This window comes from Sciurus vulgaris (genome assembly GCF_902686455.1).
Source record: "Sciurus vulgaris genome assembly, chromosome: 16".
NCBI lineage: Eukaryota > Metazoa > Chordata > Mammalia > Rodentia > Sciuridae > Sciurus > Sciurus vulgaris.
In genome coordinates this window covers 31,751,900-31,882,270 of record NC_136477.1, presented here as the reverse complement: position 1 = coordinate 31,882,270, position 130,371 = coordinate 31,751,900, and the positions used below count along the sequence as shown (strand labels likewise).

At 42.2% G+C, this 130,371-nt stretch overlaps 3 protein-coding genes and 1 pseudogene across 5 annotated transcripts; 1 reads left to right on the top strand and 3 right to left on the bottom strand.

The window, feature by feature from the left end:
• Window positions 1-13,350: 13,350 nt before the first annotated feature.
• Window positions 13,351-14,391, top strand: LOC306645865 (large ribosomal subunit protein uL22-like; annotated as a pseudogene). Its single transcript has one exon. The product of its transcript is annotated as a large ribosomal subunit protein uL22-like (transcript).
• A 6,053-nt stretch (window positions 14,392-20,444) lies between these two features.
• Window positions 20,445-122,456, bottom strand: GLB1 (galactosidase beta 1). The gene is made up of 16 exons (XM_079113986.1): window positions 122,332-122,456; window positions 97,210-97,379; window positions 94,955-95,105; window positions 94,256-94,316; window positions 84,831-84,925; window positions 76,890-77,070; window positions 73,205-73,263; window positions 71,263-71,384; window positions 71,137-71,177; window positions 66,879-66,991; window positions 52,489-52,563; window positions 49,700-49,789; window positions 46,394-46,504; window positions 44,046-44,177; window positions 42,366-42,620; window positions 20,445-21,055 (listed from the first exon to the last, which is right to left on the bottom strand). The coding sequence occupies exons 1-16, from the start codon at window positions 122,404-122,406 to the stop codon at window positions 20,819-20,821; spliced, it is 1,968 nt and encodes a 655-aa protein (XP_078970112.1). The 5' UTR covers window positions 122,407-122,456; the 3' UTR covers window positions 20,445-20,818.
• On the bottom strand, window positions 92,308-93,204 carry LOC306645868 (vesicle-associated membrane protein 4-like). Its single transcript, XM_079114014.1, has one exon. It carries the CDS (start codon window positions 93,143-93,145, stop codon window positions 92,720-92,722), a length of 426 nt encoding a protein of 141 aa, XP_078970140.1. The 5' UTR covers window positions 93,146-93,204; the 3' UTR covers window positions 92,308-92,719.
• On the bottom strand, window positions 116,126-122,453 carry TMPPE (transmembrane protein with metallophosphoesterase domain). Of its 2 annotated transcripts, none has more exons than XM_079113993.1 (2): window positions 122,031-122,319; window positions 116,126-120,118 (listed from the first exon to the last, which is right to left on the bottom strand). In XM_079113993.1, exon 2 carries the CDS (start codon window positions 120,010-120,012, stop codon window positions 118,675-118,677), a length of 1,338 nt encoding a protein of 445 aa, XP_078970119.1. In that variant the 5' UTR covers window positions 120,013-120,118; window positions 122,031-122,319; the 3' UTR covers window positions 116,126-118,674. The 2 variants fall into 2 exon arrangements, with proteins under 2 accessions (XP_078970119.1, XP_078970118.1); XM_079113992.1 differs by lacking the exon at window positions 122,031-122,319 and adding an exon at window positions 122,332-122,453 and having other exon boundaries at window positions 116,127-120,118.
• Window positions 122,457-130,371: the final 7,915 nt, after the last annotated feature.

The following is a 130,371-nucleotide window of genomic DNA, read 5'->3' as shown; positions in this document are numbered from 1 at the left end:
CTTCTGTGACGTTTCTACAGAGCAAAGAGACCCAATGTGGGTGACTCTGGGTGAAACGCAAGGTACTTTGTTCCACATTTGAGTCAAGTTAGTGCAGAAGACTGTGTAGGATGGCGAGATCATTCACGAACTGAGCTTATTCGGGGGAAGCAGAGGCAGAATGTCTAGCCAGAAGAAACCACCAGAAGGCAAGTCCTCCAGCGGCACATAGAAATATTAGGGAGGTTTTTTTAAAGACGAATCCTGGGTTTTTAAAGAGAAAGGGCAGCCTGTGTTGGACATGACTGAAGAGATGCTGGACTCTCAGCCTGCAAGGGTCATCACAGGGGCTGGGGTTGTGGCTCAGTGGTAGGGCGCTTACGTAGCATGCGTGGGTTCGATTCTCAGCACCACATATAAATAAATAAAATAAAGGTCTATCAACATCTACGTACTCATCCAAGTAGCACTGATTGGGGACCTACTGTGGACCAGATATATCTGGAACCACGCGTACAAGAACAAAGACCATGTGATATTTGTCACAAAGGCACAATGTTGCAAGCTAAGTGCCACAGAGGGATATAACCTAAGGAGGATAACAGCCCCTGCACCAATGGACTTGGGAGGAACCTGGCTCACAGAGGAAGTGTCAGAGCTGACTACCCTTCCTCTCCACTTCCTCTTCTGCCCTCAAGGCTCACAGAATACTTTGCCAACATGGTTCTAGGTTGCAAGTCCAAATATCTGACAGTGTCCTGGTATTTGTGTGTCCTTTGTCTAATTAAAGCATTGAAATTGTGTGTGTGTGTGAGTGTGTGTGTGTACGCGCGCGTGCGCTGGGGATTAAATCCAGGGGTACCTTACTACTGAGGCACATCCCCAGCCCTTTTTATTTTTTTGTTTTGAGACAGGATCTCCCTAAGTTGCTTAGGGCATAAATTGCTGGGCTGGCCTTGAACGTGAGATCCTTCTATTTCAGCCTCCCAAGTGGCTGGGATTACAGGCATATGCCAGTGCACCTAGCTGGAAATTTCTCTTCTGATGACTAGAGTGTATGCCATTCTTATTACTAAACACTGTTTAGTGAGCACAGAATTACTCAGTCCTCAGGGGCCTGTTCCAGGTCCCCCAATGGATTCCTGAAGCCATGGATAGTGCCAAACATATACACTGTTTCTTCTATACGAGTGCATGACAAAGTTTAATTTATAAATTAGTCACAGTAAGAGATTAAAAACAATACTAATAAAGTAGAACAATTTAAAAAATACACCGTGATAAAAGTCATGGAAATGTGGTTTCTCTGTCTCTCAAAATATTTATGTAACGTTTCTGGATTATGGTTGCCCATGGGTAACCAAAACCATGGAACGTCAAACCACAGATAAGGGGGGACCACTGTATCTGTCACAGAAGCTGCATGATGGTCATGTTACGAGGCTTGGTAAAGGAGTGAAGGTAGAGTATGAAGAACAAGTGTCACCCCAAAAGGAAGATGCCTGTTATCTCAGAATCTTTGGGTGAGATAACAGCCTTGACGTTCACAGGTGGGGTGAAAACAACAGGCTCCTTTTGGACAGAGGCATCTGTCCCAGACAGAGTGGTGACTCTCTTGGTGCATTGGGCATGAAGAGGAGGGTCTCACAAGACATGTTGTTTACCGTAGGTGTGAAACTAAGGGAACCATTTCCTCTCTGCCTCGCCCACAGTGACAGCATCAAAACTAACAAGGAAACAAATTCTCTAGTTTCAAGTGTTGAGGGGAAATAAGGTCTTATATTGCTGACTCCTGCCACAGAAGGGTGTTCATGAGACCCAGATACAATAGGAATTTTGTAACAGCCCTGCAAAAAGTCCAAGCTCTTTTTCCCCCCTTAATTTCAATGAATGAACAAACCCAAGACAAAATGTTTTGGGACAACTTACCAGAGAAAGGCAGTTCTGCCTGACGGGGGGCCTGGCTTGGCCAGCTGAAGTGACCTCATATGTGACAGATCTGAGATGGTAGTAAGAAGAAAAGGAAGAGAAAGGAATGGAAGAAGAAAGAAGACTAAGTCTGAGCCCTGATTTTCTCTCTGCTTCTGATGGGCTGTGTGACTTTGAGTTTCTGTTTCCCCTTTCTGAGACTTCCAAGTTCTGTCTCCATAACACAGATTTGTAAGCCAAGTTCCCTTACGGCCCTGTCCTGGAATTCAGTAAAGGCAATGCTCACTGCCTTATTTTGAAAGTAAAAATCTTGTCTTTGTTGATATCCATTTTCTATCTCATAAATTTCTGCTTTTGCACTTCTTTCTTTCCTCTTCCTCTGAGAAGATACTTTGGTCATTGAACTTCAAACTTTCTTCTTCCCTAATAAATATATTTCAGGCTATAACTTCTCCTCTAAATATAGCTTTGGTTCTATCTCATAAGCTTTAATTTGTATCATTTCATTATTACTCAAACTATATTCTAAAATCCTTAATAGTATATCATCAGTAATTTGGAAATATTTATTAGTTTTAAACATTTTGACTATTTTTTGGTTATTGATGCCAGTTTAGTTCAGAGTATTGAGTTCATTGCATTGCATTGAGTTCAGAGTATATGTCCTGTTTTCTTTTTCTAATTTTTTTTTTTTTTTTTTGGTGCTGGGGACTGAACCCAGGGCCTTGTACTTGTGAGTCAAGCTCTCTACCAACTAAGCTATATCCCCAGCCCTTTTTTAAATTATATATATATATATATTTTTTTTTAGTTGTTGACAGACCTTTATTTTATTCATTTATTTATATGTGATGCTGAGAATCGAACCCAGTGCTTCACACATGCAAGGCAAGAGCTCTACCACTGAGCCACAACCCTAGCCCTATTTTTTTTTTTTTTTTTTTTTTTTTTTTGGTGCTGGGGATTGAACCCAGGGCCTTGTACTTGTGAGGCAAGCACTCTACCAACTGAGCTATATCCCCAGTCCCCAGCCCCCCGTTTTTAATCTTATGAAATGTATTGAGATTTGTTTTGTCACTCCAACATGCCATTTTTTGTAAATGTTCTTCATCTCCTTGTAAAGCACACATATATGCAGTTTGGGAGTGAGTGTTTATATGTGTTAAGTTTGTTAGTTGTATGGATGAAATATTCTACGTATTTTTTTTTTTTTTTTTTTTGCGGTGCTGGGGATTGAGCTATCTAATATTTTATCTGTTCTATTAAATTAAAAGAATAGGTTAAAAATCTACTATGATTTTGGACTTACATATTTCTTCTAGTAATTCTATACGCTTTCACATCTGTGTTTTAAGACCATATTATTAGATATATAGAAATACATTTTGTTATCCTGTTGAATTAAAAATTGTCACTATAGCTGAGGGTGGTAGCACATGCCTATAATCCTAGCAACTCAGGAGGCTATGACAGGAGGATAACAAGTTGGAGGCCGGCCTTGGCAATTTAGCAAGATCTTGTCTCAAAGTAATAACAGCAATTGGGTGTGGTGTCCCATGCCTGTAATCCTAGTGGCTCAGGAGAGTAAGGCAAGAAGATCACAAGTTCAAAGCCAGCCTCAGCAACTTAGTGAGGCCCTAAGCAATTTAGCAAGACCCTATCTCTTAATAAAATATGAAAAGGAACCAGGGATGTTGCTCAGTGTTTAGGTTCCCCTGGGTTTAATCCCTGGTAATGAAATAATAATAATAATAATAATAATAATAATAATAATAATAATAAATATTTTTTAAAGAGATGGAGATGTGGCTCAGTGGTAGAATACTTGCCTAGCATATATGAGGCCCTGCATTGAATCCCCAGCACAAAAAAAAAAAAAAAAAAAAAAAAAGAAGAAGAAGAGAATTTATCTTTTTTTTACATTAAAATATTTTGTCTGGGCTGGGGTTGTGGCTCAGTGGTGGAGCACTTGCCTAGCATGTGTGAAGCACTGGGTTCGATTCTCAGCACCACATAAAATAAATAAAAAGTAAAGGTACTGTTTCATCTACAACTAAAAAAAATTTTTTTTTAAATTTTGTCTGCTATTAATGCAGTTATATCAGTTTGGTTTTTGGTTTGTATTTGCATGAATGTGCTTTTACATTTTTTTAACTTTCATCCTTTGGTAGGCTTATGTTTTCAATTTGGTTTCCTGTAGATAATACATAGATTGTTAAACACCCATTCTGGCAATCTTGGTCTTTTAATTGGTGCAGTTAACCCATTTATATTAATATAATTTCTGATACATTTCTGTATAAATCTTATTTTATGGTTTCTATTTGTGCTACCTATCACAAGTTTCTTCTTTTTTTTCTATTTTTGTTTTTGTTTTTTGGGGAACTCTATTTAGTTTTCCAAGTTTAAAATTAATTACTTTTGCCTGTATCATAGATATTTCCAAAAAAAGTCTTCAAGACAAAAACCTTTAAAAGTAGACTATTTTAACCTTGTTGTTCCTATCATATAAGTCTTATTTTTGAGTATCACAATTCACTCTTGTAAGATCCACTAGCCATTACTGTGTCATGAACTTAAAAAGTGCTTACATTTAGAAATGGGTTTACCACTCTCTCTGCATTCTGGTCTTTTTTTTTTTTTTTTTTTTTTTTTTAAAACACTTACAAGCTAGTCCTTCCTTCTAGAATCATGTTGCTTCTGCCTGAGGTGCATTCTTCAGTATATCCTTCAATGACAGTGTCTATTTTTTAAAAGTTTTCATTTAACATTCTTGAGAGAGAATTTCACTGGGCATAGAATTCACTGGTTGGCTGTTATTTTTCTTCAGTACATTGAAGGTATCATTCTGTCTTTGGTCTACTTTTGAGTAATTCTGAGTCTGCTGCTACTCCCTTTATTATCTGGCTGTTTTTGAGATGCTTCTGTCTGTTGCTGATATTCTTCAATTTTGCTATGACATCTAGGTCTGAATTTTTTTTTTATTGTAAACAAATGGGATACATGTTGTTTCTCTGTTTGTACATGGCATAAAGGCATACCATTTGTGTAATTATAAATTTACATAGGGTAATGTAGGTCTGAATTTTTGTTTAAACATTTGGCATTTCTCAAGCCTCTTAAATCTGTAGACTGGTGTCTTACACCAATCCTAAAAAACTGTCATCCATTCTTTCTTCAGATACTATCTTTACTGTATCTTAAATCTAAATGCTCAGTCATTTCACTTCTTCCCCTATGTTTCTAAACCATTCCTCTATATTTCCCTTTTTGTTTTTTATACTATTTTCTGTATAATTTCTTCTGACTTATATTCCACTATACCAATTCTCTCTTCTACTGTGACTAACTGGCTCCCAAATAAATATATTGAGTTTTGGGTTTTGGGTACTGGGGATTGAATCCAGGGGTACTTTACCACTGAGCTACATCCCCGGACTTCTTCTATTTTGAGATAGGGTCTTGCTAAGTTGCTAAGGCTGACCTTGAACTTGCAATCCTCCTAACCCAGCCCCGAATCACTGAGATTACAGGTGGGCAATAACACAGGGCCATAGCTGAGTTTTGTTTTTTGTTGTTGTTGTTGTTGTTGTTTTCTAAATTTTAAGTTTTAATTTCCCCAGGTATGAAGGCTACAAAGTAGGAAAATTAATTGTTGAATTTTTAAAGAAATGGGTACAGCTTTCTTTAACTGTGGATAGCCCTCAAGCTAAGTGCACAATAGCCTCGTGGGACTGGTTCAGCCGGAAACACAGGGCTTTTTTTTTCAAAGGGACTTCTACTCCAACCCCATGACTGAGCAACTTCTGTTGCAGGATGGACTGAAGCAAAGAGAGCCAAACGGAAATCCTTGAAATGAAGGAGACAATAAACAAAATAAAAAACTCAATGGAAAGCATCACCAACAGACTAGACCACTTGGAAGACAGAACCTCAGACAATGAAGATAAAATATTTCATCTTGAAAATAAAGTTGCCCAAACAGAGAAGATAGTAAGAAATCATGAACAGAATCTCCAAGAACTATGGGACATCATGAAAAGACCAAATTTAAGAATTATTGGGATTGAGGAAGGCACAGAGATACAAACTAAAGGAATGAACAACCTATTCAATGAAATAATATCAGAAAAGTTCCCAAGCCTGAAGAATGAAATGGAAAATCAAATACAAGAGGCTTACAGAACACCAAATGCACAGAATCACAACAGATCCACACCAAGGCACATTATAATGAAAATGCCTACCGTTCAAAATAAAGATAGGATTTTGAAGGCTGAGAGAAAAGCATCAGATTACATATAGGGGGAGACCAATACGGATAGCTGACTTCTCAACCCAGACTCTAAAAGCTAGAAGGGCCTGGACCAACATATTTCAAGCTCTGAAAGAACATGGTTGCCAACCAAGAATCCTCTACCCAGCAAAACTAACCTTCAGATTTGAAGATGAAATAAAATCCTTCCATGATAAACAAAAGTTAAAAGAATTTACAAATAGAAAGCCTGCACTACAGAATGTTCTCAACAAAATATTCCATGAGGAGGAAATGAAAAACAACAATGGAGGTCAGCAAAGGGAGGAACTACCTTAGAGAAAAACCACTCAAAGGAGAAACCTAGCCAACTTAAAAATCAAAAATAAACCAAATGACTGGGAATACAAATCATTTCTCATAATAACCCTGAACGTTAATGGCCTAAACTCCTCAATCAAAAGACATAGACTGGCAGAATGGATTAAAAAGAAAGGCCCAACAATATGCTGCCTGCAAGAGACTCATCTCACAGAAAAAGACATCCACAGACTAAAGGTGAAAGGATGGGAAAAAAACCTACCATGCACATGGACTCAGTAAAAAAGCGGGGGTTTCCATCCTTATATCAGATAAAGTGGACTTCAAGCCAAAGTTAGTCAGAAGGGATAAAGAAGGACATTTCATACTGCTTAAGGGAACCATAAATCAGGAAGACATAACGATAGTAAATATTTATGCCCCAAACAATGGTGCATCCCTGTACATCAAACAAATCCTTCTCAATTTCAAGAATCACATAGACCACAACACAATAATTCTGGGCGACTTTAACGCACCGCTGTCACCACTAGATAGATCTCCCAAACAAAAACCAACCAAAGAAACCATAGAACTCAATAATACAATCAATAACCTAGACTTAATAGACATATATAGAATATTCCATCCATCAATGAGCGGATACATTTTCTTCTCAGCAGCACATGGAACCTTCTCGAAAATAGACCATGTGTTATGCCACAAAGCAGCCCTTAGGATACTGCCTTGTGTTCTATCAGATCATAATGGACTGACAATAGAAATCAATGACAGAATAAAAAAAGGAAATTACTCCAACACTTGGAGACTAAATAATGTGCTATTGAATAAAACATGGATAACAAAAAACATCAGGGAGGAGATAAAAAAAATCTTAGAGGTCAATGAGAATGATAATACAACATATCAAAATCTCTGGGACACTATGAAAGCGGTACTAAGAGGAAAATTCATTGCATGGAGCGCATTCCAGAAAAGAATGAAAAGTCAACAATTAAATGACCTAACATTACAGCTCAAAGCCCCAGAAAAAGAAGAACAGAACAACAGCAAAAGTAGTAGAAGACAGGAAATAATTAAAATCAGAGCTGAAATCAATGAAATTGAAACAAAAGAAAGTATTCAAAAAATTGACATAACAAAAAGTTGGTTCTTTGAGAAAGTAAACAAAATAGATAAACCCTTAGCCACACTAACAAAGAGAAGGAGAGAGAAGACTCAAATTACTAAACTACATGATGCAAAAAGAAATATCATGACAGACACCACTGAGATACAGAACATAATGAGAAGCTACTTTGAAAATCTGTATTCCAACAAAATAGAAACTACCGAAGACATTGACAAATTTCTAGAGACATATGCTCCTCCCAAACTGAACCAGGAGGACATACACGATTTAAACAGATCAATATCAAGCAATAAAATAGAAGAAGCCATTACAAATCTACCATCCAAGAAAAGCCCAGGACCAGATGGATTCTCAGCAGAGTTCTACAAGACCTTCAAAGAAGAACTCATTCCAATACTTCTCAAAGTGTTCCAGGAAATAGAAAAGGAAGGTACCCTACCAAACTCACTCTATGAAGCTAATATCACCCTCCTACCCAAACCAGGCAAAGACACATCAAGGAAAGAAAATTTTAGACCAATATCCTTGATGAATATAGATGCAAAGATCCTTAACAAAATATTGACAAACCGTATCCAAAAATATATTAAGAAAATTGTGCACCACGATCAAGTGGGGTTCATTCCTGGAATGCAAGGATGGTTCAACATTCGTAAACCAATAAATGTAATCCATCATGTCAATAGACTTAAGGATAAGAATCATATGGTTATTTCAATTGACACAGAAAAAGTGTATGACAAAATACCACACCCCTTCATGCTCAAAACACTAGAAAAAATAGGGATAGTAGGAACATACCTAAACATTGTAAAGGCTATTTATGCTAAGCCCATGGCCAAAATCATTCTTAATGGAGAAAAACTGAAACCATTCCCTTTAAAAATGGGTACAAGACAGGGGTGTCCTCTTTCACCACTTCTATTCAACATTGTCCTCGAAACTCTAGCCAGAGCAATTAGGCAGACTAAAGAAATTAAAGGGATACGAATAGGAAAAGAGGAACTTAAGCTGTCACTGTTTGCGGATGACATGATTCCATATTTAGAGGATCCAAAAACCTCCTCCAGAAAACTTCTAGACCTCATCAATGAATTCAGCAAAATAGCAGGCTATAAAATCAACACGCATAAATCTAAAGCATTTTTATACGCAAGCGACAAAACAGCTGAAATGGAAATGAGGAAAACAGCTCCATTTGCAATAGCCTCAAAAAAAAAATAAAATACTTGGGCATCAATCTAACCAAAGAGGTAAAAGATCTCTACAATGAAAACTACAAAACATTGAAGAAAGAAATTAAGGAAGACCTTAGAAGATGGAAAGATCTCCCATGTTCTTGGATAGGCAGAATTAATATTGTCAAAATGGCCATACTACCAAAAGTGCTATACAGATTCAATGTAATTCCAATTAAAATCCCAATGATGTACCTTACAGAAATAGAGCAAGCAATCATGAAATTCATCTGGAAGAATAAGAAACCCAGAATAGCTAAAGCAATCCTTAGCAGGAAGAATGAAACAGGGGGTATCGCAACACCAGAACTTCAACTATACTACAAAGCAATAGTAACAAAAACAGCATGGTATTAGCACCAAAATAGTCAGGTAGATCAATGGTACAGAATAGAGGACACAGACACAAACCCAAATAAATACAATTTTCTAATATTAGACAAAGGTGCCAAAAATATGCAATGGAGAAAAGATAGCCTCTTCAACAAATGGTGCTGGGAAAACTGGAAAACCATATGCAACAGGATGAAACTAAACCCCTATCTCTCACCCTGCACAAAACTCAACTCAAAATGGATCAAGGACCTCAGAATCAGACCAGAGACCCTGCATCTTATAGAAGAAAAAGTAGGTCCAAATCTTCAACTTGTTGGCTTAGGATCAGACTTCCTTAACAGGACTTCCATAGCCCAAGAAATAAAAGCAAGAATCAACAACTGGGATAGATTCAAATTAAACAGCTTTCTCTCAGCAAAGGAAACTATCAGCAATGCAAAGAGAGAGCCTACAGAGTGGGAGAATATCTTTGCCACTCATACTTCAGATAGAGCACTAATTTCCAGAATCTATAAAGAACTCAAAAAACTCTACACCAAGAATACAAATAACCCAATCAGCAAATGGGCTAAGGATATGAACAGACACTTCACAGAAGAAGATGTACAAGCAATCAACAGATATATGAAAAAATGTTCACCATCTTTAGTAATAAGAGAAATGCAAATCAAAACTACACTAAGATTCCATCTCACCCCAATTAGAATGGTGATTATCAAGAATACAAGCAACAATAGGTGTTGGCGAGGATGTGGGGAAAAAGGTACACTCATACATTGCTGTTGGGACTGCAAATTAGTGCAGCCACTCTGGAAAGCAGTGTGGAGATTCCTTAGAAAACTTGGAATGGACCTACCATTTGACCCTGCTATGCCACTCCTCGGCCTATACCCAAAGGACTTAAAATCAGCACACTACAGAGATACAGCCACATCAAGGTTCATAGCTGCTCAATTCACAATAGCCAGACTATGGAACCAACCTAGCTGCCCTTCAATTGATGAATGGATAAAGAAACTGTGGTATATATATACAATGGAATATTACTCAGCTATAAAGAATAATAAAATTATGGCATTTGCAGGCAAATGGATGAAATTGGAGAATATCATGTTAAGTGAGATAAGCCAATCTCAAAAATCCAAAAGAGGAATGATCTCACTGATAAGCCGATGATGACACTTAATGGGGGGTGGGAGGGGGCAAGAATGGAGGAAGGAGGGACTGTATAGAGGGAAAAGAGAGGTGGGAGGGGTGGGGGGGGGAAGGAAAAAAATAACGGAATGAATCAAACATCATTACCCTATGCAAATATATGAATATGCAAATGGTATGCTGTTACTCCATGTACAAAATGAACCAACATGTATCTCATTTGTTTACAATAAAAATAAATAAAAAAAAATACAAGTAACAATAATTGTTGGTGAGGATGGGAAAAAAGGTACACTCGTACATTGCTGGTGGGACTGCAAATTGGTGCAACCACTCTGGAAAGCAATATGCAGATTCCTCGGAAAGCTAGGAATGGAATCACCATTTGACCCAATTATCCCATTCCTTAGTATAGACCCAAAGGATTTTAAATCAGCATACTATACTGATGTGGGCACATCAATGTTTATAGCAGCTCAAGTCACAATAGCTAAGCTATGGAACCAACCTAGGTGCCTTTCAACAAATGAATGGATAAAGAAAATGTGGTATATATACACAATGGAATACAACTCAGCCATAAAGAGGAATGAAATTGTGGCATTTGCTGGTAAATGGGTGGAACTGGAGACTATCACACAAGTGAAATAAATCAATTCCCAAAACCCAAAGACTGAATGTTCTCTCTGATATGTGGATGGTCACATACAATAAGCGGGGTGGGCAGGGGAGAAAATAGAAGTTCATTGGATTAGACAAAGGGGAATGAAGGGAAGGGAGGGAGATGGAAATAGGAAAGGCAATAGAATAAATTGGATTGGACCTTTCTATTCTCATATATGAAAACACGATCAGTGTAACTCCACATGGTGTACAACCACAAGAAAGAGGAGTTATATTCATTGTATGTAGAATATGTCAAAATGTACTCTATTGTCATGTATATCTAAAAAAGAAAAAATAAAAGAATATTAAAAAAGATGTTTACCTCAGGTATTTTGTTTTAGTAACAGAAATCTGACTAACACAGAGGAGCAGTTGGGACCAAGATGGTGCTTAAGAGTTCTTTCTTGTATGATGGTGCAGAGTTCTGCTCAGTGAAGAGGGACTAGAATATTCAGTTCACACCCGCTAAATGGTATTTACTTTCTATATATGTTACTATAGAGGTAACACAGGCACTGAGTTTTCATACCAGAGTGAAGAGTTGCCTAGTCTCAAAAGCACTGCTGGATTTGAATATCTGAGATAGGTGGCTCCTCCCTGGTTAATAAAAGAGAAGATTCTGATGTTTAAAGTGGAAAAAAACAATCAGACAGTTATCTCAATCTCTCTACTCCATTCCCCACGCCTGTCCTCCTGAATCACAAAACTTCACTGTTAGCTGAGTTGGCTCCATGGAAGTCACTAATGAGACTTAGATAAATCTGCAATAACTTTAGAAGAGGGCCTGCAAGATATATCCCAATGCTTTCCTATGATGGCTTCTCAGGCAATCACAGAAACTTTTAACAGAAGGACAGATCAGACTATTCTGCTACCCAACAAATGACTCCCTGCAAGCTCTTCTCTCTTGTAGGTAGTACCACAAAAATGCCATTAGGTGGAAGAATCTGGCATTTAGGTTCTGGGTAATTATCACCCAGATGTTAGCTAATAAGACCATGAAAACCTCATCAAGATCACTGGGTACCCTGGAAGTGTCCCAGAGACCTCTGATACAAAACAAATGAACTCTTCAACGTGTTTTTTCGAGTACTTCACCGTTTTTTTAGTTTTGCAAGTGTGTTGGTATGTGCCGATCGTGACAGACAATGAACACATGAACCCAGCTGCCTCAGAGGTAAGTCATGCTGCTCTTCACATCTGGAAGCCCCAGGCTGATGTTAATCTGTAGTATTTTTCTGCCCACTCTCATGTCTCCCCAGGCAGCTCACCTCGAGGAACTAAGAGTTACCGTTTGACTGTTCAACTACAATTCCTTGTAACTTTTCTCTGCCCACTTCTTCCAGAGAAACAAGCTGCTCTTAGAACTTTTCAGCGAAGTTCCTGAGGAATTTGCTGAATGTCATAGAGCAAATTAAAGCAGGAGAGAGGCTGAACTCTAGGACGGCGGGTGTCATCCAGGAGGGACGCCCAACCTTACGAGCAAGCCGTCTTCTGGAGTGGAAGAGTGTTCATTTCCTGACTGGCATCTACTAGAATCCCACACATACAGACCATTCTGCTCTTTAGCCAAACACAAGACTCTTGTCACTCACCAAATCCTGGGGCCACCACTCAGACCTAACATAAATTGATTACCAGGCTGGGCTTGGCAGAAATCCTGTTCTTCTGTTTGGAGTTTCATCAAATGGAATAAAAAAAAAAAAAAAACAAAAAACAAAAAACCCCACCTCTTCTAGCAGTTCAATCAACCAAGGCAATCTGCACATGGGAAAAGAGTGGGATTTGGTGGCAAGAGACTTGGGTGTGTTTCAGCCCCCGCTTTTGTATAAGCCACAAACTTCCTACTTCTGGCTTTTCTCCTGCTCTATTTCTTCAAAATGTTCTTACAAAGATTAAAAGAGATGCTGTAGGTAAATAAAACATCAGAACCACTTTTCCAATGTTAATTTTATCATTACTAAACACCAACAAAGTTTAAGACAGGAACCTAGGAACTGCAGAGCACAACGTGTGAAAATCATCGGTTTTCAGGATACCGTGATCTTCCCAGCCTCTTCACCCCAAAGTCTAGCCGAATTGAGTTACATGTCGCCAATTTTTTCTTTCTTTCTCCCTTCCCTTCTTCTTTTTTTTTGGCGGGGGAGAGAGTACTGGTGATGCTTTACCACTAAACTACATTCCCAGTTCTTTTTATTTTGAGACAGGGTCTAAGTTGCTGAGGCTTTTTCTAATTTGCTGGCCTCAAACATGCAATCCTCCGGCCTCAGCCTTCTGAGTTGCTGGGATTACAGGCGTGTGTGCCACTGCGCCCGGCCGTGTCATTAATTTCTGACCCTGGATCATTGCAGGTGTTGCTTCTCTCACTGAAGTACTTCCTGCTCTCCTCCTCCTGTCTTTTCTCCTCCTCCTCTTATTCTCCACCTGGTTCAACTCCAGGATCTTGCCCTGTCTAGCCCCACTGCACATCAAGTTCAAGAATGAATCCAGCTCTTCCTATAAGCGGCCTCAGGTGATCTGTGAAAATGGTCTGCTACTCTCTTGACCCAGAAAACCCCACAAAATCATGCAAATCAAGAGATCCAAATCTTCGTGTTCACTTTAAGAACACCAGTGAAACCTTGCAGGCCATCCAGGGTATGCATATCCAAAAAGCTACCAAGGACCTGAAGGATTGTCACTTTAAAGAAGCAATGTGTGGCATTCAGTGGTGGAGTTGGCAGGTGTGCCCAGGCCAAACAGTGGGGCTGGACACAGGGATGGTGGCCCAAAAAGAGTGCTGATTTTTTGCTGCATTTGCTTAAAAATGCAGAGAGTAATGCTGAACTTACAGGTTTAGACGTAGATTCTCTGATCATTGAACACATCCAGGTAAACAAAGTACCCAAGATGCGCTGCCGTTCGTACAGAACTCATGGTTGGATTAACCCATACATGAGTTCCCCTGCCATGTGGAGGTGACCCTCACTGAAAAGGAACAGATTGTTCCTAAACCAAAAGAGGAGGTTGCACAGAAGACAAAGATATCCCAGAAGAAACTAAAGAAACCAAAACTTATAGTATGGGAATAAATTCAGCATAAAATAAATTCAAGAAAAAAAAAAAAAAAGAATGAATCCAGCAGGCTCACCACACCCTGGTGTTGTCCCCGTCATTGTCTGCTCCTCCTCACAATACTGCATCATCCGTTTACGCATCTGGGTCCCCCCTGAGGGGTAAGAACTGTGTCAGAGTATGTATTGGGCCGGGTGTAGTGGCACACACCTGTAATCCAAGTGATTTAGGAGGCTGAGGCAGGAGGATCACAAATTTGAGGCCAGCCTAAGCAACTTAGCGAGACTCTCAACAACTAAGTGAGGCCTTGTCTCAAAATAGAAAAAAAAAAAGGGCTGGGGCTGTAACTCAGCAGTAAAGTGCCCCTGAGCCATCCTCAGTACAAAGATACGTACATACGTACATAAATATTGAATGCCTATTGGATAAATGAAAAAAAATTAATAAATGCTGGGGAGCACAGCTGCTACTCTAGAAGTGATGAGACCGAATCTGGGAGTTCTCCACAGCCACTCCTGGGACACTTCATGATTCCATAGATCATGGTGAAGAGGACAAGTGAGCCACAAGAGCCAAGGCACCCAGAGAAGAAAAATCATGTTGCTTTGTAAAAATTAAAGCAAAGCTGCAATACCTTGGACAAACTGTACTGCTTGCTCAGAAATCTAAGTAAAAAGATGTCGCCAAAACATAAAAGAAAGCAGACTAAGTGCCAATCACCTCCATACCCTCTTATTCTGGGGCTGGGTGTGGCCCGCACGGTGTATCTCCGGCCTGTGCTCACGGTAACAGCTCTCTGTGAATGCACATCTGGTCAGGCCACCAAGGGCCAGGCAACCTGCAAATGAACCAGAGGAACCCACTTCATTAAACTCAGGCTAAACGAACCTACTGTGGACCAAGAATTGTGCTTTGCCAAAGGGGCCTTAGACGGAGGATGGACAGGACTCAGTTCATGCTCACGGGCTCTTCAGACTTTTAAGGAAGAGATCAAAGCACACAAAACTGACTGTAGCCCAACGGAGCTCCGTGTGTACATGTGCTGTTTTCTTAAAAATGCCCACAATTTCTTTGTTCCTCCTCTCATTAAGGCTAGTGTTTCCTCCCACTGAATCTGGGTGTGCTGGGCTGCTTTGACCAGAGAATACTGTGGAACTGACATTGTGTGACTCTTTTTTTGGGGAGAGGGTACCAGGGATTGAACTCAGGGGCACTCAACCACTGAGCCACATCCCCAGCCCTATTTTATATCTTATTTAGAGACAGGGTCTCACCGAGTTGCTTAGCACCTCTCTAAGTTGCCGAGGCTGGCTTTGAACTCCTGAACCTCCTACCTCAGCCTCCCAAGCCACTGCGATTACAGGTGTGTGCCACCACGCCTGGCTTGTGTGACTTCTGAGTCTAGGCCTTTAAGGACCATGAAGTTTCCAGTTACTTCTCTTGGAATGCTCATTCTCTGGAAGCTTCCTTCTGGAACACGCCTCAGAACCTGGCTACCGGGCTGTAAGTCTGAGTCAAATGGAAAGACCATTTGTAGAGGTTTTATTGACAGTCCCAGCTGAGCTTAACCTTCAAGTCATTCCAGCCCAGACAACAGACAAGAGAGTGGAGGAATTTCCCGTTAAGTCCAGTACCCAGAAAGGGCCCCAGACTTCACAGAACAAAAGACAAGCTATCCATGTTGGGCCATCCAGAGGCCTGATCCACAGAATCCTGTGCATAATAAACAAGGCATTTCTGCCACTTCTAACTTACAGCAGAGGTTTGTTACACAGCGGCAGACAACCACCAAAAGCGTGTGCAACAATGGCAGAAGCCCTCAGTCTGTTGGTACCAGAAAGTTGCTCACCTTCGAGAACACGTGAACAGAAACTTTAAGGAATTGAAGCACTCAAAGAACACGCCGCCTCATTTGTGTACAATGAATCAAATGCAGTCTGTAAAAATAAAAAATACTCTAATAATAATAATAATAATAAAAAAGAACACAGCGAGGGCTTTGAAGGCCAATCCCTGGATCTGGAGATTTTTCCTGTAGGCTCATGCTACTGACCAGCAATCTCAGGTCATTGCCGGAAGATCTTGAAGATGCACCTTCAACCCTTCTGTGGAACTTGCTTCTCCCCTTCTGGTGCCTGTCATGTTTCATATCAGACTGTCTCTTTCACCTCTCTCCTCCGCTGAGCACAGAGGCTGGTCAGGAGAAGTACTAAGTCGTTGAGGAGAACACAAAGAAATATGGGGAAAAGGATGGGGTGTCCTGGGGTGTCATTTCTCAACTCCCACCCCTCAGGTTTCCAGAGGAGTGCTTCCCTGCTTTGGTAGATAAATATGGCAGAAAGAATCCAACCAGCATTTAATAAGCACCTGCTATGCAGCAAGCGCTGTGAAGTTGCTTTTATAATGACATCCATGTGTGTTTTGCAGGGGATTGAACCCAGGGCCTCACGCGTGCTACGCAAGTCCTCTACCACTGAGCTACCCCACAGTCCTCATTCGCTTAAGAGGAAATTGAAGCTTATAAGTGAATCACTTTCCTGTGATTGGGCTGATGATAATGAGTGAGAACAGGAACCTGGATTTCTGTTCCCAAAGCCTATCTTGTTTCACCCTAGGAGACGATGTGGCTGGTTTTGGAGGAAAGAACCCTGGGATGCAGGGAGAGCAACTGGTGTGGAATTGGTTCAGAATCTGCCCTGCATTCACAGACCTCCAGAAGGCTGCAGGACAAGGGACGCTGAGGGGACATTGCTCAGGCAGACCAGGAGCAGCAGCCAGGCTTAAAGTCCATCACCTTGTTCCCACTGCCTGGTCATTGACCTGATTTTGCGTGAGCTACTGGTCCCCACTGGCCATGTATTCAACCACAGACAGACACACAGATCCTTCACACTGACTAAAAGTGATTTCAGAAAATGACTTTTATTTTTTCATAAAGGGGAAAAACAAAGACCACACAGGATCATTTCCTATTTGTGTCATTTGACACAAGACACATTGCTTGTTGGGGAAAACAATGAAAAAAAACCCAACCTCAGATTAGTATTAAATGATTTTCATTCTGAATAAACTGGATTTACTGAGAAACAAAGATGGACAGATCAACAAACAGAGGAAGAAAGAAACACTATACAGCCTGAGGTAGAGAAGGAAAGAGAAAGAAGACAGAAGGGACCAAGTCTCTGGTAATTGTAAGGGTACCTGTGCCTCTTCCTCATTACTAACTGGCCTTTAAAAAGATGTCCTGAATTTGCTCAACAGTTTCTTTAAAAGGTAAACATATGATTACACAAAGAATTGAACAAGAATGTCCATGTCAGCATTATTCATAATATTTAAAAACTGGAAACAATTCAAATACTTATCAGCTGAAAACAAGGCACACAAAACAGTACATCCATACAATGGAATACTGCATAGCAATGAAAAGGAACTAGTTCCTGTACATACTATAGTGTGAATAAATCTCAATCACATTTATGATAAGGGAAAGAAGTCAGATACAGAAAATGATATCCTGTGATCCCAATTACAAGAAATTTCTTTCTCTCTTTCTTCTTCCTTCCTCTTTCCTTCCTTTTCTTTCTTTCTTCCTGCCAGGAATTGAACCCAGGGGTGCTTAAGCACTGAACCACATCCCCAACCCCTTTTTATATTTTATTTAGAGACAGGGTCTCGTTAAATTCCTGAGGCTGGCTTTGAACTCATGATCTCCTACCCCAGCCTCCGGAGTTGCTGGGATTATAGGCGCGTGCCACCATGCCTGGCTGAGAAATTTCTAAGGAAGGCATCGCTATAGAGTCAGAAAACAGGCTGAACATTGCCTGGTTGTGGAGGTGGGAGTGAAGATTGACTACAAATGGGCATGAGAGAACTTTCTGGGGTGAAGGAATTTGGTGATGGTTGCACAGCTGCATAAATTTAGTAAAACTCACGAAGTTGTACCTTAATATAGATGAGTTTTATGTCACGTATGCTACCTATCAATAAAGCTGTTTAAACCAGGATAGTCTGCAGGGCATATAAATATGGGCTGCATATAAACCAAGATCGCAGCATCACTGGAAGTGTGATGGAGAATGTGGTGAACTTCAGAGATCATCAGTGGTCTGGTGGGGTGAGCACAGGCCTGCTCAGAAAATGCTGGAATACCAAAGACTGCTTTATGATCAATTTGATCTAAATGGTTTACAAGGAGGTAATAAAGGTATTGCCCTTATTTTCAGAGATAGCACTCATATATAGAATTAACTTTTTTTTTTTTTTTTTAAATTTGTGGTGCTGGGGATTGAACCCAGGGCCTTGTGTATGTGAGGCAAGCACTCTACCAACTGAGCTACATTACCAGCATTAAATCAATTCATGGACAGATAGATCCAAAACGAGGTTATTCAGAGAAAGTAGGCATGACAGAGGCACATTTTAAGAATGACAATAGGCAGCAAAAGCCATGCTGATGAGAGGCAGCTGAGAGAGCAGGAGGAGTCAGGTGGAGTCCAGGGTGGTACTATGTATGTCTGAAGATTGTTTTCCAGAAACTTCCTGGATAAGGACAGCATGGTGCTGTAGAAGGGGGAAGGAGAACCCCATAAGATTCTCTCACAGGGACAAGTGAAAATACTCAGGCTTTGGAGGGAGATAGATCGGGTTTGAGACCAACCGTTCTGTGCTAAAGTTTTAAATATTTACATCTGTAAAATGGGTTTGCTGCTACCTACCTTACAGTGTGGTCCTGGAGATCACATGAGCAAGTACAAGGGAGGACACAATCCAGTGAGGTCACTCTTCTCCTCGGCCCACCTTCCAGGGACTCTGTGCTGGTCTCTGAGGGAGGGAAAGCGCAATTCACTAACGTACATCTATTTGAAAAGGCACAGCCTCACATTTCCTTCCAAAGCTTCTCAGTGTTTGGCGAGTCCTGGGGAATCTATGTTTTCAGTTGTTTAGCAGAGGAAGGGTAATGGGTCCACGGAGCACCTCCTTCACCTCATGGGGCACAACCAAACATTCAATGGTGCAGACCTCTAGAAAGATGCTGAGTCCAAAAATTAAGTGTGTTGGTCTCAACATATATGTACCTTCTGTACTTGACTCACCCAGAGTTTCAAAATTCTCTCTTGAATCCCAGGTAGTTATTATTTGTGCCTATCAGAGAGGGAAAAACACTGCCAAGGAAAATGTTGTAGACCAGCATAAGAAATCCTTCTCTTCTCCCTCCTTTACATGTTCTCTGAAAGGACTTCAAACAAGCCAGGTGCGGTGGCACATGCTTGTCATCCCAGCAGCTCGGGAGGCTGAGGCAGCAGGATTGAGAGTTCAAAGCCAGCCTCAATCATTTGAAGAGGCCCTAAGCAACTCAGTGAGACCCTGTCTCAAAATAAAAAAAAAAAAGGGCTGGGGGTGTGGCTCAGTGGTTGAGCGCCCCTGGGTTCAATCCCTGGTACCAAAAAAATTTTTTAAAAACTTAGAACATTGATGAGAAAAAGTGAACCACTCCCAAATGCCCATTACCCTGATAATAATATCAACTTTTCATTGATGTGATGCCAAACCTTTCCAGAGTAGGACAGGTGGGGATTACATAGGCAGCATGTGCCTAGACTAGCCGGGTTCCAACTCCGTCTCTGTCACTTACAGCAGTATGATCTGGGAAATCAGGAAGATGAGGGTACATTCCTCAGCGATCTTCTGACAAAAAAAAGTGCATTAAACATGCTCTGCTCAGAATCATGCATGGAAGAGAACATTTTCAACAATTGAGAGCTACTGCCCATGTCAAGACAGGCATACGACACAACACAGCATCCTGCCCATGTGTGCACACAGGTGTGGGCCTGTCCACCGGCACATGCACAGGACTGTGGTAAGTGTGCAGATATGGGCAGTTCTTACGACTAAACATACAGAATGGGATCGCTCGACATACTAGGAAAGGTATTTTCATATAAATATAGATTTGCATCACCATCTTAATAAACACCATCATACTGTACAGATGGTCCATACTGTGTACACCAGGCAACCGTTGATCACTTAGGTGGTCTGCATAACTGTTTGGAGCTGAATTTACAGGTTACCTAGTAGACATCACAGAAATTCAAAAGCAAGTGAAATAAGGATCAGAAAAGCAGTAGTCCACTAGATCAAACCCAGACTATATTCTAACCCTTTGATCCTCAAGGTAGTGAAGTGGCTTCTTCAGCCCACTCAAGTCTACTTGTGATTTAAGTCAGACCATATAGTTTAAAACCTGCTCAACATTAAAAACAGGATCATTGGGAGTTCAAAGCCAGCCTCAGCAACTTAGCGAGGTGCTGAGCAACTTAACAAGACCCTGTCTCTAATAAAATACAAAAAGGGGGTTGGGGATGTGAAGCGCCCCTGGGTTCAATTCCAAAACAAAACAAAACAGGATCATCATGTTTCAGTACAAATTTTATTTAGCAAAAAGACAACATGATTCTTCATTAAAATTAAAATCAAAATCAGGAACACTTCTAATGCTTCCACTCCGACATTTGGGTGTCTCTGGTGCCTCCTCCCTCACACAATCAAGGTGGCCCCTGAGGGTGGGGGATGGACACAGCAGGGCTGCAAAGAAACCTCAGTGAACACACACCACCAAGTTCATTTTCTAAATTAACTCTCCCGAGAATGTCAGTATAACTGGGAGATCCGAGGTGTGTGCGGGGCCAGAACCCCAAAGAGTCACCATCCTCCTCATTCATAGTCTGGCCATGCGTCCTGACTAAGCTATTGTGGGAAGACACCATCGTGGGTCACAGGTCTGTTGATAATAGGCTTGTCCACCAGCTCCACGGTACACGTTTCCCAGCCATGGGTGCTGCAGGGCGCATGCTCCAGTTCCAGCACCGTGATGTTGTTTGGGGCCGAGGTGGTTAGGATGTGCTGTGGCACAAACAAGGTCATCTGGGGGCCCTGGGCTGGCCAATAGCGGCCAAGGTTAAAGCCGTTAATCCACACCTGCCCCTGGAAGAGAAAGGACAAAATCGTCAACCCAGGATGTACGGGCAGCCCCGAGGAGCGTGGGAACCTGACGCACAGGATCCAGCCACACGGGGCGAGAAACGCCCCCGCGGAGGTGGGCTGAGAACCGGTCCGGGCTGGCCGTGGTGCCAGCATCTGCTGAGATAACCGGGAGAGGGGGAGAAATAACAAAGCCCCAGACACCTACTCCTCCAGAACAGATGCCTGGTCCCCCTGACTGGCTGCAGCAGCCACGAAGGCCAGGCCTGGAGGACAGTGAGGCAGTCACCAGGTTCTGACTGCTCTCCTGGCCCCGGATCCTGCCTTTATGGCTCTGCACACTGCCATTCCCTAACTTCTTTTTTTTTTTAATTACTTTTTTAGAATTTTTAGTTGTAGATGGACACAATGCCTTTGTTTTGTTTATTTAGTTTTATGTGGTACTGGGAATCAAACCCAGTGCCTCATGCATGCTAGGCAAGCACTCTGCCACTGAACCCCAGCCCCACTCCCTGACTTTTCTGTGCACAGAAGAGATCCGCTGAGCTGCTTCCTCGCAGATGCGCTTTCCTTCCATGTTCTCCACACCTGAAGGTGGGCTGGGCTGCACATGCCACACCATCTGCTGTAGAGTCAGTGCTTACACCTGGGGCACAGAACTCCAGGGCCTGCAGACTTCAAATGGACAGGTACCAGGAGCCGTCCCCCACAAAACCACTCAAGATGGATCTGAGGTCTGGGGGGAGGAATCAAGGGGTCCATGCAGCATTAATGCCATGTCACTCTCAGGGTGACGGGGTGGACCCCATGTTTGCTGCATGAAGCAGAGGCCAACCTGAGGTGTAAAGACAATTCCTGGGAGCAGGGGAAGCTGCTTCCGGTAACGACATTGACAGTGTCCCTGCAGGGCAGGAACCACGGTTGGCATCTGTACAGCCTCCTGGCATAGAAGGCGGCTGAAGAGAAGGAATGTTCTATCACAAAGAAAGTGTGTGTGTATGGGGCGGGGTGTCACACACCTGTACACAACCAAGAAAACCTGGGAGAGGAAGGAAAGATGGATGGATGGAAGGACAGGAGGGAGGAAAGAAAAGTGGGAGGGCGAGGGACAGGAGGAAGGAGGAAAGAAAGTGCTACACCCCCCCCCCCCCCCCCCCCCCCCCGTCCAAATCATGCTCTGCAACACAACTGCAGTTGTCCCCCTAGAGTCACTTACCTTTGGGGATTTCTCAGCCTCCCAGTTTCCCCTTTGTTCTAACTCCTTCTGAGTGTCTACTCCTTCTGAGTAGTCCTGCCACTGTCTGACCGGGGGCAAGTCTCAACTCCATTTTTTATACCCAGTAACAGGGGACAAGGATGACAGAAGGAAACTGTGCATCTGAAGAACCTGGCTGGGGACAGGGCTCCCAAGTGGAGGTACTCCTTATTTGGCTGAAATGCAAGCCCATGGTGCTTACAGCCCACTGAAGGGGCCAGTGGTTGAAAGCCACCTGTCTGTCAGATGACGTCATTTAGAAAAAGGGTGACAGTTTCACGGTTCTCAGAACTATTTGACTCTTGTTTTGACCACGGGATGTTACCTCCAACTATCCTAAAAGATATACCCAACGACAGGCTTATCAGGTCGTCATCAGTTTAAAATCTGCTAGGGCCTCGTTTCTACAGCACTGGAGAGCAGCGCCACTGTACTTCTGCAGGCGACGGGGGTGAGGTCTTCAAAGGTAGATCGGTGGAGAGGGCTTTGAGAGCAGCACGGGGGGGGGGGGGGGGGGGGACGGGACACGGACCGGCGTGGACGACGGTCTTCCCGACATGCTCCCAACCAAAGCCAAGTCAAGTAGGTAGGCCATGGTGGCACTCGCCTGTCACCCCAGTGACCTGGGAGGCTCAGGTAGCAGGATCACAAGTTTGAGGCCAGCCTGGGCAACTGAGCAAGGCCCTGTCTCAAAAGATGCAACTGGCGCATGCCTGTAAATCCCAGCAGCTCGGGTGGCTGAGGCAGGAGGATCGTAAGTTCAAAACCAGCCTCAGCAACTTAGCAAGGCCCCGTCTCCAAAGAAAACAGAAAAAAGGGCTGGGATGTGGCTCAGTGGCTGAGTACAGGGATGGCACTTATCCACCTGTTTGCTACTGGCTAGCACTGTGCCTGGTTCCCAGCAGGCTCAACCATAACGGCTGAGTGAGTGACAGGGAGTTAAAGAGTCACATGCCTCCTTCAAGGATCTTAACCCAGAAATGGGGAGAAATTTCAGATGAAAAATACAAATGTTTGATTTTTTTTTTATATATATACATACATACATGTATGTATATATGGTAAAATTAAAATTTGACCTGGGTGGGGTGGTGCCCACCTGCAGTCCCAGCTATTAGGGAAGCTGAAGTAAGAGGATTACAAGTTCAAGGACAGTTTAGGCAATTTAGTGAGAACCTGTCTCAAAGTGAAAAATAAAAAGAACTGGGGGATACAGGAAAAAAATCTATCTAGGTCTAGAGTTTGCTTTATTTATATGAGTATTATTATTATTAATATTTGTATTATTTGGTATCAGTGATTGAACCCAGGGGTGCTTTACAACTGGGATACATCCCCAGCTCTTTTTTTAAAAAAATATTTTTAGTTGTAGATGGATGCAATACCTTCATTTATTTATTTATAGGTGGTGCTGGGGATTGAACCCACTGCCTCACACGTGCTAGGCAAGTGCACTACCACTGAGCCACCACCCCAGCTCTTTTTAGTTTTTATTTTGAGGCAGGGTCTTGCTATGTTGCTTAGGGCCATTGCTAGGTTGCTGAGGCTGACCTTGAACTTGCCATCCTCCTTCCCTAGCCTCTTAAGTTCCTGGGATGACAGGCATGTGAGTATCTCCTTTACAGAAAATTTTTGTTTGTTTGTTTAATTCACACATTCAATTTCTTTAATGAACATAAGGCTATTTTGATTTTTCCATTTTTTTCTTCTGTCAATTTTTTCAGGTTAGGACGCTTTCAATTTCATCTGTCTTTTCAAATTTCTAATATATTCAGTATCATCTTAAGTCTCTGGTAACTTAGCTTCTTGTTACCAGATTAGCTATTAGTTTTGCCATCTTCTTTTTCCTTGAGTAGTCTTGCTAGGTGTCATCTTCTTCTTTAAAAAAAATTTTTTTTTCAGGACCAATTTTTTTTGGTCTGATTAAACCCAGGGCCTTGTGCATGTGAAATGTGAAGCAAGCACTCTACCAGCTGAGCTATAACCCCAGCCCAAGAACCAACTTTTGACTTCATTGATTCTCTCTAGGACATTTGTTTTTTTATTTCATTAGATTCTAGTGTTATCATTTTTAATAGGCAAGCTGAAGCATAACATTCATGCAGAAAAATGCAGTCTGTCCTCCTGTGTTCATGGAGAGGCAGAATTAATATTGTTAAAATGGCCATACTACCAAAAGCAATATACAGATTCAATGCAATCCCCATCAAAATACCAATGACATTTTTCACAGAACTAGGAAAAAAACCATCTTTCATTTGGAAGAATAAAAGAGCCAGAATAGCCAAAGCAAATCTAAGCCAAAAAAGCAACTCTGGAGGCATCACAGCACCTGACTTCAAATTATACGGCAGAGCTACAGTAACAAAAACTGCATGGTATGGGCATAAAAGCAGACACATGGACCAATGGTATAGAATAGAAAAAACAGACAAACCTACACAGATACAGTCATCTGATCCTTTACAAAGAAGCCAAAAACAACTGGAGAAAAGACAGCCTTTTTGACAATTGATGCTGGGAAAGCTGATTATCCATATGTAGAAGAATGGAACGAGACCCCTATATCTAACCCTGCACAAGAATCAACTCAAAATGGATCAAAATGGCTGCACCAATTTGCAATCTACCAGCAATGTAAAAGTGTGCCTTTTTCCCCACATCCATGCCAACATCTGTTATTGCTTGTGTCCTTGATAGTAGCCATTCTAATTGGAGTAAGATGAAATCTTAGAGTTGTTTTAATTTGCATTTCTCTAATTATTAGAGATGTTAAATACTTTTTCATGTATTTATTAATCACCTGTATATCTTCTTCTGTAAAGTGTCCAGTTCCTTGGCCCATTTATTGATTGGGTTCTTTGTATTTTTGGTGTAAAGTTTTATAAGTTCTTTAAATTTTGGAGATTAGTGCTGTATGGCATATATACACAATGGACTATTATTCAGCTATAAAGAATAATAATATTATGGTATTTGCAGATAAATGGATGGAGTTGGAGAATATCATGCTCAGTGAAGTAAGTCAATCCCAAAAAACCAAAGACTGAATGTTTTCCCTAATAAGTGGATGATGATACACAATGGGGGTGGGGGGGTGGGGGGTGAGAGAAGAATGGAGGAACTTCAGATTATATAGAGGGAAATGAGAGGGAGGAGCAGGCAGGGGTATGAAAGATGGTGGAATGAGACCAACATCATTGCCCTATGTACATGTATGATTACACGAATGGTATGAATCTACATCGTACACAACCATAGAAACAAAAAGTTTTACCTCATTTGTGTATAATGAAAATGCAGTCTATAAAAATAAAAATAAAAATAAATGGATCAAATATGTACGAATTAGACCAGAAATGTTTTACCTCATTTGTGTACAATGAATGAAAATGCAGTCTGTAAAAATAAATAAAAATAAAAATAAATGGATCAAAGATGTACGAATTAGACCAGAAACTACGAAATCCCTAGAAGAAAACACAAGGTCAACACTCCAGCATATAGGTACAGGCAACTACTTTCTCATTAGGACCCCTAAAGCTCAATTCTTTTTTCAATGCTGGGGATAGATTAAACCCATAGGACCCCTTAAAGCTCAAGAAATAATCCCAAGAGTTAATAATTAGGATGGCATCAAATTAAAAAGCTTCTACTTGGCAAAAGAAACAATTAGGAATATGAAGAGAGAATCTACAGAATGGGAGAAAACCTTTACTAGCTGCTCTTCTGACAGAAGATTAGTATCTATACTATATAAAGAACTTAAAAAATTAACACCAAAAAAATCCCCCAAATAACCCAATTAATACATGGGCAAATGAATTAAACAGTTTCTCAGAAGAAGAAATACAAATGACCAACAGATATATGAAAAAAATGTCCAACATCAGTAGCAATTAGGAAAATGCAAATCAAAACTACACGGAGATTTTTATCTCACTCAGTGAGAATGTCAGTCATCAAGAATACAAACAATAGTAAATGCTGGAGAGGATGTGGAGGAAAAGGAACACTTTAACACTGTTGGTGGGATTGTAAATTAGACAACCACTGTGGGAATAGGTATGGAGGTCCATTAAAAGACTATCATGGAACCACCATAGGACCCAGCTATACCTCTCCTTGGTATTTATTCTAAAGAATTAAAAGTCATCGTACTACAGTGATACATGCACACCTGTTCTTATATCAGCACAATTCATAGTAGCTAAACTATGGAACCAGCCTAGGTGTCCATCAATGAATGAACGGATGGATAAAGAAAATGTGATAATGTACACACAATGGAATTTTATTCAGTCATAATGAAAAACAAAATTATGTCATTTTCAGGAAAATGGATGGAACTAGAGACCATTAGGGTCAGCAAATAAGTCAAACTCATGTGTTTTCTCTCATATGTGGACACTAGAGAGGAAGAAGGAAAAGAAAGGAGGGGGAGAGATCTTGTGAATATCAAAGGGAGATTGGTAGAAGAAAGGGACAGGGGTGAGAGAGATCCTGGGGAGAGATATTGGCTGACTTATATTGTTATATTATGTGTATGTACCAACATAGAACAACAAATCCCTTCATTACGTACAACTATAATATACCAATACAAATGTGGAAAGAGAAGAAAAATGCAGGCTGCCATTTCACTGTTGATGCTGAAAAAATTAACATTCCTGTACAACCATCACTGAGCTCAGGAAATACTATATATGTACCCAGAAACCTTTGTCCCCTCAAAGTCACTATCTCCCACCTCTTCTCCAAGGAAGTTCACTATCCTAATTTCATTTGTCATTGATTAGTTTTGCCTATTTTTGAACTATGTTTGTAAATGTATTATGTAGTTTTTAGTCTCTGATTATCTAGAATAGTCCTTTGCTGATTTTAATTGCTGTATGATATTCAATGGTGTGAATATATCAATTTTTTTTTAATGGTGTTAGGGATCTAACCAGGGCTTCACACATGCGAGGCAAATGCTCTACCACTGAGTTACATCCCTAGCCCAGAATATGTCAATATCTACTTATTATTTTTACTGCTAGAAATGAGAATTTGGGTTGTTTCTAGTTTGACTATTAAAAATGACATGACCCACATGAACATTCTTGTATGTACCTTAGGAACATGTATGCACATCTTTCTTATAGACTAGAATGTTAGGAATAAAATTCCTGGGTCATAGGATATGCAGATATCCAAATTTAGTAATGTAAAGAATAATTATAGCCAGGCAAAGTGGTACAGGCCTATGTACCAGAGACTTGGGAGGCTGAGAAAGGAGGATTGCAAATTCAAGGCCAGCTTGGGCAATTTGGTGAGATTCTGTCTTAAAATAAAAAATAAAAGGGCTGGGGACATAGCTCAGGGGTAAAGTGCCTCTGGGTTCAATTTCCAGTACCAAAAAAAAAAAAAAAAAAAAAAAAAGAAAGAAAGAAAGAAAAAGTATCTACAAAAAGAAATATTAAGAAGGGATTAAATTTTACTTTTTTTTTTAAAGAATTGTCTTTTTAATTTTTAAAATTTAAAAAATTTTTTTAGTTGTCAATGGACCTTTATTTAGTTAATTCATTTATATGAAGTGCTGAGACTTGAACCCAGGGCCTCACACATGCCCAGCAAGTGCTCTACCACTGAGCCACAACCACAGCCCTAAAACGTGTTTTTCACTAATTTAACTGTAAATGAAAATTGATACCTGTGGTTAGAGGCTGCCATATTGGCCGCAGGGCTGGAATGGTGAAAGGCAGTGACGTCATCGCCAGCCCGGTCTCGGCACCTCTCTCCCTCCTCACAGCCAGTCTTCTCAATGGAGTCCTCACCAATGAATGCTGCCTTAGACCCAGGAAGCCTCCGTACAGGTCTTGACTGACTTCCTCTCTTAATGCAGGAACCCAGGCTCCGCATGGCAGCCAATCTGGCCATTTCCATACACCCTACCCCCACCTCCTAAAGGCCCACATCCCATGCCCTTCTCCTCCCCACCCTGTCCCTGCTGTTCTCCCCTGGCTCACTCCGCTATCCACTAGACTTTTCCCCATTACCTAACAAAACACCACACACCTCACCTGTGCATCACCAGAACACTGTCCCCTAGACTTGAAGTCTTCTGAGGTCTGGGTTACCATTCCACCCTCGTCTCCTCAGACAAGGTCATGATCCTCTTAGGACTGGGTTTCCATTCCAAGTCACTCCCTACCTCTTGATAATCTCTTCTTCCCCTTACTATTACTATTAGTAGAAAGTTGCATCCTTGACTTGGCTTATCAGCCACTTACAGCTGTAACACAGGCCCTGTGAGGTAATAGTATGGGGTAATAGTGTCAGCACTCGGTTATACATTCAAGGGAACAAGTAGCCTCACTCATTAGATAACACTTGTTAATAATTCTGCCTGGGGAAAAAGATTCATGGAAGAGGTGACTCAAAGTCCTACTGAAAAGGATACTTCATGTTACTCTGTTATCAGTTTAAGAGTTTTAAAGAATACTGCTCACCCAAAGAAAAACTAAATGCCAGCATTTCTGCCTTGATTCAGAACAAAACAAAACAAAACACTTTAAAACCGTGGAACTAGGCTGGGGTTGTGGCTTAGTGGTGGAGCACTTGCCTAGCACATGTGAGGCACTAGGTTTGATCGATCCTCAGCACCACATAAAAATAAAGGCATTGTGTCCATCTACAACTATTAAAAAAATGGAACTTAAGATTATATTGAAAAATTTATACACTCTAATTTTTGTCATGATGAAATTGTTGATAAATGTGACCTAAAAGTAGATATTATCTTTATTAATAGAAGGATCCCCTTGGGGGCCAAGCAGTTATGCATGAACATCAGTAGCTTCTGGGATGTTCCAAGACAGGTTTGTCAGACACAGCAAAGTCTGACTTTTACTGACCATGGTTTGACCCCAGCAGACTCCCTGCCCTTAGCTATTAACATCAAGATGATGATAATAATTTCAATAATGTGAGGTTACTGGAAATGCCTGACCTACTTCTTTGTTGATCAGACTGATATGTGTGTCTGCCTGCCTTTCTGTCTTAAGTTATCTGGATAAATACTGTCTTCTCAGAGGAGTTTAAAGCAAAATACTGTCTTAAGTTGTAGTTTAATTTTTTTTTTCATTTTTTGGGGGGAGCTCCTTTAAAAATGATCATAGGGCTGGGGATATAGCTCAGTTGGTAAAGTGCTTGCCTTGCGAGCACAAGGCCCTGGGTTCAATCCCCGGCACCGCAAAAAAAAAAAAAAAAAAAAGAGCATAAATGCAGGCTAAGTGTCAACTTTATCACATCCTCAAAGACAGGCACTTTCATGACTTAAAATGGAAAAGACAAAAGTTTCGGTTCCCAAGGTTAAAGGCTCTCACCACACATACCTCAGTGAATCACTGTGCTGCTAACTTGGGAAAAAGAGAATACAAAAAAAAAAAAAAAAAAAAAAAAAAAAAGGTAAAAAAAAGGTAAAATAGTGAGGGAATTTGCTCAGAGGTAAGATGTTAACCAGCTCTCCCTGAAATACACAAAAGATAATTAATTTTCCCCTTCTCCATCAGAGTCCCAATGGTGCAAGTCACGTTTCTTTGCTTCCTCTTTGGTCTTAGAGACTAAAGTTAAGTAACTTTATGGTTTCTCTATAGTTTAGGAGAGATCCCGTGTTAGTCAGCTTTCCACTACTACTAGAAATACCTGGGGCAATCAACTTATAAAGAGAAAAGGTTTACATTGCAGTTTTGAAGGTTTGGCCCTGTTACTTTGGGCCTGTGGCAAAGCACGAATCATGGCAGGGAGCACTGGGTACAGCAAAAGCACTCACCTTATGGTTGAGCAGTGAAAGGGGGAGAGAGGACAGAGAGTCCCATGACCCCCTGGGATCTCATGCTCCCGATGACCTAGAAACATCTCACTAGGTCCACCTCTATAAGGGTTAATTTGAATTGTCAACCTGATTGGATTAAGAGATGCTGATGATTAAGAAGAGGCTTCTGGTTGAGTCCATGAGGGGTGTCTAGGAGTGACTGGAATGTGGGATAGTGAAGTGGAGACCCTCCCTAAGCGTGGGTAGCACGCTTTACTTTGATATACTTTAAAAAGTATATCAGATTTAGAAATAAAGGAGGGTCAAACCGAGCTAAGATGGAATAAAAGTTGGAAGAACAAGGAAGCAGATGCAGAAAGCTCGACTCTTCCTGAACAGGTTCTTGGTTGCTGCTTTGATCCTCTGAGGATATCGGACTCTCACTTCTTCACTCTTCCAAAGCAGACTCTGCCAATGATTCTAGAGGAAGTTTCCAGAAGCCGTGGTCTTGGACTAGGGTGGCACTGTTGATCCCTCTTGCTCTGGGGCTTCTGCCTCTTGGACTGCACAGCTACTGGTTCTTCCAGCTCTCCAGCTGCAGATGGCCATTGTGGACTATCCAGCTTCTGGTCATGTAAGCCAATCTAATAAATCCCCTTTTATAATCATACTTCCTGTTGATTCTGTTCCTTTAGAGAACTCTAATACAACCTCCCAATAGCACTGTTCTGAAAACCAAGCCTAAAATTTAACACATAGACCTTTAGGGGGCTGCTCAAGATCCAATTAGAGCAGAAGCATGCAGAACTGAAGCATAAAATATGACTGTAATGGATGAATCACTTTTCTTCATCAAATCCAAAATTAAAAAGTCTTTTCCTTCTGAACACCTAACAGTCCCATCACTGCTTGACTGTTTTCACCTAGGACTTCACCTAACAAGTCACCCAAGCACCTCCTACATAAAGAGCTGAGAAGCAAAAACTGTCTCCAGGCTGCCACATAAAGCTTGTTATAAAGCTTATCAATTAAAAATTGTGGGAAATCCTCTTTCATTTAGAGCCTATTTACTCCTGTTTCCACATAATTCTAACACATTTTGTACCTGAATTAGTATATATTTGTTGCAAGAAGTCTGATTATCTAGTATCCAAGTGCGTTAGTTAGTTAGAAATAGCAGATCTTGAAGGGGGTATGCACACTTGGAATCAGGCAAAAAAAAAAAAATTAAAAAGTATATCAAATTTAGAAATAAAGGAGGGTCAAACCAAGCTAAGATCTTGTGGCATGTTGAAAAAAAAAAAAAAAAACAGACATAATTCTTTAAAGTTCCCTCTACCAAGAGCTAGAATTTGTTTCTCCATTTCTTGGATCTGGCTGAACTAGTGACTTACTTTTGCCAAAGAATGAGGAGAAGGTGTCATGTGAATTCTGATTTGAGCCGCAAGCAACCTTGCACTTGAGGTACTGAGGATTGAACCCAGGAGTGCTCTATCACTGAGCTATATCCCCAGCCCTTTTTCATTTTAAGAGACAGGGTCTCCCTAAGTTGCCCAGGCTGGCCTCCAGCTTGTGATCCTCCTGCCTCAGCCTCCTACTTCCCTAGGATTACAGGCGAATGCCACTGAGCCCCCACAGCCTTACACATTTGCATTCTTTCTTTGAACCCTGCCCAGGTACCAGGTGAACAAGCCTAGTTTAATTTGCAGGATGATGAGAGAGTCATGGTTCCCTCTTCTCACAGCTCAACTGACAGCTAACACCCAGGTGGTCTTGCCTGGCTGAGGCCAGCAGAAAAACACGCAGTCTGCCAATACTCAAAACTGTGGGCTACAAAAAAAATCAAAGGCTGAATGTTTTCTCTGATAAGTGGATGATGAAAAATAATGAGGGGGGGTTGGGGGAGAGAGGAGAATGAAGGAGCTTTGGATGGTGTAGAGGAAAATGGGGAGGGAATGGGTGGGGGAAGGAAAGATAGTAGAATGAAACAGTATTACCCTACGTATACGTATGATTACATGAATGGTGTGAATCTACATTGATACACAATGGGGGTGGGGGGGGGTGGGGGGATGAGAGAAGACTGGAGGAACTTTAGATTATGTAGAGGGAAATGAGAGGGAGGAGCAGGCGGGGGTATGAAAGATGGTGGAATGAGACCAACATCATTGCCCTATGTACATGTATGATTACATGAATGGTATTAATCTACATCATGCACAACCACAAATTGTACCCCATTTGTGTACAATGAATCAAAATGAAGTCTGTAAAAATAAAAAAAAAATTAATAAAAACCAAAAACAAAACAAAACAAAATTGTGGGCTAAATCATTGTTTTAAAAACCACTAAGTTTTGGGGGGTTTGTTATGCAGCAAAAGATAATGGATACACATCTCCATAGTCTCAGGATGCCTTACCAGGATAGTTTACAGGAAAGTCAATTTTTATAACCTCCATTTAAAAACAAGAGTTACCAGGTGCAGTGGCGCACGCCGGTAATCCCAGAGTCTTGGGAGGCTGAGGAAGGAGGATTGTGAGTTCAAAGCCAGTCTCAGAAACATAGTGAGACAGTATCTCAAAAATAAAAAAAATAAAAAAAATTATAACAAACAAAACAAACAGTAGAGTCGTCCTGCACTTGCCAGGTCCTTTGTCACTCATCCATCACCCAATCCTGCCAGGGCCCCCTTGACCACATCAGTGCCTCTCTCAGGACTGTTGATGGTGGCTGAGAGGATGCCTGTGAGCACTCACAGTTTGGGCATGTGCCAGGTCTCAGATGTAGCTGCTAGGACTGGCATTTCCCAAAGCTGGACTTTTCTGTCTCCATGGCTATTTTCATATCCCAGCTCCTCTCTTCCTCCAGGGGCCACTTCCAGCCACTTCTCAGCAGAAGCACAGGACAGCACCTGTTGTTTACCTACAATCTCATGACTGACTGGAGCTGGGGTTTGCTGCTACTGCCTGGCATAGAAAGATCATATCCCTACAGTATACTGACAGCCTGGAGAAGATCAAAATTCACAGCAATTTCTATTGAATGCCTATTACCTTTTATACCATCAAAGTCAAAATATCATGAGCCAGGGACTGTCTGTATTTACCTTTAGGAACATAAGATGATTTCAAAAGCAAGATTCAAGAATAATTAAAAGGAGGAATTTTTTCATCCCTTTATTATGAATTTTTTACTGTGTGTGTGTGTGTGTGTTTAACCCATTGAAGGTGAAATCATTTGCCTTTTTTGTGGTGGAGGGTGTACAAGGGATTGAACTCGGGGCACTCGACCACTGAGCCACATCCCCAGTCCTATTTGTTTTGTATTTATCTAGAGACAGGGTCTCACTGAGTTGCTTAGTGCCTCACTTTTGCTGTGGCTGGCACTGAACTCGAGATCCTCCTGCCTCAGCCTCCCAAATCACTGGGATTACAGGCATGTAGGCTATTGAACCCAGCTCATTTGCCTATTAAAAAGAAAATTGTGGGCTGGGGTGTACAGTAAATCAGTGGCAGAGTACATGTGTAATATATGTGAGACCTTGAGTTTGATCCCTGGCATCCTTAAAGAAGAAAAAAAAAAAAAAGGAAACTACTTTGAACCAGTATTTTGTTTAGATTCCCAGCTCTCCAAAGCATACTTTTAGGTGAGGAAAAGTGGGACATCATCTTGTCCCTCTCACGTTTTATCATGTACCCAAACCAACCGCAGAAGCTAACAAAATCAAGGCGGCCACATAGGATTTTAATGAGACTTGTCCACACCCATCTCAAAGAGAGATAAGGAGCACCAACGTCAGTGCAGAGGAGAACCGACACTGTGGGCACAGCACACAGTGTGCCACATCTCTGGGGGCACCCAGGACGCTTCCTACCCCAGGGAATCCGCAGTCAAGACAAGTTCGTGCAAAAGCAGTGACCTGTTTCTTGGATGGAGCAAAACACGCCTGACCCCTTCCCAGTGAATCCAGCAGACATTCACCTGGCCTTAACCAGAAAGCCACATCCGACCAAGCCAAGCCAGTCATCAGAAGTGATTTTTTTTATCTGGTGAATCACCCTTATCAGTGACTTCATTCATACATCAAGCTGGGTTCCTTACAGTGAATAAGTAACAAAAGCCCAGTGGCCTGCCCCAGGAGCCTCCCCTGATGGAGGAGCGAGTCCGCAGGAGGCACAGTCTCAGCAATGGCTGGGGTGGCAGGCTTTGTGGGGCCCACCCCTCCCCGGAAACCATCTGTCCAAGTGCTCATTCTCCCAAATATTAGAACTCAGGTTGGCGTGTGTGTTCACCTGCCTGCTCTGATCATTCAGAACCCCCAGAGCTGGCCCAGGGCTGTCCTCAGCAACAGGGACCACAGTGTACTAGAAAAGAAACAAAAACCCCACCTACGTCCTGTTACGTGGGTATGATGCAGATGTATCTTCCAACTCAGATGAGCAGATGTATCTACTCAACTTAGGGCCCACAAATCCCTTGGAAGGACTACTCAGATATAATCTATATACAATTCAGTGGTGTTTTTACCACCATAAAGCTGTGCAACCATTACCATAGTTCTAGAATTTTCCATCATTCCCAAAAAAGAAATCCCATATGCTTTGGTATTCACTTCATGTCACCACAGCGCTCCCCTACCTTCTTTAGGGGGCAACCACAAATCTTCATGTCTCTATAGATTTGCCTATTGTGGACATTTCATATAAAGAGAATCATATAATATATGGCTTTCCATTTTTTATTTAATTAATTAATTTTAGTTGTGGATGGACCTTTATTTTTATTTATATGTGGTGCTGAGGATTGAACCCAGTGCCTCACACATGCTAGGCAAGCACTCTTCCACTGAGCCACAACCCCAGCCCTATGGCTGTCTTAATCTGTTTTCTGTTACTATCACAAAATAATTGAGAGTGGATAATTTAGAAGCATCAGGGGTTTACTTAGCTCATAGTTCTATAGTTCTGAACCATGGTCCAGAGGTCAAGGGGCCACATCTGGAGAGGGCTTTCTTGCTGGTGGGGACCCTCTGTAGAGTCCAGAGGCAGTGCAGGACAGCTCATGGTCAGGGGGTGGCATACAGGAGAGCCAACCTGGCTTTTACATCAGACCCTTTCTTGAGTTAACTTATCAACTCCTGAATGAAAAACCCAGTTTTGAGGTTACAGCCTTCGTGCCTAACCACCTCTTCAAGGTCTCACTTGGCCTCACCTCTTAATGCCTCATCATGGAGATTAAATTTCATATGGGTTTTGGTGGGAACATTCAAACCACAGCAGTGGCCTTTGTGACTAGCTTCTCCCCCTTAGCCTCAGGTCTTCAGGTTCTCTCATGCTGTAACATCTATCAGTACTTCATTTCTTTTTACTGCCAATTAACATTCCATTGTATGGAAGTACCATATTTTGCTTATTGATTCAGCAGTTGATGGACGTTGGGGTAGTTTCAATTTCTTGGCAATTATGACTGATGCTGCTATAGATACCTGTGTTTTTGTTTTGTTTTTGGTAGCAGGGATTAAACCCAGGGGTGCTTAACTATTGAGCAACATCCCTAGCCACCCCATCCCCCCTCCCCTTTTTTTTGAGGCAGTCTTGCTAAATTGCTCAGGGCCTCAAATTGCTGAGGCTAGTTTTAAACTTGCAATCCTCCCACCTTAGCCTCCCAAGCCACTGGGATTAGATGTGTGCAACACCATGCTGGCATATATTTGTGTTCTGGAGTGGAAATATGGATTAGATGATCTTTTGCATCTGAACCCTCTGACACACTCACAAATATTATGTAGATACGGACTTTTCAAGCATGAAGGTGCAGAGAATTCATCAGACTGACTTAAGAAGTAAAGAGTTCCTGCTTAAAGACAAGTCTGGTGGCACATCTCTGTACTCCCAGCTACTTGGGAGGAGGCTAACTCAGGAGGCTGAAACAAGAGGATCACCTGAGCTCATGAGTTTGAAACCAGCCTGGGCAACATAGACCAGCCTCAAAAAGAAGATCCCCTGCCTAGATAATTAGCACAAGCTCCTTCCTGGCCCTGTGCAATGCTACCTGCCTTTGCGCATGGGCCTCCCAGTTAGGCAGACCTGGGTGGGACTCGGGTATCTGTTCTACCACCTATTTCTGAACTTCATACAAGTTACTCAGCTCTCTAGGTGTTGCCGCCTGCAGCAACAATCCTGCGGGAAGGAATCGGAGGCAGACTGGGAACGAACTACTTCTATTATCTTTCTTTAGTGGGCTGCTTTCTTGCTTGCTTGCTTGTTCGCTAGTTTATAAAGGAAGAGAGACTTGCTATGCTTTTAGAGGAAGAGAGTCTTGCTATGCTTTCAGAGAGGCTACTATTATCAGAGAGGCTACGCTTTCAGAGGAGCTATTTCTTGGAGTTCTGCTGCTGCTTCTTAGAGGTGCATCCTGCATCCTGAGTCCTAGAGGTGCGTGCTATCAGAGGTGCTTCTTAGTGGTGTGTCCCATGTACCGCGTCCTTCATTCTGTGATCTAGAGGTGTGTTCTTAGTCCTGCGTTTTGTGATCTTCTTCCAGGCGAAGAGAAGGACTTACATACACTAAGGCAGCCAATCAACTTAGGATTAAGTAGCACGGTTGGAGCATGTGCCACGGTACCAATTAAGAATGAGGAACATCTGTTGACCACTAGCGCAGAAGAGACATTAACCAATCAGGCAAAAGGTCATAAGAGATCACGCCGTGTTAACACTAATTATGCGCCACCTCTTGGCCCAACGCCAGCCGCCATCTTAGAGCGGCTTAGCCATGTCTCTACATCTAAGCCTCTGCTGCTCATCTGCAAACTGGTGATAATGATGGGCTGTCCTATACAGTGCCTGCTTTGTTGAGAAAGGAGACAGCCTTTACCAAGTGTTCAGCACAACGCTTGGATCAGGAACTCCTGGGTGCTACACCATCACCACCCTCTGACCTCCAAACGTCCCATCCTTTCCCATCTCCATACCTTTGTTCCCTTGAGGAAGGAAGAGAGAAAAGAGGGGCAAGGAAGCAAGAATGTTTGCCCGCTGAAGGGGGAAGATGCCTCCTTGGCTTCTTGGTGATAAAAGTCCCTAGATAACATTTGTTAAGTACGAAAAGGTAGCTGGCAGAAAGATGGAAAGGCTGATGAGGGCAGAGGAAAGAGAACAGATCTTGGCCTGAAGAAGGTGGGGAGGGGATTCAGATGTTAGACTTCCTCCTGAGGTCAGTGGGCAGGAAGTGAAGGTGGAGATAGAGAGATAAGTCTGACAGGAAGCCCAGGGAACACAGGAATCACACCTGACGGCAGTCAGCCAGGGAGGATGAGGCCCTCAGGGGAGGAGACAGAGGAGACCAGACGGCTTAAGGAGAGAGGTGAAGGTTAGAAAGGCCAACAGGAAAAGGGAGAAGAGAGGGAACCGAGACCACTGGGCATGTCTGAGAGCTTTTGGAGGTTGGAAGCAATGAGAGGGGATGCAGCCATGATAAAAGCTCTGGAGAGGCCTCTAGCTGTGCTCACTTACCCATGAACCAGCAGAGAAGACCAGAGGTGGACACCTTCAAAACGAAGGATGAATGAGGGAGGCCGAGAAGGGAGGCGGGGGGCAAGTGGGCAGTCAGCTCTTGGAAAAGTATAGTGGTGATGTCTAGGCTGGACAGAGGAGGAACTGCAGCCTTAATGGTGGAGAGTTTCAGGTCATTAATAACATCTAGGAGCAGGCTTGGCAGATATGAGCAATTTGGGGGATAGAGACATGGAGGCAGAGAGAGGAGATCAAAGCTAAAACTCAAGCAGGAGGATCACATAAACCCAGGAGCTCAGGACGATACAAATAGCTTAAAACCCACGTTTATCATGTGCTAGGCCACAAAACAAGCCTCCTTTGGTTTAAAAGGATCATACGAACCATCGCAGCCATCATCACAATTTTTTTCTTTGGTCTTACTGGGAGTTGAGGGTGCAGAGCCTCTACCACAGCTACATCCCTGGTCACATCATCCCAATTTTAGAACATTTCGTCAGCCTCCAAAGAAATCCCATACCTAATTATAAGTCACTGTCTATTCCTACTCTCAACCTTAGGCAACCATTAATTTACTTTCTGTCTCTACAGATTTGCCTTTTTAGAACCTTTAACATAAATGAAGTCAAACAACATGTGGTCTCTAATGTTTTTTTTTGTTTGTTTGTTTGTTTGTTTTGATACTGGGGATTGAACCCAGGGGCACTTAACCACTGAGCCACATTTCCGGCCCTTTAAAAAAATATTTTATTTAGAGACAGGGTCTCACTGAGTTGTTTAGGGCCTCACTAAGTTGCTGAGGCTGGCTTTGAACTCATGATCCTTCTGCCTCAGCCTCCCGAGTTGCTGGGATTATAGCCGTGCCACCACACCTGGTGTCTGGTTTAACTTAGCGTACTTTCAGACTCATCTGTGTTGTGATATAAGTATTCTGTTCTATTTTTTTACTGAGAAATACTAGTCCAGTGTATGAATGTGCCACAATTTATCTATCTAATCCTCAGTTAATGGATATTTCTAGTTTATGGATATCATAAAAATTATTGCTATGAAAATTCACATATAAGTCTTTATGTGGACATTTTTGTTGTTACTTCTTAGGTATATACCTAGAAGTAGAATTGCTAGGTCCTATGGTAATTCTACATTTAACCTTTAAAGAAACTGCCAAACTGTGTTCTTGTTCTGAATGGCTGTACTATTTTATACTCCAACCAACAATCAGGAGCATTTGTTTATTTTGTATCCTTGTCAACATTGATCTCTGTCCCTCTTATTATTAGAGTCATTCAGTTGGAGTGAAGGAACATTCTATTGTGTGTGGGCTTTTGTTTTGTTTTCGTCCTGGTACTGGGGATTGAACCCAGGGGCACTCTACCGCTGAACCCTATCTCCAACTCTTTCCAATCTTTATTTTGAGACAGGGTCTTGCTAAGTTGCTGAGCCTAGCTTCAAACTTGGAATCCTCCTGCCTCAGCCTCCAAGTAAATGGGATCACAAGTGTGTGCCCCTGTGCCAGTCCTCGCATTTCTGTGATGATTAATGACGTTGAGCATTAGGGGGAATCTTTTCATGTACTTCCTAGTCATTTGTATACCTTCTTTGGTAAAATGTCTATTCAGGTCCTTCACCCATTTTTTAAATGGGGTATTCTTCCTATTATCGAGTGTTAGGAATTCCTCATGTAGTCTAGATTTAAGTCCTTTGTTGAATATATGATTTGAAAATTATCTTTTCCCAGCCTGTGCCTTAGGTTTTCATTTTCTTGATCCATTCTGACAAGAAAACATTTTTAACATTAAAGACCAGTTCACCAAGTTTTTCCTTGAAGGATGATGCTTCAGGTGTTAAATCTAAGAGGACATTTCCCTAACCCAAGGTCACAACGACGTTTTTCCTTCTAGATGTTTAACAGGAACTTAAGTGATAAATTGATATTTTTATATCCTACTGTGTGCTATAAAATCCCACACACATAGAGGAAAATTAAACAACACACTTCTAAAAAGTCTGGCTCAAAGAAGAAATCAAATTAGGAAATATTTCAAATACAATGATAATGAAAATACATTTTGCTGAGATTTTTTTGTTTTTTTGTGTTTTTGCAGGGATGGGGATTTGAACCCAGGGCCTTGGGCTTGCGAGGCAAGCACTCTACCGACTGAGCTATATCCCCAGCCCCTCGCTGAGATTTTTTTGAAAAGCAAAAAAAAATAGAAAAGGTCATTTATTTGACATACACCATGTACCTTTTTTGCTCTCGTCTTCTCCAGCTATTTTTTTTTTTTCCGTCTTCCTCTTTTGCTTTAGGGTGAAATTTCTCAAAGAACGTGTCTGAGCGTGGGTGTTCACGTGCTCATTTCTTACACTACGTTCTTCAGCAGAATGCAGTCTGGCTTCCAGATGCTTCTTGCCCCTGGAGCCGCACTAAGGTTCCCAGGGACTTCCTTCCTTGTTGCCAAGTCCAGCAGCAATGTGTCTGTTGTCACCTCACTTGTCCCTCAGGAGCATAAACATTGGCTTTCCTCCTCCTCCTCTGGTCTCTCCTCTTCGTTCTGTCATGTTTGGGTGCCTCAAAGATCTGCCTTAGGTCTTTTCTTCCTTCCCTATCCTCTCTCCTCAGGGAATCTCATTCATTCCGTGTCTTCAACGGATCATTTATATGCACAGGATTTTTTACATGTATTCCCAGCCCAGATCCCTCCTTTGAATTCCCAATACACAGATCCAGTCGCTCCCCTCCCGAATCTTCTCTAAACTGTTCTTAAAGGCCCCTGCCATGATCTGAGTATCTGTGTCCTCTCCCAAATTCCCATGTTGGAATCCTAACCCCCAAGGTGTTATTTGGAGATGGAGCCTTCTGGAGGTGGAGGTGATTAGCGCTTGAAAGTGGAGCCCTCCTGGACGGAATCAATGTACGTATAAAAGACCCTCAAGAACTCCCTTGCTCCTTCCACCATGTGAGAAGGTGCTCTCTATGAGGAACCAAGTCCTCGCTGAGGTAGGAGGATCCAGTTCAAAGCCAGCCTCAGCAACTTAGTGAGGCTCTTGGCAACTCAGCAAGACCATGTCTTTAAATAAAATACAAAAAGGACTGGGAATGTGGCTCAGTGCTTCAGCCCTGGTTTCAAACCCCGGTACCAAAAGCAACAACAAAAAAAAGCACCAATGGACTAAACCCCTCAAAGTCAAGTTGACCAAATCCAAACTCAGGATCCCCCCAGCCCTATACCAGCCCAAGTCCTTTTCTGATGCCTCTTTCAGTAAATGGCAACATCTGCCTTGTTCAAGCCTGGAACCCAAGTCATCTAAGACATATCCTCTTTCTAAACCCTCGAATCCATATCATCTATCTAATTTTAAACGTCTCTCAAATGGCAGATGTCACTTCCGTCTTAGCCACCCATCGCCATTCCAGTCTCCCAACAGCCTACGGTCCAGCCTGCCAGACGATTTCCTTGAATCCTCAAGTCCCTCACCCAACCACTCAGCACAGTGGGGCTGGAGGGGCTTGCCACATCAGTCATATCATGTCCCTCTCCTACGTCATTGGTTCTCAGCCTAAAGACAAAACTTTGAGATGGCCCATGAGGTCTGTCCCACTCTGGTCTCTATTTTTCCTTCTTGCCATTTTCCTCTCCAACCACATGGCCTTGCACATGCTGTTCCCTCTCTCTGGAACACAGGTCCCTCTCCTTCTGGCTATGTTAATTCTTCTCATTCATCTCTATCAATTACCACTTTTTTTTTTTTTTTTTTTTAAACCAGGGATTGAACCCAGGGGTGCTTAACCACTGAACCACACCCCCAGGCCTTTTAATTTTTTATTTAGAAATGGGGTCTCACTAAGTTGCTGAGGCTGGCTTTGAACTCATGATTCTCCTGCCTCAGCCTGGAGCCGCTGGGATTACAAGCATGGGCCACTGTGTCTAGCTTCAATTACCATTTTCTTAGGGAAGGCTTCCCTGATTCCCCCAACAAGGTCACAGGCCCCAATTATTATCAATCACATATGTCACCATAGCATCCACCACAACTGCAGTTTTACCATTTAATTTGAGTGGTCAGTTCCTTCAGGACTATACTCTACTACACTGAAAGTTCCGTGAGGGCAAAGGTCACATGTGGTTGTATTCACTAATGGATATCAAGTGCCTGGTCCAAGCCTGGGGTACATAGCAGCCACTGAAGAAAGATGTATTGAGTGACTGAGTGATGGTAAATTCATCTAGGATGAAAACAGGGCTTGAGTGAAGGAAGATATACCAATGTCTTCAAAGAATTAGGGAAGGTCAAATGGACAGGGATGACGTGAGGATGATTCAGATAATGGCAGAAGTCCTAGAGGTGTGGGCTGCCTGAAAGGGTGTAGGAGGTGGTAGGGTTCTGAGAGGATTGAGTTTGGCCTGGAGGAAATAAAAGCAGACTCTCCTGGAGAGAGTCACCCTTTTTCCTGGACCAGAATTTCCTTAGGGTAAGGAGGTTCTCCTCATAAGCACAGAATAGGCAGGAAAGGTGCCACTCACTGAGAAGTTCTCAGCCAGTGAATACAGGGCAGATGGGGCTCCTCCAAGCTGGTCACAAATCCCTAAAGAGTTGTCCCAATCCATTCCGGCGGAAAGAATAAACACACACAGAAACCCCACCCCCTCAATGGAAACACAGTATTTCATTAATAGCTCTTCTGATTCTTTCTCAAACCAGATCTCAGAGGCCTGAATCCAAACTCTTCCCATGAAGACACATACCTTGGTCCATCCAGAAAACTGGATGAAGGTGTCCTGGGGCAAGTCAGGGATGCCGCTGGGGATGGAGAAGTTGCCCACATAAAAGGCTGGCAGCATGTAGTTGGATGAGCTGCCAGCGCAGTCCTTGTTGTGGCAGCCAGCGCCCTGGTCACCCCAGGCCCCCAGGCGGCTGCGCACTGCATCCTCGGTGTCCAGTGGGAAGATTGTCCAGTTTGTGAGGATACTGGAGTTGAGGGTCAGGTTAGAAACCAAACCCTGCAAAGGAGAAACAGCACCATGAGAGGGGGAGGGAAGGGGCAAGGCTTCAGGCGGTGAATTCTTGTGAATTCTTGCGCAAAGCAAACTGGGGTACAGACCGCAATGGTAATGCATCTCAAACTCCAGGTACGTCCAAACAGCATGGACGAGACAAACGAGCATGTGTCAACGGTAATGACGACGGTGGTACATCTCAGGACGGGATTCACAGGGGATGGGGTGGGGGCAGCTGTGGCAGTAGTTTACGCTCAGGGCTCATCTTACTTCTCATTCCCAGTTTTTCAGGTGGGAACTCCTCCATTCTCAGGGGGATCCCATACCAGGTCTCAACTGCCCATTAGTGATTCAACAAACATTAAGCAAGTGGCTGTGTGCCAGGCTCTTTGCTGGGTACTGGAGATACAGAGACTCTGTAACAGAGTCTTATTTCACTCCACACGTCAGTGAGGCTCATGAGAGAGCCAGGCAGGAAGCCCGGGGATTGCAGCCTGAACAGGAGGATAGTAAGAGAGACATGCATCCTGGAGACAGGCTGCCCACACACGGGTCCCTAAGTATGCAACTGCTTGACCTCTGAGCTGCCCCCAGGAGGATCAGAAAGGAGCTCCAGCCCCCTCTCCTGTCCTAGACTGGGTGGTACCACAGTGCCTTCAATGAGTCTTCCCTCCTCTAGCTGATGGCGAGCCACCAAAGGGGCAGCCTGCACCCACTGAAGCACCTTGTAGGGTTCTGTGCAAGCTTTAAAAGTTTGCTGGATAATGATCTAGAAATATTTTTAAGAAAGACTTTTTTGGACTAGACATCTAGACACAGTAAACAACAGAGGCTAGAGGCAAGGAAGGTGCAGCAAGGGAAAAGACATCCCATAATGTGAGTTTGGCATGGATGGACCATCCAAGTCTACGCAGCAAAAATGACCAAAGGCTAAGCCAGCTTTGTTGGCAGGGGGGTGCCTCTGGTGAGCCAGGTGGGTTTTCAAAGCAAAGGAAGAAGCACAGCAGAGTGGCTTCCTCCTTCCGTTTCTTTCTACATTATGACTAAACTCAAATACAAGGGAAGGGTTCTGTTTGCAAAGCTCAACTTTCTCATCACTTGCAGAGGCAAAGAGTTCTTCAAAATAAGTCATCTCCTAGGCTGCAAAACAAATCAGGGTGTTTCACTCATCAAACTTGGCAAACTGGGTGTACTCTTTCAAAGGGCTTCTATGACCTTCACTAGCCTGATGGTGGGGATCATTTCACAATGTGTCAATATTACCCTGTATTCCTTGAATACAAAAAAATTCAAATCTGCCCCTTTGTTATTAAGATTGAAAGAATGTATATGTGAGCTTTTAAATGGACATATAATAACTTTTTCTGACTGCTTAGACACAGTCCTGTCAACCCTTGAGCCTCAGACCTGACCGTGTGGTTGTCCCACCTTAGAATCATTGATATAACTGCCGTAGTTCACACGCCCCATGTTCTCCACCAGGAGGTCCAGGGTGGCTCCAGCTTTCCCTGTTATATTCAGAGGGATCATACTGTTTCGCTCAAGGATTCCTTGGGGGACCTGTAAGTTCAAAGTCAAAAGAGCACTGAATAGAAGATAAAAAGACCAGTGAAGAGGCAGTTTGCTGAGTTGATTTAGCACTCATTCTCCTGTGCCCGCCCCCCTTTTGGTACCAGGTATTAAACCCAGAAGTGCCTTATCCCTGAGCATCCCCAGACCTTTTTTGTATTTTATTTAGAGACAGTCTCACTATGTTGCTTAGGGCCTCAAATTTGGTGATCCTCCTGCCTCAGCCTGCATATTCTCTTACTCATTCTCTCATTCTCCTGCCTTGAAGTGTCACCAGACTTGTTGAGAGTGCTTTGATAGCCCTTAACCCAAACTAGCCAAGTGGCCACATGTCCCTAAGTCACTCCTTCCTGAATAGGGAAATCTCCAGACACAGCTCTGAGCATGGAAAGGGCTAGGCTGGTCTCCTGAAATATCAAAATGAATCCAAAGAGAAATCCAGCAGGGAACAGAAAAGTCCCCTGCTTCTAGGGCCTGAAGCAGAGACGTGATTTGGAGGAGCTGAGGATATGTTAACCCACCTTCCTGCTTTGGAATGTTTTACTCTGCATCTATTTTTATTTTTATTTTTTACATTTTAAATTTTTAGTTTTTGGTGTTGGGGATTGAATCCAGGGGTGCTTAACCACTGAGTCACATTCCCAGCTTTTTGGAATATTTTATCTAGAGACAGGGTCTCGCTGAGTTGCTCAGGACCTTGATAAGTGGCTGAGGCTGGCTTTGAACTCACAATCCTCCTGCCTCAGTCTCCTGAGCTGCTGGGATTGTAGGCATGCCCCATCATGCCTGGCTGTGCATTTATTTTTAAAGGAAGCAGTATGGAGGCAAATACCAGGGGAAGATTCCTACTAGAGAAATTGCTTTGTGTTTTCACAGCACAACAGTCTGTAATAAAGAAAAGCTTCTAAACAACATGGAGATATGAGGCAAAATCAGATAACAGAGATAAAATCAGAGAGTTAGGTGGAGTAGTCTCACCTCAAAATACTTGATATGATGCATTAACCACGAAAATTATATAACAGAATGAAGGAAAACAATAGATACTTTTATCTAACATATTCCTAATTTTTTAAAAGGTTGTTCAGAGCTGGGGTCATGGCTCAGTGGTAGAGCACTTGTCTAGCATGCATGAGGCACTGGGTTCAATCCTCAGCACCACATATAAATAAATTAAAAAACTAAAAATTTCAAAAAAAAAGTTGTTCAAGTTTTTTAAAAAAAACTTATATTACACTGATCACAATTCACTAAGACAACTTCTCAATTGGAAGCCAAGAAAGAATCGTTAAGCACAGCACAATGTCTTAGAAACTTGTTCCCACTGCAATTCATACCAATTACAAATGGAAATATTTTAGCAATGAAAATCTGATGAACACAATTCCTAAGCATTTTCTAGGACCATCATATCATCTGCAAATAATGGCAATTTTATGCTCTCAAAAAAAAAAAAAAAAAAAAGGAAATATTTTATTTAAAAAAAAGTGTTTTTGTTTTTGTTTTTTGTGATTTCAGGAATTTAATCTCACTGAGCTATATCCCTAGCACTTGTTAATTTTGTGACAGGGTCTTGCTAAGTTGCCTGAGGCTGGCCTCCAACTTGCAATCTCTTGCCTCAACCTCCTGAGTTGGGAGATTATGGGTGTGTGCCACTGTGCCAGCCTTAATTTAAAACCTTCTGAACCATTTTCCTTTGTTAGCAAAATCATTTTATGTGCTCTTTCATATGACTGTTTCAATGAGAGGAAGAGTCACATTAAAATGTATCTGTGTTTTGTTATGAAACAGTGTTCTTGGTGCCTTTAAGTTATAAAGTTAAGTCAGAATATAATTTCTCACATTCAAGTTGAGGATCCAAATTCAATGAACTTTGTATCACGGCATGTAGAAAACTGAACTGGAAATGGATCCTGTCCTTAAAGGCCTGGGCCACACGCTGGGGTCAGACAGAGAAGGATGACCTTGGGCTGAAGAGGCCACGAAAGGCCTGCCCGAGGATTGGACTTTGAGCATAGCCCTCAGAAAGATGTGGGGTGCATTCTAGGCAGATGGGGCATGTGCAAGGCCCCCTCAGCAAGCAAGGGGCACAATTAAAAGGCATCAAGCGGAGAGGCAGAGGCTGAGAGACTAAAGGCCTCAATGGCCATGTTAACAGGTGCAGACTACAGGTTCCCCAGCTGGGACCACGCAGAGAGGATTCTTACCCCATTCACTGAGACATAGGCCCGATCGTGGACTCCATCCTTGGGAGCGTAGAGGGACGAGTTGCTACAGTCTTGGGGGAGTGTTGTTCGGTACAGCACGAACCCAAAATACTGGTTAGAAATGGATTTAAGAAAAATGCATCACACTTGCTGTTCATTTAACAAGAACCTGTTTTCACTTGTATTTAAGTGATATTTTCAAAAACCATATGGAATGAAGAGTTTCCCCCACCCCCAGCAAAATTCAATCTGCAAGAAGAGAAGTAGCTCAGATTTTTAGATCTTAGAACAATGGTCCTAAAACTCAGCATCACGAAACTGCAGAGCATCTCATGAAGCACCCCTCTCCCATAACGGGGGACTGGACCCTGGGCAGGTTAAGTCATTTGCCCAGAGTGACTCAGGGGATTGGATCATCGATGTCAAAAGTTGCTGCTGTTAACTCAAAAAAACAAAACTATGAAAAAACCACCAACAACAAAACAAACAAGATAAACAAGTACCAACAAAACCAAGAGATGAAATTCTGCACAATAAAATATTTTCCAGGTTCTTGGGCTATATCTGCTCTAACACACAAAACAAGACTCAATTTGAAACTATTAGTGGAGCAACAGGGGCAGAGGGTTTTGAGAAACTCAGGTTGTGACTTTGCTAAGTCAGAAGTTATTTTGACATCCCTGGTCCTAAAGAAACACCTTAGACCATCGGCCTCAGAGTCCACGGAATTATGGTTATTGATTTTGCCTATTTGCTTCTTGCTGTGGACATTAACCAAAGCATGCTGGGACAAGAATCCTGAGTTATGAATGAGAAACCAAATAGAAATCTAGCACGGAAAAGACAAAAAGTCCCCTAATTCAAGGGCCTGAAGTGGAAAGGCGATTTGCGGGAGTTGAGGAAAACGTTAATCCACTTTCCTGTACTGCAGGATGGACCCGTGACTTCAAGCACAAGAGCACCTGCCCCTAGACACCAAATCTCTGTCTTCATCTTGTTTGGAGACTCACCAAAGTGGTGGGTACTAAAGCAGAGGCTGAGAAAAAACTGTGCACAGGGCTTCCAGGAGGGAGCGGAAACTGGGCTGTTCCTCGCACAGGTGTGGCTGAGGCACAGGGCAAGGCCCCTCTTCTGCAGCCTGTGCGCCCCATGGTTTCTCTGAAAATAAATGTTCTGCGGGCTCACCCCAGACCTGAAAGATCCAGGACCCAGGGAGCTCCACCCAATTCTAAAGCAGAGTGTCTGAGAAAGAACCCTGGGTGCAAGTGTTTATATGTTAACCTGGAGGTCACTCTCCAGACTCCAAGCCTGGAGTGTCCCATGGTGCTCTGAGTGAAGGCAAGTTCTGCTTGCTGGTTTTGTTTGTTTTTTTTGTTTTTACTTTTTTTTTTTTGCGGTGTTGGGAATTGAACCCAGGGTCTTGGGCATGCTAGGCAAGTGCTCCATCACTGAGCCACATTCCCAGCCTGCAAGTTCTATTTTATAGACAAGAACACAGATGTACTGCTACTGTGTGCTACAACTGAAGACAGAACCCAATCCAATGTTAATTAAAAAATTAACTTAAAAAAAAAATATATTAGTTTTGGTGCCAGGGATTGCACCCAGGAGTGCTCTACCGCTGAGGTAAACCTCCAGTACTTTTTATTTTCCTTTTTAGTTTGAGGCAGGGTCTCACTGAGTTGCTGAGGCTGGACTTGATCTTACAATCCTCTTGCCTCAGTCTCCTGAGTAGCTGGGATTACAGGCCTGAGCCACTGCACCCAGCTTAATTATCCACTTTCTTTTCTTTTCTTTCTTTCTTTCTTTTTTTTCTTTTTTTTTTTTTTTTGTGGTGCTGGGGATTGAACCCAGGGCCTTGTGCTTGTGAGGCAGGCACTCTACCAACTCAACTATCTCCTCAGCCCAATTATCCACTTTCTTGACCATGAAATAAAACTTGTTGACATAAAATCACAAGTGTAATAATAGTAACTGGAGGCAAATATACTAAGATTAGATATGCTGTTTTTATGTCACCTGACTGTTCAGATTTCTTCCAGAAGGCAATCTTCACACACACACACACACACACACACACACACACAAATCAGAAAGGAAGACTCAGTAACCAATATTTCAAAAAATGGGGCTGAGATCCTAACCAAGCAATCAATTTTAACACAGCAACAAGGGACAAACTGATGCCATCCTGATATCCTGCCCTAAGAAGGACAGGTCACCTCCATTGTGCTCATGACAAAACCATTTTACTGAATCTAATTGGTGAGGCACAGCCTACGATTAGCCAGAACTCTTCAAAAACGTCAGTGTTGAGAGAGAGAGACCTAGGAACAGTTTTAGATGAAAAAAAAAAAAAAAAAAAAAAAACAAAAACCAAAAAACTAAAGAGACATTATAACTAAATGAAATGTGAGATCATAGATGGGAAATTAGATTAAAAATTAAAAGGGAGATTACTGGGATGCTCAGGGACACTTGAATAGAGAATGTATTTAGATAACAGGATGGTATCAGTGTTAAATTACCTCAGTGTGGAAAAAAAATTTACTAAGTATGATCACTGTACTGTGGTCATATAGGAAAATGTCCTCTTTCTTTAAAAAAAAATGCTGCACTATTTAAAGGTGATGCAGATAAACATGATTTAAAAAAAAGAAAAGCTGTTGACTATGTACACGCATGGAAAGAAAAACAAAGCAAGCGAAACAACTGCTCCCAACTGGTGAATCTCAACAAAAAAGTACACAGGTGTTTGTTGGTCAGAAATAAAAAGTTGGAGAAAACTTCTTAAAAAGAAATAAGATGAGGCAGTGCCTGGAGATTCAACACATACAAATATACACACACTAACAAGAAGATGTGCTCCAAAAGCAAGAAAAGAAGCTCTAGAAACCCAGCTACCAAGAACACAGAACCTACGCCTTTGGGCTAATTCAGAACAAATAACTTCCTGGGGTATTAAAACAAGGGTTCTCCACTGATGCCTAGAAATAAGGATTCAGTGGACCAGCCGATGAACTCAGTGTATGACTTGTACAGGAGTATGCTGAAGCAGCTTGAGCTACTTCCAACGTGAGTGATAAAAAAAGGACTGGGAAGTAAACATATTAAAAGGTCAGGCCCCTGTGTAGAAAGATCAGCCCACAGTGCAGTGCTCAAAGCCCAAGAGCTGGAAACCCAGGGTTTGCTTTCCTGGGCTCTGACTTACTCAGCATTTTGGCCCCTGAACTCAGAACAAGCACAAGGCAGAAGGCACAGTTTTGCCAGTAGAAAAAAGATAAAGCATTACCTCTGAAGGCCTACCTGTTTCACCTGCGTAAATGTCAAGGGATAAAGGCTTTCTATGGGTCCACCAGGACACAAGATGTCCAGAGCTGCCTCCACTGTCTTTAACTGAAAAGAAACAACAGCAGCATTCACTCAGTTGCCCGTCGCTGGTAATCACAATAACATTTTGTCCAAATTGTCAAAGACCTGAGTAGCTTTGACCAAACCCCTCAATAAAACCAAGTCAAATTCCAAATTCACTACTGCTTCCCAGTTACCTCCAGTCCTCTATCCACTCCTCAACTCTTGATGAAGATGTAAACAATGGTAATCTTTTCTTTTTTTTTTTTTCATTTTTTTTTTTGGTATTGGGGATTGAACCCAGGGGTACTTTACCACTGAGCTACATCTCCAGCCCTTTTTATTTTGAGATCGGGTCTCCCTAAATCACTGAGGCCAACCTCGAACTCGTGATCCTTCTCCCTCCACCTCCTGAGTCACCGGGATTACAGACACGCGCCACTGTGCCTGGTTAAATGATAGTAATCCTACAAGAGTTTTAAACACGCCCATTCAGATACACAACGTGCTCAGAGCTGGCTGTAAAAGGCCATAAAACGAATGAAAACCAAAGTTCTGAGGCTGCATTCTTTGTAAAGCTTTCTACAACAACATTGATAAAACTGTGAAGTAAAGATAGTAACTAGAGGCAAATTATGCTAAAATTAGATATGCTATTATTATGCCAGCTTGCAATAACTATCTCAGAGTTACTTCGCCCTCCCCTGAGCTTGTAGGCAGCAAGTGTTCCAGCCTGTGTCAACCCTCAGTTGCTTATCTTTGTCTTCCTTGCCAGACTGGCAGGTCCCTCAGGGTAAGATATGAACTGTGCTCACTCCCCCTGCCTGGCACTCAGTACACACGATAAACATTTATCTTATTCACTCCAAGGGATTGTGTGTTCCTGCAATCCAGGATATTTATTCTGATGCAATACCACCACCAAAAAGAACAGCTCCCAGTCACTGCATGCCTACATCCTTTGGACGAGATGGAGCATTTTATAGCCACTACTTCATTAGATTTCACAGTTGCCCCATGAGGCAGGTATGGCTGTCCTGTATTAGATGGGACAGCGGAGACTCAGAGAGCTCACATAAGCAATGGCAGAGCCAGGATTTGTAGTTCTGTTTAGCTCCAAAACCCAAGCTTTTCTACTGCATGATACTGGTTAGGAATTTACAACCTCTTTCTATGATTTCTTGCTGATATGCAGCATTGAGGGAATTTTTTTTTTTTTTTTTCATACTGGGGATTGAACCCAGAGGAACTTTTACCACTAAGCCACATTTTTTTTAAAGCCTATTTTTAAATTTTGAGACAGGGTCTCACTAAGTTGCTTAGGTCCTCACTAAGTTGCTGAGGCTGGCCTTGAACTTGTAAGTCTCCTGCTTCAGCCTCCTGAGCTGCTGGGATTACAGGTGTGTGCCACTGTGCCCTGCGCCCTAGGAAAATAACCTCAATGACAAGTTCATCAAGTTGGCTACTCACATGGATGCTTACCCATGTGGATAACTAAAGCAATACAACTTGTGTTATTTTATTCTATATAAATTATATTCTACGTAAATTTCATTTAGTCATACACCAACTTGCTAACCTTAAATTGTGCACAATGAAAAGTCACGTCACACAATTTTCCTTCATGATAAACAAATGTGCTTTTGGGATTAAACTAGGTTTTTTTTTTTTTTTTTTCTTTTGTTTTGTTTTGCTTTTAAAGCAATATTGTCATCTTAAACATTTGCAGTTATTTTCCGTTGCCTAATTTTCATGGCTCTAAAACCAACCGACCAATCTTTTCCTTAAGTAGCTATAGCAACGAACAAGTAGAAGGTGCTCCCTTTGCAAGTGTGATTAAAGTCTGATTAATCTAAAGAGAGATTCCTATCAGAGACAGAGACCGCATTCTTTGTAGAATGTAGCACATGTATCTGACACTAGGTGGAAAATGTCACAAGAGCTCAATTCACCAACCAGAGTGTCAAAGGGCTTCTTGAACGGAAAAATTATACAATCATGTTTGGCATTTTGCTTCAAGATAAAAAGTTACGATGCTATTTTAGAATCTCAAGTTTCTTAAGAAATAAGTAACTTCATTTTTTTTTCTTGTGAGTGAACACAGGTAGGAGTTAGGGATTATAAGGGGAAAACCTAAAGGCAGAGAGGGTCAAAACAAACTGACTTTGGCTTACGTCACACCTTCTGATGATTAAATAAAACCTTTTCTTCTCTCCCTAGAATAAAAGAACTTTAATTTTTACTTAGGATTAATTTCTAGTCTTTTTCCCTGATGTCCTATTTACCAATACACCTTTAAGTTAGGACATGGTTTTGAGAAGGAGGAGTGTGGGTAATTTAGGGCAGAGACTTATTAAAATTCCTGTGGTTCAGGGCAACTCCTTTAAAAAAGAGTGAATTATAGTAAAGAGCCACCCAGAGTAATGAGGTGGCATGACATTTCCACAAGGGCTGCGGGCACTGCTTTTGACAGCTGATGGTTGAGCCAGAATGAGCTGATCTAAGAACGCCCGCGCCTCCTGTTTATGCCTTACGCACATATCCTGTCAACACGCACACCTATCTTCTCATCTTCCATTGCTCCATTTCCCAAGAAACATCACCTACCCCATCGGGCTCGTGGAAAACAAATTCACAGAAAAATAACGACACCGTTCCCCAACATGGCACTTTCACTCACTGTGGCTCAATTGCACTTTCTTATTCCTGTCTGACTTTCAACGCTTCTTATTTAATTTTCTTACCTTTTTCAGAGCAACTTTTCCATAGGCAAACTTTGGTGTGGATGGAGGGATAGGACCTTCGGGTACGTCTTCAAACTGCATGCCGGAGAGGGAGAAGAGAGGAAAGAAGAGCTATTAAACCCTTCAGACACCAACCCATAAAACTCATTTTTTCAAAGGGCAGGTGGAAGACCCAAACAACAGTGTTAGTGATTTTTTTGGAAAGGCAAAGGAACCAAAGATTTCTTCCCAAAGAGTATCAGGTAGAGGAAGTGTGTGTCTGTATTTGAAGCTCTGGGAATTGATCTCCAAATAGTCCTAGAACAAGACTGAAAAATCAAGAGAGAATGAGGGTCAATAGCAGATGATGGGGAGTGAGGAAAGAAAAGGACAAAGACATGTGTCGAAGCAGAATCTGAAGGGAGAGAGCCTGCAGTGAGAAAAACCATTCATCTTAGTGGTAGATTGCAGTTGTGTGGCAATGTTAAATGGACTGCAGTTTTATGAGAGAATATTTCTACTTTTTTTGGTACCAGGGATTAAATCCAGGGGCACTTAGCCACTGAGTCACATCCCCAGCCCTTTTATTTTTTATTTTGAAATAGGGTCTCACTAAGTTGCTGAAGCTGGTTTCAAACCTGGGATCCTTCTGCCTCGGACCCTGGAGTCTCTGGGATGCCCAGCCTGTGCCATCATGCCTAGCTTTCTACAGATTCTTACAGAAATATATACTAAAGTATTTAGGGGTAAAGGCTCATGATGTGTGCAATCCTCCAGTGGTTTAGAACCCACACCTGGGGTGGCGGGGGAAGGAGAATGAACAAACATGATAAAGAAAATAGAAATACTGATGTAAGTAAACATGGGTGGGGAACGTTCTGATGTTCTTTGTAGTAGTATTTTGCTCTTGCAACTTTTCTTTAAATTTGGATTTTTTCTTGTGTAAGGCAGCAGGGTCAGTTCTGGGAAATGAGTACTCTATTACGCTGCTACGGAATAACATGCCTATCCCTTTTTAAATTTTTATTTTGATAGGGTCTCATTGAGTTGCCCAGGTTGACCTTCAACTCATGATCCTCCCACCTCAGCCTCCTGGTTCACTGGGATTACAGGTGTGCATCACCACACTGGCCACTTTTTCAAAGTAACAAGATGGACATTCTAGATTGTTCCTTTATATATCTTACCTCTTCCCCCCCCCCATTTTTCATCTCTATCTTCTGGTTCTAAGAAATTATTTTTAATTTGCATGAACTCCTTGTTCTCTAGTGGCTACATTTTTCAGAGCATTCCATTCTTATTTTATGGATACAATATATTCTCAGAAAGAGACAAGGATATATCCTTCAGAAAGGAGAGCTTTTACTTAAGATCTCTCTTATCCCTTGAATTCTCTGTTGTCTCTGGGGTCATTTTTTGTCTATTTCATCTTGTCCTCTTTCCTATTGTAGGTGGGGTTTATGGTCGTGCTCAAATAGCTGGCTATCCTTGGTCCATTAAAATTCAGTGATAAAGCAAAAAGAAGGTATCAGCATCTGCCTAATCATTCTATCTATAACTGTCCAGCTCTGTGACACAGCAAGGTTTTTTCAGGGCAATTTAACAGGGAGTCGGATATAATCTAGAAAGTCTTTGCTTTAGGGCTGTTTCCTTTAAATAAAATTTTAAAAATTCAAATATAATTAAATAAACTCAAAAGTATTTTCTTGATAAGTGTGTTAATGTTATATGCATTTCCTTTTGTAACACATTTTTATTTCACTTTATTTGGCACAGTTTCTCTGGGATGTAAATGTAATAAATCTTACAAAAGCAAATTAAACTTTTTTTCACAAGGGACAGTGAAAATTAATGAAAATACATTTGCATTAATGGTACACTTGAAAATAATGGTTCTGTTTTTTTCCACATATTTTCGTCTTTTTTTATTTTGATGCTGAGGACTTAACACAGGAGGGTTTTACCACTGGGCTACATCCCTAGCCCTTCACTTTTTTAAGAAGGTCCATATTTTTATTTTTATTTATTTATTTATTTATTTTGGGGGGTATTACCTGGGATTGAACTCAGGGACACTCAACCACTGAGCCAAATCCCCAACCCTACTTTGTATTTTATTTAGAGACAGGGTCTGAGTTGCTTAGCTATTGCCAAGGCTGGCTTTGAACTCACAATCCTCCTGCCTCAGACTCCCGAGCCATTGGGATTGCAGGTGTGTGGCACCATGTCCAGCCCATATTTTTAAGAATGGAAATTTTTTAACAAATTTTAAAAACACAGTATTTCTCAGTCTTGATCCAATGAACTATCACCAGGCCTAAATCTGGTTAAGTAGCCTTGCATTCAAATCTAAGCAAATTACTACCCAAGTAACATATCTAAGAAATTAAATATGTTTATATTTAAATGTTTAACATATGTCATATTCTGTACCTAGAGACACACATTCATTTTATTGGCAAAACATTTTAAATCTCCCTTAGCTCATTCAACGTGTGCCTGCATGTGCACACACACACACACACATATATTATTTTTCCTTCTATAAGGAAAAAAGCCTTTTTGAAAGATTTGGCTCAGATTTATTATAGTGACTATGGGCTCCTCAAAAGCAGGCATAGCTGGTTCGTTTATAAATTATGCCGCATCAAGTTCAACTTATTAGAAAGAACGCCCCACTACCTGATGCTTAGAACCACTGGTACCACAAAACAGTGTTTATCTGATGTATTCACCATCAGTTTGGCAATCTTTATAACTGCCCTGTTTTTGAATATGCATAATGCAAAAGAAACTTTATGTGCAATTACATAACATCTACCATAATAAAAAGAGCAATCTACTTAATAGTATAAAAAGGATTGGCAGAAGTAGTTAGCATCATTGTCGTTTAAACATTTTTTTTTTTTTAAAGAAAAAAGTCCTCTGAACTTCTGCCTGATAGAAAGACGGCTCCCTGATGAACACTCTGTGTTTGAGGAGGGTGAGGGAGTGGAGAACCTGACAAGAAATATGTAGGGTGCAATCAAACTTCCCATTTTCAGCTCCATTTTGTTTCTATCCTTTCTCCTATCTGCATTTCCAGGACCCTGTGTATTAGTCTGTTTTTTGTTACTATCACAAAATACCTAAGGTATACTAACTTCAAAAAGACAAGAAGTTATTCAGCTCACAGTTCTGGCAAGTCAAAGCTTAATGAGCATTGGCTTATTTCTGGAAAGGAACTCATGGTGGATAACAGAATCATGTGCAGGAGGAAGACATCGTATTTCACAACAGGAAGCCAGAGAGGCAATGGGACCAGGCTCACGCTTTTATAACCACCCTCTCACAAGAACAAACCAGGGTCTGGAGAGAAATATAGGGACCTCCCACTAAACCATCTCCCACACCATCCCCCTATACTGCCACTCTGGGGACTAACCTGACAACACATCAACACTGGGCGACAAAACACACCCAGGGTTCTTTGAGGCATATCCCTGCTCCCTGAACCTATGAGCCTGGTTGCCTTTACTAGAATCCAAGAGTTTCTTGCCCTACATTCTCAGTCTCCACTCCTCTATCATCTCCCCCACACCCCAGAACCAGGGATGAAGCCAGGGGCCCTTAAACCACTGAGCCACATCCCCAGCCCTTTTCATTCTTTGAAACAATGGCTTGCTAAATTGCTTAGGGCCTCACTAAATTGCTGAGGCTGGCCTTGAACTTCTTATCTTCCTGCCTCAGGATCCGGCGCTGCTGAGATTACAGGCCTGTGCCTCTGTGCCTGGCTCATCTTTTTTCCAGAAATCTTTTGAAGGCTCTCATTTCTGTGCAGTTTTTAAAAGCTAATATTAGCTGGGTGCAATGATACGTGCCTGTAGTTCTAACTACTCAGGATACTGAGGCAGGAGGATCATAAATTCCAGGCCTGCCTGGGTAACTTAGGGAGATCCTGTCTCAAAATAAAGTAAAAAATATCAAATGGATGGGGGATATAGATGTGTGGCAGAACATACCCGGGTTCAATCTCCAGTACTATGTGTATCTTTTTTTTTGCGGTGCTGGGGATTGAACCAAGGGCCTTGTGCTTGCAAGGCAAGCACTCTACCGACTGAGCTATCTCCCCAGCCCCGCAAGATTCCATCTTTCCCTGGAGTTGTAACCACCTCAATTCTCCTTGGCAGTTCACCTATGCCTTCCTTCTACCCCTGGTTCTGGCCAATAAAAGCAGAAAACAAACTCACAGAAAGGGATGTGCCCTATTTACCTGCACCTAGGAGTGACCTGGTCATGACTAACTCCAAGTGGATTCCAGTTTAACCAGGACCGGAACCTCTTCCGCCACCCTGGAAGACACGCCGTGCACCGAGGCCGTCATTCACCTTACATCATCAGGTCACTTGGGTGGGGTGCTCATGTGCCAGCTCTGTCCTCCTTCACTGCTCCCCAAGGCCCTCACACCTACTTGTGACATCTCCTTTCTAGAGATGAGACTGAGGTACTTGCTCAAGATTATACACAGGACAAGGAAGGGGTATGGGTTTTGGGACCCCAAGTCTAGTGTCATTTCCACTGCCCATTCTCGCTTCCTTTATTGTTAGAACGACAACACAATAGAAAGTGTCTTTACTATTTATAAAAGTCTGAACCTCCAACCACATTTCCTCTCCTAGATCCTCCCTTTATGCCCACACAGAACATAAATTAAAGAGCTGTTTTTATAATTTGATACTGCTACTTACCTGAATTTTTTTTTGGCATGGCTAAATACTGACAATGATTGTATGAATGCGTATTACAGTGCTTGAAATGGATGTGATAAAATTTATATAACCATCCTTTCTATATTTGGGATTGAATTATTTCTAATTTTAGTATGATAATAACGTTACAATAAGTAACTTCATTCTATAGCATCATTTTTCTTTAAAATTTTTACTTTTAAAAATAAAGATAAAAACATAAGAACATCTCATAGGACTCTGAAACAGTGCATATCCAAGTTTTCACTAAGTTATGAAATTTATGTTTTTCACCCAATTATGCAATTGGATCTTGATATTTTAATCTGTAGGATTAGTTGATTTTAATATAAATATTAAGCATCCATCTGTCTATCCCACTGGCTACAATTTTCTTTTTCAATTTAATTGCAGTGACTTTTCATTTATATTAATTATTTAGCAAAACTGCTTTCTGTCCAACTAATAGTTCAGAAAATTGGCAAACATACCAAAACACTATACTTTTGAACCTTTATTTCTCCATAACAATGTGTTTTTAATCACAGTTTTCAGACCTGCCATAAATACTGCTTCACATCATACTTATTTAGAAGGATAAATCCAGCATAAGAAGTTGCTCTTTTCCCCAGAAAATCCAGCTGTTCCTTCACCAAGGTCCCCATTTCATTTGCTCATCTAACAAACTCTTATTTAGAAAGTCCTTGTGTCGGTTCTATGCTTTAACATTTCCCAGCTCTGTGAGAAATATATGCAAACGAGTTATATTAACACACTATGAGAAGCAGCAGGTTAAAGATTTCCATACTGCATAATAGCAGCAGAAGACAAAGCGGGATCAACTCTAATGAGAGAGAAGTCAAAGACAACTCCCCAGAGCAGGTCACTGAGGTATGGCTTCATTCTCTAAGAGAACGGAAGCAGAGAGAACAGCATATGTGGAGACCAGAAGGTAGAAACAGCACTGTTCTATGCAGGACACTGTTGGGGGGTTTCTTTTTTTTTTTTGGATTCACTTTAAGAAGTAAAAATTGAAAGGTGAGGCTGGTTTGAGCACAGTGGTGTGTGCCTGTGGTCACAGGTACTTGGGAGGCTGAGGAAGGAGGATGGTAAAGCCCAGATGTTCAAGACTAGCCTGGTCAACATAGTGAGACCCCCTTCCCCCTTAAAAAAAAAAAAAAAGAGAGAGAGAGAGAGAGAGAGAGAGAGAGAGAGAGAGAGAGAGAGAATATGAAAGAAAAGCATTATGGTTTTGATCTGCAATGTTCTCCAAAAGTTCATGCGTTGAGGACTTCATCCCCAATGAAGCAATATTCAGAGGTGGATTTTTAAAGTTTATTTGTTCTAATTAGTAGTACATGACAGTAGAATGCAAGTGTACATTTTGATAGATCATAATCTCTCATTTTTCTGATTATGAATATTGTAGAATCACATCAGTCATACGGTCCTACATGTACATGAGGTAATAATGTCTGCTTCACTCTACCATTCCTTCCCCCATACTCCTTCCCCTCCCTTCACTTCCCTCTACCTAATATAAAGTAACTCTACTCTTCCCTACCCCCTCCCCTTATTATGAATTAACTTCCACATATCAGAGAAAACATTCAGCCTTTGGTTTTCTGGATTTGGCTTATTTTACTTAGCATGATATTCTCCAACTCTACCCATTTACCAGCAAATGCCAGAATTTCATTCTTCTTTAAGGCTGAGTAGTATTCCATTGTGTATGTGTATCACATTTTCTTTATCCATTCATCTGCTGAAGGGCATCTAGGTTGGTTCCATAGTTGAGCTATTGTGAACTGAGCTGCTATAAACATTGATGTGCCTGTGTCACTGTTGTATGTTGATTTTAAGTCTTTTGGGTATAAACCAAGGAGTGGGTTAACTGGGAAGTGATTGGATCTTGAAGACTCTAACCATATTGGTGGATTAATTCACTTGATAGAATAATAATTTTAATGGATTATTGGGAGGTGGGACCTAGTCAGAGGAAATAGGTCCCTAGCCTCTTCTGCACAAGTACTTTCTCTGCTTCTTGGCTGCCAGGAACTGAGTGGCTTTCCTTTACCACACCAGTCTGCCATGTTGTTCTCATCTCAGACACAGAGCAATGGAGTTGGCCAACCATGGACTGGAACCTCTGAAACCATGAGCCCAAATAAACCTTTCTGCCTTCACGTTGTTTCAATCAGGTATTTTGGTCATAGCAATGAAAAACTACGGAGGGAGAGAGGGAGAGAGCGGGAGGGAGGGAGGGGGAGGGAGAGAGGGAGAGAGAGGGAGAGAGAGGGAGAGAGAGGGAGAGAGAGGGAGAGAGGGAGAGAGGGAGAGAGGGAGAGAGGGAGAGAGGGAGAGAGGGAGAGAGAGAGAGAGAGAGAGAGAGAGAGAGAGAGAGAGAGAGAGAGAGAGAGAGAGAGAGAGAATATGAATATGGGGGGTGGGCGAGTCACAGGAGGCCAGATCAGTATTTGAGAGGAGTCATTCTGGAAGATGAATGAGAAGATCCAAGTCACAGGAAATGATGGAATGAGTGACATGAGAGTACAGTCAGTGCTTCAAAGGACTTTTTAAATTGTCAGCTATAAAACGCCACGTTTCTACCAGCACTAAGGGTCTGTCCAATGTCATTCCAGTCATAAACACAGGACAACAGTTCAGCCAGTGCAGACAGATTCCAGGTCAAGTTTCAAATTCCATTAAGCTTCCAAAGTACTGAAAACCACTGTGCCTGTTCTCATGTCTCCAGTCTCCCACCCAGCCCCAGTTTCTACCCTTGGAAATCCCAGAATCCACTGCAACTGTCAAGGTCCTCAACTACCACTGGATTAATTTCTACGGAGTGACCCATCCTCAAAAAGTCATCTGAACTCTTCTCACTGATGGTGATCCCTAGGACACAAAACTCTTAAAACAGATCTTATGTTTATTCAAAAGCACTCAAACTCACTACTGCCCTGTGAGAAGTCAGTGGGGAGGAGGGCTCTGCCCTATAATTTTATGGTTCACCCCCGAGGTGAAAGTGTTAACCATGTCTGGTTGAATTTTACCCACACCAAAGAGACTACCTTAGAAAACGCAAATGTCATGAGCTTTGTCATGCCTTAAAGATTCATTCGTGAAGGGCTGCCTGGGCCCTTCACCACTGAACGTAGAATTGTACCGCTTTCTGGGACATTTTCATCTTCAGAGTGCACATTTGTAAAAGTCAGTGTCCATCGCCAACTAACATACTCTTGAAATGGATTAAAAAGGAGACACTTCCTGTTCCTTAGGTCTTTGGTGGAAAAAGGAGATAAATAGATCTATATTTTTAGAGGCATTTGCCATCCAATTTCCTTTCCTTGATGCAAGCAAGTACTTTGAATACCATTTATCAGTTAATTCAGTAGTTTTAATAACTCTTACGAAAGACACTGGGCATGGTGGCACACACCTTCTGCAACCTCAGAAGCTCAGGAGGATTGCAAGTTCAAAGCCAGCCTCAGCAACTTATTGAGGCCCTTAGCAACTTAGCAAGACCTGTCTCCAAATAAAATATAAAAAGGGATGGGGATGTGGCTCAATGGTTAAGGACCCCTGGGTTCAGTCCCTGGTACCAAAAAGAAAAAAAGAGTCCATTAAATGTTTTAAAGTAGGTCATTTCTCTTTTCCAAACAAGGACGGGAAGAAAGAAAAGAAAGGGAAGAGAAAGAAAGAAAGGAAGGAAGAAAAGTGGGTAAATGATAACACCCAGTAAGCTGCGATCCACTGTATTCATTTCTGACGTCTGTCTCCTTCAGGGGTTCGTCCTACTCTGCCCACTGGTTACATACTTGGGATCCCTGGGTGTTTCTTTAGCTTGGCCCTCTGTTCTTCTATGTTGACTCTCCATGTGCAACCTTAGTCTCTCCCTGGATGCCAGCCTCCACCTTCACTGATGACCCCTGAAATCTGTGCAAAGGTGTCCCTGGAGGATCTCATTTTTTAAAAAATATTTTTTTTAGTTGTTGATGGACCTTTATTTTATTTTTCTTTATATGTGGTGCTGGGACTTGAATCCAGTGCCTCACACACGACAGGCAAGCGCTCTACCACTGAGCCACAACCTCAGCCTCAAGGATCTCACTCTTAAGTGCTGGTGCTTGCTGGACAGACATTCCACCTGGATGTCTTCAGAATCACCTTGAGCTCAGCTTGTCTCCCTCTTCCTGCCTGGGCCTCCTCTGCAATCCTCTACCTTAGGTGCTGACCCCAATACCCACTTCCTCATGTAGCCAAGGTTGTAACTTGGACAAATCAACAATTCTTCATTCCTCATGTCTGCATACAGCCAGCCACCAAGGTCTACCAATTTTACTTCCTGTTTTTCAAATCCATTACTTCCTCTCCACTCCCTGCTGCCCCTGCCATCATCTCATTCCTAAGTTACTCATGCAGCCACCCAGCTCATCTTCTGCATCCAGACATACCCCAAGGAGAGGTCTTATTGGTATATTTACATTGTCATATGTTTTTGTACAATTTGCAAAAATAATATAATTTAACCACAGTAGGCTAAGATTCTTGTCTCTTTTGGCTCCAGTTTCTCTGTCACATGCCCTCTTACGTCAGAGGTCTTTTCAGTGCCATGAGCATCTTTGGGATTCAACTATAGAGTAGCCGAGGTGGGGATTTATTTAACATGAGTGTTAGTAGGATATACTTGCAGGGTTCATTGTTGCTTCCACAAGTAGGTAAGTATTGCTTAGAGATTATTCCTACCACCCAAACACTGACTCTCTTAGCATCACAGAGCAATGCGATCATGCCCCAGGGCACCCAGCCCCAGAAGTAGGTGAGCTGTAGAAGAAAAACAAGTTTTGAAACATATGGAGCCAGAAACTATACCTGAGGAAATTCCTTCTGAATTTTACAGCTCACATATTTAAAGTACTTGAGAGAGATCGTCCCAACATTACATTCTAAACATTTATGTGATATTTTCAGTAATAAAAGTGAAGTTTTTCTGCTTTTCCCAACTACCAATACTGACAAATTTCAATCACCATCATCAAGTGAAAAATTTCTATTCTCTCTAGAGAAAAAGATTACAAACTATTGCCACCTGAAGAGACAACAGAAGCGCATCCAGCTAAGAGAATGTAAGGGAAGAATGGTACAGGTGTTCCAAACAGTGAAGAAATCTGAAATTCGTCTCTTAAAAAATGTTGGAGACAGAAGTGGTGGTGTACACCTGGAATCCCAGAAATTCAGAAGGCTGAGGCAGGGGATCACAAATTCAAGGACAGCCTCAGGGGGGCTGGGGAGATAGCTCAGTCGGTAGAGTGCTTGCCTTGCAAGCACAAGGCCCTGGGTTTGATCCCCAGCACCCCCCCCCCCCCAAAAAAAAGGACAGTCTCAGGAACTTGGTGAGGCCCTCAGAACACTTAGATTCTGTCTCAAAGTAAAAAAAAATAGAAAGGGCTGTGGCTCAGTGGTAAAGCCCCTCTGGGTTCAATTCCCAGGGATGGTGATGGTCATAAATAGTGATCTTTGTGCTTATTTTAATGTTTTAAACATTTTGTATCAAATATTTGCATCTCCCTAAAATTCCTATGTTGAAATCCTAAACGCTGATTGATGGTATTAGGAGGAAGGGCATTTGAGAGATGGAGCCTCTGTGAATGGGATTAGTGCCTTATGAAAGAGACCCCAGGACTTTACAGCCTCCAGAACTGTAAGAAATCAATTTCTGTTGTTTGCAAACCACTTGGTCTATGGTACTCTGTTGCAGCAGCCTGAACTCACTAAGACACTTGCAAATTGCAATGGTTTCTTTACTAACTCTAAAGATACATTCATTCCTGATCCTTCACTTGAATGTACATCTACCTATATAATTTCTTCTCTTAAACTATTTCAATGGCACCCTATTACTTATAATTCAGGCTTCCTAACATGACCTATTCAATAGTTTTTATTGTCTTTGTGAAGTAGAAGATAATGTCACCTGTATACTAGAAGGAAGTATGGGGGTGATGGTTTACAGCAGAGGTGAGAAGCAGAGATGATCAGGGAAGAGAGAGAACAGGAGATTGTTAAAGATCCAAATTGTTAGTATAAATCCCTAGCCCAGCAAGTTCACACCTCAGTTTAAAATGCTTCTACCTGGGGCTGGGGTTGTAGCTCAGTGGTAGAGCGCTTGCCTAGCATGTGTGAGGCACTGGGTTCGATCCTCGGCACCACACAAAAATAAATAAGGTATTATGTTTATGTACAACTAAAAAAAAAAATTTTTAAAAATACTCCTGCCTGGCTGGAATCATTTGGATAAATGTCTACCAAAGGCCCATGTGTTAGAGGCATGGTTTCCAGCTTGGTGCTGTTGGGAGCTGGTGAAATCTTTAAGAGGTGGGACCTATTAAGAGGTCTTCAGGTCATTGAGGGTATAGGCCAAAGGGAATTGTGCCCCCCTCCCCCACTCCTTTCACTTCCTGGCCATGAGGTGACAGGTTTTACTCCACCATGATGCTCTCTCTCATGGACCCCAAACCACAGGGCCAACCAACCATGGATCAGAACCTTTTTGGTTCCAAAAAGGTGAACCAAAATAAATCTTTCCTCTTTATAAAATTAACTCTTGTCCAGAATAAAACACTAGGTGTTCATGTCACAAGAAACCCTCTGGGTCTGGACACCAGATAAGCACTGATGGGATAGCAGAGTAATACTCTTCCTTGATTTTCTTGGAAAGAGGACCCTGGCTCACCTGCACCCCACTTCAGGACTGAGCGCCCACCCACGCTGTGGCTTCCCATCTATCAATGTGAACAGAAGCCAGTGCGGCCATCTTTAGGTGGGGCAACTCCCATCCTGAGACGCCTGCTGAAACTGGAAGCTCATTGTCAGGTACCTCTCATGCATCAGGCTGCTGAAGTCTGGGAGGTTTGAATAGTATGACTGTTATATTGTAGATTTTTTTCCCCTATCTTTTTACATTTTTAATTTATTTTTCTCACACTATTTTCCTTGTTCACCTGTTTCCTTGGAGTCTCTTTCTCCCTTTTCTCATGCTAACAACCAACCTCTTTTGATCCTGCTCTCACTCCTCCTATGATCTAGTACCCCTATCTACCCACTTCTTATCCCATCAACATTACATCCTACACCCCCTCCCCATTCCCTTTGTCCACCATTAGAAATTGTAGACCTCATTGCAAACCTATTGGTTATACAGTAGATTTTCTTGGAAAGAACTAAGCAATGGCAACTGCTGCAGCTTCTATAGGAAACTGTCCACAGCGGTTTTGAGGATGAGTGGGCACAATTTCCAGAGTTTCCAACTTCCACTGAAAACAGAAGAAGTGAATACAACAATAATAAAAACTAGCTCCTATGTTATCACTCCCTGAGAAGTGTTGGCCATTGTGGCTCAGATGTGGAAGTGGGTACCCTGCCCTACTTCAATACTCAAATCTGGTTCTATCCCTCTCCAAAGTCTTGCCACTCTGTGAGTCTACCCCTCACACAATACTGGGTGACTTCTTGAGAAAAAGGCCAAGATCATGAGAGAGGTATCAAATTGCATACTGGCCATTTCTTTAAAACTCGCTCAAAAGCTGGTTCATTTTATTTGCAGGACTTCTGGAATAAGGACACTTAAAGATACCCACATGGCTCTCTTGCCATCTTAAAGTCTTTGCTTAGACATTCTCAAGGAGGTCTACATATACTGAACCACACCTGGTACACAGAGGATGAAAAGATTTGTTAAATCATCTGTGAATAAATGAACTATGTGGGTAAAGTCAAATGCTATGAGAAGCCATCAGGGTAACGCCTTTCAGGTTTTATTTTTAAAAGAGAACCAAAATACATGAAAATTATACCCAAGAACTAAAACATGTCACAGTAGTAACACAAGAGGGATGCAATGGGAGTTAGAGAGACTTAAAGATGTGATATGGAAGAAGTAATGTCAGCAATTTTTAACTATTGTAAACTAAAACTGAATGTTAACGTTCCTTGAGAGTCAGACACATATTGTACGAGCCCATTTGCATAAAGTGCCAAAAACGAGCAAAATTAGCCTATGGTGATAGAGATCAGGAGAGTAGCTAACTGGGGAGGGTGGGTGGGGGCTGATGACTAGAAAGAGGTGCGAGAGGGGCTTCTGGGACCTGTCGAAGGGCTGTGTTCACTTTGTAGGAATTCACTCAACTGCCTACAGAAGAGCTGTGCTTTTTGGTGGGTGTACATATTTTGTGTGGGAAACCACCACAAAAAATAAAAATATAGTGAAAGACATCCAAAGTAGAAGAGCTAGAAGTAGGTGGAGAACCCTCAACCCCAAAGACAGCAGTAAACGGGCCAGGCATGGTGACAGGAGCGTATAATCCCCAAACTCAGGAGGCTGAGGCAGAATTCTAAGTGGGAGGCCAGCCTGGGCAACTGAGGGAGACCCTGTCTTAAAAGAAAATAAAAAGGGCTGGGGATGTAGCATGGTGGTTGAGGACTAGCCTAGCATGTGTGAGGCCCTGGGTTTGATTCCTGGCACTGCAAAAAAAAAAAAAAAAAAAAAAAAAAAAAAGCTCTGAACAAGCATATATGAGTGAGCTTAGGAGATACAACCTGTGAAGATCGAAACCCATAGTAAAAGAACATGGACAAAGATTTCACAGTATACTTGAAAATGCTGATGAAATGTATACAAATTATAAGAGTATTTAGTTTTGGATCAGATTTTTCTACATGCCCCAAATATTTCACGATATAAATGTTAACACCTGCTTAAAATTCTGATTACATCATATTAAAAAAAAATCCTGCCAATTTATAGGCAGAAAGCCTTTGTTTTTTGACTTCAAAACTCAGGTGACTGAGCAGAAAAACTGTGGGTTTTTTTTTTTTTTTTTTTTTTTTTTTTTAAACCCACCACAGAGACAGGAAACCCTACCTGGGAGCTTTAAGTGCCTCAAGAGGTTATAACACTGGCAGCTGATACAAGCAGCTCAGGAGCAGGTCAGAAGGAAACAGTAATCGCTTGCCCCAAATAGAAAAATGAAGCTTCATTGTTTTTGCACAGCTCACATTGTAATGTTCCTCATTGTCCACAGATTCTTTTTTCCCCTCCATACTTCAGCCATTTAAGTGAACACACATTTTCTTGCCTTTACTACAAACTACAGAATAGGTTAACACTTATTGAACATGTGCATGTCAGGGACTGTCCCGGATGGTTTACATGTTCTTTTTTTGCAGGGGTACCAGGATTGAACTCAGGGGCACTCGACCACTGAGCCATATCCCCAGCCCTTGTTTGTATTTTATTTAGAGACAGTGTCTCACTGAGCCGATGAGTGCCTCGCTAAGTTGCTGTGGCTGGCTTTGAACTCTCAATCCTCTTGCCTCAGCCTCCCAAGCGGCTGGGATTACAGGTGTGTGCCACCACATTGGGCTTTATGTTCTTTTTAATCCTTAGAACACAACTGGGTGTCATTATACCAGTTTGACAGATTAAAAGGTCAGGAAAGTAACTTGCTCATAAACTCTTAATCAGGTGGGGCCAAGACTCTACCACAAAGCCAGCCACCACCTCTCCTCATCCATCCTTTTAAACATGAAGGTTCCAGGCAGGAAGATGACTAGAGAACCATAGTGAGCTCAAGGCAGGTGCTGCCCCGGACCCCAAACCGCCCCACCACATGGAGCACTCACCATTTGGATAACCTTTCGCAGAACAAAATATTTCTCAGTGAGGTCCCCTGCCTCACTCAGTGGGGCATCGTAGTCGTAGCTGGTAGGCTGTGGTGAATAGGGTGTGTTGGCCCCTGGAAGTAAAAAAAAAAAAAAAATGTACCACTAGTTACTAGGAAGGCCTTGCCTGGAGACAAATTCTTTGGGACCCATGGTTACAGGATTATGGGGAGATGAAAGAAAGAACACATTAAAACCAATTGTTAAGAGACACAGAGGTGCTCTTTAGGATGCAAATTTGGAGGAACAAATTGTTCCTACCCGTGGCACTTGCTAATCACACTAGAGTTCAGGAAGCATTTTCTCCCTCCCCACCCCCAACCACAGAACCCTAACAGATACTGTCCCCACTGGACAAGCAGGGAATCTGATGCTCCTCGCAAAACATCTACCAACATCTCACAAACAATAATAGCAGGGCTCATGACATGATCCTCATCTGTTAACCTTCAATCCTTGATCTTTCTCATATCCTCAAACCACGTGGCAGAGAAAAGATCTGGTAGAGGCAGATGACCAGGTTGAGGATTAGCAGAAAATTGAGAGCTTATCAGACAGAGCAATGTCGGAGATGACTGCAGACACACAGTAGCCAAAAAGATGCAAATGCAATCCTGAAGTCTTTGGAATATCTAGGGCTATAAAGGAAATTGTGGTATATCTCTCGTAAACCCCCTGAAGACAAAGGCACTCGGTCATTACCCCGGTTGCCAGGGGTACTGGCAGCTGACACTCCTCAGATGTGTCTGAGTGCTGGCCTCTGCTGAGCTGTCTTGCCCAAGGTTACAGCCTCCCAGACAGCCCATACTCAACAGCTGACTAGAGTGGGAATATAAAATTCAGCTCTCCTGAGCTTGATTGGCCGTGTCAGCTCCAGAGCTTCCTCTAGGATGTGTTGAATCCACTCATGAAATTGCAACACAGCCCAATTTATCTGCCCACCCTCTCTTACGGGTGTTGCTCCTGAGGGCGCACACAGTGAACTTCCTGCCTGGCAGTGGAGTCTGTCTCCTGGGGAACTTGGCCTATCACAAAGACCAATGCACCATGGCAGTACTGTGCCTAAAATAGGACTAGGAAAGAAGTGTCCTTGTAGTTAATGTCCAAGGGGCGGGGCCTACACCAGAGGTTCCCAACCTCATCAGATGATGTTCACAGGTATGAGGCTGTGTGCAATAGTGGGCAGCACTTGGAAAATCTACCCATGCATAAGAGTCACATGGACAGCCTGTTAAAACACTACTTCTAAGCCCCAGTCCAGACATTCTGATTCAGCAGGTCAGAGTGGGACCTGCGAGTACATTTCTAACAGGTTCCCGGGGGGGCTGCTCATGCTGCCCTCTGTGGATCAGCAAGGCTTAGTGTCTTTCTCCTCTACTTCAGAGAGCACTTGGCAAAGCAAATGAGTGAGAATGAAGTTGCTTTAGGATTCATCTTTTGTCCTAACTTATATAAATAAATGAGGCACAAAATATGACATGTCACCTATGATTAGTAATAAATTCCTTGGACACAGTTCACAAACAGTGGAGCCTGGCTGATCCTCTGAATGGTAGAATTGATGAATGAAGGAGGTTGAGGGTCCAAAAACTTTTTCATTCATTCTCTGTACAGAATCTCCATTTTGAAAGACGTGGACCCTTCAACCAACTGAATTGACCCAAGCATCTATTACTTCCTGCCATTTCTTATAAGAGACAGCTCACAGCCAACAGGTCTGCCCACCTCCAGGGGAAGCACATGTTCAAAGGCATCCCTTCCCGTGAGACCTAAAGAAAAATAAAACCACATCCCTTGCTGCAAGGAGCTCACCTTCTTCGTGGCTCGCCTTCTACCTCTGATGTGGCAGTGACTGTGCTGCCTGGGTTTCGTATTTTCTGTCTCACTCTGCTCTAAAATGTGTGCTCCTTAAGGGTGGACTCTGCCTCACTCACTGACCCTTGAGTCTTCTGTCAGAGCCAGGCACGAAAGAGATGCTCAAGCAGTAGAGTCAGGTTGAGTTGAGCAAGTGTGACTTCCGGAAATAACCTTCACAAGCTGAGGGAACCCAGGTGGGAAGCAGGCCCATGGGCTAAAGGATGGACTGGAAGACCCGGCCTTTGTTCTACTTCTACCAGCACAATCGTACTGTGGATGTTTTCACACCAGCACAGGAAAGCATCATAGAGATTCAGTGCATACGGAAGCCTCCTCTGGCCATGTAAGAGGGAGTCAGGTAGGAAGGTAAGAGATGGCAAGACTTAGCACTCCCCAGCTGTCCACACTGTGTGGAAGGATAGGACACCTGGGTCCTGTAGGCAGCCATCACACAGACATAGACACACACAGGCCACAGGGACATACTGCATGAGCTCACTGCCCTGGGTAGGATGGACAGTGAGCCCCCTCCAGATGTCTTTCCGTCTGTGCTGTCCTCTGGAAAGCCCGCCTGAAAAACAGCTACTAAGGACAGACTGGCCCTCCCTCGACTCCCTAGAGAGCTAGGGCCAGAGGAAAGGTCTAGAGATCCTGGAGAACCAAGCAGGCTGCTTTGCGGTTGGAAGGGGGCTACCAAGACTTATCCAAAGGACAGTGACTCTGGTTCAATAAAGACTGAGTTTGAATCCAGGCTCCACCCTTTGCCAGCTCAACAGGAATGCAGGGACCATATTTTTGCACCCAGACACTCTTATCTGTAGTGTCCATAATCCCTTAGCCTAGATGTGAACGATATGAGAACTAAATGAGAAAACAGAGGTGGAAAAGAGACTTCTATTGATTACAGCAGAGGAGGGGCAGGAGAAAGGATTAGGGACAGTTTCCTGTTCTAGTGATAGCTTTAATAGTGACTACATTTCTTTGCTAAGAAGAATCCATTAAGAACAGTAAATTTTTAAAAATTGTTTCAAGAACTGTAAAGCAATAAATAAATAAATAAATAAATATAACAGGTCTTGATTCCTGGACAGGTTCCATCCCATCAATGTCAGGAGGAAGAATTCCTACTCAGTGAAAAAGGTGTCATAGTTTTAACTGTTTCTAACCAGAAAACAGACACATGGATATGATCTAAAATATCAATGACCAATCTATCATCTTTTAAGAAGTGACTTTTGAGGATTTTTTTTTCCCCCCAGTACTGGGATTGAACCCAGGGATTCACACACATTAGAAAAGCATTCTTTTTCAGAGCTACACACCCAGCCTTTTGTTATTTTGAGACGGGAAGGGTCTCACTAATTTGTCCAGGCTGGCCTTGAACTTACGCTCCTCCTGCTTTAGCCTCCTGAGTAGCTGGGATTACACGTGTGCCACCATGCCTGACTGACATTTGAATCTTATAATATCTTCATTTCTTAGCTCTAACAATAGTAATAAAACTGCTTTCAGCAATGTCTTCCAGTCTATCCCACCTTGCAAAACAGCAGTTCCAAGAAAAAACTGCATTAAGCGCCGACTGTATCCAATTTCAGATCCTGAGGGATTTAGGCTTAAACTAAGCCTCCAAAATGCAATAGTCAGGCATCTCCACTGATCCAGAGAGAAAAATGCAGACGTAAAGAAAGGTGGGAAATGAAGTATAGTTTGTCTTTGCAAAAGTTAATGATGATGCAGAGAAATGTGCCATACTTTTTCCTACCAAAATAAATAGTACCAGATGTATGCCTCGATGCCCAGCCTAGGTGCTTATAGGACATTGTGAATTTTAGCTTGGCACAGTGGTACACACCTGTAATTACAGTTACTCAGGAGGCTGAGGCAGGAAGATCACAAGTTTGAGGTCAGCCTGGGCAATGTAGTGAGACCCTGTCTCAAAATTTAAAAAAATTAAAAGGGCTGGCGAGCAGAAGGCCCCAGGTTTAATTCTTAATACTGCAAAAATAAATAAAAATTAAAATTAAAAATTGTGAATTTTGCAGCATGTGAATTATATCTCAACAAAATGTTAATAGTGGAAAAAAAGACCACAGCAGATGATATGAACGAATATTCTACAGTCACAGACTATGACTGAGGCCTGTCCAGCCAGGCTCATTTAAAACAATAAGGCTTTTAAAGGAGCAAGTTATGTCCCTTAAATTTTTTTTTTTTTAAAGAAAAATGATTATATAGGTCATCCTTGTATATTAGAAAATTTGGTAGAAAACAAAAAGAGAAAAACTGTCTGTAGATATACTCCCCAAAATCAAGTACCAGCAACACAGCATAAACTTCTACAAATATGTTAAATGGTTCTTACCATTCCAATAGGCAAAATTGGTCCCACCTATAAACATGTACCTACAAGGAAAAAAGAAAACACATAGAACTTCACTGTGATCTCACAGCCAAGAGGACTCCCTGCCCTTGGGCACTGAATACTCACAAGTTCACACTCGCCCCACGGGCCAGTATATCATAGAGGGAAGAAGCCAGGACTTCCGTCTCGACCGTGGAGTGAGGCTTACCCCAATGGTCTAACCAGCCAGTATAGAATTCAGAATTGACCTAAAAAGAAAAAAGATCATGAAGCTCAGTCCATTTGAATGGCCTTCAAATGCTGAATTGTCCTGTAATGCCCCATATACTCTACCGAGGTACAGTGCAAAGGGGTGTTGATGTGTACCACCTAACCCAAAGCCAACAGCAGCACTGCCTATACTCAGTCCTCAGGTGCCAACCCAATCTGAGATCTCATCTTATGTAATAAGTACTATCCCACGGGTTCTATGTCCGTGGACACAATAACAGAAGATCAAAAATATTAGAAAAAAAAAAACTACATCTGTGCTGATCATGTGTGATTTTTTTTTCTTGTTGGCATTCTCTAAACAATATGGTAGAACAACTATTTATGTAGCATTTATGATGTATTGGGTATATTAGTAAACTCGAGATTAATTAATGTAGGAGGGTGTGCATAGGTCATACGCCAATATTGCATCAAGTCCCTTGAGGGACTTGAGTAGCTGCAGATTTGAGTATCTGAAGGGGTGTCCTGGAACCCATGGATTGTATCCTCCAAGAATAGTGAAGAACAACCATATTCCTAAAAAGTTTTACCTACATCAATTTTGTGAACCATTCCCCAATTCCACAGCATTAAAGTTTAGTTGGGCAAAGAATTGGGCAAAATATTTTTATAAAATAGCTCCAAATTCATCCTTGGTGTGGATAAAGATATTGAGATCTCAGGTTGACTTATAATGAGGTAGACTTGCACATATATTCTACAAAGCAGGTCCAAATACCGCATGTTTCTCTCAGGTATTACTCTGCCAAGCCCTTGCTCTGGAGAGGAAAAAGGAACCTGGATGTGTTAGGTTTTAGGAAACAGCTCCACCCAAAATCTGTGAATGCAGCCTCTGCACACTCACTAAGGCCGTTTTGTAAATAAGGCTTGCACACAGGTGGAGCAGTCTGACCTGTGGCAGAACAGGCACAGGATATGACCTCATACACTGGGCTGAGTTAACAACAATGACTGCTGAAAAAGGAAGAACAGAGAGAGAAGAGCTGACAGATATTTACACCTGCCTGGTCCTTGCCATCCCCTCTTCCTCCTATCAGTCTCCAGAGCACACCACCAAGTCCTGCAACTCAAAGTGTGGTCAGCAAACTACATCCTCCATGCTGCCCAGGTGGTTGTTGGAAATGCAGATTCTCAAGCTCCACCCAGACCCAGCAGATTGAATTTTTTTTTTTTTTTTTTTTTTTTTACCAGTGATTGAACCCAGGGACGCTTGATCACTAAGCCACATCTCCAGCCCTTTTTTATATTTTATTTAGGGACAGGGTCTTGTGGAGTTGCTTAGGGTGTTACACAGTTGCTGAGGCTGGCTTTGAACTCAAGATCCTCCTGCCTCAGCTTCCCGAGCAGCTGGGATTACAGGCCTGTGCCACCTCACCCAGCTGCACTTTGCTTTTTAATCAGATCCCCAAGGAATTGGTAAACACCTGGAAGGTGGAGAAGCTCTGCTGCAAAGAGCTTTCAAGAACTAGCTCTGGCCCAGCCACTTGGAGGCTGTACCACCAGGGGCAAGTGCCATATGTTCCCTGAGCCTCATGAAAATGGAGACAACAACCATTTACGGGAATTCCCTTGGCCATTCACGTGTCTCACATTCTGTTCCACTCCAGGGCAGGGCCTGTTTCAGATGAAGCATCGTTTCTGCTGTCACCCACGTGTCCAGAAGGGCTATATCCTTACAATCCTAACTGTTGCTGCACCATTCTTACAGCAGCATGTCACCCTCCCTCTCGCCTCTTGATAGCTGTATGGAGTTGGTGTGAGAGGACAGCCCCCACTCCTCAACCTCAATTCTTACCAAGGGTCCTTTGGGCTCCACTTTCCTCTGAGTTTGGAAATCGGCTGTGACGTTGCCACCTGGAAATAACGAGAGGGAGAAGAAAGGTCAGCCATGGGAATGATAAGAAGTTAAATAACGAGAGCCGCTCATGGGCCTCGAGTCTGAGGCCCTGCCATGTTCTGAATGTTATTATCCCTCCAAAATTCCTAAATTGGAATCCAAACTCCAGGATGATGGCATTAAGACGTAGGCCTTTGGGAATTGACTTGACTCATGAGGCTGCACCTCATGAATGGGATTTAGTGCCCTTGTAAAAGGGGCTCAAGGGAGCCCTGCCCCTTCCAGCATGTGAAGACAGTAAGAAAGTAAAGCCAGTGTGCACAACCTGTAATCCCAAAGACTCGGGTGGTGAGGCAGGAGGATCTCAAGTTCAAGGTCAAACTTGGACACTTAGGGAAACCCTATCTCCATATAGTTGCAAATGGGTTGAGGATAGCGCTTAGAGGTAGACCACTTGTCTAGAAATCCCCAGTACCACACACTCACATGAAAAAGTGACATCTTTGAGGAAGAGAATGGACCCTTGCTAGACACCGAATCAGCTGGCACCTTGATCTTGGACTTCCCAGGATCCAGAACTGTGAGCAATAAATTGCTATTGTTTATCAACGACCCGCTCTAAGGTATTTTGTTATAATGGTCCCAACTGATGGAGACAGGCCCCTTGCCCTTCCCCACGCCGGCTTTAGGCTGGACTCGGATCATCCGTTAAAGGATGTGTGGGGACCACACCTTGCTTCCTCGCTGAGCAGGTCCCGTGGCCTCCCTTGACCACTTGCCTTAGGACTTCCCTTCACAGGCCTGCCCTCCACACAGGTCTTGGGTGCTCCTCTCTCTTGGGCAGCTGGTTGACCTAGATGCTCCCCGCGGGAGGAAGCTACCCGGAAGCCACTTCCCTTGCAAGCCTCCGGAGAATTAAACCACAGGGATGCGGGCGCTCTCGTGGAGTTTATCCCTCAACAACGGAGCACACTCTGAATCCTCACGTGCACGTCGTCAGTCATTCTAAACCACCTGCTCTCGATTTTTCTTTCAGAAACAGTCCATTAGGATGCCTCAGTGTCGTCTTGCCTCCTGGGTCTTCTACATTCCTTCCTCTCAAAAGAAAGAATTTCTAAGAAAGAGAATTTCTCCACAGAGAGGTAATGTGTCTGTGAAAGAAAGAGGGAACCTGACCATTGTCCACACCAACCAGAGCAGGGGAGTAATGGGCTGCCTCGTGTGGACACCCTGCCTGGAGCTTCAGGATCCATGCCCATGGAAGGTATCCCAGTGTGGAAGCGAGGCCAGTGAGACCCTTCAATAACTGCTTGCTCTGAGGTCGGCCTTTTGGTGTCTTTAAGTCAGCTTTAAGTCCAGTTTCAGCTTTCTTGCCCAGCAAGAACGAGCAGAACCTCCTGGGCTGTTTCTCACTGTCAAGCATGAGGTGGCTTTCAGACCTTGAAACTCTGTTCTCATGAGCCACCTTGTGAGAATGGTCAACACCCCCACTGGTCACTGCCCCTCTCCCACACAAGGGAATGGAGCCAGCAGGTGTCAGCCTGGGGGCCGCCTGCCCCAGCACCCTGGTTTTGCGGTGACCTGTTCTTCAACCTCAGTGGGAACAATCAGTCACTCCACCTACGAATCACGCTTACAACAGACTGATAATACTCTCCCATTTGTTCCTTCTGACAGAAAAACACTGCTTTTCCATCACTGGGATGGGTGGTGGGCCAAAGTAGAGGAAACCAGCAGGCCGCTTCCTCTTCAGCTCTTTGTCGATGAGTTCTTCCATCACCAAACGCTCTGAGCAACAGACCAGATTTCTAGAAATACTCAATTAACGTAAGGTCCGTTCCTTCTGCCTCCTTTTTGGTAGCATAGGACAACCTTTTCAAAAATGCAATTTCAGTCAAACTCCCACACTTCAGACTTCTGTGGGTCCCTCTCAAAAGGGAACAAGCATTAAATGTGCAATGTGTTTGAAGTGGCTTATACATCAGGGAATGAATAGCAGGGTTTTTTTGCTTTTTGCAGAGTTGGTCTTTTTTTTTTTTTGTAACTTTTTAATCTTAAAATAATCTCAACCTTATAGAAAATTGGAAGAATAGTACAAAGAACTCTTATGCTCCCTTCATTAAGATTATTAAGATTTGCCAGTTGTTGGCAGGTTATCACATTTATTTTATCAGTTTCTCCTTCTATATAAATATATACATAATTTTTTTCTGAGTCATGTGAGAACAGACAGGATGGCCCTTTGCCCCTAAATATTTCAATATGTATTCCCTAAAGCCAAGGGCATTTTTTTTTTTTTTTTTTTCCCTCTTGGTACTGGGGAACTTTACCACTGAGCTACATCCCCAGCCCTTTTTACTTTTGATTTTGAGACAGGGTCGAAGTTGCTCAGGGCTTTGCTAAGTTGCGGAGACTGGCTTTGAACTTGTGATCCACCTGCCTCAGGCTCCCGAGCCACTGGGACGACAGGCGTGTACCACCACGCCTTGCAGCAAGAGTGTTCTTTAAAAACACAATATCATTATAAAAATCAGAACATTAATACTGACACAATATTATAATCTACAAACTTTATTCAAAATTGTAATTGTCTTAGTAATGTCCTGTGCAGTGGGGGTAAGGGGGGATCCTAGTCTAGGATCCTATTCAGGATGACACGCTGCGTTTAACTGTCATGTCCTTTATGAAAGCTGTACTTAGTCTAAATGAAGATGCCTTGACATTTCTTAAAGTCAGAAGCCTCCCAGCTACACTATCCACCCTTTCAGAAATTTCATTTGCTAAACCTCTGCAACTTCCTCTGCCAAAGGCCCATGTGCTAAAATGCCTGGTTCCTGGCCTGATGCTATTGAGAGGTGGTGGAACCTTAAAGAGGTAGGGCCTACTGAGAAGTTTTAGGTCATTGTGGGTACTGCTCTTGAAGACACTGTAGGGTCCTGGTCTTTTGTTCTCCTTCTTTAGATTCCCAGCCACAAAGTGAACAGGCCTTCTCCAAAGGCCTGTTGGCTTTCTATAAGCCAAAATTAACTCTTCCTCTTTTTTTTTTTTTTTTTTTTCTTTTTCATTTATTATTTTTATTTGGACAACATATATACATATGTACAAAATACCTACTGTCAGAATCCTCTTTTATAATTTCATTTGATTTACAAAAACGGGACAGCAAAATAACTTAGGTCACTAATACTGTACAAAAATAAAACTGATTAAACAGTTGTAAAGATCAGTATCTTACAGTGTTACAGACCATTCATCCGTTGTGAAAGAACATCTCTATCTACCCAAAGTGATGAGTACTGTGCTAAATCTATCTGCAAACTGACAAAGCTAATTTGTTTCTGTAATTATAACTACCAAATATAATTCTCAAAAGAAGCATGATATGGAGCTTAAAGCCAGGGCATCATTCCACAATGGTGAAGGGCTTTCTTCTTCCCTAACCAAGGAACTCTTCCTCTTTTTAAGTTTATCACCTCAGCTATTTTTGTTATAGTAACGGAAAGCTGACGAACGCACTTGATAAGGGAAAACTTGAGCAATCTCACTCAATCTGCCCATGCCACATAAAACAATAGCTGCTGCCCATACTAACTGAGTAAAAAGCTGATTTTAAGCTATGTTTTCTGTTTTTATAAACACCAACCTGTTCCAAAGTCCACTGTAGCATAGAGGCCCTGTAGGGTCCCACACTTCAGGAAATTTTTAAGTGCCCCATCAGTGGTGAACAGAAGCACATCGTTACCGAGATGGTAGCGGAAGCGCTTCTGCAGGAAACGCATGTAGTTAAAATCACAGGCAAAGTAGGAGCCATATTCATTTTCAACCTGCAAATTTAAAAAGAGGCAGAAAAAATTAGGAGATGCCAATATAGTCATTCTAATACAAGTTTTAATTTAGGGAAAAATCTAAGCATCTGTGAGATGACATGGCTTAATGACTATCGGAAAAATTTCCTTTACTCAGATGTCAAAACTTATTTTTGCAAAAAGCCATTCAGCATGAAAGCAAAATTATCTTCTACTAACTCTCCTCCACTACCTAGTTAAAAGAATACTAAAACACCAAATTGGTTTTTGAATTGTAGGGATATTGTCTCATATGATAGATACTTAAAGCATTAAATAGAAAATGCCTTCTAGTATAGAAATATTTAAAAAATGGAGAAAAATTAAAAGAAAGATTTTAAAATGATCTGCTAATTGAATTGCCCACAGATAACCATTGTAAGCTTTTTAGAATTTAGCCTTCCAGATTTATAAACACAATATACAGCGTCTTCCTCAAAACTGGTTATTTTGCTGGGTGTGGTGGCAGACGCCTATAATCCCCGCGGCTTGGGAGGCTGAGGCAGGAGAATCAGGAGTTCAAAGCCAGCCTCAGCAACTTAGAAAAGCCCTAAGCAACTCAGCGAGACTCTGTCTCAAAATAAAAATAAAAAGGGCTGAGGTCTCAGTGGTTGAGGGTTCAATGCCTGGTACCCACAAACAAACAACAATAAAACCCTGGTGTCTTATTATCTGCACCAGTTATAACACTGCTTTCTTCCCCTTAATACATCACACAATAAGAAGGACAAATGCTGGATACAGATGCCCATCATTTACCCCATCTCTCTGGTCAAACCTCCAGTGTGCTGCAGTAGTTGGTTTGTGCTCAATAACTTCAGCGGTTCTAAACCAGGGGCACTTCTGCCCTCTGCCCAGAGAACATCTGGCAATGTCTGGAAACATTTAGGGTTGTCACAACAGGGGAATGGGTGGTGCTAATGGCATCCAGTAGATAAGGGCCAGAGATGCAGCTCAACATCTTCCAGGGCACAGAGGAGTCCCACGACACAGCATTGTCAGATGCAAAATGGAGATATTGCTGAAGCATGTATTCCCAGTGAGGTAGAGAGCATCTCCAGGGAGTGAAAATTGATTCTTATGAGATTTAAAAAAAAAATCTCATATGCCGGGCTTGATGGTGCATGCCTGTAATCCCAGCAGCCTGGGAGGCTGAAGCCGGAGGATTGTAAATTCAAAGCCAGCTTCAGTAATCTAGCAAGGCCCTAAGCAACTCAGTGAGACCTTGTCTCAAAATACAAAAAAGGGCTGGAGTTAAGTGCTCCTGGGTTCAAATCCCCAGTACCAAAAAAAAAAAAAAAAAAAAAAAAAAAAAAAAAAAAAATTTTATTCTCTTTACACAGATATACATATAGTACATAAACAGATATATAATATCCCAGGTATTAAAATTTCCTGCGGGGGCGGGGGGCAATAAAAAAAAAAGAAAAAAAAAGGCTGAAGATTCCTCATGGGGCAAAGGAAAAAAGATTAAAAAACATGGCTCTTGAGCAATAAATTGGACTTCATGTTGAGTGAAAAATGCACAACAATGAAAAATCCATGTTGAACAATCCCCCCTATAGAAAAATCAAAACCAGACGATTAAGTCTGAGCACACACATAGGTGGTAAAAGCATAGAAAGGAAAGCTAGACACTGACAGCATCAAAGCCAGGGCAGTGGGGTCAACAGGCCATGATCAGGAAGGGTACCTGGGGTCTGCTAGGTGCTGTTCCCCATCCTTAGCTGGTGGTTAAGTGGGTGCCCATGTTATAATGATATAACAATACTGCACATTTATGTACGTGTCTTGCATTCCATAACTTACGAAAGTTCAGAAAAAAGATCCAACCCCAAAATTTCAACCTGCACATAAAAACAGATCAGATCTTTATAATCCTGGGAAATCATTGTTCATTATGTATATGCATATACACACATACACACACTTTTTTTTTGGTGTACTAGTGTTAACTCAGAGTGCTTTACCACTGAGCTACATATCCAACTTATTATTCTTTGTAGTTTTAGATGGACAGCGTGCCTTTATTTTATTTATTTTTTAATGTGGTCCTAAAGATCAAACCCAGTGCCTCACACATGCTAGGCAAGTGCTCTGCTGTTGAGCTACAGCCCCAGTCCCACCCCCCCATCTTTTTTTTTTAAGAGACAGGGTCTTGCTAAATGACAAGGCTGGCCTCAAATTTGCCATCCTCCTGCCTCAGCCTCCCAAGTTGCTGGGCTCAGATTCAGGTATGTGTGACTGGGACCTGCAGAAACACTGCCTTTAAACATAAGCATGAGAAACTGAGTCCCCAGAAAAGAGGTGTCCAGCCTGAGGGTAGCTAGGTGAGTTAGTTAAGGAAGCTTCCCTGGGGGTGCTATGGAAGGAAAAGCATCTAGCTAGGTAAGAGGAATGGGCAGAAGCAATTCCAAACCACCAGTAGTCTGATGTGGCCCAGTTGGAGAGTAGGAAAGAAATGGCGAGTCATCAAGATGAACTAAATGCCATTATTATAATTTGGATTTAAAATGTCCCTCCAGAGCCCGTATGTTAAAGGACTGGTCACCAGTCTATGATGCTAGTGGGAGAAGTTAGGTCATTGGGGCATGCCCTTAAGGAGATACTGGACCCCTGGCCCTTCCTCTCTCTTTTGCTTTCTTGCTTCCAGGAGGCATACAGGCCGCCTTCACCATGTGCTCCCACCGTGAGGTTCTGTGCCACCACAGGCTCAAAGCAACAGGACCAAGTACTCATGGACTAAAACCTCTGAAACTGTGAGTCAAAGTAACCCTTTCCTCCTCATAAGTTGATTTTCTCAGGTAGTCTGTTCACAGTGATAGAAATCTGACTAACAAAGCCACTGTCATTATCAGCAAGGTCCTCCTCCTGGATGGTTTCATGAAGGATCATTTTCTCCGAGAGGAGTCCTCTGGCAAGATTTTCCTATTATGAGTTCAAGAAGCAAAAATAGACTAGCGCAAGCATGCCCAATACCAAGATCTTTGCTGGTCAAAAAGCCATCCAAAAGGAGGTGGTCTTTGGTGCTCAGAGAGTAGAAGATTCCTTTTGAAATAATCAAGCTCAGTGTTAAGAAAAACTTTGCAAAATACTGACAAGTTTCTTTGTTCCTCATTTTCAGTCTTTCCCCTCTTTTAATAAGAACTATTGAAGTGACGATGTCTGTCTCCCTTTTTGATTAGGCTGCTACTCAAATGACTGGCTCCTTTTATGATGTAGAAGTTCACAGCTAAATTTAAGGGTCAGCTCCAGTAATTAAGTAGGCCAAGAGCCTCTGCATGAATGTTCTCATCTATACAGCTCCAAGCCCAACCCAACCTTGGTTTTCTTACCAGAATCTTTTTTTTTTTTTTTTTTAGTATTTTTATTAGTTGTTAATGAATTTTTATTTATTTGTATGTGGTGCTGAGAATCAAACCCAGTGCCTCACACATACTAGGCAAGCACTCTACCACTGAGCCACAATCCCAGCCCAATCTCACTTTTTCAAGTCTTATTCAATTATTATCATTGCATTATGTACTGCAGAATAAAGAGGCTCATAGTAAATGTGTATACATGATTTTTTTTATTTTTGGTACTGGGTATTGAACATGGGGCTTCCCCTACATGTTAAGCACAAGCTGTACCAGTGAGCTGCAAACTCTTAGGTAGTTTCTGAGAGAAAGAGAAGAGAGGGGGAGAGAGGGAGTGAGGAAAGGAGGGAGGGAAGAAGTACATTTGCAAAACAGCTTAGGATCATGATTAGAGGCCCAATTGTCCACATGTAAATTTAAGCTCTTCCACTTCCTCTACCACTATCCATGGGACTCCACCAGCAAAATGTCCTCATTTGTAAGAGATTGACAGTGCCTACCTCACCAGGTTGTTATGAGGACTGAGTCAATGCATGATGTTGTACAGTACCTGGCATCTACCAAGTGCTTGAAAAGCTAGCCAGTAAGACTAAACTGAAGCCGTATACCACAGTCAGTTACAGAAAAACTAACAAAGAGAGGCATGTGACGGCTGCGGTTGACAGTAGGGGAAACACGCACAAATGGAAAAGAGCTCACAGAAAAGTCAGAGATTCAAAGGAATGTTGATTTTTCTAGAACAGAGGTCAGCAACCTTTTTCAATAAAGAACAGAGCATAAACAATTTAGGCTTTGGGTGATATGGGTTTCTTCCTCAACTACTTAGCTCTGCTACTAGAGTTCCAAAACAGCCCTAGGCTATATATGAACAAGTGGCGTGTCTGCATTGGTAATATCCTCTGGTAAGAGCAAGTGGCAGGCGAGATTTGACTCATGGGCCATAGTTTGCAGGTCTTCTTTCTACAGTAATTATCTCACTCAGTATTACACGCAAAGGCTTCTACAGTTGTTGCTCTTTGAAAACATTAGGCATAAACAGGCCCATGACCTCATGATGGATACCTCATTAACTCGATGAAGTCAAGTTTGGGGTAAAACTCCTAAATTATTTTCACCTTGGATATTTTTGATGGGTGCTTGACTTGCTTTAGGTATAAACTGAGATGAACACATGTGTGCGAACTACCACAGTGGCACTGGCTTTGCTAATCCCTCCAGAAGAGAAGCATTTGCAGATCTGGTTGAATTGTAAAGGCAAAGAAAGGGCTGGATCATAAGGTCAAGCCTGGTTATCTGCATCCGGAAAATGTGAGTGGTAAAGACCCTCATGGCCTTGGCAGGATGGAAGCATTCCAAACTACTCCATTTAAAAAAAAAAAAAAAAAAATTAAAAGAAAAAAAAGAAAAAAAAGTTTTTTAGTTGTAGATGGACAATACCTTTATTTCATTTATTTATTTATGTGGTGCTGAGGATCGAAACCAGTGCCTCACACGTGCTAGGCAAGTGCTCTATCACTGAGCCCCATACTACCTCATTTTTACCTTGGCTTCTGCAAAGCTTCCAGGGCCTCCTCAAACTCCCTGGGAACTCAGAGGAAGCACCAACCTTATGAAGTGAGTAAATCCATCCTTTTCTACCTCTTGACCTGAAGACACCAGCTTTTTTCAGAAACCTGTACTCACACTGTCTCCCAATTCTCCAGGTCTTTCCTATCCAACCCATCCACCTCTAGTCAGTTCCAGAACCATCGGGTGGGTGTGTGATGTGTTCATAAACCCAGGTGACCTCATGGCTGCCAGGCCGACATGCGCAGAGTTGAGACTAGTCAAACAACTGTTCAGAGATGAAACAGGATGAATCGCCACAGGTTTTTCCCAGCAGGAGGCACCAATCAAAGGTCTGAGTGTCCTGCTGAAGCCAAGTCAGTCAAGTAGAACAGCTTTTGGACAGAGGGAGCATGTATGTGGACGACACCTCAAGACATAAGTGGGTGGTGCATGCCTGTAATCCCAGTGGCTTGGGAGGCTGAGGCAGGAGGATCCTGAGTTCAAAGCCAGACTTAGCAACTTAGCGAGGCCCTAAGCAACTCAGTGAGAACTTATCTCTAATAAAATCCAAAAAAAAGGGGCTCCTCCAGGGGCTCAGTGTTGAGTGCCCTTGGGTTCAATTCCCAATACCAAAAAAAAAAAAATATGTAAGTGGAGCCAGGAGTGGCACACTTAGAATCCAGTGACTCGGGAGGCTGAGGCAGGAAAATCACAAATTTGAGGCCAGACTCAGCAATTTAGTGAGGCCCTGTCTCAAAATAAAAAATTAAAAGGGCTTGGTGGTTAAGTGCTCCTAGGTTCAATCCCTGTACCAAAAAAAAAAAAAAAAAAAAAAAAAAGATACAAGTGAAAAGGTGATTCACAAAGAACTTCTATTGATATGAAAAAAGATCTTTGACATAAGAATGAAGTGGAAAAAACCACACAGGAAGTTGGTCACACAGCATTAACTTACTCTGTAAAAAGAAAAAGAAAAAAAGGAAAAGAAAAAGAGAAAATTACGGTAAAATATTCAAGGAAACTCCCAAAATGTGATGTGCTTTCCTTCTGTTCCCGTGGTCTGAGTGACAGTCATATATTCTCTGCTTTCTGGTATTTTTCTGTCCTTGTCAACTTAGTAAACAAAGGGCAAAAATGATGGCGGGGGTGGGCAGAATTCAGACAGGTAGAGATGAGGGGGAAGGGAGGAGGAGGGCAGAGTCACCTGGCTGGGTTGAGGGTCAAGTTAAAGTCATCTGAGGTCACCAGGATGGACACAAGGAAAAACATCCCCAAGACAGTCAGCTTGGTTCTTCTGCAGAGTTAGTACTTGATTCCATTCTGTGTGTGGGGTGGGGGGCATTTCCATAGCCAAAAGGTGCAGAAATGGAAAGTGGTTCAAGAAGCAAGAACTGAAAAATAGTGGCAGCTAAAAAGAAGGTTTCACCCAAGGAAAAAGGAAGAAAACCCAGCTGTGCAAGAGCAAAGGGTGATCAAGTTTCAGACCTGCTCTCTCCACACAGAAAGATGCAACTCTCTCAGCTTAACTAGTACAGACTCCAGGTGAATAAAAGATAAGGGGCACCCTGGGGCTACGAGCACATTGCTCCGTGGGCAGCCACCTGGCCTGCACGAGAGGACATCTCCTTCCACTGTGCTGTCTCCTAGTGGACCCCTGACCTGCTCAGCCCTCTCAATACCTCATTCCACATACACCTGAGGGACTAGCTAGAGCACGCTCCCTCCCCACACTCACCAGTCCCTATAACCTGTCCACAGCACTATTTGTAAAAAGGAAATCTGGTCCACGCTCCCTTAGGGAGTGCCACACTGCATTCCTTTGATGTTCCAAGATGCAATTTTACATAACTTGATTCAATTCAATAAAAACAACCTTTGTGGGCTGGGATCATGGCTCAGTGGTAGCGGGCTTGCCTTGCCCATGTGGGACACCGGGTTCGATCCTCAGTACCACATAAAAACAAATAAATAAAATAAAGGTATTGTGTCCATCTCACAACTTAATAAAAAAAAAATTAAAAAAGAGATAACCTACCAAAACTTAAAAAAAAAAAAAAAAAAAAAACCTTTGTAAATATCCAACAAGTGTGGTTTTACATTTCACCTAAGTGATTTTACAAACACCAAAAAGTTGTTCCATGCCAAGTGTCCTGATTTTTCATATGGAAAATATGTGCCATGTGATGAATCCGAGTGTCAATCTTTGCACAACTAAGAACACAAGGAAGGACAGTGGGAGCAGGAAGCTGCTGGATGACCTCCATCACATCCTCTCAATTCCAGGAATACCTGGTGGCCTAAGTAGGCCAGACACCAAAGCACTTGGCTTCATGCAGCCTTCCTGCATCCAGAAGAGACAGCATGATGAGCGAAAGAGACAGACTACGAGATCAGCAGAAACAGGGTGCAATCCGAATCCGGCCACCAGCAGGGTGACCGTGGCCAACTCACTTAACCCTTCTGAACGTCTTCATTTAAAAGGCAGTGACTAGAAGGACTGCACAGCACTTTTAGGGCATCCAGCACAGCGCACAGGCATTAAAAAATGGTAACGGGAGAGCTGGGCACGGGCGTACGTGCCTGTAGTCCCCGCGACTTGGGAGGCTGAGGCAAGAGGATCACTTGAGCCCAGGAGTTCAGGGCCACAGAGCAAGAATCATTCTTTTGGGGGAAAAAAAAAAAAATGGCAATGCAATTTAAGTAACAGTACCCTCTGTGGCATTACCCCTCAAAATAACAGAATACGGAGGCTGGTGTCTGCCTCAGTCCTATCACTGACATAATGCAGATGGATGGAGACCTCCCCAGCCCCATACGCCATGCCATGGTTACCTGCACTGTTATAATCGGCCCTCCATTCTGATAGAGGAGTGGTCTCATCTTGGGCAGAAGGACTCCCAACCACTTATCCACGGCTGCCAGATAATCTGGACAAGAGAGATTTAACATATCACACACTGTTTAGTTAAAAGAGACCTTGATAAGGCCTTATTATAGCACCAATCAGGATATAACAAGACCCAACAACTATCTTCCAAAATGCAGCAGCTACCCAGAAGGAAAGCCTGATCAAAGTCGTCCTGAAAGCCAGTTCTCCTCAGCCAAGTTCCTCGGTGGACAAGGCTTGGTATGCCTATGTCCATCCTCACCACAGGCCACAGGAGGTATCCAGGCAATGTTTGCTGAATGAATGGAAGAGTGACTGAAGGCCATGTTCCCCCCTCTCAATCACAATAAGGCTTTTTTTTTCTTTTCAAAATTAAATTATATAATTAAACTAAAAATAAATTATAGTCGGGTGCAGTGGTGCATGCCTGTAACCCCAGTGGCTGGGGAGGCTGAGGCAGGAGGATTGTGAGTTCAAAAGTTGCTTTTTCCAAGGCACTAGGCAACTCAGTGAGACCCTATCTCTAAATAAATTACAAAATAGGGCTGGGAATGTGGCTCGATGGTCAAGTACCCCTGAGTTTAATCCCCAGTACCCAAACAAAATAAACAAAAATGATACAGCCAGAGAAAAATATATATACAATGCAATATACTAGCATTTTATACACTACACTTAATTAGTTTTAACTGACTTAAGTCACTTCCACAAACCCCAGGAGAGATGGGAATCTTTGGAAAACCAATGCAGCCCCATGGGATCTTCCAACTGTTTAGGGGTTATAGCTAAAATAATCTCTCATGGGTTAAAAGGAAAAAAAGCTCTCATTCACAAATCATTATGTAAAAGAAGACACTGCAGCTACCAAGCAATCCAGCAACACTGCCCCAGAAACTCCCTCTGCCATTTTTTTTTTTTATTTAAACAAATGGGATACATGTTGTTTCTCTATTTGTACATGGAGTCAAGGCATACCATTTCTGTAATCATAAATTTACATAGGGCAATGTTGTTTGATTCATTCTGTTATTTTTTCCCTTCCCCCCACCACTCTTTTCCCTCTATACAGTCCTTCCTTCCTCCATTCTTACCACCCTCCTCAGCCCTAACCCTAAACCTAACCCTAACGCTAACACCTTCTACCCCCCATTATATGTCCTCATCCACTTATCAGCGAGATCATTCGTCCTTTAGTTTTTTGAGATTGGCTTATCACTTAGCATGATATTCTCCAATTTCATCCATTTGCCTGCAAATGCCATAATTTTATCATTCTTCATGGCAGAGTAATATTCCATTGTATATATATGCCACAGTTTCTTTATCCATTCATCAATTGAAGGGCAGCTAGGTTGGTTCCACAATCTGGCTATGGTGAATTGAGCAGCTATGAACATTGATGTGGCTGTATCTCTGTAGTATGCTGATTTTAAGTTCTTTGGGTATAGGCCAAGAAGTGGGATAGCTGGGTCAAATGGTGGTTCCATTCCAAGCTTTCTGAGGAATCTCCATACTGCTTTCCAGAGTGGCTGCACTAATCTGCAACCCCACCAGCAATGTATGAGTGTACCTTTTTCCCCACATCCTCGCCAACACCTATTGTTCCTTGTATTCTTGATAATCGCCATTCTAATTGGGGTGAGATAGAATCTTAGTGTAGTTTTGATTTGCATTTCTCTTATTACTAAAGATGGTGAACATTTTTTCATATATCTGTTGATTGCTTGTACATCTTCTTCTGTGAAGTGTCTGTTCATTTCCTTAGCCCATTTGTTGATTGGGTTATTTGTATTCTTAGTGTAGTTTTTGAGTTCTTTATAGATTCTGGAAATTAGTACTCTATCTGAGGTATGAGTGGCAAAGATATTCTCCCACTCTGTAGGCTCTCTCTTCACATTGCTGATAGTTTCCTTTGCTGAGAGAAAGCTTTTTAGTTTGAATCTATCCCAGTTGTTGATTCTTGCTTTTATTTCTTGTGCTATGGGAGTCCTGTTAAGGAAGTCTGATCCTAAGCCAACAAGTTGAAGGTTTGGACCTACTTTTTCTTCTGTAAGATGCAGGGTCTCTGGTCTGATTCCGAGGTCCTTGATCCATTTTGAGTTGAGTTTTGTGCAGGGTGAGAGATAGGGGTTTAATTTCATTCTGTTGCATATGGTTTTCCAGTTTTCCCAGCACCATTTGTTGAAGAGGCTATCTTTTCTCCATTGCATATTTTTGGCACCTTTGTCTAGAATGAGAAAACTGTATTTGGGTTTGTGTCCGTGTCCTCTATTCTGTACCACTGATCTACCTGTCTATTTTGATACCAATACCATGACGTTTTTGTTACTATTTCTTTGTAATAGAGTTAAAGATCTGGTATTGCAATACCCCCTGCTTCGCTCTTTCTACTAAGGATTGCTTTAGCTATTCTGGGTTTTTTATTCTTCCCAATGAATTTCATGATTGCTTGCTCTATTTCTGTAAAGTACATCATTGGGATTTTAATTGGAATTGCATTGAATCTGTATAGCACTTTAGGTAGTATGGCCATTTTGACAATATTAATTCTGCCTATCCAAGAACATGGGAGATCTTTCCATCTTCTAAGGTTTTCTTTAATTTCTTTCTTTAGTGTTCTGTAGTTTTCATTGTAGAGTTCTTTTTACCTCTTTTGTGAGATTGATTCCCAAGTATTTTATTTTTTTCGAGGCTATTGTGAATGGGATAGTTTTCCTAATTTCTCTTTCTGAAGATTCATCACTTATATATAATATATAAAAATGCATTCGATTTATGAGCATTGATCTTGTAACCTGCTACTTTACTGAATTCACTTATGAGTTCTAAGAGTTTTCTGGTGGAATTTCCAGGTTCCTCTAAATATATAATCATGTCATCAGCGAACAGGGATAGTTTGAGTTCTTTTTTTCTAATTCGTATCCCTTAAATTTCTTTGGTTTGTCTAATTGCTCTGGCTAGAGTCTCAAGGACCATGTTGAATAGAAATGGTGAAAGAGGGCATCCCTGCCTTGTTCCAGTTTTTAGGGGGAATGCTTTCAGTTTTTCACCATTTAGAATGATATTGGCCATGGGCTTAGCATAGATGGCCTTTACAATGTTAAGGAATGTTCCCACTATCCCTATTTTTTCTAGTGTTTTGAGCATGAAGGGATGCTGTATTTTATCAAATGCTTTTTCTGCATCTATTGAAATAATCATGTGATTCTTAACTTTAAGTCTGTTGATATGGTGAATGACATTTATTGATTTCTGGATGTTAAACCAACCTTGCATCCCTGGGATAAAACCCACTTGATCGTGGTGCACTATCTTTTTAATATAGTTTTGTATGCAATTTGCTAAAATTTTGTTGAGAATTTTTGCGTCAATGTTCATTAAGGATATTAGTCTGAAATTTTCTTTCCTCGATATGTCTCTGTCTGGTTTAGGTATCAGGGTGATATTGGCTCCATAGAATGAGTCTGGGAGGGTTCCCTCCTCTTCTATTTCATGGAATACTTTGAGGAGTATTAGAATGAGCTCTTCTTTAAAGGTTTTGTAGAACTCGGCTGAGAACCCATCTGGTCCCGGACTTTTGTTGGTAGGCTTTTGATGACCTCTTCTATTTCACTGCTTGAAATTGATTTATTTAAGTTGTGTATGTCCTCCTCATTCAGTTTAGGTAATTCATATGTCTCTAGAAACTTGTTGATGTCTTCGAGGTTTTGTTGGAGTATACATTTTCAAAATAGCTTCTAATTATGCTTTGTATTTCACTCGTGTCTGTTGTGATATTTCCTTGTTCAAACTAAAATTGTTTCCGAATTTTAGTAATCTGAGTTTTCTCCCTCTTTCTCTTTGTTAGTGTGGCTAAGGGTTTATCAATTTTGTTTATTTTTTCAAAGAACCAACTATTTCTTTTGTTAATTTTTCCGATTGTTTCTTTTGTTTCAATTTCGTTGATTTCAGCTCTGATTTTAACTATTTCCTGTCTTCTACTTTTGGTGTTGGTCTGCTCTTCTTTTTCTAGGGCTTTGAGCTGTAGTGTTAAGTAGTTTATTTGTTGATTTCTACTTCATTTGTTGAATGCGCCCCATGAAATAAATCTTCCTCTAAGTACTGCTTTCATAGTATCCCAGAGATTTTGATATGTGTCTTTGTTCTTGTTTACCTCTAAGATTTTTTTATTTCCCTCCTGATGTCTTCTGTTATCCATTCATCATATAATAGTGTATTATTTAATCTCCAGGTATTGGAGAAGTTTCTGTTTTTTATTCTGTCATTTATTTCTAATTTCAATCCATTATGATCTGATAGAGTACAAGGTAGTATCTCTATCTTCTTGTATTTGCTAACAGTAGCTTTGTGGCATAAAACATGGTCTATTTTAGAGAAGGATCCATGTGCTGCTAAGAAAGTATTCGTTCTTTGTTGGATGGTATATTCTATATATGTCGATTAAGTCTAAATTGTTGATTGTGTTATTGATTTCTTGTTATGGTTTCTTTATTCAATTTTTGTTTGGAAGATCTATCCAGTGGTGAGAGAGGTGTGTTAAAATCACCTAGTATTATTGTGTTGTGATCTATTTGATTTCTGGAATTGACAAGGATTTGTTTGACGTACATGGATGAGCCAATGTTCGGGGCATAGATATTTATGATTGTTATGTCTTGCTGATTTATGCTTCCCTTAAGCAGTATGTAATGTCCTTCTTTATCCCTTCTAACTAGTTTTGGCTTGAAGTCCACATTATCTGAAATGAAGATGGATACTCCAGCTTTTTTGCTGTGTCCGTGTGGATGGTATGTTTTTTTTCCCATCCTTTCACCTTTAGTCTATGGGTACAACTTTCTATGAGATGAATCTCTTGCAAGCAGCGTATTGTTGGATTTTTCTTTTTAATCCAATCTGCCAGTCTATGTCTTTTGATTAATGAGTTCAGGCCATTAACATTCAGGGTTATTATTGTGATATGATTTGTATTCCCAGTCATTTGACTCTTTTTTGTTTTTGACATGATTTGGTTTCTCCTTTATTTGGCTATTCCTTTAGGCTAGTTCCTCCCGTTGCTGATTTGCAACGTTGTTTTTCATCTCTTCCTCGTGGAATATTTTGCTGAGAATGTTCTGTAATGCCTGCTTTCTTTTTGTAAATTCCTTTAGCTTTTGTTTATCATGGAAGGATCTTATTTCATCGTCAAACATGAAAGTAAGTTTTGCTGGGTATAAGATTCTTGGTTGGCATCCGTTTTCTTTCAGGGCTTGGTAAATGTTGTTCCAGGCCCTTCTAGCTTTTAGGGTCTGGATTGAAAAATCTGCTGATATTCTTATTAGTTTCCCCCTGAATGTAATTTGATTCTTTTCTCTCACGGCCTTTAAAATTCTGTCTTTATTTTGTATGTTAGGTATTTTCATTATAATGTGCCTTGGTGTGGGTCTGTTGTAATTTTGTATATTTGGAGTCCTATAAGCCTCTTGAACTTGATTTTCCATTTCATTCTTCAGATTTGGGAAATTTTCTGATATTTCATTGAATAGATTGTTCATTCCTTTGGTTTGTTTCTCTAAGCCTTCCTCAATCCCAATAATTCTTAAATTTGGCCTTTTCATGATATCCCATAATTCTTGTAGATTCTGTTCATGATTTCTTACCATCTTCTCTGTTTGGTCAACTTTGTTTTCAAGATTAAATATTTTGTCCTCAATATCTGAGGTTCTGTCTTCTATGTGTTCTATCCTATTGGTTATGCTTTCTATGGAGTTTTTAACTTGGTTTATTGTTTCCTTCATTTCAAAGATTCCTGGTTTTTTTTTTTTTTTTTTTTTTTTTTTTTCCAGTATCTCTCTTTATTGAAATGATCTCTTGCTTCCCGTATTTGCTCTTTTAACTGTTGATTGGTGCGATCATTTAATGCCTGCATTTGCTCTTTCATCTCCTTGTTTGCTTTCCTGATTGTTTTAATTATGTACATTCTTTTTTGTTTGTTTTTTTGTTTTTTTTTTTTTCATATAAATATTTCCTTTATTTTTATGTTTAAAAATCTTAAAAATAATTTTACTTTTTTAATAATTATTTCTTTGAAAGTGGTATATTTACCAAAAAAAAAAAAAAAAAAAAAAACACTAGAAATGTGGTCTTTTTAAGAAATAATCTTCATCTTTGCCAATATATATTTTAAAGAAATCAGATTTCTACACCAACTAATGGAAAATTAACCATTTATAAGTATGTTCCAATCTAAATAAAAAACATACATACATATATCAGGACTGATTCTGCCAATTCAGCTAAAACATTTCCATTCCTGAACTATTAGCTACTGAAAGTCTAAAAATGCTCATTTTTTGGGTACCCTCCTTTGTCAAAGGATGTACTAGCAGTTCAGATGCTGTTTATATAATTGACACCTAGAGAAGGAGACCCCAGAGACAACACCCAGCAGTCTATAAGACTAGATCTCTTTTCCAATGTTCTATGCAAATTATGAAATTTAGCAGTTATATTGAGATCTTTATAACTTGAAAGTGTCCTGAGTATTTTTTAATCTACTTTCTCCAAATTTCTTTCTATTCTAAATAGAATATTTTGCCTCCTGGTACTAATAATGTAGAATTAATCAAACAAACACATTCTATGTTTGGGACATTTTGAATTAAAATGACCAAAGAAATGAAATCTGTTAAACCAGATCATTATTTCCCCCTTTAAATATTAGTCATTTCCATGAACCTATTTCTACCCCCTCCAACCCAGGACGCCCATGTGCATGCATCTTCACTTGTTTAAACAGTACAAGTCAGTGCATTTTAAAATAAATACACTTAACCATCATAAAAAGGCGAGGTTAATGGTGATGCTGCAGCACTTGGTTGCCAACTGGCAGTCTACAGAAGGAACCTGTTCCTCCAGTTTTTACTACTTACCCTGTTCTGACACTAGACTGTGCAAGGTCTGGCTCTGCGAGTATTATCAGAGAACACAGACATGAAAGCCAGAACAGGGGACTGGGCTAAGCTTAGCATTTCAGGCAAAAGGGTAAAAGTTAAAGAGAAAAACTAAAGGAAGTAAAATTAAGGAAAAAGTTACCTGTGGATTTTATTTACCCATACTAAGACTGGTCCCTTCTTACTGGGGTTTTACAACTGACTGGACCATGACTCATAGCTATAAATATTGGTCATTTTCAAATACTTCAACAACATTCTTCAATAATTTTATTGTCTCCAGATATGGTGCCATACTATGCTCTTTCCTGTTTAAAACTTCCATTTCCATAATCCATTCCCTTGTACAACTGGAAGTAGGTTTACTGGAATGTTCTTAGTTATAGCTGAAGGCAGAAACATTTACAACATTTAGCTTTTGTTACACCGGTAAACATGTGGAAACTGCTTTCAAAGCAACTGTAATATGAAAAGAATGATATTCTTGCAAATGTTGATGGTTGTGCATCTCTTAGCTTATTAGTCTGGTATGCTACACAGGCTTCCTGACCTCATCTCCATGCAATAGTCCAAGTCCTTGTGCCACTAAAACACTAGTATGAAACACTGCCATCAGTATTTAACTATATACACAAATAATGAACTGGCAAGTATCGAGTTTCAAATTAGATCCTTAGAATATAGTTACTTTGTGTTACACATAATTATTCTAAGCACATTTTGTTAGAAGGGAAGAAGTTAATTCAACATTCTCAATGCTCCAATTTGAAGTGATACCTGCCTCTTAGTTTCTTGGAAAGAAGTTTTGGAAGTATATACATATATTTCATTTAAATTATACAGCGATCTTTTATTATTATTATTATTGTCCCAGATCTTGTTTAATGAAGATCTCTGCCATCAAATCAAGTACGGTATTTCACAACTATAAGAATGATAATCACTAGCAAAAGGATGACAGCAACCAAAGCCATGATGGCTTTTATTTTGCATCCACGCCACCACATTTGCCTTCGAAGTTGTTTGGCTCTGTTGCTAAAAGCAGTTGCATTATCCGATAAGCTTTCTGATTTGTCCTGCAGTTCATCGAGTCTCTCTCCTCTTTCAATTACCTTTGTAATATCTTCTTGCATGACATCAATAACTTCATCCACTTGATTCTGAACATGCTTAATCTTATCATTTCTGGGTCCAAATCTTGGTCCAGATGGCCCCCTTAGAAAAAAGTCCTCTTCTTCATCTGAATCATCTTCCAAAAGATTTCTCCTTTCACTTTTCACTGAACCCGTGACATCATCATCATTTAGGTGGCGCTTGAACTTGGGAGGCATATTTTTTACTCAAAGGACTCTTCTGTTTCCCAGCAGAATGAAATATTCACCACCGGCGAGCCGGGGAGCTCCGCAGCGCTCCCGGCAGCTGCGCCCGGCGGGGAGAAGGGGAGGCAGCGCTGGGAACAGCCAGGCGGGAGGGGAGGCCGCTGCGTTCCCCTAATTATGTACGTTCTGAACTCCCTTTCTGACATTTCTTCTGTTGTGCTGTCATTGGGTTTTATTGATATGGTATCTAGGTTTGTTTGGGACATTTTCTTCCCTTGTTTTCTCATATTGGTCAGATGTCAGTGGGACTCTGAGATATTGCAGATTTCCTCTATTGGCTTATAGTGTCCCTGTAGATTTCCAGTGTATCACCTCCCCGCCTTCAGTAGCCTGAAGTCTTGGAGGAACTTCATAATGCAGTGCTTCCGAAGAAAGCTGCCCCTAGCCTGCTACTGGTTCCAGGACTTGGAGCTGGCTCTATGTGGAAAGGCTCTCACTGGGGGGCCTGCTCCAAGAAGCTGGAGAAGCTGGCTGTGTGGGAGGAGCCCACCGCCTGAGTGCGCAGGGCTGCCTGGGGAAGACTCTAGCTGCCCTGCCCTACTCTGATAAGCCGCCCCTATTCAGGCCTGCAGCCCAAGCCGAGCTTCACCGGGTCGGAGAGACTCACTCCATGGCTCTATTTTAGTCTGAGTCTCTCAATGCCTCCCCTTCTTGATTCCTGGGTTCTGGAGTGACTGGAGATGTAGTCACCCTCTAGTCCGCCATCTTGGATCGCCCCGTGGAAAGAGCCTCTCCCTCTGCCATTTTGATTAGGTTAGTGTGATTACTGGTTGTGCCACATACAAAGCATGTAGGAGAAAGAGCCCTGGAGTCAGCCCCAAACAGGGCTCAATGCCAATTCCAAAAGTCAACAGTTTATCAGCAAGATCTGGTCAAGTTGTCCAAGAAAGTCTGACTACATGCTCAACATCTAATATAGAACAGTGAATGGCAATTAACACACTTTCAATAAGTTTCAGAAGTATTTGTGCAGAAGTAGCTCAGACTTCAAAATCTCTGACTCTTTTGATATAAATTATCTAATCATTCATAAATTCTCTCAAAATTCTTTACCCAGCTTACCTGGGTCAGAAGAACGAAGAACAATAGATTCTTTCTCTAATAACCAAGCAGGTAATCCTCCCTAGGATGGGGAAAAAAAAGTATTTCATGAAAGGAACTTAGAGGAGAAAGAAATTACTGTTAGAAGTGATGGAAAAGAAAAGCTTCAGGGAGGAGTGAGCTGCACTTTTTGGTTTATAATTTTCAGGGAAAATAGAACTTAGTGAAATTATAATCACTCTGTATTAATGCAATGTTTTGAGAATGAAGGCTTTTTTTATGTAATTATTCCACTTAACATCATCCCTACTCTGTGAGGTAGACAAATAGACACCACTAGCCGCTTTAAAAAAAAATCTTTTTAGTTGTAGATGGACACAATTCATTTATTTTATTTTATTCATTTTATATGGTGCTGAGAATGGAACCCAGTGCCTCATATGTGGGAGGCAAGTGCTCTCCCACTGAGCCATGATCCCAGCCCCACATTAGCCACTTTTGACAGATGAGAAAACTGAGTTCTGTGAATGAACCACCAAGAGAACTCATATGCTCTGACCCTGCCCTGGTCCTTTCCTTCTTGGTAACAGAGCCCTGTGCTGGGTACAGTCACAGGTCCCAGGTCATCTGGAATTACAGTCTTATGCTTCAATTCACTTTACCTAGACCTGCAGCCCGCCAGCCTCCCAGGTAGGAGGAGTCCAGTCTAGCCACACTTACCATGTCCCATTCTGCACAGATGTAGGGCCCAGGCCTCAGGATGACAAGCAGTCCCAGCTCATGAGCCAGTTTAATGAAATATTCCACATCATGGTCCTCAGAAAACTGGTACTGTCCTGGCTGGGGCTCATGAAAGTTCCAGGGCACGTACCTGCCAAGAGACACACAGCCTGTTCCTGGGACATTTGGCAGAGTCAAGGAGGAGGAAGGGTAGGAGAAGGGGGCCTTCTTGGGACAAAAGAGGGAAGGAAGTGATTAGGGGAAAGATTCTGAAGTTACAGATTAATGGTTTTTTGCTTGTTTGGGATATAAATTCTTGTTTTATCAAGAAGATAACTCTAAAGGTTAGTATTTCATTGCTTTTTTATGATATTGACCAATTTCAACTCTAAAGACAAAATTCATTTCAGCATGGCTTTCTAGACTGACCCTACAAACCTCTTTTCCTCAGATTTTCCTTTCATTTGGTTTTACCATCTGGCTAGTTTCTTCAGGCATATGTTAAATAAACTTTTTTTTTTTTTTCTTTTGTAGTGCTGGGAATGAAATCCAAGTTCTCACGTATATTAGGCAAGTGTTGTACTACTGAGCTACACCCCTAGTCCCTGGGTAAAATAAATTTTTGGTATATTTGCTATACTTGTTAAGTCATGTTTTTATCTTTTCATAGTTATACTTTGTTTAAAGAACTGAATTGAGGTGTGCTACAAAAACTAAGGGGAAATAGTGCAAACATGCATATGTCCCCCCAAAATTCTGAACTGCTGGGGAGGAACCAGAGACCCTCTCTCTGGCAGCCTCTCAGGAAGAGGCCTGGTTCGGGAAAAGTTTTCACAGCAGCTACCCAAGCTAATCAGTCTTAATGGGGACATTTGTAAATTCATGACCCACAAAGAGGGTTCATTCCCATTTAATGCTTGACTTCAAAAAGAGAAATATATGTGAATGGTGGCACATGAACTTCAAAGTTTATTGAAATCCAGAGCCTTTGGCATGCTAAGCATGGGCTCTATCACTGTGCTACACCTGATGGTCCCCATCAAAACAATCTTTACAAAAAAAATGTATACCAAAACAAAACAAAAAAAACACTTCCAACACAAAATAAGCTTTAAAAAGCAAAATACAAAAAAAATAAAGAATTACATGAACACTTATTCTATAAAAATTATATACACCTGTGTAAGGTCTGGAAAATAAAAATATCTTGCTAAAATTTTAAGAGGTATATTTACTTTGTAAAAAATAAACTTTAAGTAGGCAAACCTCCAACCCTACATTTGGGCAAAAGATTTTGTAAGAAATAGCATGAGAAGGAATAAAATGACCATAACAACTCTCAGCTACTTACAGCCTGGGATACAAATTCAAATATGAAGCCACCCTGTCCCATCCCAAAGGTCTCTTTGATGACCTTGGCTTATGTCCTTCTCCTACAACCCCATGATTTCTGAGTTCCCTGGGACAGATAGCCTTGGTCTACCAGAACTCAGTGTGTAAAGTATTAACGGATGAACTTGGGTTCACTCTGCCAGTGGCCTTGGACCCAGAATAATGTGTGGGACTCTCCCTAACCATCTACTCAACCATCTAAAGGTTTCCTCACCACTCATCTCAGAGAAGTTATCTGTAATCCACATCAGCGCTGCAAAACCCAGAGTGGCCAGCCACCCCAACTTTCTTCCCCGTTAGTCACCATGCAACATCAGAAGAGATGAGATGAAGATAGACAACTACTGGGGTAATTCTATAGTCTGGCCTTATACCATTGCTCCAGCAGAATCAAGAAGACAAACTGGGTTTCAGGAATCCACCTTAGAGTAAGGCTCATTCTGCTACGAGCTAAGAGATGCTATGGCTGCCTACAAATGCTCATGTTGAAATCCTAGCTGGACCTCTGACCAAAGCTATGACATTGGGCAAATCTCAGTTTTCCTAGATATAATGGGAACAGTAATGCCTACCTCATTTGGGTCAAGTGCCTGGCAGCTGGTAAGTGTCCACGGTTGCTTGCTTTTGCCTTTTTAAGCTGATATTTATTTTATGACTGCTGACGACACAGTTCAAGGTTGGAAGAAGTGCCTAATTACCTGAAGAGCCAGCTCATGATAAGCCCGTCCCAGGAGGCCACACTGGACTATTTTCCATTTCTGAGCAATGGAATAGCTGTTCTGGGAAATGCAGTACCCCCTTTTCCAAGTGTGGGTGTTGAGTCCCAGGTGAGAGCCAGGTGAGAGCCAGGTCCTCCCACTTACGTCTGGATGGCATTCAGCCCAGCCATCTTCATCTTAAGCAGCCGGTCCTTCCAGTAGAAGCGGGGCACCCGGAAGTAGTGGATGCTCCCCGAGATGTAGCGGAATGGCTGGCCGTCCTTGAGGAAGCGGTCTTTGTTGTAGTCAATCTCAAAAGTCCTCCTGGAGACATTCTGCAGAGCAAGAACAGGACATTCAGAACCTCTATCTTCTGCATTTCAGAAGCAGATGCTTCGACAGTGGCAGGTGACTCCCTGTCTATTTAATTCACGTAACGTGCTGACGGAGTTAATACTTGATTTCTGGGCTATGGAACAATGCCCTGCTAAGCCAGGCTCACTGCGTGTGTACCCAGGTAACAGAAGTCTCTAAGGAAGATCTGCGTGCAGGATTCCACAGGGCTCAGATACACATGACTGGGATTATATTTCACCGTGCTGTTCAAGGGGCTTAGGAACAGATCATGCACACGCTTGTGGCTGCCATCTGCCTAAATACTTAAATGAACTCAACATTAGTGTCACTGTGATCACCAAGACCTATTAGAAAATTCTAAGCGTAGGGGTTGGGGTGGGGATAGCTCGATAGTAGAGTACTCGCCTAGCATGCTCTGGGTTAGATCCCCAGCACCAGAGAGGTGGCAGGAGAAATTCAAAGTATAAAATACAGGGTAAACAGTAATGGATTTAAAGTTTGCATCCCGGAAGCCCCATTGTAGCTGTTGCTCTGAGATCCAGATTTACCTGGGAAAGTTTCCGCTAACCCTACGTCTCATTCATAATCATCCAGGGTACCAGAATAAGGAACTTTGGGGCAACATTTTTCAAATTGTATGCTGTGATCGAATTTGTGAGGAATAAAACTCAATTTGGGGGCGGATCGGCACCTTCTTATAATGAAAGGGTAGAAAAACAGCAGAAGATATTGCACACAGCAAAGAAGGTGACTTCATGAAATGTGTGTCACGTATACACACACACACAGCTACAAACGTACGCTTGTCTCCACTGGGTTGCAATGTAAGATTGCATTTCTAGCAACAAACACCGTTTTCGGCCATCTCAGGAGCTAAAACGCTAGGATTTTGAAAGAAAAAGCCTCAAAGGGGGCTGTCAGAGTAGAAGACTGCACTCTGGTGGCTGGAAAAAGGCTGCAACAATCAGCCTGTGCCCACAGAACCAGACTTGTAAAAAATCACCTAACTGGTGTCCACTGTTGGCGAGATTCCTTGTGCATCTAGGCTTTCAAAGGTCACAATTCTAGCTTTAATTACAGTGGCACAGTCTGTGGTAGCTATGAGGGTTGCCCTTGATGCCACATCTGGAAGCAATTGTGAGAGCTTGAGTCCTAGATCCCACCTGGACTGAACTCCATCTGGGGAGGTAGGAAGTGTCAAAGGACTCAGAACAGAATGAATCAGAGTGAAGGGAAAGCTTCAGCGTGTGTGGATTACATCTCAATTAAGCCAACACAAAACAAACCAATAAATATTTTTTTTAGTCAGGCTCAGTGTCAGAGGCCTGTGATCCCAGTGACTTGGGAGGCTGAGGCAGGAGGATTGCAAGTTTGAGGCCAGCCTCAGTAACTTAGCAAGATCCTGTCTCAAAATAAAAACTTGGGGGAGTGGCGGGGAGGGCTGGGATTGTAGCTCAGTGGTGGAGTGCTTGCCTTGTGCAGGTGAGGCACTGGATTTAATCCTCAACACCAGATAAAAATAACTAAAATAAAAATAAAAATAGGGCTGGGGTTGTGGCTCAGTGGTAGAGCACTTGCCTAGCATGTGTGAGGCACTGGGTTCGATTCTCAGCACCACATATAGATAAAAATAAAGGTCCATCCACAACTAAAAAAAATCTTTAAAAATAAAAATTATAAAAAGTTAAAGATAAATAAAAACTGAGATGTGGCTCAGCACTAAAGTGCCCTTGGGTTCCATCCCCAGCAAAAAAAGAAAAAGAAGGGTTTTGCAAAAGGCAAGTGTCTATTTAATATCATTCTGGCAAATAAGGTTTTAATTTTCCTTCAAAGGCAAGCATCTCCCAAAGAAACTCACAAAAATATAAAAATTATTTCTTACAGCACGTGCCCCAGTGGATGATTTTGAAAACATTCTCATCCTATGTGCATAACTATCAAATAAGGTTTCCCCACAAGTTCCAAGAAACTAGCTCAGTGTCAAGACTGTGCTAAGCCCAAGGCTCTGGGTCCAGTTCCCAGTGACATGGTTCCTCCACTGCCAGCCCTACTCATCGCCCCTGAGCTGCAGTGGGGTGGTCAGTCTGGTTGGAGTGCAGGCAAGCACAAGCCACAGCAGGCCAGGGTGCACTGACCTGTATTGTGGTAGCAACCTGTCCTGGGCTTGTATCTGTTCCACACAGGGTACATCCCAGACCGCCCAGAGCATTCACTATCCCACAACCTCAACCACCCTTTCCCCAGAGTCCTGGGAAAACAGAAGCAGCACAGACCTGACTGGGATTACAGGACTAACCAACAGCATTCGCACTTTCCCAAAACCTGATTAGCATAATTTGCATCAATAGCATTGGTACTGTTAAAACCCTGATTGGTATGAATTTGGATCAATAACATTGACCAAGTGCTATATAAACCCCTAGACTGGCATATTTGAGAGGCAACTCCTCTGGGGTCACCTCTGCCCCATAGGGATTCTATTTCTAGTCACACTTGAATAAATCTTACTCTTCAACTCACTCATCCTTGTCTATGGATTTCATTCTTCGAATTTGCAAGACAAGAACCCAGAAAGAAAAAATTGGTGGTGAGCTGCTGGGGTTTGCTGTAACACTGGAGGGCACAGCCCACCAAGAAGTGCTGTGACATTTATAGATGGCAGACGGCTGCCGTTTAGGCAGAACCCACCCACCAGCAGAAGCAGAGAAACACGGGTTTCACCAGAACCACATTAAAAAAACAAAAACAAAAACAAAGGGTTGCATGGATGTTAATGTCTGTAAGTTTATAATAATAGAGGGGAAAAAAATCAATAGTCACATTAGGAGATTGCTAAAGCACCAAATCATTATGCTGAAAGGTCATACAGAGAGAGGGCCATTCAGCTTGCCTCCCTTTCATATGAACTATTTTAGGTTAACCAAAAAGTTGACAATGGAAAACTCTTCATGGATTTTCAGCTAATAACTGCAGAAGGACTAAAAGAATGTGAAAATACTTTTAACATTTAGTGAAATCAATTTAAACTATGACCTGACAGTCTTGAGTCAGTACTACCATGTCTGCTGAGTAGCCCCAGCCAGTTTTCCTTAGCTCCTCCACATGCTATAAACACAAATCATTAGAGTGGCATGTGGACTTTTACCACCTGGCTCCTAGCTCTGCAAGTGCCATGGATGTGCCTGACATTCTTTTTTGTTTTTTAAGATGTTGATTGACCTTTATTTTTATCTATTTATTTAGGACTCAGGTACAGTTTTTCTGCTAGGCTGATTGGTGGGGACATTTTTTTTTTTTTTTTGGCAGTGCTGGGGATTGAACCCAGGGCCTTGCAAGGCAAGCACTCTACCAACTGAGCTATATCTCCAGCCCCTTATCTATTTATTTATATGTGGTGCTGCAAATCGAACCCAGTGCCTCACACATGCTAGGCAAGCGCTCTACCACTGAGCCACATCCTCAGCCCCATGCCCGACATTACTGATATTAGCTTCAGATAAACCAGGTACATTAGGGCTTGGATGAATTCACTTTTGTCCTGACCATCTTATCCACCCTCTCCTTCTGACCCAAATCACAGGATCCATTGGTCTTGCTGCCACCCAGGACCATGATACTGTTAGTAAGTGCCCAACAAATTGCACTTCGTAAATCTTGGATCTGTCTACCTCTTTCTCTAGTTTCATAGCACCTAGTTCTCATACACTGGCACTGGGTTTTACCAGAACCCCTCTGCTCAATTTGAGCCTCAGTAAAAGTAGAATACAAGATCATGTGTGTCTTGTGTTTTGATTCAACATGAAGTACACAGTTGCACTAGGAAGTGTTCCTCACTACTGAACCTAAATCACAATTGAACCTTGATGTACTGAATCAAAAAGCCAAATCCAGGGCTGGGGTTGTGGCTCAGTGGTAGAGCACTCGCACAGCATGCATGAGGTCATAGGTTCATTCCTCAGCACTGCATAAAAGTAAAATAAAGGTATTGTGTCTACCTACAAACAAAAAATAAAAAATAAAAAAAACAGTCAAACCCAAGATGGGGGACATTCTAAAAACCCGATGATAATGATTCAGTTGCTCCAATAAATCAATGTTATTTAAAGAAAAGGAGTATTAGAAAATAAAAGAGAACTTAAGAGGACTAATGGCCTCATGAAATATATGAACCTGGTTTGGATCCTGATTCTAACAAACCACAAAAACAAACAAATGACACCGATATAGGAAAAATGTGAACAGGCATTAGTATTAGATGAAATGAATCTCTAACAACTCACATAACAAGGACATGGAGATTATCAGACAAAAGAAAAAAGTTAAAGATGAATATAGAAACAGGAGGAGAACCAACAGACATCTAATATCTGCCTTAAAGTATAATAAGCCAGTTGGGCACTGTGGTGACTCAGGAGGCTGAGGCAGGAGGATCACAAGTTCGAGACCCGCCTCAGCAATTCAGTGAGGCCCTAAGCAAATCAGCAAGATCATACTGAAAAATAAAAAAAAAAAGGGCTGGGGATATAGCTTAATGGTAAAGCACCCCCGAGTTAAATTCCCAGTAATGACAACAACAACAACAAAACAACAGACCACAAAGAAAAAAAGAGCAAAGAAAAAGTAGAGGGTATGTATAGCAAAATGGATAACTATTGAAGTTGGTGATGGGGAGGGACCTCTGGGTCTGCGCTCTCTGTTTGGAAAGCTCTACAATAAAAAATATGTTGGAAATGTTTAATTTACCTTTATCCCACAATTTTCTCCAAAATATATCTACAAATATACAATCTGTTTTTTACTGCAACAATGTTTAAACCAAATTGCCTTTCAGAATTAGAAGTCTTAGAAACAAAGACTTATTAAAAAAAAAAAAAAAAAAGAAAAGAAAAGAAAAAAGAAAATTCAGCCAGGCATGGTGATGCACACCTGTAATCCCAGTGGCATGGGAGTCTGAGGCAGAATTATGAGTTCAAAGCCAGCCTCAGCAGAAGTGAGGCGCTAAGCAACTCAGTGAGACCCCATCTCTAAATAAAATACAAAATAGGGCTGGGGATGTGGCTCAGTGCCCCTGAGTTCACCCTTGTAGCAAAACAAACAAAAAAAAAAAAGTTCACAGCTTTGCTAGTAACAGCATAAAACTGGAAACAACCCAAAATTTCCACAAATAGGAAAATGTGTAGGCTGTAGCATATTCACATGATAGAACACTACATAGCACTACATAACAACAAACCTAAGGGGACAGAAAAATCAGAATCATTGTTACCTGTTATTTTAGTTCATTTATGCTGCTACAACAGAAAACATGAGATTGAGTAATTTATAAAGAACAGATTTATTTCTTACAATTCTGGAGACTGGGAAGTCCCAGATTGAGGGACTCACACCTGGCAAGGGTCTTTGTGCTGCATCATCCCATGGGAGAGGGTGAAAGGGCAGGAGTTCACAGGGAAGGGTGGGGGGGGAGAGCACACACATCCAACTCCCTTTTATAAAAGCCACTCATGTGCTCACAAACCCACTCCTGCAATAATAATCCATCCACAAGGGCAGAGTCCTCATGGCCTAGTCTCTCAAAGGTTCCAGCTCTTGACACTGCTGCGCTGGGGACAAAGCTTCCCGCAGATGAATTCTAGGGGACACCTTCAAATCACAGCAGGACCTATGGGAGAGTAGGGGCAAGTATTGCCTGGCAAGGAATCTGAAGGAACTTTCTGGGGATCTTGGTAATATTCCAGCTGGATAAGGGTTTTGATTTATGCAGGTGTAGGATTTTGTTAAAATTCAAATAGCCCACTTAAGTTCTGTACATTTTCTGTATGTAAATTTTACCTTAAAAGGAAAAAAAGTGAGCTACCAATATGGACCCCTAATAAATGGCATGCATACTGAAGTGTGGAGGTTGAGAAGGTCACTGATGCCTGCCACTTACTTTGAAATGCAACTAAAAAATAAGCGAATTGACAGACTTGTAGTAATAAGGCAATGTTAGGATCTGGGTGGTGGAATCTTCCAACCCTCTCTATGTCTGAAAATTTTTCCTCCCCCTCCACCCCTGGGGACTGAACCCAGGAGCACTTAACCACTGAGCCACATCCCCAGCCCTTTCGATTTTGAGACAGGGTCTTGCTAAGTCGCACTAAGTTGCTGAAGCTGATCTCGAACTTGTGATCCTCCTGTCTCAGCCTACCAAGTGGCTGGGATTACAGGTGTGGGTCACCATGCCAGCCTCCGAGTAAAATGGAGACACAAATAGAAAAGTAACTGATGACATAAATTGTGGTTATAAGGGATATGTACGGCACACGCACCTATGGGTATGTATAGACACACACGACACACACGCGATAGATGGTCCCCTGCCCCTGCCTATGAGCAAAGATCTCCAAGACATACAGGGTGAAAAGAGCAGGGAAGGAAGTGTTTTTGGAAACACAGCCACATCGGTTGCAGTTCTGAGGAAAGTCCTGGACAAGCTCCATATGCAGCTGACAGTGTCTCAACTCAAACTCGCAGCTCATGTCTTCCTGCCCTGACACTGGGGAGCCTGCTGAGTGTAGGAGCCCAACAGTGCTGGAGAGTCCGTGCCTCCTCAACCAGCAGGGACAGAAAACGGGATGATGGCCTTCTCCATCTTTCAGGCAACTCTGGAGGCATTGTGTGGGCTTCTCGGGGAGGTCCTGGCAGAATCACGTTCTTGTGATTCTGACTGACAACCATGCTACGCATTCCTATACAGGCTTTTCTTTCTTTCCACCTGTCCCTTGTTCCTCTGCTCTGAGATGGCTCCTCGAGCCACCTGTACCCAAGGCTTTGTTTCAAATTCTGCTTCCAGAGGATCCCAAAATAGGACAAATGGTACCAGGTATGGTCTCACCATTGGACGTGGGGCCAGGTGAGGTGGCGCATGCCTGTAATCCCAGCAACTAGGGAGGCTGAGGCAGGAGGATGGCAAATTCAGGGCCAGCCTGAGCAACCTAGTAAGACTCTGTCTTTAAAAAAGGGGAGTGGGGTCAGCCAGTTATGATTGCACTCCAATGGCCTGGGAGGCCGAGGCAGGAGGATCACAGACTTGAAGCTGGCCTCAACAACTTAGCAAGGTTGCAAGCTTAGTAAGAACCTGTTTCAAAATGAAAAAAAAAAAAAAAAAGGGCTGGGGATCTGGCTCAGTGGTTAAGTGCTCTTGGGTTCAGTTCCTGGTATCAAGAAGAAAAAAAAATGGGGATTGGGGAGGGGAGTGGCTGGTGACGTAACTCAGTGGTGGAGTGTCCCAGGTTAAAAATGTATGTGTTGTGTGTATATGAATGACGGGAATCCATAACTTGATCTGTGTGTGTGTGTGTGTGTGTTTGTGTGGTGCTGGGGACTGAACCCAGGGCCTGAGGCCTGCCGGGCAAGTGCTCTACCACTGAGCTACATCCCCTGCCCACTGCACCAGGATTTTTCATAGATGAAAACGACAAGAACCGTATAGCTGGTGCTTAGTGGGGACTTAGACCCTCAGTTAGGCTGGACTGGGAGGAGGTGCAGTGGGAGAGGAACTGGCATGTGTTCAACTCTCTAGGACTAAGGGCAACCAAGGACTGGAATTGGCCAGCTTTGGTTAACAGATTTGGAAACTGAAGAGAGACTGACAGGCTCAGGTCAACCAACCACTCAGGGCATTTGTGAAGGCCAGAGACTTTTATGGCAATATTCTGAGACCCACAACTCTGACCAGATGAGTAAGGCCCAAGACCTAACCACGGGACAACAATGGGAATGGATCTCGAGGGGGCAGAATACAAAGCTGGATGGGGGAAGTTACTGACCTGTGTATCCCCCATAACTCCGGGGTTATCTTGGAAAAGGCTCCTAAACCCTGCCCTATGCTGTGGGGACAGCTCTCTGGGACTAGACATGGTAGTGGCCGAGAGGAAATGAAGATGTCAGGACGGCCTTGGCATCCCTAGGAAGGTATGGGGCGGCCCATAGAGGTGGGAGTGTGATAACCAGTGAACCTACTATCAGACTACATTCCCCAGGAGAAGCCCAGAGACTGTGCCCTTCAGTAATGAACGTATCAGTGAGGAAGGCCCTGGCACCCTAGAGAAGCCAGTGGTGCTGTCCTCTGTAGGCAAGGGCTGTCAGAAGATGCAGCCATAGCACCATGTTCCTGGTGTCCCTGGGGCGGATGAGATCTTGGCACAATCAAGGCAGGTCCACTATACCCAGCAGAAGCTCGTGGCCACGAGCAGAGCATGATGGTGCACACCTGCAACCACAGCAACTCGGGAGCCTGAGGCAGGAGGACCACAAGTTCAATACCAGCCTCAGCAGCTTACGTAGGCCCTAGGCAACTGAACAAGAATGTCTCCAATAAAAACTATTTGGATAGGTCTGGGGATGTGGCTCAGTGGTAAAGCACCCCTGGGCTCAATCCCCAGTACCCAAAAAACAAACAAAAAACTCAACAACAACAACAACAACAAAAAGTTAGCAGCAGCTAGTGGACACAATTATAGTGACAAAGGCCCAGATGGCAACCGGTAGTGATCTTAAGCAATGACTTTTAAACCTCAGCATTCCTATGGGATGTGATGGTTGGGAGTTGGCAAGGGTGCTGCCTGACATGTTTAACAAGACAAAAAAAAATTAAGAACTTGTCAGTAGTGGAAAGTCATGATGCCTTCATTCAGGTCCCAGTTTTGAGCCAGTTCTGACAGACAGCCAATTGATTGAAAGGAAAGCTGGAAATACTCACTTTAAAAAGGTCCACTTAGGGGGATGGGGTTGGGGCTCAGTGGTAGAGCACTTGCCTTAGCATGTGTGAGGCACTGGGTTTGATCCTCAGCGCCTCATATAAAGAAATGAATAAAATAAAGTCCATCAACATCTAAAAAACAAATTAAAGAAAAAGAAGGTCCGCCTTAGGTACCTACAACAAACATTCCCCACAGCTCATAACCCTCCCCAGTGGGATTTAGGGTAACTGTGTCCTCAGGAACCAGGTACCCAGGAACTTTTGTGGACTGTTGGATGTAGTCTGAGCTGACGGTGATATCAAGGTAGGTGAAATGCCATCACTCTCCCCCATCACCCTTAGGGATGCCGGGAGCTTCTCAGAGTGGGTCCAACCAGTTACAGCACCAGCCTGTGGTTGTTTCCCTGGTCCTGAGTACCAATTGGGATGGTTTTACTTAATAGCCAGCAGAACTCTCACCATGAGCAAGAGCAGCTCTTAAGGATCAAGTGGAAGTTCCAGAACTGCCCACACCCAAGATAAATCTGAAGCAAGACCACGGTCCCCCGGGGACTGCAGCTCTCGGCGCATCTTCCATTGAGATTTAGTGGGTACTGCCATCATATCCCCATTCAAGTCACCCGAGTCCCCACAAAACGGATGACAGAGGATGACTGTGAGCTACTTCATTTACCAAGTTCAGTTCCAAGGCAGCTACCATAACCCCTGGCACTTGCTTTGCAGCTAATGTTCTCATCTTTCCAAATCCTATGGATTAAAGGGATCAAAAGGGGTTTGTAAGCGGGCGGGACAAGAGTAGCATTCTCTCACTTGCAGTCGTGGACTGACTGTCTTGCTGATCTATGAAGGACACTGTGTAATCTGGACCAGGGGAGCAGGGACAAGTCTCTGAAATGGACCCCCAGAAGAGCCGAACAGAGAGGATCAGCCAAGACAGGGACAGAGGCAGCATCAACGAAGAGACAGCTGTAACTGTGTCACGGCCAAACAGCGGAAACCTACCTTGTGGATCCAAGGCGACCCCACCCTATATTTAAGGACCTGAGAAGATCTAGAGTTTCTTTCGAGCTTCCTGTACGGTGGCACTATTGACAGAAGGAAGGTGACCAAGAAATGAGGGAAGAGAAACAAGGGGAAAAGGAAAGAGAAAATTGCCTTTTGAGTTTATTCCCCTGAAGCACAAATAACCCCCAATTTTCCCAGCGTGCAAACTCCATCCATTCTAAATAAATTGGCACTGGAATAAAAATACTGAAGAAATAAACTTTTATTTCATATTTGCAGAGATGTAGCAGCATCAGTACTTGCAATGCAAGAGGTTGCAGAAAACTTATAAAACAAAAAGCAATTCTAAGCAAAGCAAGCTCCTATCTTCTAGGTGACCCACCGCCCCAAAGTGTGTGTAACACTAGAGAGAAACAGCAGCAGAATCAGCAAAACATTCTTGGGTCAAATACACATCAGGGACATAATACTGGCCAATGTAACTTTTTAAAGTTATGTCAGTGGTAAATAAACATCTCTTTAAATAAAGCATTAAACAACATAGTATTCACATCATTAGGTGACATAAACATCCTCCAAATTTTCTAATCCTCAGGATTAAAGGTATATTTTCATTACTTATGCACTTCTTTGGACTTGAATAAAGAAATACAAGCAATTCAAGTGTGGTGATGCATGCTTGCAATCCCAGAGATTTGGGAGGCTGAGGCAGGAGGATCACAAGTTTGAGTCCAATCTCAAAAACTTAGTGCAACCCATCTCAAAAACCAAAAATGGCTGGGGATGCAGCTCAGTGGCAGAGTATCCCTGGGTTCAATCTCTAGTACAATAAGAGAAAGAAAAGTAACTCAGTGATATCACAGGTCATGGGTCATGCTGGTTCTGTGAAGATGATTTATCTTTAAGTCCCTTGGAATAACTGGTCTCCATCCCCAGTTCCCCCTTTCAACTCACCCCAGAAGCCCAAGAGCCTAGGGAATTCCTAGCATGAGCTGTTTGGCTCCAGGGAGACAGAAACCCAATCCTCTTCCTGGGCTAGCACCCTAGGGCTAAGGGAAGAGTCAAGGGGAGCCAAGAGGAGGGTTAGAATGTGTCTGCACACCATGGGATCCTCAGACCTCAATTCAAAGATTAAAGAGAAAGATAAATGTCTCAGTGACTATAAAACAAGCTCTGATCATGTCCAAGCTAAGAGTCTTTAAAATTGTTGTAGACACACTAGTACATCAGACAGTCTAGAGAAATAAGACAAACACAGACCATAGTAATGGTCAAGAGTGATAGGGAAGCTGGGTAAGGTGGTGCACGCCTGTAATCCCAGTAGCTCACGCTGAGGCAGGAGGATCTCAAGTTCAAAGCCAGGCTCAGCATTTAGTGAGGCCCTAAACAACTCAGAGACCCTATCTCTAAAGAAAACATACAAAAGGGCTGGGCATGTGGCTCAGTGGTAAATTGCCCCCGGTACCAAAAGAAGAAAAAGAAAAAAGAGTGACAGGGAGAGGTCTGTGGATGATCTGCTCCTGCTTCCACATTCAATTAATTTATTCATGCCAGACTTATAACAAAAGTGTTTTTGTTCCACACTCCAAGAGGGCGTAGGCAAGACGGGAAGTAACACAAGACAAAGGGAGATGGCAAAAATGGAAAGTTCTGAACTGGCTCCCAATCCTCCTTTACTTGTGGACATTTACAAATTTAATTCTTCCCCTTCATCTCAGAATAAGTTACATAGTTTTTAAAAAAATAAAATTTAAAAATATAAAACATTTATTTATGGAGACAGGATCTCACTATGTTGCCCAAGCCAGCCTTGAATCATATCCTATCTCAACCTCCCTAGTAGCTGGGATTATAGGGGTGTGCCATCGTGCCCTGATTAAACAATTCTTAAAAGTTAAAAATAAACCTTATTTTCCATACAAGAAAAAAAATATTCCAAGTGAATGTGAAGTACTATTTTGACTATCTTTAACTTATAGATAAAAGTACAGCTTAAATTGTGTGCAGGCAAAACCAAACTACATTCAGTAGACTTCTTTGTAAATAGTAATACCAGCATTATTACTATCTAAAGTATTTGTAATAGGATAAACTAAATAAGTAGTTACAGCTGGACATGGTGGCACATGCCTATAATCCCAGAAACTTGGGAGGCTGAGACAGGAGGATGACAGGTTCAAAGCCAACCTTGGCAACTTATCGAAGCCATAAGCAACTGAACAAGACTCTTAGTATATTAGATGCCATCTCAAAATAAAAGATAAAAATACGGCTGGGGATGTATCTCAGTAGTAAAGTACTCCTGGGTCAATCCCTGGTTTTAAAAAAAAAAAAATTGCATCAAGTTATCAGGAACTAAAAATGTAAAAAACAAAAATCAAGAACAGAAAAAGTCCTGTAATCAGGGGGTACATAGGAAATATCTGCAACTTTTCACTGAGTCTTGCTGTGATCCTAGATCTGCTTTAAAAATTAAAAAGTCTATTTTAAAGACCTAGTAATCTTCCATTTGAATTAGAAATACTATAATGCGCTTAACATTTGCTTTCCACCCTACCTCCTCCTAAACAAGTGTTTTATTTCCTAGCAATACCCAGTGCAAGAGGTTAGAAATGATACTAGTCAGGAGCAAGCTAATCTAAGCAATCTAAAGTAGTAGCGATCTAACCCAGTTGCTAATCTAGCACCTAAACTGTGATCTCTAAATATTTCTCACTATAAGGAACCAGGACAACTTCTTCATGAAGTTAATCTAAAACTATAGCAGAATATACACAAAATAAGTCCGAAACTATATAAAAAAAATCATGGTCACATGAAATTAATAGGACTCCAATTGCCTAAAGATGTGATATTTTGAGCATCAAAAGACTTATTTGATAAAAAAAATCATTATCTAAAAATATCCAAATTCATAATAAAATTCTCACCTACCCAAAACAAAAAAGCTTACTGGTCATGCTGGAAGGTTTCTGGAGTATCAGCTCATAATTCTAGCACCTATCTTGCTTTCGCAGAGGGATCAACGGGTCAGGAGAATTCCTGGTAGAAGAACCAGAGTTAGTTAATGGAGAAGAAATGATGGACTTGAAAAGCTGCCATTTTGTGATCCTTAGTGACATTTTGACTGTAGGCAACCACCACCAATGACTGCTGAAACAGCATCTGATGGAAGATGAGGAACTTTCTAGTGGAGCGATCACGCTGATGACACCCAGGCCCAGAGCTCCGTCCTGGCATCTCCAAGGCCAGGATGTCTTCCCACCCAGAGCTGAACCTGAATCCGCCCAGCCTCTGGCTCTAAGCTTACAGAGCACTGGCTCCACCTGTCCACAGGAGACACGAGGGAGACAACACGCCCAAACACCACAAACCCAAAACGCAGGAAATTCAAGTCGACAACTCGGGTAACTTGAACCAACAAGGGCTACACCATAAGGGTGGAGGGATGCCAGACTAGAGACTTAAATACTCACGCACAGTAAAAGGTACCTGATTCAAACAGAACAGTATGTACTGCAATTCCTCAAGAAATTAGAAAAAGAACAAGCTAAACACAAAGCGGGGAGAAGGCGGGAAATAAAAGATTAGAGCAAAGATAAGTGAAATAGGGAAGAGAAAAACCGTACAAAATATGAGTTGGATTTTTTTAAAGATCAATAAAATTGATAAACCTTTATCTAGATTCACAAAGAAAAATAAATGTCAGAGATGAAAGAGGAGTATGACAACTGTTGCCACTGAAATAAAAAACATTTTAAGAAAATACTATGAAAAAAATGACATTTGGGTAACCCAGAAGATATGAGTACATTTCTAGAAACACACAACCTACCAAGGCTGACTCGTGAAGAAATTGAAAATCTGAGCAGAGCCAGGTGATGGGGCCCGTAATCCAAGTAACTGGGGAGGCTGAGGCAAGAGCATTCCAAGTTCAAGGTGAGTCTCAGCAACTTAGCAAGGGCCTATCTTAGCAAAACCCCATATCAAAATAAAAAATAAAAAGGATTGCAGATGTGGTTCAGTGGTAATGTGCCTCTGGGTTCGATCCCCAGTACTAGAAAAGAAAAAAATTTAATAAAAGAAAAAAAAAATGTAAACACAGCAATAACTAGTTAAGGAGATTGAATCAGTAACCAAAAACCTCAAAGAAAAACCCAGGACTAGATAGCTTCACTGGGAAATTCCACCAAATATTTACATAATTAACTTCAATTCTCCTGAAAATCTTCTAGAAAACTGAAGAGGACACCTCCACGTTCAGTCTATGAGGCCAAAAGCAAAAAAATAAAAATAAAAAATAAAAAATAAAGAAAACCACAGGTCAATCTCCCTAATGAATACTGATGCAAAAATCCTCATCAAAATACTAGCAAAGTGAATCCAATAGCACATAAAAAGGAGAATACACTGGGGTTGTGGCTCAGTGGTAGAACACTTACCCACTGGGTTAAATCCCGAGTACCACATAAAAATAAATAAAACAAAGGTATTTAAAAAAAAAAGGGGGGGGGATATATACACCATGACCAAGCGGGGTTTACTCCAGGAATGCAAGAATGGTTCAACATGAAAAAGCCATCAGTGTAATACGCCAGAGTATCAGAAAGAAGGGCAAAAACACAATCACCTCAACTGAGGCAGAAAGCACACTCAGCAAGATGCAACACCCTCTCATGATAAAAAATGAACTAGGAGAAGAGGAAAACTACCTCAACAGAATAAAGGCCATATATGAAAAACCCACAGCCAACATCACACCCAACGGGGGAAGACTGCAATCTCCTCCTTTAAGAACAGGAACGAGGCAAGGATGCCCGTTTTTGCTACTTCTACTCCACATAGGACTAGAAGTCCTAAACAGAGCACCAAGGCAAGAAAGAAAGAAAAGGCATTCACACTGACAAGGAAGAAATAAAATGACCTATTTGCAGATCACACAGTCTTACATATAGAAAGCCCTAAAGATTCCACAAAAAACTACTAGGACTAATAAATGAATTCAATGAAGTAAGAGGGCACAAAATCAACACAAAAATTAGTTGCATTTCTATATACTAACACTGAACAATCCTAAAAGGAAATCAAGAAAACAATTCCATGTGCAAAAGCATCAAAAAGATTGGGCATGGCTTCCACCTGTAATCCCAGCTATCTCTGGGCTGAGGCAGGAGGATCCCAAGTTGGAGGCCAGCCTCAGCAACCTAGCAAGGCGCTGTTTCAAAATAAAAAATAAAAAGAACTGTGGGTGTATTTTAGTGATAGAGCGCCCCCTGGGTTCAGTTCCCAGTACTGTGGGAAATAAAAGAATCAAAAACCATAAAATACTTAGGAATAAACCTAACCAAGGAGACAAAAGACCTATCTAGTGAAAACTATAACACACTACTCCAGGGGCTTGGGCTGGTGTTCAGTGGTAAGAGCACTTGCCTAGCACGTGTGAGTCCTGCGTTCGATCCTCAGCACCACCATAAATAAATGAAATAAAGTTATAAAAAAATTTAAAAAAACCACTACTCCAGTCTTCATGGATTGAAAGACTTAATATTTTGACAATGACCATACCACCCAAAGTGATCCAGAGTCAACACAATCCCTACCAACATTCCAAAGGCATTTTTGCAGAAGTGGAAAAACTCATTCTAAAATTCATATTGAATCTCAAAGAACTCAAAGGGCAAAATGATATTGAAAAAGAACAAAGTCAGAAGACTTGTACTTCCTGATTTTGAAATATATTATAAAGCTACAGTAATCAAAAACAGTGTGATAATGACCTACATATTAAACAATGGACAAGAACAAAGCCCAGAAGCAAATGCTCTTGTACATGATCGGTCAAATGATCATCAACAAAGGTCCCAAGATCACTCAATGGAGAAGAGACAGCATCTCCAATACACCGGATAACTACATGCAAAAGAATGAAGTTGGACCCTTATCTTACACCACATACATACAAAAAATTCGTTCAAGCCTGATGCAGTGGTAAATGTCTATAATCCCAGCTACTCAGAGGCTCAGGCAGGAGAATCGCAAGTTTGAGGTCAGACTCAAACTTGCGATTTTAGTGAGACCCCGTCTCAAAATAAAAAAGGGGCTGGGGACATAGCTTAGTGATACAGCATCCCTGGGTACTGGGAAAAAAAAAAAAAAAAAGAGAGACACCAATCAACAGTGAAAAGACAAAGCAACCTACAGAATTGCAGAATATATCTGATAAGAGTTAATGCTCAGAATTTATAAGGAACTCCTACATTTCAAAAGCAAATCAGGGCTGGGGAGATAGCTCAGTTGACAGAGTGCTTGCCTTGCATTCACAAGGCCCTGGGTTCAATCCCTAGCACCACAAAAAAAAAAAAAAAAAAAAAAAAAAAAGAGGGCTGGAGGGCTGGGGAGATAGCTCAGCTGGTAGAGTGCTTGCCTCACAAGCACAAGGCCCTGAGTTTGATCCCCAGTACCGCGCCAAAAAAAAAAAAAAAAAAAAGCAATCAAACAACCCGATTTTAAAATCTGCAAAGGATCGAACAGAAATTTCTTCTAAGATGGTATATAAATGGCCAACAGGCAGTGAAAAATGCTCTACATCACACACATCAAAATCACAATATTGCTGGGTGTGGTGACACAGGCCTAGAATCCCAATGGCTCAGGAGGCTGAAGCAGGAGGATCCTGAGTTCAAAGCCAGCCTCAGCAAAAGCGAGGTGCTAAGCAACTCAGTGAGACCCTGTCTCTAAATCATATATAAAACAGGGTTGGGGATGGGGCTTAGAGGCTGAGTGCCCCTGAGTTTAATCCACAGTAAACCACCCTCCCCCCCAAAAAAAAAAAATCACAACATCAATTCACACTCATTAGGATAATCACTATAAAAATTAAAAAAAAAACAGAAAATAGTAAGTGTTGGCAAAGATGTAGAGAAATGGAGCCGTGTGCACCCTTGGTGAGATTGTAAAATGGTGCAACTGCTATGGAAAGCAGTATGGGGGGGTCCTCAAAACATAAAAATAGAATGACTACCATTACGAGCCAGCAAGATTTCACTTGAAGGCATATATCCAAAAGTATTGAGAAGAACTGATCTCAAAGAGTGGAAAAGAGGGGCTGGGGGTGTGGCTCAGTGATAGAGCACTTGCCTAGCATGTGTGAGGTACTGGGTTCAATTCTCAGCACCCCATATAATAAAGGTCCATTAACAACTAAAAAAATATTTTAAAGGAGTGGAAAAGACAGTGGAAAGAACACTTTCACTGGGAGGTAGAGGATCTGGCTTCTAACTCCAAATCTCTGGATATTACATGATATGAACCACTCATTTTTAGTGGATATCATAATGGCATTATGGTTATGCTTTTTAAGAAAAGGATTCATAATGAAGTGTTTATAGGGGGTAAAATTACATTTCCTAAGACTTACTACGCTTATGCTAAAAATATATATGAAAGTGTGGAAAAAGGGCAGATGGAAAAGACTGGCAGGAGAGTCACAATGTTGAAACTGGGTGACAAGGACAAGTCAGTATGCTATTTTACTTTCACGAATATTTAATTTCCTAATAAAAAGTTTAAAACAAACCAAAGAAGAAAAAGGCTTAATGGATGTTTGAAATGGATGACAGAATTAATTTTTGAGATTTTTATAACAATGTCATGCAACACACGCTATTATTAATTTTAAAAAGCATCACACTTCAATTTGCATCTAACTGATAGAAAAACAAACAAACAAACAAACAAATGATCAGGGCTGGGGATATAGCTCAGTTGGTAGAGTGCTTCCCTCACAAATACAAGGCCCTGGGTTCGATCCCCAGCACCGCAAAAAAAAAAAAAAAAAAAAAAAAAAAAATATATATATATATATATATCAAGCTTCAAGTAATGTTCTTTATCACATTCCCCAGCCTCAAGCATGAAGAACCAAGTCCATTCAGTGCATTGGACAGAGACACAAAGGGTACAATAGGGACACATCTGAACTATAATGGAGAAATTTTGCTGCCCCCAGACAGGGACTACAAACCGAGAATAAGAGGGCGTTAATGCTCTTTCTTGGATATGTAGGGTGGACTTACTTCCTATCTGTTAATAGAAAAGCAATCTGCCAAGCAGAGTTCAGAGTGGGTAAAGGATACACAGTCCACAAAGTGATGGCATCAGAGAGAGAGAGAGAGAGAGAGAGAGAGAGAGAGAGAGAGAGAGAGAGAGAGAGAGAGAGAGAGAGAGAGAGAGAGAGAGAAGAGAGACCAGGATGCAAGATAAACAACAGATCTTGATGAAAGCTGATTTCATCAAGCCCAGGGCACTTGAGAAAGATCCAGAAATCAAGAAACCAATTAAATACCAAGTACAGCAGGGAAGTCAATTGCTATCAAAAGAACCAAAAGGTAGGAGTGAAATGTCATCAACTAGCTTAGTCTGGTACAATCCCAAACAAAGGGGCACTGAAAAGGAAGTAAGAATGATTCCCCCAGGGCTGGGGCTGTAGCTCAGTGGCAGAGCGCTTGCCTAGCATGTGTGAGGCACTGGGCTTCATCCTCAGCACGACATAAAAATAAAACAAAGTAAAGCCATGCTGTCCATCTACAACTACAAAAAATAAAAATAAAAAAATTTTAAAAAAAGAATGATTCCCCAATTGAGGCTGGGTCACAGGGGAAAGTGAGTGCATTTGGAAGAGCAGTCGGAGGTGTGGCAGGCCTGGCAGTGGTACCCTGGAAGGGAACTGGGTGCTGAGCTATGCCCCCTCCTAGAATTCCACCATCTGCCAAAAAATAAAATAAAATATAAAAAATAAAAAATTCTCCATCCAGAGTGGTGGTGTACGCCTATAATCCCAGCGGCTCAGGAGGCTAAGGCAGGAAGATTGCTAGGTCAAAGCCAACCTTAGCAATTGCGTGAGGCCTGAACAACTTAGTGATGCCCTGTCTCTAAGTAAAATATAAAAAAGGGCCATGGATGTGGCTCAATGGTTCAATCCCCAGTTTGATTTCCAATATAAAAAACAAAAATTCTCCGGCCAGGTGCAGTGGTACATGCCTATAATCCCAGCAATTTGGGAGGCTAAGACAGGAGGATCCTAAGTTCAAGGCCAGTCTCAGCAATTTATTGAGGACCTAAGCAACTTAGAAAGACCCTGTCTCAAAATAAAAATTTAAAAAGCAGGGAGGAAACTGAGAATGTAGCTCAGTGGTAAAGTACCCCTGGGTTAAATTCTCAGTATGAAAATAAATAAAAAGGTTCTCTAGGGTCCCTTCCATGGCACTGAAATTCTACATGGCAGCGGAGGGGATAAGAAAACCATTAGTTTCAACTCAAAAAACATTTCTTAAACTTGACTGGATGGTTCACTTTCAATGTCTTGGCTGCCTAGGAATAAGAAGGGACAGGGTCTGGAGAACACAGAAGATCCAGGAGAACAAAGAAAAAGTGAAGACACTCCATCCACCAAGCAGAACATACACAAGGAGACTGGAACATGGGGACAAGGTGACTTCCTATAAGCTGCTGCTGTGACATCTCACCAGGCCCTGGCAACAGGTGGTATGCTGTTTGCCCACATTCCCCAGGATCAGCTGCTCTAGAAATTCTCTGGGTAATTTCAAGGCACCTGTGCCCAGCATAGATCCTTAACAAACCCCCATATGTTGTTGAAAAATTCACAGAACAGTGCTGTGTGCACTCTGCCACACGGAACTCACGTACCATGTCTTAATCCCCACCGCGACAAGACAATTTTAAGGTTGGTACAGTCATTATTCCCATTTTAGGGTCAGTGGAAGCCACAGTTCTGTGAGGTTACATACAGATCCTATGATGCTCCAGTCATAGAGGGTGTCCGTGTTCCCCGTCAGACTCTTAGTCCCAAGTCCTCAATACTCAGCAAGAAGTTCACACTAGGGCTGGGGATATAGCTCAGTCATGAGACTTCTCAAGCCTTTTGTAAGAGGAGGGCTTATTGGTATTCCAAGGTCCAAGGTTCTTTCTTCTGGCAAGGTCTAGGCCAAGAAGTTGGGATCACTCCAGTACACTCACCTCTGCTTGTTTTTCTGAGTCTAGAGATCAGCAAGGAACAGTCCCATTATTCTGTGGCCAAAGTCTAAAAGCAGCTCTCCTGGGACCAGACAGGTGGGTTGGAATCTGCCCAGCAGAAAGAACAGTTCCTGAACTCCAGTGCCCAGGAGGGGAAGCCTGCAAGGCCCTGCAAGAGACACAGAGCCCTGTGCACCCCATGCAAGTTTCAACTGCCCCATGGGTGGATTGTGAACCTTGACTTCTCAGTCAGACCCCAACCTGAGGGGAGACGTAGGGGGCTCCAGTTTCCCGACTCTTCCTCTATCGTAACACTTTGAAACACTAGTTTCAGCCTACACTGAAACTAGCTAATTCCCTTATAGGCTCCGCTCCATGTAGCTGTGGGTAAACTGAAGTCCGACTTCAGCAAATAACTTTGAAGGAACATCAGGTTCTAGTTCATCCTCTTTTTGCAGTTAACTGCATGAGACCCTGTACTTTACTATAATAATAAAGCTACTTAACCATCAGACAGTGGAAAGAACTTTCAGTGGGAGGCAGACCTGGCTTCTAGCCCCAATTTCTCCAACACGTCTTTGTTTTCCATGATGTCGAGGATGGATCCCACGGCCCTGCATATACTAGGCAAGTGTTCTGCCAATAAGCTACGTCCCCATCCCTCCAGCATACCTTGTCCTATTGCAGGTGCCCTACCTCTTTTCCTTAGTTTCCTCATCTATAAATAGGGAAGTCACCTGTCCCCAATTACTACTCCCAAGTATAAAAGACAAGGGAGGTAAAACGCCCAAGTTCTTAAGAAGCAGCAGCAGCACCACCACCACCACCGGCCACAGAGCTCATTTTTTTTCCATGCCATCCCCAGCCCAGGCAACCCAGGAGCACAAACGGCATTACTCAAGACCTGAACAAGAAAGGCCCTGTGTGTTCCAGTTTTTGCTGGTGCCCTCAATAAAGGTAACTCTGACAAAACCCGGCAGGATAAGAAAATATTCTCTAGCAATCCAAGGGGCATCCGATCTTATCTGTTGTCCCACATTACCTAGCAATACCACCTCTCGCCCAGAAAGGCTCTAGATCTAAGTTCTAAAGAGGGTTTAAAAACATCAAAAGGCAAACACACTCCTTCCCCTTTCAGGTTCCACATTCTAAAGGTAGCAACCCCACATTGAGGTTCATCCCTATGAGGTCTGCAGGAGGACCTCACTTCACATCAACTGGAAAACAGAAGCATGTCCTCTTATTATATAGGACCTTAGTGGCCTCACAGGTGCATATCAAAAAGCAAGAAGTCGTCTAAAGACTTAAACCAGCCTGAAATTACCAGGCAGCCCCACTACAAATCACTGTTCATGTCAGGCTCATGACCAAGGGAGGTGTTGTCAGGGCTGGACAGGGGGGCTGAAGGTGTAAAGCTGGTAAATAACTCTGAAGAGGGACAGAGGGGGAAGGGCAAGGCAGGATAGAACAGGGGCACCCAGGGCAGGGCTGGTTCAGGGAGCCCTTTGCAAGATGAGCTCTGTGATCTCTGCCCTGCTCCCCAGCCTCATGGGTATCCCATAGTAAGCTGTCCCTGGGCTGACATATACAAATGTATCCTGGGCCACTTGGTAGAGACCGGCAAAGAAGGGGTTCAGGAGGTAAGCTGCCACGTTCAAGGGGAAGATTTGCCCAGCATGTGTGTGCCCAGAAAGGATCAGGTTAATATCTGGCCGTGCCTGGAGGGCTCTCTTGGCAGCCAGGGGCTGGTGAGCCAGCAAAATGGTGGTGTGGTCTGGGCTGCAGCCTCCCAAGGCCTTGACGAGATCCATGCCATGGCCAGAGTAGTGCAGAATGTCTGCTTCGATATCATCCACTCCAGCCAAGCAGATCCAGTCTTCACCTTCACCATGCTGGGCCCCCGTGGCAGAAATCTTCACGTTCTCATTGTGAAGTGGCCGGACACGCAGGGATTCCAGCAGTGCAAACCAGTTGCTGACATCTGATGTATAGTACTCATGATTGCCTGTGACAAAGTAGGTGCCGAGGCGCGAATGAAGCCGGCCCAAAGGAGCAACGGCTGTCTGCAGGACAGAGGCTTCCGAATCAGAAAGGTCACCCACAATCACGGTGACATCTGGTTCCAGCTCATTCACCATCCTCACAAACATCTCCATCTTGGTCCTGCCCACTGTGGGCCCCAAGTGAATGTCAGAGAGGAGCACGATCTTGAGGTTGTTCATAGAGAGGGGCAGCTGAGGGATGGGCAGCTCCACGGTTTTCACAGCCGGGGGCTGGGCAGCATTCAGAAGCCCAACCACGCTGAGCATGGCAGTCACCACCACTGCCAGGGCAGGCCTGAGCACCAGCTTCCTTGACTTGTCAAGGCTGCCCACAACCCTACCACTGCGCCAGGCCAAGAGCTGGTAGGCCTGCTCCATGCCGCTGAGGATGCAGAGGAAGAAAACCATGATGATGTAAGCACCCAGGCAGGAGTAGGCCGCCAGGGAAAAGAAACAGGGCTCCTCGGCCACCAGAAAGAGCATGGTGAAGAAACTGGAATGGGCCAGGGCCAGGAACACCATAACGACCAGTTTCCAAAGCTGGAAACAGGTGGACTCCACCGCTGGGGAGTGGCAGAGGTTGCTCACTGTGCTACGCCAGATGTAGAGGGAGCCAATGAGCATGAGCGAGTTGACAAAGAGGGCAAGCTGCAGGCGAAACAGCCAGCGCCAGGCCCTGAGCTCCAGGCTCTCTGCCAGATAGGAGCGGGAGACGATCATGGACACGAAGACAGTGACCGCAGCCAGGGCAGCCTTCGAGCCCAGGGACAGCTGCCTGAAGAGCGCCATATTCTCTGCTCCTAGAAGAGTCCCCACCAGTTCTGTGCAGGCGGGTTCTGGAAGGCGAGTTCCTTAGAAAGGACAGTGGCCAACGAGGCTTCCAGGTCAGATCCGCCTGCAACCAGGAACTGGTGTCAGCTTTGTGGGATATTAGAGTCTCCCTGTCCCCATTCAAAACCCGAAGGCCACTTATATCTGCCCAACCCGTCTCAAATCCAAGCCATTCAAATTATCAGTCAGGTGCTACACCATTATTAAAATACACACACACAGGATGGTGACTCAAAAGGCCGTTTTTATTTTTGCACAGTGTTCTGTATGTTTAAACTTTCTCCACAGTAAGCTTGAACTTCTTTTAGAGTAAGAAAAACATTATTCTACATCAACAGTTCTCAAAGTGCGGACCAGTGAGACCCTCTCAGAAGATCCATTTAGTCAAAACTATTTTCATACTACTACTAAGCCATCACCACTTTTTCCATTCTCACTGTCATGTGCGTACAGTGGAGTTTTCCAGAGGCTACATGACATGTTATGTGGCAATGGACTGAATGCAGAAGTAGATGTAAAAATATCCTTTATTAAGACAGAATGTAAAACAATGCAACTCTACCCTGAAATTTTGGGAGAAATACTATTACCTTCCTTAAGAATATATTAACATGTAATAGATTTGTTACCCTTTTTTCTTTTTTTTTTTTTTTTTTTTTTTTTGGTGCTGGGGATTGAACCCAGGGCTTTGTGTATGCAAGGCAAGCACTCTACCAACTGAGCTATATCCCCAACCACTAGACTTGTTACTTCTAAAAGAAATTGATAGATATTTTAAAATTTTGCCAGGACATCTGAAGTTTGAGAATCACTGTTCTAAATAAATGCAAACAAGGCAATAAAGCAAAGCTAGGCTGCTGGCTGTAGTCTTCAGGAGCCCAGAAGGGACACCTAAGAACTCCTGAGGTGATGCTGGCCTCCCCTTGAGGGCCTCAGACAGGATGCACCTCACCCACTTAATGATGCTTTAGGAGACTGATGATCTATCACCCAGAGGGCTGCTCTGTAAATGTGTTCTTCATCCACGGAATCCTTATACCCCTCCTCAGACACTGGTTAAGATCTTCCTCCCTTCCCCCACTCCAGCTCTGTCCCCTGAACTATTTCCCAAGTCCACCTTTAACAGCATCTCCTAGTTAGTAGCTCCAACCCCAGAGTTCCTCCAGACTTTCCAACTATGAAAACATTGTTTAAAAAAAAAAAAAAAAAGAGGGCGGGAGAACCACGGACAGGTGGAGAGGGAGCAGCAGCTGCAAATACCCAATTTGAGATAACCTTTTCAAAATGAAAACATTCTCTGCACCTGTTTTCCAAATACTTCACATTTTCAATCTTGGTTTTAGATAAATGTTTGACTTTTCTCTGTCCTGGGCGCGTACTGATAGCCTTTTACCAAAGGGTGGAAATCACAAGACAAAGGGTTCAAATCCCACCAACCTGTACTTAAAATGTGCCCCAGACTCAATTCACTCTGGAGGAACCGAAGCGAAGTTGATTCGTTGAACTTGCAGTGGGGTAATCGCTGCGTTCCAAACTACTCCCCCTCTCTCCGCAGATGTGACGCAGAGCTCCCCAGGTGCACGCCCCCACGCCTCACCAGCCCGCCTGACCACGATGGGTCAACACTGGTGCTCACCTGCAGCCTGCCTCTTCCCACCCTCAGTCTGGACTACGAAACCCTAAAGGAAAAGGGTCCCACGAACGCGATGAAACACCCAAGCCCAACAGCAGGCGGCAGGGACTGACAAGAAGGAGACGAGATGTCTGAAAGGAAGATCACCCTCAAGAAAAACATTACAAGGTACCCTTCGAGGGGGCCTCCCCTGACCCCATTTTTCTCCTTCCGGAGCGCTCCGCAGAGCACGGAACTAGGCAAGGGAGGGCGCACCAAGCCAGCGCCCACCAAGCCCTCCAATAACCCGCGCGACTTGGAATCCCTCTCCCAGGAAACCGAAATTGAAAAGGTCCAGGCGCACCTCATCTCCCCACCTCGTCACACAAATGGGGAAGTAGGTCCGTGCGAAAGGAGCGGTCAGAGCGGAACACACAAGCGACTCAGCTACCGGGAAGGACGCGCGCCCCGCCCGATCTGCCCGGCCCGCCCCCGACAGGAAGGCCAGTCCACTGCCTGCGCTCCGTCGGTTGCCTGCCTGTTCAGACACTCTGGGGTCTCAGGCTCCCGGCTTTGCTAGGACCTTGGGTGACCACGGCCTCAGTCTGGCTTCCCATCAGCCTGCCCCTAGCATGCGTCCCTGCGCTGGAGTCCCGCAGACTTACGCGCAAGCCGTGCGCAGAACCCAGCAGCAGCGGCGCCAGCAGTAAAGAGAGGATGCGAACCAGGGCGCTGATCATGACCACCCCTCCAGCCTCTCTGCTCCGCAGTCGGCGCCGGGGCCAGCCGCTCGGCCTTTCCAGGCTGAGGACCCGCAGCCTGGCGCCGCCCCCTCGCCTGCTCCGCCCCCGGCTCCACCCGGAGGTAGCCGAGCGGGGAGGGTGAGGTGCAGGGGAGAGCACCCGCCACGCGCCTCCGCGTGATTCCAGCGCAGGGTTATCTGGTTTTTACCAGCGACTGCTGAAGGAAGAACCCTTTGGAATGACTATCCGGAGGCCCTACTGTCAGCAGCTTGATAACGCTCCCGGGAGCTGGACAGTGACAAGAGGTCTCCTTTGACCCTGTTTGCTTGGAGAGAACTAAAGGGGGAAATTGATTAACAGCTAAACCTAAATGCGCTACATAGACTTATCCTCATAAAACTCTAAAGCACGGGTTCTCAAAAGGGTGGTCCACGGTCCAACCGAGTCGACATCACCTGGAACTTATTAGAAATGCAGATTCTGGAGCCCCACTCCAGAAATCCTGAGTCAGAAACTGGAGGGATGAAGCCCAGCTATCTCTAATTTTACAAATCCTCCAATTTATTCCGGTGCATGCTAATGTTTGAGAACCATTGCTCTAGGTTACTGATTAATTTAGGAGTGTGATTCAACTGGCAAAATCAATTCGAATGCCAACCTCCAAAACTTTGGGTCTGCAGTTTATTTCATCATGGAGTTTTGAGTGATGAGAGCAGCAATGCCTCCTACCTTTCAGTTTTGCTTTTGTTCCTCTTGACATCTCTGTATTGTAGGCAGATCTGTCAAATGGGCATGAAATAGCACTATTTTGACATTTGGGAAAACGAAGGCTTTCGGTGTAAATTAACTTGTCCCGGGCCTCAGATAACTTCCGGATTTTAATGCAAAGTTACCCTCTTTTTCCCTGGTGTGTTCCCTGCACTCTTTGAAAATCCCACTGTCCTTTTACTGCCCAAGTTTCAACTTAAATCGAAACTTATGGTGGCACTCGCCTGTAATCCCAGCTGCTCCAGAGGCTGAAGCAGGAGAATCACAAGTTCAAAGCCAGCATCAGCAAAAGTGAGGTACTAAGCAACTCAGTGAGACCCTATCTCTAAATAAAATACAAAATAGGGTTGGGGATGTGGCTCAGTGGTCGAGTACCCCTGAGTTCAATCCCCAGTAACTGCCCCCCCAAAAAAAATTATGGGAAGAAACCTTTAGGGATATTGCTTTGAAGTATATGTATTTAAATTTTACCAGTTTATTAAATTAAAACTTACATAACATAAAATTCAGTCCTTTAGATGTCATTTTTTTATTTTGTTAACTTATTGTTTTGAAAAACAAACGTGTGGTTAAATTATGTTATTGACAGATTCTCTCCCTGACCAGACTTTAGTTAGGTTCCTCTGAGTTCTCTTCTCAACTAGGTCTCAAATTTGGCCTTCCCATTTTGTCCTGCCCTTGCTGGACCTCATCACCCTGTAACTCAATCTATCATGTATTGTGTTGCTTTTTGTATCTAGGTGTTTTTTTTTTAATTAGTAAAAAGTTACTTTTTATCTTTTTATTTTTTAACAAGTCAAAATAGTAATCTTAGCTTATCTCTTGGTGTTCCAAAAAACCTTTTTATATTGTATAACAACATACCCAGAACACCACCTGTTCATTCTCTCTCCCACTGAACATTTCCTTGAGAGACCAAGACAGGATCAGTCACTGATTTTCCTTTCCATGTTCTTTTCATGCATGGAATACCAACTCCCTCTCCTTGTGCTGTGAAGTCCTTTCTAAACTCTGCATTCTCGTCCAGTACTGAAGAGCAACAGTTTGCTGGGAAAGGTGGCATGCCTCTGTAATCTCAGCTGCTCAGGAGGCTGAGGCAGGAGGATCAAAACTTCAAGGCCAAACTGAGAAACTTGGTGTGACCCTGCCTCAAAATAAAAAATAAAAAAGATTGGGAATAGAGATGGGGGTGTAGCTCAGCAGTAGAAAGCACTGCAAAGACAAATACATAAATAAAAGTAATTTTTAAAAAGACTCAGAATGTAGCTTAGTGGTAAATTACTCCTGGGTTCAGTTCCCACTACTCCTTCCCTACATCCCCCACAAAAGAGGAAGTACTCCAGGGCAGGCACAGTACCATATGCCTGATGGTGGGCAAGTTGCATAATCTCTCTGAGCTGTAGTTTCTTCATTGGTAAAATAGACACAATGATATCAAATTCACTGGGTAATTGGGAGGTGGGGGGTTGCCAGAGATGATGATTGGCAAATACACGATGTTAGTGGGACAGTTGATGAAATCAGAATCAGGCCTGTAGAGCAGATAATATCATGTCCCTATGATCATCTCCATAATGGCCCATGCTCTAAAGATTAAATAGTTCTGTAGTGATTTTGAGTAATGCTATAGTTATGTAAGAGAATATTCTTGGTTTTTAGGAAAGAAGAGGACATGGACTTTGCAACTGACCTCACCAATTAAAAAAAAATGCGGAAAGAGAAAATAGCATTCAAGAGTTGGTATTCTAGGCATGAAAAGAACTCAGGAAAGGTAAGTAAATGTGGAAAATGTTAACATTTGGGGAATCAATAAAGGGATTCTTTGTTTTTTCAACTTTTTTCTAGTCTGAAATGACTGCAAAATGAAGTTTAAAAAAATTTTTAGTGCACAACAGATTCAACTTTTCCCACCTTTCCCAACCTATAGACTCAAGGTTATAATGTGCAATAGATTTGTTTGAACTGCAGTAGAGAGGGTTTTGAGCAGAGGTGGCAAACTAAAGAGCAGAGGATGAAATTCAGTCCTCTGTCTGCTTTTGAACTGCCTACTAGCTAAGAATGGATTTTACATTTTTAGATGGAATCAAAAGGAATCAAAGGAATCATCTTATGACTGAAAATATGGGATTCTCCCCCGTACCCCCACTGCCCATTTTGGAGCTTGAATGCAGGAGCATTCTATGACTGAGCTATATATCCAATCCTTTTTATTTTTTATTTTTTTTGAAACAGGATTTTGCTGAGTTTTCCCAGACTGGACTCAAACTTTCAATTCTCCTGCTTTGGCCTCCTGAATTGCTGAAATCATAGGTATGCATGGCTATACCCGGCTAAAATATGAGATTTATTCATTTTTATTTTTTTAAATATGAGATTTAAATGTCAGTATCCATAAATAAAGTTCTATTAGAACATGTTTTCTTTGAATTCTCTGTATATGGCTTTATTCACACTACCATGGCCCAGACAAGTCAATGCAATAAGACCTCTGGGCCCACAAACCTAAAATGCTTATTATCTGGCCCTTTATAGTAAGAGCTTGCCAAGAGGGCTGGGGTTGTGGCTCAGTGGCAGAGCATTTGCCTAGTGTACGCAAGGCACTGGGTTCGATTTTCAGCACCACAAATAAATAAATAAAATAAAGGTCCATTGCCAACAAAAAAAAAAATTAAAAAAAAAAAAAAAGCTTGCCAAGAGAATATAGATTGCAGTTTGTTTCTGAGGCTTCAGTACTTGACTTTGTATTGTAGATGAAAAATTTTTTTTTTAATTTTCAGGCAGGATCTTGCTAAAGTGTTGAGGCTGACCTTGAACTTTTGCTCCCCCAGTCAGCCTCCCCAGTCTCGGGGATTATAGAAGTGAGCCACCATGTCTGGTTCACATTGCTGCCTTTAGAGTTTGAGTTACTTTTCCAAGGCTATGCTTCCTCTTATCCTTTACTTTGAGCTCCTGTATATGCAGGGTATGAGGAGATACAAAATCCCTTGCCAGAGGCTGCAGGGATTATGCAATATCACCATGTAGGGATTCATCTCTAGTAAGAAAGATGGCCACGTACACAACTAAACATGGTACTTGTGCTATTACAGACCAGCACTCCTCAAAGGATGGTCCGTGGACCAGTGCAATGAGATAAATACAGAAATTCAGACCAGGCTCTTAGAAACTTGTAGCAATTTAAGAAAGTAAGTTTGTTGAATCTAAGAATGAAAAAAAGTAGGCAGGAATTGGTATTGTATTATTTCATTTCTCTAGTAATTTATTTTCATTACATTTTTTACAAAGTAATCAGTCCTTGATAGATGGAAAGGAGCACTAATGATAAGACACAAAACCGATCCTTTGCCAAAGCTGGTTTGAGAAGCACTGAGGCCTCAACAGTAGCATAAGAACAACAAGGGGGAGGGACATGTGCTGGCCAAAAATACACATGAACACTCTGTTTTTCTGTCCTTACAGAGCTCTGCACACAAGTTAAGAACCAATCTCACCTCTTTGCTCTGTTTTCCTTTTTGGCTTTGGCAGAACTTTCCCACTTAGCCAAGTTCAATTTCTAATGTTTGTTCTTTAAATTTTTTTTTTTTTACTAGCACTTATTTATTTTTATTTATCTTTGATGAATATTCATTTTTTTAATTTTTATTGTAAACAAATGGGATACATGTTTCTCTGTACATGGCGTAATATTCTTTAAATTTCTAATATTTTTTAAATGCTGTTGAAATGATTGTGATTTTAAATATGTTTTAGGGGTAATTAAATGACATGTTAAAGATTAAAAAAAAAATAAAGTCTCCACTAAAAAGATGTGACAACTAAATGTGATGTGTGATCCTGGATTGGATCTTGGACCAGGAAACAGATAGTTATAAAGTATTATTGGGACAATTACAAAATTTGAGTATAGATTGTGGATTAGAAAATAACATTGTAACCACATGAAATCTCCTAATTTCAATGTGTAATTACTGTGGCTGTGTGTTCTTAGAACATGCACCCTGAAATACTTTAGGGGTAAAGAAGCATAGTGCCTGCACCTTACTCTCAGATGATAATAATAGTACCACACATAATGCAAATTATATACCACACATAATGCACATGTATCAAAAGTAGACAATAAAAGCAAGTGATAAAGTAATTGAAGTAAAATGTTAATAATTGGTAAATCAGGTAAAGGTGATAGAGGAATTCTCATATCAAAATTAAAAGCTTTGTAAAAAGTAAAAAACAAAAAAACAAGATCTCCAGCAGAAAAATGTGGACCATTCTACTGTGCTGCAATCCCTTATCTTGCTCCCTATCATTAAGTTTTCTACCCAGAAAGTCCTGAACTCTAAACCCCTTGGGGTTCAGTTGTGCAACTAGATGATAGGTAGGGTTGTGAAATAATAAAAGTGATAAAACTATGAAATAATGAACCAAGTTTCCCCACAGATTCTAATAAAAGTCAATAGCGGTATGTCAGGAACTGGGCCAAGCCATATGACAGTCATGTGTTTTAGGGCACTTTTATCCCCGTTTGTCTTTTCAGGAGTTTGAGATACCTGAATACATCAAATGCCTGCAGGTAGGCCTGCCTTAGGGGGAAATGAAAATGACTCTGCTTCCAGCATTCTTCTTTTCTATCTTTTTACTATCATTTTCCTATCTGTCCATGGCATCTGTTTCCCAGTGTCTCTCAGCTGCAAGTTTGGAGGTTCCTACCTTTGGTAACTGTTTTTCTGTTTTTCCTTTCACATCTGCTCTATTCCCAAGGCCTAATGTTTCTTTTTCACCTGAGTCTCCTATAGTTATTTAACCCACCTTCTCTGTTCTTATAACCCACATTTGCAGGTGTGATTTGCCTCTTCCTTGAATGATCAGCATAGTTTTCTGGGTAGATCAAAAGTTACAACTAGCTATTTGATTTGACATCATGCTGGCCCACTGGGTATTTTATTTTATTTTATCATTTTATTTTATTTTATGGTACTGTGGATTGAACCCAGAGGCCATCTACCACAGATCCACACTCCCAGCACTTTTGATTTTATTTTGAGACAGAGTCTCAATAAGTAACTGAGATTGGCCTCAAACTCATAATCCTCCTGCCTCAGCCTCCAGAGTTGCTGGGATTACAGGTGTATGCCACCACACCTGGCTGGGTCCATTGGTTATCTTAAATTTTTTTCAATTTCTGTAGTTGTCAACATTTAGTCAGGAGAAGTGACAGAAACTGGATCTCCAGTTTCTCATCAAAGATCAGAAGGTGTGGCCACACCAAAACCAAGATCCAATAGGGTAACAATAGACCAGAATTATGCTTTGAGACATCCACTAGGCAGAATAGGTTCTTGCAATTGGCAATGCCCCCCGTCCCCACCATGGTCCACTTTATTTTTGACAGGACCCACATCAGGCCGCAAGATGGATTTACCTTTGCAACTTCTAGGTCAGAGAGTTTCAGGGCTGATCTGATGACAACCTCTAGGATTGCTGTTATCAGATGACTTATGTGACACTCAGATTCTCTAGTCACCTGTCTCCTGAACTCTAGGCTGCCTGCTGCACTGCAGCTGTTGCTATAGCACATCTTCTACCCAAAGCCAACTATCTGTGATCTGTGGCTCCTCCAGATGCCTCTGGATTCACTGGAATGAAACACTGTGTCTCCCACATGACTACCAATGAGTCCGAGGTAGTGCAGCCCAGAACAGCAGGCAAATTAACTCCCATGGAGAAGCACAGTGAGATGGAAGACCAGTGTGGGAAAGAGCCAGCAAATAAATTTCCTCTCCCTTCCTCCCTCTGATTCACTGTTTCAATGGCAGATTCTCTGAAGACCCTGCACTGACATTCCATGTGGTCTGATGCATATATCTGCCAAGAAGCTGGCTCTCCATCTTTGAAGTTGTCCTAAAGCCATAGCCTGCGTGGTGAATCTAACATCCTGGTCCATTGCTTCTCATCCTTCCTTGCCTCATTTCTTCTTCTTGCCCTCACTGTCATGCATTGTATCTTCCAGAAAAAGGATGAATATTTCCTTCTTATCACAAGATCTGTTTTCTAGGCGCTCTAGAAGAGATCATTATTTATTAAACATGATGAAATCACTTTGCAGCCAACCATTTCCTGTATGCATTTCTTGAGCTTTCTCCAATTCAGTGTTTTGGGAGATGTCCTCTTGGATTTGGTTTTTAGGACCTGGTTTCATGACTCATCCCAAAAAGAATGGATACATTCATGATATGAAAGAGAATTTTTACTTACTTATTTATTTATTCATTTTTTATTTTTATTTTTTTTTCTGTGGTGCTGGGGATTGAACCCAGGGCCTTGTGTTTGCGAGGCAAGCACTCTACCAACTGAGCTATCTCCCCAGCCCAAGAATTTTTATTAAAGTCATCTGGAGGAACACAGCTTTCGCTGGTGAGGAAATACCCTCTGAGGCAGGTCTATCTCATGAGACCGTACAGTTTCAGAGGCAAATATCAGTCATATTAAACATTGTCTGGGTTCATTTCCATCTACAAATTCTATTGACTTAAAAGGCAGCTGTTCCACTGGGCACGGTGGTGTGCACCTGTAATCCCAGCCACTTGGGAGGCTGAGGCAGGAGGATTGCAAGTTAGAGGGCAGGCTCAGCAATTTAGCCAGGCCCTAAGTGACTTAGTGAGACTCTGTCTCAAAATAAAAAATAAAAAGGGCTAGGGGATGGGCGGGGCTGTAGCTCAGTGGCAGAGCACTTACCTAGCATGTGTGAGGCTCTGGGTTTGATCCTTAGTACCACATAAAAATAAACAAATAAAATAAAGGCATACTGTCCACCTACAACTACCAAAAAAAAAAAATTAAAAAAAAAAAAAGAGCTCAGGTAAAGTGCTCCTAAGGTTCAATAATCCCTAGTACAAAAAAAAAAAAAAAAAAAAAAAAAACTACCCACAAAAAACAAAATGAAACAAAAAAATACCCACTGTTCCTTCCTCAAAGAAAATTAACCATTCTTTCATACTTTATACTCTGTCTTCAGTGGCCTTCACTCAATCTCTCTTTCTCTTTCTCTCTCTCTCTCTTCCCCCCTCCCTCCCTGTGTGTGTGTGTGCGTGTGTGTGTGTGTGTGTGTGGTGCTGGGGATTGAACCCAGGGTACTCTACCATTGACCTAGATTCCCAGCCCTTTTTTATTTTGTTTTTTGTTTGTTTGGGTACTGGG

What these genes read in the sequence shown, in the direction of transcription:
- LOC306645868 (XM_079114014.1), bottom strand. Translation starts at nt 93,145, where the DNA reads ATGCCTCCCAAGTTCAAGCGCCACCTAAATGATGATGATGTCACGGGT.
- TMPPE (XM_079113992.1), bottom strand. Translation starts at nt 120,012, where the DNA reads ATGGCGCTCTTCAGGCAGCTGTCCCTGGGCTCGAAGGCTGCCCTGGCT.
- GLB1 (XM_079113986.1), bottom strand. Translation starts at nt 122,406, where the DNA reads ATGATCAGCGCCCTGGTTCGCATCCTCTCTTTACTGCTGGCGCCGCTG. An exon ending in CGTGGGGCGAGTGTGAACTT is followed by an intron (nt 71,178 to 71,262) that starts GTGAGTATTCAG and finishes TTTTCCTTGTAG; the next exon opens with GTACATGTTTATAGGTGGGA. An exon ending in CATTTACGCAGGTGAAACAG is followed by an intron (nt 46,505 to 49,699) that starts GTAGGCCTTCAG and finishes ATTTCTAACCAG; the next exon opens with TATTTTGGGTTCGTGCTGTA.